Source organism: Eptatretus burgeri, chromosome 11 (genome assembly GCF_056783735.1).
Source record: "Eptatretus burgeri isolate ZD-2024b chromosome 11, Ebu_testis_v1, whole genome shotgun sequence".
In the NCBI taxonomy this organism is placed as follows: Eukaryota; Metazoa; Chordata; class Myxini; order Myxiniformes; family Myxinidae; genus Eptatretus; species Eptatretus burgeri.
The window spans coordinates 85,810,818-85,954,996 of NC_140971.1; the positions used below are offsets into that span (position 1 = coordinate 85,810,818).

Consider the following 144,179-nt stretch of genomic DNA (forward strand, 5'->3'; position numbering starts at 1 on the left):
GAGGATGGGTGTGTGACGAGGACGAATTGATTCGATTTTAGGGAAGATCCGGATCCTGATACGAGAATTTAACATTTTTTAAAAGTGATTCTTCACCATTGAGTGATTGGGCCAAAAACTATATATATATATATATATATATATATATATATATATATATATATATATATATATATATATATATATATATATATATATATATAATGTTATTTCAAACAGTTGTGGATGGATTATAACAAACCCATGTGGATGAGTCGGGTAGGTGACAAGAACAAACCGATTCGATTTTGGTTCAGATCCGACCTATCAATAGGATCCAAAAGGTAAACTGTTCAACCTGGCGGAGGTGTGCGCTCTGCCGAGTGCTGTTCAAGTTCAATCTTTCACCAACCTCCATCGGCTGTGCTTATAATCTGATTTGCTAACAGCTAACCCTAACAGCTTGGTTTGCTAACCCTAACAGCTTGGTTTGCTAACCCTAACCCTAAGTCTAACCCGAACTGCTAAATAGCTAACAGCTAACCCTAACAGCTTGGTTTGCTAACCCTAACCCTAACTCCTAAATAGCTAACAGCTAACCCTAACAGCTTGGTTTGCTAACCTTAACCCTAACTCTAACCCCAACCCTAACTGCGAAATAGATAACAGCTAACCCTAACCCTAACAGCTTGGTTTGCTAACCCTAACCCTAACTCCTAAATAGCTAACAGCTAACCCTAACAGCTTGGTTTGCTAACCTTAACCCTAACTCTAACCCCAACCCTAACTGCGAAATAGATAACAGCTAACCCTAACCCTAACAGCTTGGTTTGCTAACCCTAACTCTAACTGCTAAATAGATAACAGCTAACCCCAACCCTAACAGCTTGGGTTGCTAACCCTAACAGCTTGGTTTGCTAACCCTAACCCGAACTGCTAAATAGCTAACAGCTAACCCTAACCCTAACAGCTTGGTTTGCTAAACCTAAACCCTAACTCTAATCCTAACCCTAACAGCTTGGTTTGCTAACCCTAACCCTAACAGCTTGGTTTGCTAACCCTAACAGCTTGGTTTGCTAACCCTAACCCTAACAGCTTGGTTCGCGAACCCTAACCCTAACAGCCTCCATCAAAACAGCTTGTTTTTTGAGACTTGATGGTTACACCACGTCCGGAGCGGTTCTAAAGGAGAGGCATCAGTGGTCAAATATATGTACATATATATGTATATATATATATATATATATATATATATATATATATATATATATATATATACATTCTCCTATATATATATATATATATATATATATATATATATATATATATATATATATATATTCTCCATATTAGCATGCTTATATGATATTCAGATCAATCACGAATCACACACATCTACCTTCCATCCGACCCTGGATCTTAAGATTGAGGTTTAATAATAATCCGCATGGTAGTGAGTAAGTTCGTTCACCTGTTTAATGTGATTCGCAAAGAGCTTGGACATTAAAGGTGTTCAGGGTCGGCCACTTTTTCAATACTATTCAACAAGAGGATGATCGGGGATTAAACCCTATCTTCCAGTGAGAAGGTCAGTCTGGCTGTCCCTAATATTGCCCAATCATGCTGAGATAATAATCACCAGAAAGCATCTGAAAATGCAAAGCCCATCCGCGTTCGCTTTGTCTCCAGAACTTCGGCTTCTTCCATACGCTAAACATGACGAAAACGGCTCAAAATAAACACAAAAAGATCGACGATTTTAGGCGACCTTTACCTTTTGACCTCAAAAGCAATCGGCTTCAGTGACCCAACATGCAAACCCTGCAGGAATTTCAAGTCAATCAGGTGGAAATTGACAATTCTGTGACCTTGACCTTTTGACCCCAAAGCAATCAGCTTCTCGCATTTTATTGGTGAACCAATTTGGTGACCCGATTTGCAAAGCCTGTTCAAATGTCAAGTCAATTGGACGAAAATTGACAATTTTATGCGACCTTGACCTTTGGAGCTAAAAAATAAAATCGGCTTCCAGCTTTGATTGTTGAACCAATTCAGTGACCGAATAGGCAAATTATTAAAATTACAGGTCAGTTGTATGGAAATTGATGATTTTATGAAACCTTGACCTTTGACCTTTTGACCAAATTATGAATTTGTCTTCTACATATTATCATAATAAAGCTTTGTTGAAAATTTGATGACAAAAGCTCAAAATAGAAAAAAAGTTACAGCCCGGACAGACACACACACACACACACACACACACACACACACACACACACACACACACACACACACACACACACACACACACACACACACACACACACACACGAAATTGCAAAATTATGTCTCTCGCTGTCCAGGGGGGACGGGCGTGCTTGTAGCAGCACCATTTTGAGTTTCACGTTATAATATGTAGATATTCTTGAGCTCGGGTTGATCAGGGGTTTTCTGGTACAGGGTGTAACCAGAAGAGAGACGAGTGGGTCAGTCGGTCGATGTTGAAATAAAGGATTGACTCCTTGGATTCCGAATTCCTTGGATGTCTCTTCCTTCCACACTAAAGGCAAATAAAAACACACACCTAGTGTCATTTGCTAAACTGCCCCCCATGCAGCGGAAGATGAGATTTTGCAATTACGTGTGTGTGTGTGTGTGTGTGTGTGTGTGTGTGTGTGTGTGTGTGTGTGTGTCTGTGTGTCTGTCTGGGCTGTAACCTTTTTTTTACCATTTGAGCTTTTGTCATTAAATTTTCAAAAAAGCTTTATGATGAAAATTTGGAGAAAACAAGTTAATAATTTCGTGAAAAAGTTAAAAGGTCAAAGGTCATCAAAAAATCGTCAATTTTCATCCGATTGATCTGAAATTTTAAGAAATTGAATATTGGGTCACTGAATTGTTCAACAATCAAAAGCTAGAAGCCGGTTGTTTTTTTTTTAAAGGTCAAAAGTCAAGGTTTCAGAAAATCTTCAATTTTCATCCAATTGACCGGAAATTTTAAGAATTTCCATATTTGGTCACTGAAATAGTTCAACAATTAAAAGCTAGAAGGCAATTTTTTTTAGATCAAAAGGTCAAAGGTCAGGTCAGGTGTGGAAGCATGCTCCGGAGCAGCATGTCGCTGCTTCCACTTTCAGCCAGTACTCCAGGGGCATCCCCCAGGCAGATGCCTGGCCCATCCCCATCTCCTTGAGATGCAGATCAACCTGCGGCAACCATGAGACACCTGATTGGCCCATTGGCCTCCTCCAATCATGAGGCTCCCGCGCTGAGAGAATCTGGTAAGGAGGATCAGCGTCAGTAAAACGAGCCGCATGTCCATACAGCCGCAGCTGACACTCACGGACTATGCAGGTAACAAATCTCATTTGAGTCTCTCTCAGCAGCTGCTCATTCGACACAAACTCCGACCAGTGAAAGCCAAGGATCCTCCGAAGAGAACTGCTACCAAAGGAATTAAGTCTCCGTCTCAGATCCCTGGTCAGAGTCCAAGTCTCACATCAATAGAGCAAGACTGGAAGCACCAAGGACCTGAAGACTCGGACTTTCATCCTTCTGCACAGGTACCGGCAGTGCCACACCCCATGATCCAGTGAATCCATGACTCCCCAGGCCCAACCCAGACATCTGTTGTCGTCTGGCTCACAGCCAGCAGAGACATGAATATCACTGCCAAGGTAAGTGAACTTCTCCATGACCTCAACATCCTCACCACAAACAGCTACAGACAGGACAGCAGCATCAAAGATGTCATTGAAAGCGTGGATCTTAGTTTTGACCCAGGAAACCCATAATCCCAGTGGCTCCGACTCCTCGTTCAGCACCTCGAGGGCCCCCAAAAGGATATCAAAAGTCTCCGCAAAGATGACTGCATCATCTGTGAAATCAAGGTCAGAGATCTTGACATTCCCAAATGATGCACCGCAGCTTGAAATCTCCAACATCCTCCACAGAATCCAGTCCATACAAGTGTTGAAAAGTGTGGGGGCATACTCTCTTCTCCATGTCCTTCTCGTACTCTATTTTGGCTTGCAGAGTCATTTTATTAACTTGCCTCTGTTTACTCCGATAGTGATATAAATCTAACTCCAGTCCTGTTATTTTAAACCTAATAAATGCCTTCTGCTTATTGTAATGTCGTGGTAGAGGTGCGCTGAGGCAGACACGAGCCAGGGGATAGCACAACCCTACTTTATTGCCACGAGCGAGAGTGTGAGCGTACGATGCCCGTAACTCCGCTTTATTACGTACTCGATGCACTCTACAGGCACATGACCCACATGACACTGCTAATGACAGTAGATGCTGCTTCCGACGCCACTCGTGCTACAAACCCCCAGTGGGCGAGTCGTGACATATGAAGCCCCAACCACGTGACCACCACCAACCGCGACTAGGGCCACACCCATACAGTACACTCCTCCCCACGAAAAGCATGATTAAACAAATGACAATAATCAAAAATCATTGGCACTACAACACAGAAAGCAACCAGCACCAAAAATGGCATTTAGCAAACGCACTGGTACCACGATACAAAAAAAACAACTGGTGAGAAAAAAGAAAACAAAAAACCATCACATGAACAAGCAAAGAGGAATAAAATGACATCAACCATGTGGCCGTGAATCAAACCCAGATGAGACGACACAAAAGAAAACGTGCTTCATCTGCACAACCTGCCACCTCAATGCCGCTGTGTTAACCTGGCACACCATTCATCCTTTCGAGTTGAACCCCAAAATGCAGTGGACAGGTGCTCGAGTACTAAGTTGCACGACGACCCCAATGATGGCCGCAGACCACAAAACCCTGGCCGTGTTAAAGATCAAGAAGCAAGTTGGGAAGCACAGCATCACTACGCAGCAGAAGCGCCCCAAGGCGGCTTATGCTTACACGCCTCCCGGCGAGGTCGCGATGACCTCCCGCGCCCCCTGGTCAACAAGCTCCATCAAACGCCCCCGGTCGACAAGCTGGCACATCTCCCCCAGACAGGACCGAATCAGGTAAACACCCCGAGCCTGCAAGCCCCGCAGCGCCACTGTAGATGACCTTGGCGAGAACAGAGGTTTGCGCTCCATGGCCCCAGGCACGTCTGACCTTGGCAATATCAGGGGTGGGGGTGACGCTGAACAGCGAACCAGCCCCGGCTCTGAGTCGATCTCTGAGTCCCACACGCGAGTCGAACCGGCAATTAGCCGGCTGCAGTCCCAGCAATCCCATACCAAACCACGCATCACATCCAGTCATGCCATAAAGCAACAAGAACATCGTCTGCGCAGATGCAAACTCCCGTTTTCGTACAGCGCGTTCTCCCAGTATAACTTCCACACATGAGAGGGTCGCGGACCGTGGACTGCCCTCGCAGCTGGAGATCAGAAAGACCTCTATTCGCCACGATCACCCGCAAGCTCTTCACATCACATCGATCATATCGGTCATCCCATTGATTGAGCCCAACCAAACATATCATGCTCACACGCGCTGACCTCCGGATCATCTGCCGCGCACCAACCATCGGACTGTCGGGATTTGCTTTAACAATGCTAAATCGATTCACTCGTGCAGCAAGAATCAAACATACAACAATCAGCAATTTATGAATCACATCGTGTGTACGCCTCTTGGATGTCACGACGTTGCGACGACTTGCTCGCCGGTCTCCATCCAAACGTCGCGCTCCGCAAACTTCTTGAACGCGACCGGCTCGCTCCAATCCCCCGCTGAAATCGCCTGCACGACACAGGTGTGCACTGTATCATGAGCGCAGTGGGAGCGCGAGCATTCGTCGCAGCTGGCATGGCTCCCGTTGCTCCAGAACCGTACATCATCGTCGCAGGAAGCAGTGAACGGCAGCCCATGCTGCATCGTCGCGGCCCCCGTCGCCGGAACCTCGCCCTCGGGTCTCGAGGGAGACCCGGGCCCAAACGGAGGTACGTGCCCCGAAGGAGGCACAGGTGCACCTGTAGGTACGAACTCTGAAACAGGAAACTCCTCCCCCTCTCCCGTGCCTGGCCCCTCCCCTCGCACCACGAACCACGAGAGCGCAACCCGCTGACCTTGATGGGTGACCAAGACGTGTGCCCTGCCAACCGCCGGTAGCGCTTCACCGGTATACGTGTGCAATGCGAGGGTAGCCCTAAAAAGACGTAGACTGGGGAGTGCACGAGCGGACTCAACTCGAAACACTATTGGTGCCCCGATCATCTCGACCTCCACCGTCATTGGTCTTGTCACCTTCGGACCAATTGAAAACAGGTTCAACATCGGCAGCATCTCCTGCTCCGGGTCGCCGGGATCGCTATGCCCAGGCTGCAAGACTCGACCCGGGGCGTAAAAGTGTTCGCCATGCACAAAACACCGTACCGGCAGTAGGTCTCGACCCGGGACGTAGGGGTTGCTTTGCACACCGCCATTCATGATCGTCATGATGGGCAATGACCCTCGGCACACACACCGGAGACGTCCCCGAGTGTTCAGACCGCCATCCGACTGACTGCATTGCAACGCTCGGTCACGACCCGCACTGAAGACCGTGCGTGCGGCTGTGCACGCTTGATACATCGCGCTGACCTCCGGATCATCTGCCGCGCACCGACCAGAGACCCCGGACATCTCTCAGAGCTGGTGCGACAGCCGACGCCGTGTCTGAGCTGAACTTAATGTCCTCGTCCTTTAGCCGTGGCATCGCAGAAACCATTTCCGAGGCTTGCAAAGCAGAAACAAAATGAACTCCGAGCGCGGCCGTCGTTCACTCGACGTGACTCGCAGGCGCCGACGAGATGTCTGGCTGCAGGACTCGACCCGCACCGAAGACTGTGCGTGTGGCCGCGCGAAACTCGCGATGCGCTTCCCTGGGACCCTCGCCAGGTGTCGAACTCGAACCGCGCGAGTTGCGCTGAGCACACATCGATCCGAAACAGACTCGTCGCCAAACTGTAATGTCGTGGTAGAGGTGCGCTGAGGCAGACACGAGCCAGGGGATAGCACAACCCTGCTTTATTGCCACGAGTGAGTGTGAACGTACGATGCCCGTAACTCCGCTTTATTACGTATTTATTACTCGATGCACTCTACAGGCACACGACCTACATGACACTGCTAATGACAGTACATGCTGCTTCCGACGCCACTCGTGCTACAAACCCCCAGTGGGCGAGTCGTGACATATGAAGCCCCAACCACGTGACCACCACCAACCGCGACTAGGGCCACGCCCATACAGTACACTTCTCCTTAATAGCGTTCCTTATCTCACTGCTCAACCACCCCTGGTCTCTTTCTGCTTCGAGATTCACACCTCATTGGCTACTCTACATGCGACACATTTGGTAAATGAAGGCTTCCCATTTCTTTGATGCTGATTGTCCTGTTGTTAGAGTCTCCCAATCTACATCACCCAACTCTCTCATACTTTCAAGGTTTTCCTTCCTGAAATCTAATAGCCTTACCCTACTATCCTAAACTCCAACCCTAACAAAATCTTTGCACACACAATGTTATGGTCACTTGCTCCCAAATGCTCCCCGACCTCCATCTCCTCCACCATATTGGGATCATTACTTAAAAGGAGGTCGAACACTGCACTCCCCCTTGTGGGCTTATCTACAAACTGGGTTAAAAAGCAATCCTGGACTAAAAGTAGGAAATCCTCATCTGCTCTGCCCTTTCCCTGTTCCTGGACCCAATCTATCCCTGGCAAGTTAACATCCCCCATCATCAATTCTCTTGCCTTACCACATTCCCTTTTGAATTATTCATGAACTCCTCCTTCCTCCTCTTCCTTCACACCCAGAACCCAATAAAAGCATCCTTCCAGTATCTTACTGTTTTAACAATCTCTAATCTCTACCCATACAGAATCCTCCACATCAATTCCCTCATTAATGTCACCTCTTTCTCTTGATGCAATGCTGTCCTTTAACCAGATTGCTACCCCTCCTCCCATTCTCTCCTTACCACACCGATACACCTTGTAGTCTTCTAATCCTGTCCTCCAGTTACCCTCCTCCTTAAACCATGTCTCACTTACTGTAACTATATTGTACTCCTCACTATCTACTTTGGCTTCAAGCTCTTCCATCTTATTATATACATTCCTGGCATTGCTATAGAATATACTTAACTTTTCTCTTCCTGAAATTCTATTTTATTGCCTGCACTTGATAATCCCAAGTACATCATCAGTTCCAACCTTAATAGCTTCCCCACCCTCCATGACCTAAAAAAGCCTGAATTCCTTCCTCAATTCCCACTGTAAACCTTGCTGCCCCTTTCTATTTAACATTCGGCCATTAATCTGGAAACACTCCCTTTGTCCCTGAAATGATCCCCACTGCTTCTTAAATGTAAAACCTTCCTCCCTACACCATTCCTCCAGCCATTGCTTATATGCCTGGTGTTTGCTTAATGGTTAGGGTGGTGGGCTTGGGATCCAAGTGTCCCGAGTTCAAATCCTGCTCAGCGGTTGAATTAATACGAAGTGGGGTTAACTCGACTTGTCATCCTTCCGAGGTCGGCAAAATGAGTGCCAGCTTGCTGGTATCCTGTGTCGGAGTGGCAACCCGTCCAGGATTGTGCCCAATAGCCAAGGAGACTGCTTCGGCAGCACCAACGCTCTGCACAGAGTATGGTCCCAATGGATGGATTGGTTGACGTCTATTGCTCTGCTCATAATTTATATGTTGTTTCCTAATCTTGGGAGAATCCTTGAAAACATGACCTCTCAACCCTTTGCTTTCAGCTGCTAACCCAATATACTGCATATATTTTTCAAAACCTCTTATTAAACTTTCCCGATATCATTCGCACCTTTGTCTGTTTGTCTGTTTGTTTGTCCACACAGAACTTTTGTGTTTTATTCAGCAACCGCTTGTCAGATTGAGACGAAATTTTCACCATTGGTGCGACTACTCATGCTGAATGTTGTCATGATAATTATTATGTTATAGGTCACGCGGTGTGGCAGCCATATTGGAAAAACGGAAAAACTTTGGACCTCTGTATCTCTAAAACCGCACAAAGGAAAAAATTGCTCCAGGGAATGTGTGATTTTTTTCATGAAGTCATAGGTGCCTTAGTTACGACGTCATAATTGCATATTATGTAGAACACCACATCCAATCAGTATGAAAATTTTTGAGGGTCATCTTGGGATAAAATGGTCCACAGAAATTTTCTTTGTGAAAATTCTTTTCTGAAATGGCTGAACAGATCGAGACGAAACTTTACACAAGGAACAAAGTTTCACACATATGATGTTTTAGGTCACATGCTTTGACAGCCATATTGGATTTACCCCAAAAACTATAAAAATACACCACTCAAAAAAGTCCTGGCGAGGGTCGGCAATCTCTGATTGCTCTTTTTCTTGTTATTATAATGCAGTACTATGCAGTCATGCATGCGGTACGAGTAAAGTCGTACTATTCTCTGGCAGTAGTATTCGCCTCACCTGGTACCGAAGGGACAACAGAGGGCTATGAGTGTGTGTATGCGAGTCCGCACATGGATCAACTTCAATAAAGCATCCCCTAACGGACCATTCCAATGTAGTGCCCTGCATGGCATCCTTAAGCACATTTATAAAAGTTGTATAATTTAACAATGGCATTTTCATATCTCGTGAAACCATAGGCCTTGGTTGATTTTATACCTTGAATGTGGATTATGTCCAAGATAGCTGCACCCATTCCTAAGTGTGTTTATCCACAAAGTCAGTGGTTTGAAGTGTGCTGCAAGGCTTACTGTTATAGGCTTGATGAGTGTACCTGGCCAGCCTTAGGCACTGTTCCCAACTGGTTAGTGGAACCTGCTGTGTCACTGCAAGGCCAATAGCCTCGACTAGCACACTTGGATGGCCTTGCACACAGCTTCAACAAAGTTGTCCAATTTAACCACACCATTTGGATGTTTAATTAATTAATGATGGATGTTGACTTTGTACCTTCAATATGGATTTGCCCAAGTGAGCCGCACCAGTTACTGAGGGTGTTTTTGTCTGCACTTTGATCCATTGTAATCTATAACATTCATAGAAGACGTTAAAACAATTAATTCACAAGCACACAAGTTTGCACAGTAAAAACTAAAAGGGCACTCGGTAGAGCGCATACCTCCACCACACAATGCCTGATCCACGAGAACATTTCGGGCCCATTACATTTTTGAAATATCATGCTATACATTACTATATCGTTTTTGGCCCTATCTCTCAATGGTGAAGAATCACTTTAGAAATTAAATATTTCTCGTATCCAGATCTGGATTAGGATCTTCACCAAAAATCGAATCATTTCGTCCTTGCGACATACCCAACCTGTCCACCAAGTTTCGTCCAAATCCGTCCACAACTTTTTGAAATACCGTGCATTATATCGTTGTTGGCCCTATCTATCAAAGATGAGGAATCACTTTAAAAATTATAGTAGTCGGATCCGGATCCGGATCTTCACCAAAATCTAATCAGTTCGCCCCTTTGTTCATCCCAGTTTGCCCTCGCCACACACCGAAGCTGTCCACAAAATTTCATCTGGATCCACCCACAACTTTTTGAGATATCATGTACACAAACAGACAAACGGACAGACAAACAGCCAGAAAGGGGTGAAAACATAACCTCCTTCACCTCTGGTGGTGGAGGGAACAATACACACAAAGAACATTGGTGCAGGAAGAGGCTATTTGGCACATTATGCCTGTGCTGCACCAACCCCAGTATCCAAGACCCATCCACACACAAGCTACCTCCAAGTCCTGTCAATATCGACATACCCATCTATCTCCAATACATCCAGGTACCTGTCTAATTCCAATTTAAACCTATCCACCCCTCCACCCCTCCACTGCCACTACCTTTCTGGGATATAATTCCTTGCATTAACCACTCTCTTTCTGAAAGACCTCCTGGTTTGAGACGATCCGAACTCTTATCTTCTTTACCCTGAAGCTATACATGGCTTCTAGTCCAAACACTGTCCACTTTACTGAAAAGCTCCACTTCACCTATCTTGTCCACACCCTTCATTATCTCAAATATCTCGATCCGATACCTTCATAATCACCTCTTTTCTAATGTAAAAAGCCCTGTCCTTTTCAGCTGTTCCTTTTGGCTTAGTCTACCTCTCCCCAAAATCAATCTAGTAGCACTATGCTGTACCCTCTCTTTATCCTTCCCCAGATGTAGTGACCAAAACTGAACACAATATTTGCGATGAGGCCTCATTACATTCCTTAACAATGATAGCACTACCTCCTTTGATTTATAATTTATTCCTCTACGTCATACGAATACAACCTAAAACTCTGTTTGCAGAGTTTGCATTACCACCCCCAGATCATCCTCCTGTGTGACATGCTCCAAGACTACCTCTTGCATTATGCAATCCTCATTTGCATTATTCTTACCCATCCCCAGCACCTTATATGTGTTAAACTGCATCTGTCAAACTTTTGCCCAATCACTAAAAGTATCCAGATTTTCCTGAATCTGATAACCACCCTCTCTGCTATCTACCTTACCTCCAAGCTTTGTATGATATGGAAATTTGCAAAGCCAACTCTTAACCCCACTGTCCAAATACATCCATCCATCCATCCATTGGGCCAATGCTCTGTGCAGAGCATTGGTGCTGCCTAAGCAGCCTCCTTGGCTATTGGGCACAATCCTGGACGGGTCACCACTCCAGCGCAGGATGGTTCTTGATCAAACCTACATTTTGGATGCTATCGTTAATTAATCAGTCAGCCAACTTCTTGTGCATGAAGATGTTGATAAGCTTGTTGACATGTGTAGCCCTTTCACTGGTGTTGCCTCAATTTTTCAGCAAATTAGTTGTCAATGGAAGTTACATATACGGTATGCCTGGTGTTGGCTTAATGGCTAGAATGGTGAGCTTGGAATCTGAAGGTCCTGAGTTCAAATCCTGCTGGTGTGCTTGGGTTCCTCGGGTGCTGAGTTCAAATCCTGCTGGGTTGTCGAATTAATACCAGGTGGGGTTGACTCAGCTTGTCATCCTTCTGAGGTTGGCAAAATGAGTACCAGCTTGCTGGTATCCTGTGTCAGAGTGGTGACCCATCCAAGATTGTGCCCAATAGCCAAGGAGACTGCTTAGGCAGCACCAATGCTCTGCACGGAGTATGATCCCAATGGATGGATGGCTCCATATCAAATGGATAGAATCATACTCAACCCAACAATCTGCAACATACGTTGCCCATGTGAGTTGCTCATCATCTCCAACTAAGGTGGATTTCGCTCTCACAAACTTTCCAAGTCTCACTGTTGTCCAGGTCGAGTCATCGTTTCCTACCCTGGTATCAAAGCCAATGAGTAGGATTAATTTGTCCATGAAAGAAGCACTTGATACACTGTGATCAGTTCATAGAATTCCTCCTTAACCAGGTTTGCACTCATCATGATTGGTGCGTAAGTGTTACAGAGTGTGACAAAATGTTCATTGCAAGTGGGACTGTGAATGACTTGATACTGTCTGAAATTGCCAATAATAAAGAAGGCAGTTGTCTCACCAAAGAGCTAATTGGTGGCAAAATCAATTCACTTTCTCCCTTCTACCTTCCAATCCAAAAAATGGTGTAACTTTTTCTGCAAATCTCTGCTTGTAGGACAAAGCATTTTTTGGAAGGGCAGTGATGTAGAAACGAGATAAAGCTCGCTAACAAGTAGCTTAATCTTTCTGGACATTGACGCATTTGTATACAATGGCATTCTCACATGCCACGATGCGATTATAAATTCACGACATTGCATTCTGCCACTGGTGTGGAGGCCCACCGGCTGTCATGGCATGCCAATCAGGAGTTGAGCACATCAGGTTTTTTCTAACCTCTCAATTTCTAGGGGGCATCCATGGATTGGGCAGGAACTGCGTCCTGAAGGACAGCCGGTCACCTAGAAAGTTTCCTTTTACTTCTACCTTTCACCAAAGGCACTGCACCATCGTATGCCAGCCTACTTTAACAGCCTATGTAGAGGTCATCATGTGCCAGCTTGCACAGGGTTTTTTTTTTTTTAGCAGATTATGGCTCTCAGATTCTCAGGTCTTCAGTCTCACTTCACTCTATCATGACAGAACTCCGTTCTTCACCTGTGGTGGTTGATTTAAGTGGCACAGTCATTACACACCTGTGACTATACCTCCTGGACCAGAATAATTTGAATGTATTGGAGCATTTGGACACGACAACCGGAAGGCGAGATACAAGGATCCCATCGTATGATCGGCGCTCTAAATGTCACTGAGATCCTTTGTCTTTAGATCTTTCGCACATTTGAAGCCGTTCGTTGACAGATCGATCATCTGCATCGCAGCACATCTGGTTCACTGCTGGCTGTGCCTTCTGAATTTGGATCGGTCACCTTCTCTGAGGGTGACTATCTTCCCAGGTGAAGCATCTCAGTGTATCAGGCTCTAAAATCATTGTTGCTTGTTCTCATCAAGTTGCCCTTCACTTGCCTTATCTATCTTGAGCATTCCTGCTTTGAGGTGTCTGAAACATGCCTTTCACAGCTCTCCTTTCGGTTTTAAATGGCCTCACCATCGGGAGGAAAGTATAAGGAATTTTACTGGGCGAAGTTTTATTTTAAACCAACCCCATGGAGTATTCAATGCAGTTCGAGTCCTTGTGCTGCAAACGCTTTCTGGTCATACCAATTATTTTTGAGCACTCTCCTTGTAAATCATGTAAACATATGTGGGTGTGTCTTAATGCCTTTGTCTTACATGTAATAGCACACGAGTCGAGAAGACCCGTCACTTCGTTGATGGGAACACCAATCTTTGCTGCGGTGGCTAATCTATGGGGCAAAAAAAGGATTCCTGGGAGATCCTGTCCTCTCTGCGGGGGTAACCAACGTCGCAAGTTGGCGTTTGCAGTTTCGCCACTTGCGCCCATGTACACAGACACAAACAGTCCTTTATTTTATTTAGTTATTTTTGCATCACAAACCTTCTTGGGAGTTCCCTGAATCCACCGTCATTGATTTCATTGAAATCTGTTAATCCGTTCTCAAGTTATAGGACTACAGACAGACATGACTCCTTTTATAATATGGATATACACATGAAGCTCCCACATGAACCTTTGCTGATGTAGAAAAAAGTGGCCAATCCTACATTGGTCCAATACCTACTTTTAGTGTTACTACATTGCAAGGACAGCAAGCTTAACAAAATCCATCATGAAGAAAGACTGTGTAATAAGTCATAGAACAGCATAGTAATCAATGTATCTTCCGATATATGGTACAACGTGATGTCTAATGAAATCAAAGTGCATTTCGTCTAAAAAAATAAAATTTTCCGAACTGAAGAGTCTCCAAATTGTAATCTTTGCAATACCCTCGGACGAACATCTCAAAGATAAAATAGTAGATTTATTGTAAAAAAAAAAAAAAGTCACAATGAATCCTGTTTTAGATTAGATCCACAGCCAAGTCGGTTAAACATACACAAACAGAAAACGGACAGTTCAGACAATGACCAGACAGTGAACCAGCAATTCGAGATGTTGCTCAATGTTCGGTTACCATAGTGTAATCCCTATTTGAGGGAGTGGACCGTCTTTTCTGTTTTAACTTTGCCCTTCTTTGAAAGGATCCATTTACGCTTGTCACATGGCAATTCCAATGCAATGCACGTTGCTGGACAAACTGCATTGTTGTTATCAAACTGTGCAAGGGATAATTTATCTGTAATGTTTGGGAAATGTAACATATAAAACTAGAAGGGCACTCGGCACAGTGCGTACCTCTGCCACGTAATGCCTGATCCACAAGAACATATCTAGCCCAGTACATTTTTGAAATATCATTCTATATATCGTTTTTGGCCCTATCTCTCAATGGTGAAGAATCACTTAAATAAATTATCAGATCCGGATCTGGATCCTGATCTTCACCAAAATTGAACCAATTCTGCCTTGTCACACACCCAATCTGTCCACACCCAAGTTTCATCCAAATCCATCAATAACTTTTTGCGATATTGTGCTATATATTAGTTTTGGCCCTGTCTCTCAATGGTGAAGAATCACTTTTAAAATTCTAGTATTCAGATCAAGATCCGGATCTTCACCAAAATCTAATCAGTTCGTCCTTGTCAGATACCCATCCTGTTCACAAAATTTCATCCAGATACATCAACAACTTTTCAGATATCCTGTACACAAACAGACAGAAAGGGGTGAAAACACAAACTCCTTCACCTTCAGTGGCGTAGGTAACTAACATGAAAGGAATAAACTTAAAATAAAAAAACAAACTCTAATCTGATTTAAACAGAATAGGGAAATTTGCGTCAGAATTTATGTCGATCGTTTATTTTGCTGTTAGCGTAAATCCAGAGCGAGCTCACGCAAAAAGTATCTCGTTTTACTTTGAAACATCCTTCCAATAGGATATTAAGGCGGCTAGCCTGCTGGTAATTACTCCCATAAGTGCAAAGAACTTGCCAAAAAAGCATTTGTAAAGCACAGATCTCAAGCTGCCACTACAAAAGGCTGGTTTGTCTATCTTGAAAAATAGTTGTGCTCAAGCCAGCCGAAGTTTAGTATTTTAACCTCATACCTTGTGGGTCTGCCCAGTAGAGTGCTTGGACCCGAATTTGATGCAATAATGAAAACGGAGACAGAGATATGAAAAGGGCCTTTCAGGAGAAGCTCTACTCTGAGACAGATAGATATACGGTGTCAGCTATGTCATCTGTTGATAAACCCCTATCCTTGCATATCAGTCTATCAATCTGGGCCACATTGTCCTCTGTGGCAGCAGACACCGGTTGCTCACCGTGGGGAACCTTGGAAGCCACTAGAATTGGTCGCTATTAATCGTACACATTTGTGTGTCCTTTTCGAAACCATGAACACCATTCATACACATTTTTCCACGACGTACAGCTTGTATCATATACAGTCATTTATCAAAGATTGTCACATGGTTTGACCCCTCCTCCAAGCAAAACAACTGATGACTTGTAATGCTCCATCAGGTTGGACTCTCGAGTGTACATTATAGCATGGTTGATGGAGCCACGTGCAGGGTAGCCGCATATTAAGGGGGTGAACAAATGGTCTGTACTTACCCCAGCTATATCGCATGTACTAAAATGGCATTACAGACATGCAATAGTCTTCTTTTTCTTCTTATGGCATCCACTTAATGTGGTGACATGATGAGATTTTTCCAGTGTTCTCGACTGACTAAATCAATGCAACTCAGTCTGGATGCCGCATCGTCTTCTCGATGGTGCCGTAATGGGTAGTGAGAGGGTGCCCCCTTTTCCGGGATTCCTCGGGCCTCCAGAGTAGGACTTTCTTTGCTGGTTCTTCATGGCGCATCACAAGAGCAGAATGGCAAAGGTGACATTGCTTCTCAATAACAGAGATGTGGGGAAGAAAACCGTACAAATCTCTGTTGGTGATATGGTCTCGCCAAGCAATGTTCAGGACTTTGTGAAGCAATCAGGTGTAGGTACCATCCAATGATTTCTCCAGTACTTGGTTGAGGGTCCAGGATTTGTACCCATAGAGAAGGATCGACTCAATAGTAGTTTTGAAGATCCTTAGCTTCCTTTGTCTGCAGACTGGCGATCTCTAAACTTTGTTGAATACATGAACTGCGACCCAAGCCTGAGTTTTTCTACATTCTAAGTCATGCTGCGTGTTGGTGAAGGAGCCACGGTGATATAGTCATTCACTTTCTCGATCGGACTTCCATCAACAGTAAGTGGAGCACAATCAGAAGGAGGACTGATGTGCACATACAGTAATACCTTCCATAACGCTGCTTTCTATAATTCGGTTTCGTTATAGCGTTCTTCATCCTGGGTGTAATTACTCCACATGTACTTCGTGCTGTATTTACAAAAATAAAAAATGGCGTCCTGTGGAGGAGGAGGAAGACGAAATTGAGTGAGCTCATCCTATATAAATTGACATCAGAGGGTATCATTCAAAATTTGGTTGAGATCCTCGAGGTCCTCGACATTTGGTCTGAGAACAATCCTGATGGGGAACGTGGCAGCGCTGTCAAGAGAGGTGTTCTGGCAGATATTGCTTGCTTTCAGGAAATGCTTTTGGAGAGGAAACAGCAGGCAAGGCAGTCTATCCTCGTTGCCTTCTTCAAAAAAAACCCTGCGGTTCCCAAGGATTAGCCACAAGCTGACTCATCCTAGTGGGAGCACCCCCTCCCATTGTCTTACCACTGCCATGATGGGGGATTTTGTTTTTGTCATCTATATATTACTAAAACTCTCATCTTGTGCATATATATATATATATATATATGTTTGCATGTATATATTACTAAAACTCTCATCTTGTATATATGTATGAATGTATGTTCCTGAAATACAGCCAAAACGGTACATGATAGCGCAAACATTTTTGGTCCACCTTACTCACTATTCGCATGCAGTGTGCAGTATCAAGTTTCGTTCAAATCGGGCAAAGAAAAAAAGTTATAAAAAAATCAATTCAGGATTCATTCAAGTACTTTTCGGGAGAATTTGATCAATGCAAACAACCTCAGCGGTATAGTTCGCTGTAGCTATCTTTTTTTTTTTTGAAATGTTTTTTTAATCAACCACTGTCACAACGGGAAACCAACGGGTTCACGGGTCGTCTATTTAATGAATAAAATTGTGTTTAGAAGATTACGCACACTAATTTCTTCCACTTTCTTTTCTCCGTTTTTTTTTTAACATTGACATGCAATATCAAGTTTCGTTCAAATCAGGCAACGAAGAAAATTATTAAAAAAATCAATTTCTGATTCAGTCAAGTACTCTTCGGGATTATTTGTTACATGCAAACAACCTCAGCGGTATAGTTCGCTGGAGCTACCTTTTTTTTTTGAAATGAATATTTTTATAAACTGCTGTCACAACAGGACCCCAATGGGTTCACGGTCATCTAGTATATTACTATAACTCTCATATTGTATGTATGTATGTATGTTCCTGAAATACAGCCAAAACAGTACATGACAACGCAAAAAATTTTGGGGCCACCGTACTCACCATTCGCATGCAATGGGCAGTATCAAGTTTTGTTCAAATTTGGCAACCCAAAAAATTATTAAAAAATCAATTCCCGATTCAGTCAAGTACTCTTCGAGAGAATTTGGTTAAGGCATACACAACCTCAGCTGTATAGTTCACTGGAGCTATTTTTTTTTTTGAAATGATATATTGAAAAATCTCAAACATTTAGTATCGACAAAGAATGATTTATTATTAAGCATAAAATAAACATCGCCATTTTGATCCCATACTTCCGTGTTCATCTATATATTACAAACACTCTCATCTTGTATGTATGTATGTACAGTATGCATGTATGTATGTAGGTACGTATGTATGCATGTATGTATGCATGTATGTATGTTCCCGAAATACAGCCAAAACGGGACATAATAGTGCAAAAGTTTTAGGGCCACCTCACTCACCATTCGCCTGCAGTGTGCAGTAGTTTCGTTCAAATCGGGCAACGAAAAAAACATTAAAAAATCAAAATCCCGATTCAGTCAAGTACTCTTCGGGAGTATTTGATCAATGCAAACAACCTCAGCAGTATAGTTTGCTGTAGCTATCTTTTTTTTCTTGAAATGATTTATTTTAAAATCTGAAACATTAATATAGACAAAGAACGATTTATTTTTAAGTATAAAATAAACATCGCCATTTTGATCTAATACTTCCGTGTTCATTCATAAATAAAATTGTGTTTGGAAGATTACGCACAATAATTTCTTCCACTTTCTTTTCTCCGTTTTTTTTTCTTCACATTGACACGCAATATCAAGTTTCGTTCAAATCGGGCAACAAAAAAAATTATTAAAATATCAACTCCCCATTCTATCGAGTACTCTTCGGGAGTATTTGATCAATGCAAACAACCTCAGCGGTATCGTTCGCTGGAGCTATCTTTTTTTTTTTGAAATTATTTTTTTATCAACCGCTGTCACAACGGGAACCCAACAGGTTTAGGGGTTGCCTCATATATTACTAAAACTCTCATCTTGTATGTATGTATGTATGTATGTTCCCGAAATACAGCCAAAATGGTACATGACAGCGCAAAAAATTTAGGGCCACCTTATCATTCGCGTGCGGTGTGCAGTATCAAGTATCGTTCAAATCGGGCAACGAAAAAATTACTAAAAAATCAATTCCTGATTCAGTCAAGTACTCTTCGGCATTATTTGATCAATGCAAACAACCTCAGTGGTATAGTTTTCTGGAGCTATCTTTGTTTTTTTGAAATGATTTTTTTATCAACCGCTGTCACAACGGGAACCCAACCAGTTCACGGGCGTCTAGTAACCCTTAAAAGTGTAGGTCTTTCCTTCAGAGAAATTGCAAAGTAAGCCAAGGTGTCAGTGAGTACAGTTTCCGACACCATCAAAAGGCACTTGGAAACTGGAGGAAACTCTGACAGAAAGAGGTCTGGCAGATCCAAAGGCACAACACAATCAGAAGACAAGTTTCTGAGAGTCAACAGCACGCGGCTCACAGGACAGCAGCTTCAAGCACAGCTTAACACTGGTCGAAGTAAGGAAGTCTCAGTTTCAACTATGAAGAGAAGACTTTGAGCTACAGGTTTGACAGGTCGAATGTCAGTAAGAAAGCCATTGCTAAGATGGCAAAATAAGAAAAAGAGGCTTGCCTGGGCCATGAAGCACCGCCAGTGGACAACTGAAAACTGGAAGAAGGTCTTATGGACCGATGAATCAAAATTTGAAATCTTCGGTTCATCAGGCAGGGTTTTTGTACATCGTCGAGTAGGCGAAAGGATGGTTCCTCAGTGTGTGACACCAATTATCAGACATGGAGGAAGCGTGATGATCTGGGGCTCTTTTGCTGGATCCAGAGTCGGCGACTCGCACAGAGTGACTGGCACCCTGAACCAAAAGGGCTACCACAGCATTGTGCAGTGCCATGCAATACCCTCTGGTCTATGCCTAGTTGTTCAGTGGTTAATCCTACAGCAAGATAACAACCCAAAACATACCTCCAGGCTATGTCAGAACTACCTTAGAAGAAAGGAACAAGACGGTAAGCTTCAAATCATGGAATCGCCAGCACAGTCTCCAGACTTAAACCCCGAGCTGGTTAAACCCCGACTTAAACCCCGAGCTTAAACCCAGACAATCGAGCTGGTTTGGGATGAACTGGACAGAAGGGTGAAAGCAAAGCAACCAACAAGTGCAACACATTTGTGGGAACTTCTGCAACAGTGTTGGGAAGAACTTTCCAAACAATATTTGATTTTCATTGTAGAAAGAATGCCACGAGTGTGTTCAGCTGTTATAGCGAACGCAGTGAGCTTCATACTTAACGCATGCATGGGAGAGAATAGGGAACAACAACAAGAACAACAACACAATATGTTTGGCTATTTGGAATCCATGTCGTTAGCTATGACTTTTTGCTTCCGGTTGTTGTTAAACGCTGTGCGGTGTATAAACACGATTGGGTTTTATTTCTATCTTGTGAATATTACTTAACGCGTGCACATGAGAGATTAGGAAACAACAAAAACAACACAATACCATGGCAATTGTGAATCCGTGTTGTTGGCTATGATCATTTTGCTTCTCTTTTTTTTTTTGGCTTCTGTTTTTTTTTGTTTCTGGTTTTTGTCATGGGGAATGATGCATGCCAGGAGATAAAGGCATCGTCGGAGACATGAAAGACCCAAATAATATCAGACATGGTGTATATTTCCTCCACTGATTTTAATAAAGATATCTCCCGCATCATCAAAAAATAATTTTTAATCGTGATTTACGTTATTTGATCGCTAATTCCGAAGTAATCGGAAATTGCGTATACAGTTGTAGGTAAAGTCAGAAGCGAATGTAAGAAGAATACTACGTTCACTTCTAGAATTTATTTTTTTAGATGAGATCCTGTTCTCGGCGGGGTAGTTGTCGTTGTGAAGATAATGTTGAGGATTTTTTTGTTTTTCAGATGAGATCCTGTTCTAGGCGGTGTAGTTGTTGTTGTGAAGGTAATGTAGGGGTATAATGTTGAGGATTTTTTTGTTTTTCAGATGAGATCCTGTTCTAGGCGGTGTAGTTGTTGTTGTGAAGGTAATGTAGGGGTATAATGTTGAGGATTTTTTTTGTTTTTCAGATGAGATCCTGTTCTAGGCGGTGTAGTTGTTATTGTGAAGGTAATGTAGGGGTATAATGTTGAGGTAATATTAATTTTTTTAGATGAGATCCTGTTCTAGGTGGTGTAGTTGTTGTTGTGAAGGTAATGTAGGGGTATAATGTTGAGGTAATATTAATTTTTTTCGATGAGATCCTGTTCTCGGCGGGGTAGTTGGCGTTGTGAAGGTAATGTTGAGGATTTTTTTTTTAGATGAGATCCTGTTCTAGGCGGTGTAGTTGTTGTTGTGAAGGTAATGTTGAGGTAATATTTATTTTTGCAGATGAGATCCTGTTCTTGGCGGTGTAGTTGTTGTTGTGAAGGTAATGTTGAGGTAATATATTTTTTTTAGATGAGATCCTGTTCTTGGCGGGGTAGTTGCACGGACTTCTTATAATAACCTGAACCAGCAACGGCCTCTGTCGACTGAAGTCAGAGGTCGACTGAAGTCGCCATGTTGCGTTGCCAATCCGAATTCACAGATTGAATACCTGTATATTAATCTGTGCCGAATTTCTCGCTGGAAACAACATTTTTGTACAGCTTAATAAGAAGAACAGGATTTTCATTTCACTAACAACAGTCTCCGCCACCCATTATCACTACCAAGCTAATATAAGCTCTGCAGCACGAATCAATAAGGTGAGTGAGTACGAGGTGTCACAATTCTCATGAATGATTATCATATCATATGTCATATGATCTGATGATGATCAATGCAATGTGTATAGCTAACCCCCTATGGCCTATAATATGTGTATTATTATAGGCCATAAGGCGGTAGCTTTCAGCTACCCCCTATAATAATAGGCCTTATATCCTATAATTAATAATATATTGACCAATCATCAAAACATTGAACAGACATTGGACAACCTTAATAAATATGATCTATAATCTACAGACTAACCTATGGCCTCCTGTTAATATGTGTATATTATAGAGAGTAGCATTCTGTAGTCGGTCGAAGCATATTGAACCAGTACCAGTCTCATTAATGTTTTCATGATTGATCAATATATTGTTACGAATTTCGGCCCGCCCGGCGTGCGATCGGCCACGTAACTCGAATCGCGACCGCGTCACCCACCAGAACGGACAGTTCAGTCGTGACCCTCCTTGGAACTATCGCCAGGAGCTAGTCACGGGTGGGTCTTTCAACCCCACCACAATCGTGCCAATCGGCCACCCGCGCAGGATAGGGTTGTTCGCCAAACTCGACATACCTAAGTACCTGCGTGGGTAGTTAACCGGGCGATCGTACCTCGCCGCTGGCCGGCCTAGGACACGAACCGCTTAAGCGGTCCGTTCCGTGCTTCAGTGATAACCGAGCGGCGTTATCGCCGGCCCCGACGGACGTGATTATTTACCGGGTGCTTACACCCTTCTACCAATTCCTTCCGTGATGCAAGATGGAACTTTCAAACAAAGGAAAGGACGCAACGAAACGGGGAACAGTTCGACAAGTACATTTATTTCACACTCAGACAAGGCAAGCATGTATTCACAGCCATACAGTAGGAATGCAATTTACAAGCAAAGCAATGAAAGTAAGAATTACAACCGAATAAAGCAATGTCTATTTACATGTACTTAAACAGTTTCTACTTTACAAGACACGGCGCCACAACACGCATTCACACAAAAGCAAAGGAAAGACCCCCTCAAAGGCAAGGAAGTCAGACTGGGCCCGTGGGCCTAATGCGTGTGGAACCTGGAGGAGCGGCCAGGTCCACGAGACCGAAGGGTCCTACCTGCACCCTCGTGGCACGATGGCGGGCAAGCCGCGATGTCAGCGTAGCTGTGCCTGGCTTCGTGCCCCTGGCGTGGTCGGTGAGCTCTCTCCGGTGCTCCCCGTCTGCCTTTCCCGTCGGCTTTGAGCTCCGTCTCCCAACTAGACTGCCCCGCCGACACTGCAGACTTGACTTCTTCTGCCGATACTCCGCCGCTGCCACTCCACTGCTCCCACTTGGTTCTCTGCCGACGTACTGCACCTTTTTTTCTTCCGCGAGCTCGTGCTTATATAGCCCGGGGGAGGGGCGTCTATGTAAATTTCTGGATCACAGCGGGTTCGGAGGTGGGGCTATGCCACCCGATGCTCAGCCATTGGATGGATGAAAAGGGGGCGTGAAGCATTCCTGATCCGATTCTTGAGGCGAAAGGAACGCATTCACAACCCATGGCCCGGCGTGTGGTAGAAAGGCGGAGGTCGTGGGAGTTTGGTTGTTGGTGGGCGTCGTTTGAGAATGGCGGTGAAGCGATGTTTGCGGGGTGGAGTTGTGGAGGTAAAGAGGCGAAGGTGGGGGTGTTTGAGTAGTGGTTGCTTGGGAGTGATGTTGGTGGTGGCGATTTGGTTGTTGGGGGATGATTGGTCCAAAATAATGATAGAGAAAAGAAAAAGGGCTAACTCAAAGGATCTCAGCCATGTGAACACGGAAATTCCCTCTAAACAACGGTGGGGAAATCTAACTACACACATACTTATCGTCATAACTGATCTAAGGACCCTTTATGGTGTATTGTGAATTTCCACAGCCGTAACAATATTATAGGCCATAGTGGGTAGCTTAAAGCTACCCCCTATGTGAGTAGCTTAGAGCTACCCTGTATGGCCTATAATATATTGATCAATCATGAAAACATTGAACAGACATTGGACAACCGTAATAAACATGATCTATAATCTACACACTAATGAGACTGGTTTAAGATGCATTGACCTATAGAAGATGACGATTAACTATTATAATCGCAGTGGGTTGAAACATAAGATATGTCGAAACCAAGGAGAAACACTTCAATGCAAATGGTGAGTAAACTATTGATGTGCAAATAGGATCAGTTTGCTGAATTTTTTCCTGATGGGTTTATCTTTCGATCCAGTGTTCATGGTTCGAACAACATGGTGGAGACGAATCTTTGTGTAGCACTCACAGATGTGCTGTATGAGAGAAAAAATTGAATCCTAGATGCCTGGAAAACTCATTTCCGGCGTATTCCTGGATAATATCGGTTTTTTTCCATTTTCTTTAAAATTATCGACTGTACTTTGCCATCATTTAGATTGTTATACTGGCGTTTAGCGTTTAAATTGTAACTTCTTGAAATAATACTCTAAAAATAGATTGACGATTGAAAGAGAAAAAAAAGCGTCAATAATCGTATTCTTACCGATGAAAGGTGCACGTGGAGCTCTTCCCAGACTTATTATTGCATCCGAACGCCACTCATTGTGGAATTTTTACGTTTACCAGTTCAAAATACTGGCAAAATAGTTAAAACTCTTAATGCATCTTCAGGTTTTTTGAATTGCGCGCGATGAGCGAGTGGCAACGCAACATGGCCGCTGAGCCACTTCCGGTGACTTCAGTTCTCACTGCTGCGAGATGGCATTGCTGGTCCAGGTTATTATAAGAAGTCCGTGGTTCTAGGCGGTGTAGTTGTTGTTGTTGTGAAGGTAATGTTGAGGTATAATGTTGAGGTAATATTTATTTTTCAGATGAGATCCTGTTCTAGGCGGTGTAGTTGTTGTTGTGAAGGTAATGTATGTGGTGTACTGGATAGAAGATGCTTTGCAGGCAGACACGAGCGGGGGAACAGTCGAGCCGGGCTGTGTTGCACAAGCACAAGCGCGGGCGCGAGCGCGGGCGCGGGCGTACTTTGCCCGCGGCTCCCCTTTATTACGTATTCAGCACACGCACAAGCAGGGCAACTACAGCATCACTACAACGCCTCAGGCGGCGCGCACACCTTATATCCCTTGCAGACCCGATGACCACGACGACCCCTCCTCCCATCATCATGCCCCGCCCTGCATGCCCGCAGGCCACACCACAATGTAGAGGTATCGTGTTGAGGTAATATTAATTTTTTTTAGATGAGATCCTGTTCTAGGCGGTGTAGTTGTCGTTGCGAAGGTAATGTTGAGGTAATATTTATTTTTGCAGATGAGATCCTGTTCTAGGCGTAGTTGTTGTGAAGGTAATGTTGAGGTAATATTAATTTTTTTAAATGAGATCCTGTTCTAGGTGGTGTAGTTGTCGTTGTGAAGGTAATGTTGAGGATTTTCTTTTCAGATGAGATCCTGCTCTAGGCGGTGTAGTTGTTGTTCTGAAGGTAATGTAGAGGATTTTTTTTTTTCAGATGAGATCCTGTTCTAGGCGGTGTAGTTGTTGTTGTGAAGGTAATGTAGAGGTATCATGTTGAGGTAATATTAATTTTTTTAGATGAGATCCTGTTCTAGGCGGTGTAGTTGTTGTGAAGGTAATGTAGAGGTATCGTGTTGAGGTAATATTAATTTTTTTTAGAAGAGATCCTGTTCTAGGCAGTGTAGTTGTCGTTGCGAAGGTAATGTTGAGGTAATATTTATTTTTTTCAGATGAGATCCTGTTCTAGGCGGTGTAGTTGTTGTGAAGGTAATGTTGAGGTAATATTAATTTTTTTATATGAGATCCTGTTCTAGGCGGTGTAGTTGTCGTTGTGAAGGTAATGTTGAGGTAATATTAATTTTTGCAGATGAGATCCTGTTCTAGGCGGTGTAGTTGTTGTTGTGAAGGTAATGTAGAGGTATCGTGTTGAGGTAATATTAATTTTTTTTAGATGAGATCCTGTTCTAGGCGGTGTAGTTGTCGTTGCGAAGGTAATGTTGAGGTAATATTTATTTTTGCAGATGAGATCCTGTTCTAGGCGTAGTTGTTGTGAAGGTAATGTTGAGGTAATATTAATTTTTTTAAATGAGATCCTGTTCTAGGTGGTGTAGTTGTCGTTGTGAAGGTAATGTTGAGGATTTTCTTTTCAGATGAGATCCTGCTCTAGGCGGTGTAGTTGTTGTTGTGAAGGTAATGTAGAGGATTTTTTTTTTTCAGATGAGATCCTGTTCTAGGCGGTGTAGTTGTTGTTGTGAAGGTAATGTAGAGGTATCATGTTGAGGTAATATTAATTTTTTTAGATGAGATCCTGTTCTAGGCGGTGTAGTTGTTGTTGTGAAGGTAATGTAGAGGTATCGTGTTGAGGTAATATTAATTTTTTTAGAAGAGATCCTGTTCTAGGCAGTGTAGTTGTCGTTGCGAAGGTAATGTTGAGGTAATATTTATTTTTTTCAGATGAGATCCTGTTCTAGGCGGTGTAGTTGTTGTGAAGGTAATGTTGAGGTAATATTAATTTTTTTATATGAGATCCTGTTCTAGGCGGTGTAGTTGTCGTTGTGAAGGTAATGTTGAGGTAATATTAATTTTTGCAGATGAGATCCTGTTCTAGGCGGTGTAGTTGTTGTTGTGAAGGTAATGTAGAGGTATCGTGTTGAGGTAATATTAATTTTTTTTAGATGAGATCCTGTTCTAGGCGGTGTAGTTGTCGTTGCGAAGGTAATGTTGAGGTAATATTTATTTTTGCAGATGAGATCCTGTTCTAGGCGTAGTTGTTGTGAAGGTAATGTTGAGGTAATATTAATTTTTTTAAATGAGATCCTGTTCTAGGTGGTGTAGTTGTCGTTGTGAAGGTAATGTTGAGGATTTTTTTTTCAGATGAGATCCTGCTCTAGGCGGTGTAGTTGTTGTTGTGAAGGTAATGTAGAGGATTTTTTTTTTTCAGATGAGATCCTGTTCTAGGCGGTGTAGTTGTTGTTGTGAAGGTAATGTAGAGGTATCATGTTGAGGTAATATTAATTTTTTTAGATGAGATCCTGTTCTAGGCGGTGTAGTTGTTGTTGTGAAGGTAATGTAGAGGTATCGTGTTGAGGTAATATTAATTTTTTTTAGAAGAGATCCTGTTCTAGGCGGTGTAGTTGTCGTTGCGAAGGTAATGTTGAGGTAATATTTATTTTTTTCAGATGAGATCCTGTTCTAGGCGGTGTAGTTGTTGTGAAGGTAATGTTGAGGTAATATTAATTTTTTTATATGAGATCCTGTTCTAGGCGGTGTAGTTGTCGTTGTGAAGGTAATGTTGAGGTAATATTAATTTTTGCAGATGAGATCCTGTTCTAGGCGGTGTAGTTGTTGTTGTGAAGGTTAATGTGGAGGTATAATGTTGAGGTTATATATTTTTTTTCAGATGAGATCCTGTTCCATGGGGTGTAGTTGTTGTGAAGGTAATGTTGAGGTAATATTTATTTTTGCAGATGAGATCCTGTTCTCGGCGGTGTTGTTGTTGTTGTGAAGGTAATGTTGAGGTAATATTTATTTTTTTATATGAGATCCTGTTCTTGGCGGTGTACTTGTCGTTGTGAAGGTAATGTTGAGGTAATATTTATTTTTGCAGATGAGATCCTGTTCTAGGCGTAGTTGTTGTGAAGGTAATGTTGAGGTAATATTAATTTTTTTATATGAGATCCTGTTCTAGGTGGTGTAGTTGTCGTTGTGAAGGTAATGTTGAGGATTTTTTTTTTCAGATGAGATCCTGTTCTAGGCGGTGTAGTTGTTGTTGTGAAGGTAATGTAGAGGTATCATGTTGAGGTAATATTAATTTTTTTAGATGAGATCCTGTTCTAGGCGGTGTAGTTGTTGTTGTGAAGGTAATGTAGAGGTATCGTGTTGAGGTAATATTAATTTTTTTTAGATGAGATCCTGTTCTAGGCGGTGTAGTTGTCGTTGCGAAGGTAATGTTGAGGTAATATTTATTTTTTTCAGATGAGATCCTGTTCTAGGCGGTGTAGTTGTTGTGAAGGTAATGTTGAGGTAATATTAATTTTTTTATATGAGATCCTGTTCTAGGCGGTGTAGTTGTCGTTGTGAAGGTAATGTTGAGGTAATATTAATTTTTGCAGATGAGATCCTGTTCTAGGCAGTGTAGTTGTTGTTGTGAAGGTTAATGTGGAGGTATAATGTTGAGGTTATATATTTTTTTCAGATGAGATCCTGTTCCATGGGGTGTAGTTATTGTGAAGGTAATGTTGAGGTAATATTTATTTTTGCAGATGAGATCCTGTTCTCGGCGGTGTTGTTGTTGTTGTGAAGGTAATGTTGAGGTAATATTTATTTTTTTATATGAGATCCTGTTCTTGGCGGTATACTTGTCGTTGTGAAGGTAATGTTGAGGTAATATTTATTTTTGCAGATGAGATCCTGTTCTAGGCGGTGTAGTTGTTGTTGTGAAGGTTAATGTGGAGGTATAATGTTGAGGTAATATATTTTTTTTCAGATGAGATCCTGTTCCATGGGGTGTAGTTGTTGTGAAGGTAATGTTGAGGTAATATTTATTTTTTCATTGTAAAAAGACGGTTTAATTTGATATATTTAAGAAACAAATGTCAGAAGAATTCTACGTTCGCTTCTAGGCTTTGCCTATTCCATATTATCTGCAAAGGTGGCTACTTTTATGAGTCAAAAATTTACATTAAATTTTGTTCAACAAAACGATTCCATGATTTATTTTTTTTATCTGCAATTGTTTATTTGTTCTTTGCTTTAATTTCAGAGTAAATTGAAACATTAAACTGCTTAAATTTCAGTGAAAACTGTAAAAATTGGGGTGTTCTACAACCTTTGATCGGTGGTGTACATCCATAATACATGCACACAAACCATAACAGTGAATCTTGCAGTGTAGCTGGCACTTTGGCAGCGTCCTCATCGGTGGTGTGTGTTTCTCATTCATACCAGAGACAGATCTATATCTTAAGGCTTTGGACGTCTTTAATTGTAACGATGAAATGGAGGAACGTAATAATTTAACAATTCGTTGTAGTTACACCTTGGATGTGTTCCATTACCAATCAACTTGAAGAGCGATCGCCATAGTAATGAAGGCCTCGCTTGGTTTTAAGCACTCGAACGAAACGGTTGATAAGGAACGGCTCGCTTGACAAGCGATAGCAAGCTGACTGGTAATGGAATTATGGAACACATGTGGTCTCAGAAATGCCGAATTATTTTACACTTTCTCACGCCGACACGCGCTGGTTTGCTTATGTGCGGTGTATAAACGGCGGCGTTGTGCGATATTTCCAATTTTTTTTTCATCGACTTCGTATCTGGTGTCGATTGGCAATCAACTTTTGCAAGACTTTAATACGTAAAGCTTGGGGGGGGGGCAATAAATAAATAACAGTATCTCAAGGAAACGGAATTAAAATGCATTTGACGAATCCTAATCCACCACAGCGGCGATCGGGAGCCGCGCGCGCGACCGTGAGGTGCAATGGCGGCCGTGTGGAATGTCGCGAGACTTTGCAGAACGCGCCTTCCGCTGCAAACGCTCCAACGTTCTTACGCGAAGGCCTTCGGTATGTTTCCATTGTATCAGAGGGTACTTGGAGGTATCCATTACGGTAATTGTGAAAACGTGTCAAAAAAAAATGTGTGTCCTCGTGCGTCGGGCACACTGTAAGGTACTGTACAAGGTCGGAGTACACGGTATTTACATGTAATTAATATGGAATAGGCAAAGCCGAGAAGCGAACGTAGAATTCTTCTTGCATTCGCTTCTGACTTTACCTATAACTTGTTCACAGCTGTATACGCAGTTTCCGGTTACTTCAGCCTGGATTCGAGATCAGCGATCAAATAACGTAAATCACGATTAAAAATTATTTTTTGATGATGCGGGAGATATCTTTATTAAAATCAGTGGAGGAAAGGTACACCATGTCTGATATTATTTGGGTCTTTCATGTCTCCGCCGATGCCTTTATGTCCCGGCATGCATCATTCCCCATGACAAAAACCGGAAACGAAAAAAAAAACAACCAGAAACAAAACAAAAGCGGAAGCAAAAAGTCATAGCCAACGACACGGATTCACAATTGCCAGGGTATTGTGTTGTTTTTGTTTTTCCTATTCTCTCATGTGCACTCGTTAAGTAATATTCATAAGATAGAAATAAAACCCAATCGTGTTTATACACCGCACAGCGTTTAACAACAAGCGGAAACAAAAAGTCATAGCTAACGACATGGATTCCAAATAGCCAGCGCTATTGTGTTGTTGTTGTTGTTGTTGTTGTTTCCTATTCTCTCACGTGCACGCGTTAAGTATTAAGCTCACTTCGTTCGCAATAAATTAATAAACTTTAAATCGAAATTAAAATCGCTAAAATAACTTGTGCTCGGGTGCTTAACATCTAATTGTACAGGTTTCTCGAAAATGAAGGGAAAGCTTTTGGTGAAGGAAGAAATGAAGGAATTAGAGGTCTGCACCGACCCTGTGCTGCTCACTACTCACTGCATGGGGGTCAACGTATATAAGGAGGGTGGCGAGCAACCCCTTCGACCGGACAGCGAGTACCCGGATTGGTAAAGCATTTGTGGTTTGAGTCATTGGAGCATTTTATTTTTCTTTTCGTCTATGATCCAAATATTTTGTGAAGATTTTATTTAATTATTATTATTATTATGATTATTATCCAATTTATGTTGACCTTAATCTTCCAGGTTGTTTAAGATGGACCTCGGACCTCCAAGAAAGCTCTCTGAAATGGATCCAGACACGATGGATTACTGGGCTCTACTTTCCAAGCAACGGAAAAGGCACAATAACAAACTACGACGTGGTAAAAAGCAACTGTGATTGGCATCACCAGAAATTGCGTCCAAGCAGGAGCGCTACCAAATGTCTCGACTCCAGAACCCATGGATCGTGTTTGCGCAGACTGTCGGTTGCACCATCCCTCTTTGGGCCTAGGTGGCATGCCGGAGTGTTTGTGTAATCCGTTGTGATTGCATTTCCTCCTGTCTGCACCATTTTAAATGAATGCGAATTTTTCTCTCATGTCCTTTAACAATCCGTTTAACTTTGTCTTGGAACATCCTGTACTTCAAGCTGAGATTATTTTGTCAATGAAATAGGGGCTCATGGAAGTGTTGGACCAGTGTTTCTCAACCTTTTTTTGTCCCACGCCCCACTTTGATTTCCAAAAAAAAATCGTTCGCCCCACCATGATTGGAGACACAACAGTATATACTACATATGTATTCAAAAGTCTTTATTAAAACTTTATTGCAAATTCTATTCAATTGCTCCTCACTTTAATGGGAGCCCTGCCCTTGAGCTGGCTGCAGATTTGTTTGATTCGACGAACCAATTTTGTCAGTTTCAGCCTTAAATCACCACGTTTCGTGATTTCCAGTCGATTTCTCTTAGCTTGCAGCAAATCGGTAACAACACTAAATCCACATTCCACTAAATATGATGATGGAAAATTTATCAATACTTCCCTTGCCAAAGTAGTCGAGTTTGGGTATTTCTTTTCACTCTCCTCAAACAGCCACATCATGGTTCCTTTGATCTTGAAAAGAGTTTTGAATCCTCATGCCCCACCGAAATATTGCCACGCCCCACCTTGAGAAACACTGTGCTAGACCATGGTAGAATGCGGAGAGATACACCAACGCAGGTGTGGAGGGATACTTTGAGGAAGAATGAGAGGGTAAATATCGAAATTGCTGTTCAGGGTTGGTTGGGATGTAAATGTGTATCGCAGAATGGTTGCTCCCAGTGGGAGAATGTATTGCAAGTCATACAAAAATACCCCAATTCTGGGGGGTTATCCCATCCGTAATGACTGGTTCAACATTCTTTGCAGGTCTGCGAGTAAACCTCTCGTGTGACATTTGCAGTTCCTCCAATGAACCGAAAAGCATGTTTCGCTTGTATTTGTCAATAAATGTTTCTTGTCCACAACAAGGACATATGGTGTTTAAAATGCATTCTGTGTGGTGAACATTAACCGCCTGCACACCTTCCACCGTTGATCTACATTTCAATTCTCAATTACATTACTGGTGAGTAGTTTTACTGCTTACCAATGTACAGAGTGGCCACAAAGTCCCTATGGACGCAGTTAGAATTTATCTGTATGCTTCCCTCCGTTCTCCACACCAATTTGACTATTTCTCCATGTTCTTCTGGACATCATCTTCCATGTTGAGGGTGCGAGGTCATAAAAGCAGCCCCTGACAGCTGTATTGATATCAGGTGTAACATCGGACCATCTGTTTTCCAGGGAAAGTGCAAGTTCTGTGGTGTATTTTGCTTTCCTTAATTTGATTCTCAGGAAAATGTTCCAGAGTGGTTCGATTCGGTTCAAGTCATTGTTCTGAGTTGGTTGAGGACCATGATATTATGCCTTACTAGGAACAGTACCTTGCCCCAGTCCAGTGACTGAAACAGCAAGCAAAAGTACCCGTCCCCGGTAACTGGTAACGTTTAAGTTAATCAATCAATTTCAATGATTTCATGGATTTAAAAAAGGTTAATTGTGTTGCACTCATAGTTTTATGCAGAACCAAAGCTCTGAACTACTTGCACCTCCCACCGTAAAATGGTGGCACACCATTGGATGGTGGAGGTTCAGTTCATCTCAAAAGAGTGTTGAATATTCTGGTTGCGAAATAAAATTTGACATCAGCACTACTCATGCCTGTTCTTTGTCATTTCAAAATTGAATGTTGAGCTTTTCAAATGCAGCACAGGAAGTGGCTATTAAATTTGAACTCTATTAAATTTGATTCTTATTGCAACTCAGCGAGCATTCAGGAGGGAATTTCCATGCAGAAATTCCCCGTGTCGTAACACCACGACTAAATGTCCCATGTCGTTAACATTATTCTCTCCTTTGTCAGAAAATTTTATGAAGATGGTGGTGTTCGTCTATGTAAGCACGTGGAAGATCGTACAGTGAAGACACGAGACATGCAATCACCGAAGCCATCATTGCTCTTGATAACGAGTATAAAAGCCGGTCAAAAATGATGGGTTGGAATTATTTTATTCCAAATATTCAGAGACTGGAAGATATGATGTTTTTTCCGCAAGAAGCGTTATTTTAAAACACAGCATGTACAAATGTTTCCCTATTTTCTTTATCTTCTCGGACATTTCATTTCATTTCGACGGTCGAACCTCGTGAGCGTGCCAAAGTCTGAAGCCTCGGCCTAGCGTCAGGTGTGCTTCTATCTTCTTTATTTATTAGACATCCGACGGACGTAAATGAACAGTCGTTTTACTCTGCGCACGATACACATCACGTGCAGTGAATTTCACGTCCCCGTGCCTGGTATTTATTGTTATTTTTAAAACGCTTTTGTACACCGTCGTTGATGCCCAGTTTAAAGTCACCGTCTACAATTCCAATAGAAGATATGTAATTACTCGTTTATGAGAAATGTTTTTTGAGTTTTTTTAAAAAATTGTGAATTATAGAGCGGAGTGAACACACACTTGTGTTAAAAGATCGGCCTTTAAAACCATACTTCAATCATCCTCATGAAGGGGGACAGACAAATATACAAACACAAATACACTGAACACCCTGTATTTTATCCTGGTTGACAACACTTTGAAAGCAGCAATGAACGACGTACTGGTTCGATGCAGGGAGTGCATATACTTTGGTATCCTAAAAACATGATCACCTTTGTTCAGTCTTGTTTTATTACAAAAATCGATGTGTCAGATATTAATGCCACAACCTGTATGTCATCAGGATGGCCTAGTCTAGTGTGACGTACACTCACCTCCAACTCGAAGCTGTCTATCCTGGGTTCGAATCCCGACACAGCTATAAACCGTCATCCCAGTGTTTCACAAGCTCAGAGTGATTCATCAATGTGAGTGCCATCCCTCGGATGGACGTTAAACTCGGGGGTCTCGTCGATTGGAATTAGTTGGTCAACGCCATGAAGACCCCACGGTGTCCGTCGTGAAGACCAGGCGAGCTGTATCACCGGTTTCCTGAACAAATCAAAAATTCCTGCCCTCACCTTGATAGAACGCCGGGCCTGGCCAGCCGGTTCGTGAAAGCCTTGGGCCAAAAAACTTGTCACGGCCAACGCCACAATGAACGTGGGAATAATCGTGGCCATTAAAGAAAGAAGTGCTCGTATAATTACTGAGTATCATTGGATCATTGGGGATCTCGCACTCGATCGGGGTGATCGAAGGGATGAAGGTTTTAAAGGCTCATCTATTTCTCGCCTTCTTTACCTTAAAAGCGAACGCTCTTTGTATTGTTTCCACTGTGTAAATTATTCGATCTGAAATCATGGTGTTGTGACTGGGAAACTGCGTGTCGGCTGCGACGTTCTCTCCGAGAGGTGTATAAGCTTCAACACGCTGCTTCAATGCTCCGCCGCTAAGTTATTAATGAAGGAGGAACGAATCAAAATCGCAATGGTGCTTGCTCTTATAATCTTTGTGCGGTATTCTGGAGAGCTTATAAAAAAAAAACAACACAATTAATTTGATATATAATGTTAATGTTTAGTAACGTGCCGCGTGATTGGTTGAGCTCATCGCGCGGGAAGCCGGTTTTTCTCGAGTGAGGAGAAATATCCCTTCAGAGAAGGCATCGTGGAATTGTTGTATTTTTTTTTATTTTTTTACCAGCATGGTTCGATTTTCGCGATAGTCGTGAAATCGGGAGTAAATTGTTTTGTCGCCTGTTTGATTACTCGATCTGCGATGGCTGCGGCCGCTCGTGAAGACAAACTCTGCTGGTTGTTGCTCCAGCTGGGATTCGATCCTGCGCAAGTGGTTGCCCAGCAACCGCGATTCGTCTTTGACCGGTTTGTTTTAGATTGTACACCACTTGGAGTATCACCGTTACAGGCTCTTTCTCCACCACCGGCACCACTACCCGTCTACCGTAGTCCGTAGGTGTTTCCTTCACGAGCGCAACTACCAGTACCACGCACACCATGCTCTGTGCCACCAGAACAACCACATCCGCTACCACAACCTCCACCGGTCATTGCCATCACAACCCCCTGCTTTTGTTGTCCTCAATTTTGTCCGTTTCACTCAGCATTCTATGTTTGTCATGGCTCACGGGTCATGGCTCATGGTTATGGGTCATGACTCACGGGTCATGGCTTATGGGTCATGGCTCACGGGTCATGGGTCATGACTCACGGGTCATGGGTCATGACTCAGGGGTCATGGGCCACGGGTCATGGCTTATGGGTCATGGCTCACAGGTCATGGCTCATGGTTATGGGTCATGACTCACGGGTCATGGCTTATGGGTCATGACTCACGGGTCATGGGTCATGACTCACGGGTCATGGGCCACGGGTCATGGCTTATGGGTCATGGCTCACAGGTCATGGCTCATGGTTATGGGTCATGACTCACGGGTCACGGGTCATGGGTCATGGGTCATGGCTCACGGGTCATGGCTCACGGGTCATGGCAGCCTCACTTCCAGTGATACAGTGAGACCTACTAAAGATAAATCACATGATGCATGTGCAATGAAGACCTGGGTGCAAGAAGTACTTAAGTCACATTTTTGAAAAAAAAAATGAGCTGGCACCAGTACTATCTATCTGTCTATAATTCCAGGTGTGTGTGTGTGTGTGTGTGTGTGTGTGTGTGTGTGTGTGTGTGTGTGTGTGTGTGTGTGTGTGTGTGACCCCCCTGTTTCTCGACAACCACTGGTTTGATCTAATTGAAACTTGCCAGGTATATTGCTGGGGACCTGAGCATGTGCCTTTTCAAGGTTTGATATTAATCGGACAAGTGGTTCCCAAGTTATGGCCATTTATTTACCAAACCAATGACAGGACACATTGCTGTGTAGGAGTGGCCGATGGGGAAAGGGCGCCTTGGTTACCGTGGCGTAGGAGTGGCAATGGTCAATGGCAGCGAATGTCATGGCAAGCAAAGACAGGGAGGTAAACTTGATTTTAATTAACTCTGTGTGTGTAAGTATCACAGCAGTTGTTACTTCAATGCAAGCGATAATTCGCGGAATGCATGTGAACATTCCGTACGGGTACGCACTATTTCTGGATAGTGATGACTTACTGTATTCTAAGAATTTCTTGTGCGCATTTATGGATAAACACAATGCCCCAATCCAGTCGTTTACGAAAGCGAAGGAACGGACTGTGTGGTTGTTTGAAAGTTTTTTTTTTTTTTTTTTTTTTTTTTTTTTTTTTCACGTACGGCCACGCACGTACTAGTAATCTATAATGGCCAGAGCATCATTTGATACCAAAAAAATCCGAAAATAAGTATTCAAGTCCTGTATATTGGTATATAGTCATTGTTGAATTCACTAAAATGTAGTGCAAGAAATACCCAAGTCCATAATGTTTGAGCAAGAAGTTCCTAAGTCCATGACTGTCTTTGAAAATGGCGACCATGGAGGCTGGACAGCATGGTGTGAATGAGGATAACCCTGATAACAGGCATGACTGGGGCAAAAAAACGTAAAATAAACCCTGGAGACTGGGCTAGAAAGAGAATGAAGGATGCCAAAGCATCAGATATGTAGTTTCTATGCATTATACTTTGCTGGCACCAAAGTTAGGTTTTCTTTTATTTAGGACATTAATTTCCGATTTAACCGAGTAATTTTGGACTTAAATGGGTAATATTGTAGTTAACTGAGTATTTCTGCTTAAAATTAAACGACGAAAGGCAAGGAGACGTAGCAAAAATAACTGTTTGGCAATCAAAAATGAGCAATAAAGGGCTTTGTGTGTTAAAAGTCCCCAAGTCCAGGTATTTAGCCACAAAAGTACTAAAGTCCAAAACTAATTTTCTCGTTTTTTTTTGTAATAAAGGATTATTTTTTCCACAAAAAAGGGTTTGTCTGTATAGCCCCTGGAACCAGCAACAGGCTCCATAGTATGCCACCTTAAAAAAAAAGTATCTGCAGCATGTTTTAAAAACTTTGATCCTCAATATCTAAAAAGTGTTATTTTGTGATTAAAGTACTTCTTGCACTCAGGTCTTCAATTAGCAACTAAAGAATTATAACCTGAATTCCGTAACAAGCAAAGAATGACTGAACATCTGCACCCAGTCACTTGTTACCCTGCCACACACACAAAGCGAAAACCAGAGTGAGATAATAGGAGTGAGATAATATTTTTACTGTCTGTTGGGGAGTCGATCCAGTCGAAAAAAATTTTTTTTTTTCAAAAAAAAAAACTTTGTTCTACCCTTATTATCACTTTTACCGTCGATATGTCTGTCTGTCTGTCTGTCTGTCTGTCTGTCTGTCTGTCTGTCTGTCTGTCTGTCTGTCTGTCTGTCTGTCTGTCTGTCTGTCTGTCTGTCTGTCTGTCTGTCTGTCTGTCTGTCTGTCTGTCTGTCTGTCTGTCTGTCTGTCTGTCTGTCTGTCCCTCTGTTCAGTCCAGTGCTCCGTTAATACAATGGCGATTTCGATGAAACTTGGTTGGTAGGTTCATTCCATGACCTAGTTGTGTGCAAATGAGAACCGTTGCTATGGACACCACCATTGCCTAGCAACGGGACTTTGAAATTTTTGAAAAATCATAAAAAAAATTGTTTTTTGTCGACAATCAAAAATCGGGCCCCGAGCGACTGTGGGCAGTACATTCAGCCATATTGTCAAAAATTTGCAGCCGGATCATATGAAAACTGTCAGAGAAGATAGACTTTGAATGAACCCTGGTCGAAAACAATAAAAAAACGAAGTTCGTTATATCTCAGAGATTGAGTCAGATATACATGAAACTGGTATGGTAGGTTCATGTTATGTCCTAGTTATGTGTGAGAAAGAACCGTTGCTATGGATCCCTCCGTTGCCTAGCAACGGCCGAAAAACCTCTAAATGTGGGGGTATTTTAACGAAAAAACAATCTGCAGCATTAACCCTTGAAGCTGGAATGATGAATTTTCTTGTGCTTAATCCTCAGGTCATTCCCAATTGAACGGGCCCATCGCGTCAGGTTCTATTGGGAAGGCGACTACCCATGTCCGCCTACTGGCTTGTCTGTCTGCAGGCCTTGTATTTTCAAAATCGGACGGGGCTGATAAATAGGCCTCGTCATGTGGGGTGAGGGGGCTGATTTTTGCCCACGGGGCTGATTTTAAAATTGCTTCAAAATCTTGTGAATTGGATTTTGTAAATTGTTTTAACATGTGGTCCAGATTGACCAATGTCCGTACAAACTGAACTGCCAAAGAATCTGAATAAACTGAGCCTAATCCTAACTATGTAATTTCAAAATGTATCTTAAACGGCCCTTCTTGGGGCCAAACACAAAGTTCTGAGAAACAGAACTTTCTACTCAAGCACAGGACTTTCCCACAATCCTTTTCATTAAAAAGTATTAGAACTAAGTTGTCTTTGTTGTTGTGGATTATTACCTGTAATGACAAATGTTCTGACAATTTGCATGAATGATGTGCCGGTACAATACATTACATGTATGCCATTAAGCTGGGACCATTCAAGTATTACGTACACAAGTCCAACCCATTTCTCCCCCTGGACCAGCCCACTGTGTTCAACATATACATGGGGATAAATCTTGACTTTTCACTGCCATTACCTTGTCATGTAGGTTGTACTTGAATGTCCACACCTGGATCCACCAGCAACATAGTAATAATGTCAAAATATTTATTCTCGTAACACATTTAAAACTTTATTCGCTGCAAAGCTGAATGGCCAAAAAAAAAATCTGAACAGTCACAAATTTAATGAGTTTATTGATGCATTTCTGTCTCAACAAAACTAATTTATCTGCAAGTATCTCTCTCTCCAGTCCAATAACATAACAGATACATGTGTTCAGTACATTCTGCCAAATACTAATGAACTTTAGTAGGTTTAGTATTGATGTAAATCTTCAGGCAGAAACCCTGAAAAGTCATTATCATCAGATAATTGTGAAAGAGATTCATCCCCTGAGCTACCTGAAGATAAGTCCAACACGACAGTATTCTCATCATCTGTGGAGATGGCTTCAACCATGTCATTGTCCGTTTCTCGCATCCAAAAGGAGAACAATGGTGTTGAACAAAGGTGTTTTGTTTTGCCATACAGGTAATGTTGGCTTTTTTTTTTGGTAAAAAAAGTTTTTTTTTTCACAGCTTAATTTTACGGGGCCGATTTAAAAAAAAAAAAAAAAAAAATAAATAAATAAATAAAAAAAACCCTGAAAATCGACCACCGGGTCGATCACGGGGGCGAGGCCGATCGGCCCCGTCAAAATGCAAGCCGTGTGTGTCTGTCCCTCTGATTGGTCCAGTGCTCCGTTAATACAATGGCGATTTCGATGAAACTTGGTTGGTAGGTTCATACCATGACCTAGTTGTGTGCAAATGAGAACCGTTGCTATGGACACCACCGTTGCCTAGCAACGGGACTTTTAAATTTTTGAAAAATTATAAAAAATTAATTTCTTAAAAAATCGGGCCACGAGCGACTGTGGGCAGTACATTCAGCCATATTGTCAAAAATTTCCAGCCAGATCCTATGAAAACTGTCGTAGAAGATAGACTGAATGAACCCTGGTCGAAAACAATAAAAAAACGAAGTTCGTTATTATATGTCTCAGAGACTATGAGTCAGATATACATGAAACTGGTATGTTAGGTTCATGGTATGTCCTAGTTGTGTGTGAGAGAACCGTTGCTATGGACCTCTCCGTTGCCTAGCAACGGCCGAAAAACCTCTATGTGGGGGTATTTTAACGAAAAAACAATTTGCAGCATTAACCCTTGAAGCTAGAATCATGAATTTTCTTGTGCTTAATCCTCAGGTCATTCCCCGTCGAACGGGCCCATCGCGTCAGGTTCTATTGGGTAGGCGACCACCCATGTCCGTCTACCGGCTTGTCTCTGTCTGTCTGGCAGGGAAACAAGATTAAAAATCATTCCAAACAGGTAACTTACCGTATGTCAGGACATCATAAAGGACACAAACAATAGGCACGAAGAACCAACGTAACACTTCCAGATTTTGTTTTGTTTCTTCGACATTTCCAATCTTTATTTCATTTCAATTTAATTATACACTTGAACACCGCAGAACACAATTCGCCTTCTTCCACTTTCAAACCCCTTCTGTTTAGCAGTAGTTGGACATGTTAAATAAGGTGGTGTATAAGACACTGCACCGACTTGCGGTTTGTGAGGAGAGGGTGAGGGGGGGGGGAGTGGAGTTAGTTGAGGACTTGAAGTCATATTTTATGTTCTGTGGGTTCCTGCTCGTCTATATAATAATATTCTTGTTCGTCCATCTGTCTGTGTAACTTTCCGTTCCACCCACTGGTTGGACAGTTCGCCTGACGCCACCTTCAATTTCAACCTGAGAAAAATCATACGTCCACCATGTTGGTGCTTCCTGTTATGCACAGCCAAAGACCTCTTCGAAGCTGTTATATTCAATCACCATGCCCTCCCGATAAATTTTCTCTTCAGTGTAAAACGACCAAAGCGACAGTTAAAAGGATTTTGAGCCGATATCAATCATGGGCCTTGTGAATATCGGCCTCAGCAATCGATCCAATGATCTTTTGACCATACACCACCCAAATAATTGTGGCATTCTTTCAAGCAGGGCTTTTACTGCAGAGGTTATGCAGGTCCTTGCTATAATTTCCGACTTTACTTTTAAACGACTCGACCAGGGACCATGAAACCCATGTCAATGCAAAGGTTGGGCTTGGGATCTGAGGATCCCGAGTTCAAATCCCACTCATCTGTTGACTTATTACGAGGTGGGGTTGATTCAGTCTGTCATCCTTCCGAGGTCGGAAAAATGAGTACCAGCTTGCTGGGATGATTGAGTCATTCGAATATCCTGTATAGGAGTGGAGACCTGTCTAGCATTGTGCCCGGTAGCCAAGGAGACTGCTTCCGCAGTACCAATGCTCTGTACAGAGTATGGTCCAAATGGATGGATGAATGGATCCTGATATGTTTTTTTTTTTTTTTTCTTTTTCTGACTGGTACCTGCCATGCTAATTGCTAAAGTGTATGACAACCAATAACCCATACACTCCAGACAAAGCCAAAAGCATTTTGAAGAAATTATGTGATTGTAGATTTGGTGGGTACATTTTGCTTTTGTTGTAAGTTTAGGGTGCTTTGGTGCTGAATGTTTTTGGCCACAGTGTCAAAGGTGCTGTTTATACACAGGGAACTGTTCCATAAACCCAACAGCAAGGCGTTTGAGCACATCACTCATTTCCTTCTCTCTCAGCTGGACCCTGAGGCGGCTTATAAACACTTCAGGTGGGTTATCAGCATTCTTATCCCCTCTCTCTTATCGACCTATTTCATGACTTGGTAAAAATACATTTTCGCCGAGTATGTTGGTCTGTAGCATTTGTCTGTCTGTTTGTCACACGATTTTTGGTCACAGTTTTTAAAGAATCGTTCTGAAATTGTTTGTGTATGTAAGCGACTGGCCAAGGACAGCATCGCTTAATTTTGGTGAAGGTTCGAATCTGGATCCGGATCTGAGAATTTTTAAAGTGATTCTTGACCATTGAGAGATCGGGCCAAAAACAATATATAGCATAATATCTCAAAAGGTTAGCCATGGATTCCGACGAAACTTGGTGGACAGGTTGGGTGTCTGACAAGGAAGAATTGATTAAATTTTGGTGAAGATCCGAATCCGGATATGAGAATTATTTAATTTCATTGTCATTCTTCACCAGTGAGAGGTGGGGCTAAAAACGATATCGCATGATATCTCAAAAAATTGTGGACGGATTCGAATGAAACTTGGTGGACAGGTTGGGTGTCTGACAAGGAAGAATTGATTCAATTTTGGTGAAGATCCGAATCCAGATATGGATACGAATTTTTTTTTTTAAGTGATTCTTCACTGATGAGAGATTGGGCCAAAAACGATGTTTCGCGTTGTGGATCTCAAAAAGTTGTGGATGAGTTGTGACAAAACTAGATGGATGAGGTGGTTAGGTGACTAGAACAAGCCAATTTGATTTGTTCTGGATTCAAATTCGACCCATCAGTGGGATACAAAATTTAAACTGCTCAGCCTGGCGGAGGTATGCGCTCGACCGAGTGCCGTTCTGCTTCGCCAAGTGTCACTCTCTCAGTAATTTTTCATGTAAATGTTTTTACTTTTAAAATTCGTTGCAAATCATGTATAACGGTTCAAGTAATTAAATACAGGAATTTTGAAGGACCATCCTAGCCTGGGTTGGTTTTATTTTGTTGTCACTTCACTCTTTTGGTGTACATGTTTTCTGAACAGGTGTTGCTGGCCCATTGTGAACAAGAAAGATGAACAGGAGTTTCGAAAAATCTGCTGCACATGGCTGCGCAAACTTTCAGTAGGCCTTGATTGATGACCATTCAATACTTCTTTCTGTACCTTGTGTAGTGTGATAATTTGAGTCTATATTGCTTTTCTACTGATTGATATCATTGTCTGTTTTTGCCAGTACCTATCTTTGGTATTGGAGCTTGATGTTGGAAAATTTTAATGGGAAAGGTGTGGTCCAGAAAGCAAAGTCTTTGGGTTCATGTTTGCCAGGAAGAAAGCAGTGACCCAGGATTTCCCAAAGTCCAAGGTTCGCTCCTCCTGGCACCTGGTGGGCCCAGGTTTATCTCGCTCATGTACCACTTTGCGAAGCACGTGTTGTGGCGACGCATGCGGAAACTTGGTGAGCAAGGCAGACAAATGCTGAGTCTGCACGTTTGAGTGGAGGGAGTATTTTATTAATCCTGCCATTATTTGCCGATTTGGTGCATGTGCACAAATGCTGGTGGAAATACAGTGACGTCGTACCATTATAAAATCTGTTAGCATCGTCAACTCGTATGACTGGTTCGAACAAGAGCTTGCCTGCTGGGCAGCTGAGCTAATTGGTTGCGCCTCCAGTTTTGATTATGGATCTTCCTGGCTACATCCAGCTTTTTGTAATACCATTTTAATTTATTGCTTAAGCATGTTATTATATCAGCCGTGGATTGCTGGAGAGGTGGGGGAGACTGCATCATGTGTGCTTCAATTGTGATACATTTGAGTCAAGGTGAGGGTTTTTATTTTTTTTATTTTTATTTTTTGATGATCATTTCTGTTGCAGATCCCTCTTTATCTCCGAATGAGGCATTCCCACGGCCTGTCTGTTCCTTGTACTTGGATGCTGCTGCCAGATCATTAATGGTGCGCGTGGCCCTGTCTCACCGGCGGCGTGCACACATTGTCTCGAGCCTTCGGCAGCAGCTACAGCAATTCTGGAGTTACATGCGGTGAGATGGGAAGTGTCAGCCTTCCTGTATTGTGTTTAATTACCACGCACCTGTGCCCTGGTTTGAAGGATTTACGAACAGATTTGGATGTTTTTTTTGTCTTCATCGTAAAGCTTTGGATTTATAATACAATGCAGTCTCAAAATTTGTTTGAAGAAGCACCTTAGAGGTTGATGAATGGGGAAAAAATTAACGCTTGTCTGCTATTGTTTAATTATTCATATTCTTCGGAATCATTGTGCTATCATTATTGACATGTGATGTCATCAGCGCCAGTGGTCTTCCAGCAAGGTGCGTACTAATATCAAATTTCAGGGATTTGGTTGCAAATGGTACTGTATTTTGTGTGGCTTGTGGGTATAATAACAGAGGGGAAATTGTGTTCGGGGATTGGTTTACATTGTTTCCTGAAGGATCCTATGATTATAACACTCGTGCTTTCATACTAAAGTATGCAATTTGGTGTCTCTGTCTGTCTGACCACGATATGTTTGGTTGTTACATATCCAATCTCAAGACAATTGCTAGGGGGACTAGGACGTTGTATGATGTTGACGGATGTTCCATCCATCGGGACCATACTCTGTGCAGCGTTGGTGCTGCCTAAGCAGTCTCCTTGGCTATTGAGCTGGCTATTGGGTACAATACTGGACGGGTCGCCACTCCGACACAGTATACCAGCATGGTGGCACTCATTTTGCTGACCTCGGAAGGATGACAGGCAGAGTCACCCCACCTGGTGTTAATTCAACAGCCGAGCAGGATTTGAACTCAGGATCCTAGGATCTCAAGCCCACCACACAAACCATTAAGCCAACACCAGGCATGACGGATGTTGAAGTGACTTAATTTTCACCCCCCTTTTCCCCATGGGGGTTTTCCACCTTGGACAAACTCTGTGTTAGGGTGTTTGAATAGCTCACTGTGACGTTTCGTGGGACATACCTCCAGGAAGTAATAATTATTATAACTACAAACTATTCAGCCAAGTCTGTCCAACTTATTATTACCTTTTTAAACAGTCGCTACTGTTTAACAATAAACTGAAAGCGATTTGGAGGAAACCTGACGTCCTTGAGGCATTCTATGCTTTTCGCGTCCACCACGGACAAACAGATCCGAGCCGTTTGGTCTTGTTTGAAAATAGTGGGGGAGATATTGTAATTGGCTCTGTCTGCCTTGTCTGTCCATCATGCTATCTCCTCTTAAACCTTTGAGAAGAAGTTCACCAAACTTGGCAGTTATGATAACCACACGACATGAAGGTGCAAGAGCAGTATCATTTTTGGCTCCACTCCCTCAGATGGGGTTAAAAGGTCAAGTACCAAAATTCAATTATGGGCACATTTTAAAACATTTTTAAATGAAACTTTGCATATGCAATCAACATTGGGAGACCCATGGAATATGGAACGAGTTATTTATTTATTTATTTGACTCTGGGTTCTTGCCCCAGAGGGTAGGGACTTAGGGTGATAAAGGTCAAAACAGGAAAATAATTTTTAACTAAATTTGATATTGTGCCATTCCTTGTGGAACTTTTTGCCATGTTTCAACTTTGCTTTAGGTGGGAAGCACAGGGATTGCGATGGTGCGCCATCGACTTCGCTCTCGTTCAGGTGTGGGGACATGGTATGAAACGGGATAACTTTCACTCCAATGAAGCGCAGTAGTGCATGTTCTGCCCATTTTATACTCAAGAGAACATACCACCTCAATTGAGATGCCATCCCAACAATTTTAATCAAAGGTGGTGAATTCAACCCCAAACATTTTTTTGAATACATCATGTGGAAAATGCAAACTTCCTGACGACGTCTGCCGTAACAGGTTTCCTCCTGACCACCATTCCTTGAAGTGCATATTGAAAGTGATGATGCTGCCGGGTGGGGATATTTGCTATGTTTTTATTTAATTTTGATTACATGATGTGTGTAGTATTTTTCATGAATGATCAAATGCGGTTCGGTTGTTTTGCATAACATGTTGGATATATTGACAGGTATTTAAGTGTCAAATATTGTACTGTTAATAGCAAATGTGCAAGTCAGCGTTATAGTTTATAAGTCACTGTTCAATGTTACTGTTATTGGTGTGATCTGCATTTTCTCATAGAAAAGTCTGATTGCAAAATGGATGTAAACCTCATGATACTAATTGCAAAGGTCAACCCACTATGACATTATTGTGAGAGGATTGAAGCAATACTGCCTTTAGTGCATGGTACACCCCTGGCTTGGGACATTGCTGATTTTGTCTTAGCTTCTTCTTCTTCTTATTCTTCTTCGTTTTCCTCTTCCTCGTCCTCGCAGTAAATGTATTTTTTTTGTGCCCCCTAACCTAATGTCCTGCGCATTTCAGATCGGAAAGCAAGGCTTGCAGAGATATCACAGATGACACGCAGAGGCTGGCTGGTGAAATTTCTGCAGTATTGCCTGAAAAATTAGAGTAGGTCATGTCTTGGTTTTTATTGGATTCACTATATATGCTAGATATCCGTGTGTGTGTGTGTGTGTGTGTGTGTGTGTGTGTGTGTGTGTGTGTGTGTGTGTGTGTCTGCAACACGAGGCTCCACAGCACGAACCAGCAAACCGATTTCGATGAAACTTTGCCAACATTTGCAATATGTGCTGGGAATGTGCGCGTTTGAATTTCATTGCCTGGCAACCACCCGTTGCTGCGCAGCGGCCGAAAAACCGTGTACAGTATTTTCAATACTTGTCCTTCAGTTTTGAATGTAGAGAAACGAGACTTCGGAATTAAACACTTCGAGATATTTAGAAAATTTAACTTGAGCCGATTTTTGATTGAGGTTTTATTTTTCTAATGGTCGTCCTTCAAAAATCGGGTGTCTATTTTCCGTCATTTTTTATGAGGGGCTAAGGAAAGTGGGCGGAGCTTAGGGAAAGTGGACGTGGTTGATTAAAAGTGGGAGTGGTGGAGGAAAGTGGGCATCGCTTATGGAAAGTCGGCGTGGCTTATGAAAAATATTCTGTGGCTCAGGAGATGTGGTCTAACGAGCATTGAGAGAAGTTTATCGGGTTGTGTGTGTGTGTGTGTGTGTGTGTGTGTGTGTGTGTGTGTGTGTCTGCACCGCGAGGCTCCACAGCACAAACCAGCAAACCGATTATTTTTCAAATGGTAGTCCTTCAAAAGTAGGGTGTCTATTTACCGTCATTTTTTATGAGGAGTGCCAGTTGGCAAAATACGCAATAGGAAAAATCTTGCTAGGCAGAGGAACAATTGTATGTGAACCAATACGTCTTGGCAATGAATCTTCGTCGGTGGATCGGTCAGAATGAAAAGTATCGTATCCAGCACTTCGATCCCAGCGAATCCCTCGTCGCCTACCGGCTTGTTTATTTATTTTTTATTTTTCTCTTTCGGACAAGAGGCATGAGCTGCTTTGTTAGATGCTAAGCTATTAACAACTTTTTCACTCTTTTGTGCTCTCGTTTCCAATTTTTTTTTTTTTTTTTTTTTTTTGCAATTGTCATGATTTAAAATCCTGAATCATCTTTGCAAACTTTGTGGCATTACGCTGTGCACATGTGAACGGGTGTCTCTTTGTCTGTCTATGTCTTATTTCTGTTGGTTCCCTCCCATTTTGGTCTTTCACTTGTCCTGTATTGTGCTGAATCGCCTGTTTGTTTGATTTTGCCCATGTGTGTGTAGGAATATTGGTGCTGAAGAGTACTTGACTTCATCGTTTGAAGAAAATAGGAGGATTGTGGATGAGGTAAAGGTTTTGAGTCTTACTTTGAGGGAAAACTGATTACCTGTCTTGTAATAGGTACTTCGTCTGCCCGCTGGTTAAATATTTTGCGTTATATTTCAAGATGTTCAGAATTTTTGATTTTATTTATAATGCTTATTCATTAATATTTAGTTTAAGTTCACAAAAGCTGTCTCATCAGTGTGAACGATCAAGTATGTTGTTGGCGAATGCGTATTAGACAAGGATTCAACTCTGGTGTTGGCCCACAAGTAGCATCATTGGTGAGGTCTGGCTGTGCTGCTGATACAGTGCTCCTGTGCATTTAAGCAAGGATTTGTAGTAAAATGAAGAAGTTTATTTTTCAGTTTTATATTATTCATAAACCAGGCTCTTTCAATGATTTGTGAACGTCAGATTGAAAAGTATGACGATTAAACACTGTGATACCCGACACTGCACGGCCCTGCTTTGTGTGGTTTCACTTAAGCGTGAACTAAATGTTCAGTTTTTAATCACCTAAAAAATGAAAGTATAATTAAATCCATCAAGCGAGTCAAAAATTGCAAGTTTAAACGGACCGCCTCGACCTAAAATGCGACCGCTAGTGTTGACATCACTGGTAGCCAATCTGAGCATGTCTCCTCAAGCAATCAGCACGCACGTTGTCGTCTTCCTGCTCTGTACGTTGCCGTATTGGTAATTGTGGCGAGTCTTGGTATGCCAAAAGTGTTAAGAAAATGGATCATTCTGGAGCTGAAATCGAAAGTGTTGAGGCGGATGGGGTCGGTTGTTTATGCCACTGTTGTTGCATGTGAGTTTGGTTTATGGGTGTCATCTGTGAGGACAATTGCAAAGAAAAAAGAAAAAAAAGTTAAAGCATTTAGTCAGTACACGACTCCCGTCGTTGCTACAAAATTAATGAGATATCGGCGTAGTTTAATTGAGAGACTTTTATTCTCCTGGATTGAGGATATGAATCGGTGTGCTATGCCTTTAAGGCAGGCAGCAATTATGGCTGAGGCGCTGAGTTTATATGATGAACTATAATAGCAGGAAGGTGAGGGATAAGGTGTTGATGACTCTATATGATGAAATAAAAGAGCAGGAGGGCGAGGGATAAGGTGCTGAATTTATATGATGAAATATAAGAGCAGGAAGGTGAGGGATCTACCAAGGAGAGACGTCTACGGCCAGTCGAGGGTGGTTCGTTCAATTTAAGTGCTGCAGCAATTTGGGTAATATTTGCATCCCTGGTGAAGCTGCAAGTGTGGACAGCAGACAGCAGCCGAATTTCCATATAAGTTTAAAGCCATTGTAGAAGTTACCCTCCCCCCAGCTAGTTTTTAATGTGGATGAAACCAAGCTTTTTCGGAAGAGGATGCTGTCCCATACGTTCATTTCCAAGGAAGAGCAGCTTGCCTCTGGTTTCAAGATAGCAAAAGACCATTTCACACTCATCCTTGGTAGGAATGCTTGACATGAGACTTGAAGTTAAAGTTCCTTTGAGTGTACCAACACGTCTACGGAGTGGGGGTAGTTGGTCGGCAAAACACTAGCTCCAAGACACCTCATTGGTAAATAATCTGTATAAAAGTACAAAATTTACACGCATCTTTTTATTTCTAATGTTTATTTGTTTGTGTCCATTAATTATTATTTCACTTTATTACATTCAATATATATCATTCTTGCATTCCCAGAGGTAGTGCGTCTATTCCGGAAATAGCACATCCGGTCCGTGTTTCTTCCTTAACACAGTGCTTTATGAGCCCCATTCTGTGTGAAATTGCTGTTGCACGAATCTTTCAGGAACCTATCCTTCACGCAAACCGGGGGTATAACTGCACTACTACTTTGACATCTCCAATTATTCCCACCTTCTTGGAACGTTGTTGGTCCATCTTTAACAAACGGGCTGAACAGACCTGAAGATGAAAATAATTTGTAGTTTGCTCATGGACATCTCTACAATGAAGGACACCGTGGTATCTTTAACGTCCACCACTAATGGCATCAGACAGGACACCCAGTTTAACGTCTATCCAAGGGACGACATTCACATGATTCGTCAACCCTACCTGTGAAACACCGGGATGACCGTTTATAGCTTGGTCGGGATTCAAACCAAGGCGAGACAGCTGAGAAGCGAGTTTGCATACCTTTTGGCCATCCTGCCAGCCATAATATAATTCCTGAGGTTTATTAATTTCAGTAAATTTCTGATGACTAATTTTATCCCATACAGATCTGTATTTTCAGTGTAAGATGTTTTATTCTTTTTGAAATGAGAATGTGTTGACGTACAGAATTCTTTTGAGGAAAGGCAGTCTATTGTGGTAATCCATATGATATGTATAAATGTGTTCATAAATAATGCAAAATGGCTCTCAGATAGTTGCGTCTTTTGGTTCCCCTTTAATTTAATAGAAATTTGTAAGAGGTGGAATTTTTTTTGTTGCAAATCTTGAGGTTTTCCTTTTTCATTATTACCAGTTTGAATAGGAACATGCATTTTTAATCTTGATCTAAAAAAAGTAACTTACCAATTACTCAATTGAAGCATTTGGACATCTCTGCTGATTGCTTTGTTAAGACGTAACAGAGTGAGAGCCTTTCAGATACACTTATCCTTTCATTGACTCAAAGTGTCTTTTGGCTGGGACATAGTCTCCATTCCACCCTCTTTTCCTTGGTCATGCACTGATTCGACTTTTCTTGTGCTTTTTTGAATCTTATCTATTGCCATTGAGTGCACCTGCTCCATTTCACACACGGCAGGTACGTCAACTCAGGGTGGCTGTGGATGAGGCTCAGATTCACCTTGCTGACACACAGAGCATACTTCAGAAGTTAAGGAGTGACGGATCCTGCGTGTTGGACGGAACGAAGCGGGGGCTTACCGTGCCGCGAATGTTGCTGCAGCATTGTCGCAAGGAGATGCTGCAGGTGGAATTGACTATATTAATTATGTCGGCTCTCTTGAGTATAAATGTAAACCGTCGACGCTTGTTTCATAGCTTTCTGATTGCCAAAGAATTGCACTTAATTTTTTTTATTGTTTTGAATGGAGAATGTCATGTTTTCTTAGTGTGGTGTCAATTCTGTGGTGGTTTCGGGTGAGCTGAACCTTGTCGCTTACCTGAAGCTGATCAGGGTAGCACTCGGCTTCGAGCGTCAAGCCATCTCCCAGGTTCCACCTGTACAGTTGGAGCCGCTAGGACGGTCCCTTGAGGCCCATTCTACTTTACTGAAGCACAGACTGGTTGCCCTGCAAGCTCACCAGTAAGTTGGGTTTGATAGCATTACATCTGGGGATTATTCATTTTCTTTTTTTATTTTATTTAACGTGTGTATCTTTGTTTTTAGGTTCACCCATAATATTTGATTCATCATGGATTCTGTTAAAGTATTTGGTATCTAATGTTGTACGACATGACTTATTGGCATTTATGACTGAACCTGACATCATTATGAATTTTTGAATGCAAAAATGAAAGCACTTCCTGCTCGAGCAAGCGTAGAACCATTTGCAGACTTTACTTTGGATGTTGTTCCCAATACAACAAATCTCTAGTGTGTTATACATGAACAAGTGATGAAATCAACTGAACATTAATTGTGGTATGCTAACCGCCACGGGGAGAAAGAAGCTGACATTTTTGCTCTAACGAAGGGGTATCATCCAAAACGTCAGCTTCTTGCTTCCGATGGTGGTCAGCATAATCTCAAAAGAGGTTCTGTTGATTTCATTCGTTGTTTTATCTCTCTGCCAATGCAGATCACTACTCACTTTCATGAGAAAGAATAGTTCTTAATTCTATTATAAATGAATACTGAATGTAAAGGCTATTGCTTTGCATGAATTTTTATTTATTTATTTACAGCCACTGAGGCTCATGGAGGAGCTGCGACACAAATCGCACACACACTTAGACAGATACATGAGATAACACCAGACTTGTCTTTCACACAAGCCCAGCTGCTGAGATTGGGAGAAGTGATGTCACTTCCCAGAGCATTCTGGGTCCCAGCAGCTTCACCTTTTTAACAATGACCTCACTTCTCTCCATGCTAAGCAGGGCAATCAAGGAGGAATTTCCTCCGACCTATGGGAGTTTTTTTTTGGCCATACTCTATCCTTTTCAATGCTGAATATCAAGAAAGGAAAGTGGCATGTACCATTTTTGAAGTCTTTGGTTTGACTCGGTCGGTGTTTGAACTGCCGACTTCCCGAGCGAACGTTCGAACCATGATGCCGCTGAGATTGGTTGCGTTAATGTAAATGCAATGTTATGTTTTCCATTTACTAAATTAATGGTATAACTTAAAAAAAAATTTCCCCACCAGCTCCCATCTGTTGGACAAAGATATCCCTCACTTGCAAGATTCTGTGAGGTGCCTCTTGGCCAATCGAAAAGCACCGACGATGCCTCCTGGTTTGGCAAACCTTTCTTCACGCCTGGTATGGCAAGTTTAATGTTCATTTGGTAATCTTTTTTTTAGCCAAAATATTAATTTACCCGCTAAATTTCTCTGCTTTGGTATGTGCACTCTCCTTTTACTGTTGGTCAGGAAGATAAACCACATTTTTAGGGGTTAACCAACCCTAGATGTCTGTTGGCTCAAACTTGTTTGGTCTGGTTGTATTTGTACGTTTCCTGGTCACTGTGAAAAATTGGTGGGAAATTTGCACGCATTGTTGACTACAGCATTAGTGACTGGTCTAGTGACATAGCTCACTTGGCTGTGCCTTGATGTGTTTGAGGGTAGAGGAGTAGCAGCTGAAATGTGAATCCTATCCCAGTTCTTCCTGATGACTTCATCTTTTCTTTTTACTTGTTTGGGTTCCTTCTGATTTCTCCAATGTAGGACTGTACGTACCTATTTGGTCTTCCATTTGATCTAAATTGAATTTATTTTAATCCCATTCTGAATTCAATTGAATAGTAATAAAAAAGTCATGGGTATGGGTCAGGTGTCCAATCAAAGTGGGAGGTCTTGGTACTCGGTCATCACTGCCAGCAGTTATAACGTGACAGTTCTAATTGTCTCGTTAATTATATCACACACCAGTACACAAACGCCACACAGAATACAACACACAAATCGACACAAACACCACACACAAATCCTGGTGAGGGTCTGCAATCTCTGATTGCTCTTTTTCTTGTTCCTCTTTCTTTTCTTTTTTTTTTATCCTACCTATGGAACCACCTTCCACACTCTTCAATCTCATTCTTCCCTCCAAGTCTTCAAGACAGCTGTTGACCACCATCTCAAGTCATCTCTCATCCAAAACCATGATCTGTTCTACATCCGTTAAACCACCCCCACCTCTCCGAAAGTTTTGTTGTCTCCATCTTGTCCACCCCTTGCATTCTTCCCCTACCCCTCATCTTCACCTGCATCCCTTGTTTGTCCATCTCCATCTACCTTCTCCTTCTGCCCTGCTGTTGGCATTTCCTCTTTCTCTTGCTGTTCCCTTTGTTATGTTGTGTCCTGCTCTGCTATGTGTCCTAGCTCTTCCACGAGCCTTGACCATGTATGAAAATAGAAGTTGGTTCATCCTTAAATAATTAACCTTTGATGTCCTTTCTTTCCTTGGTGTAAATGCAAAGTACTGCTACTTAACTTTGCTACTTAACAAAGCACCAAGCATTTGCTGTTATTTTGAAGTCTTGCTCGATACTGTATCATGTTATTTCTAGGATGCGGTATTATTTTCGATACCTCCTGGCCCTGCTAAACTACCTCAAGAAGAAGGCACACAGAAGTTGCGAGAATGTGGTATGCTTGATATTTTATGGTATGGTTGATTCAACAAGGAATTGTATGTTTGAAAGGAAATAAAATTAAAACCTCATGCAATATTTTGTGTTTATAATTAGGAAAATGTCAAATGCTTTGTAATGGATGGTAAACATTTTTTTTTTGATCATCTCAATGTGCTGTTGATTTAGTTGTTCTTTGGAATTCATTACTGTTTAAAAAAAAAAAATAACTCTGTCAAAAGTTATTACAGGTGGGATACAAGGGAGCCAAATTACATATGATTGATGACAATTGTGCCATATGCAGGCTTTTTCATCAAGTCACTGTACATTCATGAAATAGCTCGGCACTCGGTGCCGTTAATAACTCGTATCTTTTGGGAAGAAAAATCGTGAGAAATTGTGATTGCGAGCAGCAATAGTACTTGTAGTTTGATGATGAGATTCATATAGATTAGCCACAGATCACATATCTGCTTTGAAAAGAAAAAAAATCATTACTCTCACCACGACCATAGGCTGGGTACATGAGTATTGCGATAATCGTATGTGTGTGTGTATGCAATATGAAGCTCTCTGCCAAATTTGCCTATTCTAGCTGTTCATTTTGTCGAGTTATTCTGCCGACAGACAGACAAACACACTGATTGATGGCAATATTCATGCGCAAAAGTAGGAACAAAGCTCAGACTCCAGTTTAGAGGGAGAGGCGACTTTCACAGGTCAGATGATGTCTATTCAGATTAACAGCAGCTGTGACCTCTGAGTAGAAAGAGCTGACACTAAACAGAGACAGAAAGCAGAAGTCATTGTAAATGTGATGACTGTAAAGCAAAAAGTGATATTTTTTTCAAAAGGTACCAACAAAGCTACACCAATATTAATATACACCCTAACTTTGGTGTCATCTCCCATCCTAGAGAGAGAGAGACGGCTGAGGGGGTGGAATGGAGACAAATTCATTTTAGCGCCCATGGGTATCCCGAGTACGTATCCAAAATTTGAGGGAACTTAGCCCAGCAGTTTTCAATTTTGAAGTCAGGCCAGTCATAGTAAAATCGAGCACTAATGCCCAACTAGAAATGAAAACTGCAACTTGTAATAAGGCAATGAACAGAATGAATTTTTTTGATCTCTAAATATGGTGATCATGCATGTGGGGGAGTTAGATCCCCCTGAAATTGTTTTTGTTGTAGTGCATAAAATCACAACATAACCATGACCTCTTTGAAAAGAAACAACGGAATGAGTCAGCAGTTTCTTTGAGTGCTTTCCAGTTCATTTTGTTCTTATAGATTTTTATGTGAAGTTGAGGAAGAGGTTGTCATCTTTTGAGCAGCGTTTGTTCTGTTACAGCTGAGGTAAAGAACATGTTGCTGTCAAAAGCTGCTGATCTGTTGATGCTTGATTCTACTTTGGAACGTACAGGGTCTATGCCAGACCACAGGTGAGCAGACAGCATCTCAGGTACTATTGATTTTTTTTTATTTTGATGTTTTTTTTGAGGAAAAGTATGTTGATGGTTGCCATTCTATTGAATGCCTGAAAGCTTAAAAAAAATTCCAAGACCACATTACCATTCACCTTTTTGGAATCTGCTTTGGTTTGTTTAAAACGGGAATGCATTGTATTTAATCGTTCAATATAAACTTGTGCTTTACCTCCCTTTGCCTTTAGCTCTGGTTTTATTTCTTATGGAGGTCCTGAAAGAGCTTGTGCAAAACTGGACGACGAAAGTTTATCTTTCAATTGGCTAGTGAAGTCAGAGCGACAGGTCGAGGATCTGAAAGGTCTTGTTGGGAGAGAAGATCTATGTCAAGCATGGGGGAATCAAGTTTCACAGGTTTTAGATGAACCATCTATAAATGTAAGTCATTTGACCATTGAGCGAATCAATTGCTGAAGTAAGTAAATTGTTCTTAATAAATAGATCCTTTTAAACGTTAAAGCTCTAATGTGTGTCGTGTTCCTGCATGCTGTTCACAGGCAACCAACGTACTCAATGACATTGTAACTGCATGTGCTTTTGAGGAAGAAGCTTCTGAGAATGCTACTTCATCTGACATCGCTTCTCCCTCCGATGAATCTAACAGCTTGTCCAATCAGGTGAAACTTTTGTGAACCTTTAGACATTTACTGTTTTTTTTTTTTTTTTTAATTGTTATTATTTTTAAAAGAGGTTGTTATTTTTTTGCAGCTCGGTTGGGATGGAGGGAGTGGGTGGTTTTGTGAGGGTAGAAATGATCATGCGTATGCATGGGGGATGACATTAATGAGGAGGTGAAAGCCATCTTGAAGCCAATGAGGGAAGACTGAGATTGAGCAGACAGATTGAGAAAGTTGATTCCACAGGTGGGAGAAATGAGGAACAAATGAGTCGCGATGAACAGTGAGTTTGGATTTTGGAAGTTTCTCAAGAGGTTATTGTTAGACGATGTGCATGAAGAGAATGTTTTTCACCCATTTTGTGCAATGCAATGATGTTATAATAATGAGTTCCCTTACATGGAACGTTGATGCAGGAAGGCGTAAGGCCCATCATAGCCTGTTCTATTGTTACCAACCAGCAAATACCACCCGTCGCTTCGCTGATGGGAATACTAAAGAGGGGGGGGGAGAGGAAAGGGGAGAGAGAGAGTGAAGAGGTGGAGGGGAAAGAAAAGATGAGGGAGGGGGAGCGAAGAGGGGTGGGGGAAGGGAAGGCAGACGTGCGGTGCGTTGATTACGATTCATATTGTCTCGTCAAAATGATTCTGCACAGAATAACGATGAAGATGGAAACAAAATAATGTCTGAAATCCATTTTCTCCCAGTCGTACTATAAACACGGTCTGGAGATAAACTCCTGTCTGGCTACAAACTCTCGTCTGGACAAAAACACCACCCGGACGCATCTGGAGCCAAGCTGTACAGCCAAACTCCCATCCGAACATGCCTGGAGATAACTCCCGTCTGGACGTAAACGCCGCTGGGACACGCGTCCGGAGACAAACACCGTCCAGACATAACCACCATAATGGATATGTACAGAGAGAGGGAGAGTAAGAGAGAGACCGGGGTGGGAGTTAGAGAGGTGTGGGAGGAGGGTGCTGCACTGTATTGGGATGGGGTAGAGCAAGGATGGGACGAAAAGAGAGGGGTGGGGGTAGGTGAGTTACCAGACATATGTTATGCTTTATGAAACACACACACACACACACACACACACACACACACACACACACACACACACACACACACACACACACACACACACACACACACACACACACACACACACACACACACACACACTAATGTTTGGACGATATCGGCAGGTTGGAGTCGATGTGATTACAGACTACAGTACGTCCTGTCAACAACCAAAAACATTGAGTAGCTTCCACCAAAAATAAACATTATTGAGACACTTCCAAAATCCAAGCTCACTGTTCATCACCACTCATTTGTTCCTCATTTCTCCCACCTATGGAATCGACTTCCTCAGTCTGTCTGCTCAAAAAAAAAGTACATATTTGTAGGTATTTCAAGGATATGTTCACAAACATTAATCTTTATAAACAGCTGTGTTACGGGTGGAAAGAAATTGCGCTCGGTAATACGGTAAACAGCTCAGAAATCGGGTGTTTCACAACTTCTCGCTCAGGATGACGGAGCATGAACCACCCGCTCGGGATGACGGAACACGAACCACCTGCTTGGGATAATGTGGCATGGCAAAATCGTCCGCAGTAAGTGAACAATTTGCTCAGAATGGCGTAGCGTGGTGCACCTATCGACTATGGGGTGCTAGGCAAGTGGCCTAAGCACTCAAGCAAGCACTCCAATTAAATGATTAATGAACGGCTAGCCAGGCTGTGGCTGCATTCCATATAGATCCCTTTGACTTTAAAGCTGGTCTTCACCGTGCGCAGCAGTTAAAGAAATAAAATGAATTCGTTCAAACAGTTATTTTATCCATAAAATAGTTGCTGTTTAATGAAGAACAACCTTGGAGACATCGCAGTTTAATTGCCCATGAAATAGACATTGCAGATAATCCGCTATGTTGCCTGCTCATCTATGCATGCGTCCTGTAGTACATCGTTCGGGGTCCATACAAACGTTATGACTTTATTTTAAAACGTCCATTTTCACCAGATTTACTTTGATTCCCTGTAGACCACCTCACAAAATTTTCAACACTTATTTAGTCCTGACGATATCCGATCCTCAAACACGAAATAATATTTCGATGATATTTTAATTAGTATAATCATATATATTTTAATCATATATATCATGCATGAAATCACTCCAAGCTCCGAATTTGAAAACTATGGCACTTACAAAAGTGACGTATGCAGCGATTTGTTGCTATGATGAACAGTTATTCAATAATATGAGTGAGCAGGCCAAAAACATGGCGACTTCAGACCCCAGAGAGATGACCCAGGATATGCCCTAAGACCCCATCAAGGGCGAGGTGGCTGAGGATGCGCCTGATAAAGGATATAATTCAATAAGGCCATTAATTATCCTCAAAAGGGGTGCTTTAATTTACCCAAACACCCAATTTTCAGTCATGCACTTCCTTGAAGTTTTCTTAGTTTGCATGCAAAGTTTCATGGTTTTGGAGTTATGGAGGGCACACACTCGTACACACACACACACACACACACACACACACACACACACACACACACACACACACACACACACACACACACACACACACACACACACACACACACACACACACACACACACACACACACACACACACACACACACACATACACACATACACACATACACGCATACACACATACACACATGCACACATACACACATACATACACATACACATACACATACACATACACATACACATACACATACACATACACATACACATACACATACACATACACATACACATACACATACACATACACATACACATACACATACACATACACATATACACACACATATACACACATACACACACACACCTATCTATTAGTATTGATGTATGGTTGTTTGTCTGTACGCTATCCTTTTAAAATGCTGATCGTCAAGCATGCAAGGAAGCAACACGTATCATTTTTAAAGTATCTGGTATGACTCTGCCGGAATGCGAATCACCGACCTTCCAGACTGAGTGCAGATGCTCGAACCATTATGCCACCAATGTTGACTGAATTTGAATGAAGAATCAAATTGTAGACTGAGCAGAGCAGCACAAGTTTTTCAGAACTCTATGCTGATGCTGTCTAAGCCCATCTTGTAGTCAATATTGTATCATTTGTATAATTGTGGCGAGCTAGGTTATGAACCTCTCTAAAATGCAATTGTTGTTCACAGATTGCTGATTTTGTGACTGGTTCATCTATCGCTGTGGATAATCCCAAGGTGTTGCTATATCCCTGGGATTCATCTGTTCACAGTCTTGTCAAACAAACACACAAATTTGCTCTTACACCTTCACTGCAAGGTATGTTGAAAATCCCTCTTTACAAGCATTTTTATTGAATAAATGGTCAAGATCCCTAGGCAACAGCTTAATGACTGTTGGTTTTCTTTTTCTTTAAAAAAAAAAACACTCGTTAACTCTGCCCCTGAATGTGTGGTCAGGAATAATTGGTTCGATCTTTTGTGAATATCCGGATCCGGATACTAGAATTTTTAAAGGAATTCTTCACCATTGAGAGATGGGCCCCAAAAACGATATAACCATGATATTTCAAAAAGTTATGTATGGATTCGGACGAAACTTGGTGGATGAGTTGGGTATGTAACAAGGAAGAATTGATTCGATTTTGGCTAAGGTCGAGACGTATATCCGGCCTATCAGTTGGCTACAAAACAAAGTGTTCAGTCTGGTGAGGTACTGTATGTGCTCTACTGAGTGCTGTTTTCGTAGGATTATGATGTCGTCGTCATCATCATCCTCACCGAAGGAGAGGGTATTGCGTTTGGGTTCATCCATTTGTTTATTTGATTGTCCGCACAGAACTTTCGTGTTTTTCTCGGCAACTGCTTCTCTGATTGAGATGAAATTTTCACCATAGGTGCGACTACTCATGTAGAATGTTTTAATCATAATTATAACGTCTTAGGTCACATGGTGTGGCAGCCACGTTGGAAAAACGTAAAACTTTGGACCTCTGTATCTCTGAAACTGCACCCTGGGAAAAAATTGAAACTTGGCACACAGCAAGTACTACTCATGGGGAATAACTGTGATTTTGTTTTTGAATGACGTCATAGGTGCCTTCGTTATGACGTCATAATTGCATATGTAGAATGCTACATCTGATCAGTATGAAAATTGAGGGTCATCTGGTCCACAGAAAAAAAAAAGGGATAAAATGGTTCACGGAAAAAAAATTGATGACGTCATCGGTCACGTGATTCGGCAGCCATATTGTTTTATTAAAAAAAAAACCTTCAAAAATCTTCTCTGAAATGGCTGAACAGATCGAGGCGAAACATAACACATATGACTGCCCATCCATGAGGGACAAAAGGTTCACACATATGACATCATAGGCCACATGGTTTGGCAGCCATATTGGATTGAAGAAAAATATTTAATAATGTATTCTATGGAACTGCTTAATCAGTTGAAATGAAATGATATGGAATAGGCAAAGCCTCGAACCGAACGTAGAATTCTTCTTGCATTCGCTTCTGACTTTACATAAAACTTGTTCACAACTGTATACTTGCCAACTATACCATGGTACATGTAAGCGCCGCACAGCTGATGATCTTGACGCAATTTCTGGTTACTTCGGCCTAGATTCGAGATCAGCAAACAAATAATGTAAATCACGATTAAAAAATATTTTTTGATTATGCGGGAGATATCTTTATTAAAATTAACTTTGGGAAAAAAATAATTGAATAAATAAACGATCACTTCAAGTCAAGAATAAAATAAATTAAAAGTTCCGGAAAGAGTTTCAAAATCACTCACGGTAATGTTAAATACAAAATAAACACTTCCTGTCATGAAAAAAATCACTTTCGGAAGTATAAAATTAACTTTGGGGAAACAATAATTGAATAAATAAATAATTGACTTCCGGTCATGATCTCCCGGCATGCATCATTCCCCATGACAAAAAACGGAAGCAAAATGGTCATAGCCAACGACACGGATTCACAATTGCCAGGGTATTGTGTTGTTTTTGTTGTTTCCTATTCTCTCATGTGCACGTGTTTAGTAATATTCACAAGATAGAAATAAAACCCAATCGTGTTTATACACCGCACAGCGTTTAACAACAACCGGAAGCAAAAGGTCATATCCAATGACATGGATTCCAAATAGCCAGGGGTATTGTGTTGTTGTTGTTGTTGTTGTTGTTGTTGTTGTTGTTGTTGTTTCCTATTCTCTCACGTGCATGCGTTAAGTATGAAGCTCACTGCGTTCGCAATCACAATTATGATCTTGTGATGGGGAATACATGTTCTATATTTCAACTTGATTGGACACATGGTCTGGCAGCCAGAATTATTTAATTTTTTTGATCTGGGTTCTTTTTGATATGTGTGTGTGTATATATATATATATATATATATATATATATATATATATATATATATATATATATATATATATATATATATATATATATATATATATATGTATATATATATATATGTATATATGTATATATATATATATATATATATATATATATATATATATATATATATATATATATATATATATATATATATATATATATATATATATGAGCCTGGTGTTAGCGCAGTGGTTAAGGCAGCGGCTTGGGATCCAAAAGGTCCTGAGTTCAAGCCCCGTTGAGCCACAGAATTAATACACCAGGGGGTTGACTCAGCCTGTCATCCTTCCGAGGTCGGCGAAATGAGTACCAGTGTACTGGGCCGGTGTATATACCCCGGTTAAAATAGGTGTACCATATCCCTGTGTCGTAAGAGGCGACCAGGGTTGCGTCAGGAAGGGCATCCGGTGTAAAACATGTGCCAAATCACTATGCGGATCATACGGATGATCCGCTGTGGCGACCCCGAAAGGGAGCAGCTGAAAGAAGAAGATATATATATATATATATATATATATATATATATATATATATATATATATATATATATATATATATATATATATATATATATATATATATATATTGAATAAGGCTCACTTGGCTGTGCCTGGATGGGTTGAGGGTAGAGGAGTAGCAGCTGAAATGTGAATCCTATCCAGGTTCCTCCTGATGACTTCATCTTTGCTTTTTGCTTGTTTGGGTTCCTTCTGATGATTCCAATGGATGACTGTACCTATTTGGTCTTCCATTTGATTTGAATTGAATTTATTTTAATCCCATTCTAAATTGAATAGAATAATAAATAAAAATAATTATGGGTCGGGGTCAGGTGTCCAATCAAAGCGGGTTGTCTTGGTAATTGGTTCTCACCGCCAGCAGTTATAAAGTGACAGTTCTAATTATGTCTATTATTAATTACAAAACATACCAGTGCACAAATGCCAAACAAAATACACCACACAAAACTACACAACCCACACATAACAAGTTCTGGCGAGGGTCTGCAATCTCTGATTGCTCTTCGTAGTTACTTTTGTTATTGGAAGTAGCCTTAGAAAAATGTTATGATAATGTGGAATGATGATATTGGAAGTGGCCTATCTATTTGGAATTTGTACACCTTAACATGTTTTCCACAGTGGAAAAGGGCAATAAAACATGGGAATTCTTCAGAATTTTTTTTGCAGTTGTCTAAAGCAGTGCTTCTCAACCTTTTTCAACTCGAGGCCCACTCTGGCTCTGAGGAAATTTTCGAGGCCCATCATACAGAATCGTAATGAGAAAAATGGCAATAAAACTTAATGCCAAAACAAATCATTATGCTTTCCTTTAATGAGACACTTGAGCTTGCTTCTTGGAAATAAGATGGTCAAGTCGTGGTTTGATGGGGTCAGGCTCACACGCAAAGTGGCATTCAGAGTGTCTGTTTTTAGACTATTTCGTGCTTTTGATTTTGTCACAGTTACAGTCGAGTAGCCCGATTCACAGAGATAGCTTGTGGTGAATGGCCAAAGAAATCTGATGGCACGCTTTGACAAAGAAGTGTATTCACTGCTTGCCAATATCCACAATGAAGGAAGGTCTACTTGTGCATGCTGAAGCTTCAGACTACTGTCTGCAGAAAGTTCCATCAGTTAATTTTCAAGTACAATGGACAAGGCCACATCTTCTGAAGCAGGATCCACTGAGAAAGGTTCAAAATCCAAAGGTTTCCTTGCCTTGGGTCCTCTGGAAAGTAGTCTGCAAACTTTTGTGATAACTCGGTCAAATGCTGGATTATGAGCCCAGATATGTCTGTATGAGGAGTGGATTCCAGTTTCACTCAGAAGTGAAAACATCTCAAGTCGTCCATCCTTCACTTTTCTGTTCCAAAGAACAAGCTTTTTCTTGAAGCCTTCAATTTTGTCAGCAACCAAGAACACTGAACTGTTCCTACCTTGCATTGATATGTTGAGCTGATTTAACTGGTCAAACACATCTGACAGGTAAGCCAATTTGGCACAAAAGTTATCATTTCTGTAATGATCAGCAAGTGGTGAGTGTTTCTCTTCAAGGAACATGTGGACTTCATGTCTCAGTTCAAAGAGGCGATTAAGCATACGTCCTCTTGAAAGCCACCTCACCTCACTGTGGTACAGAAGCTGCAAGTGATCAGAATCAAGTCTTTCACACAGTGCAGCAAAACACCTTGAGTTGAGTGCACTCTTCTTGATGAAGTTCACAGTTTTAACAGCTGCATTAATGATTTCATTCAGTTCTGGTAACATCTGCTTTGTTGCCAGATTTTCTCTATGTAAGAAGCAGTGGGTCTTCTTGGCATCTGGCGCCCTCTGTTGGATCTGTTTTACAACACCACAATGGACTCCTGTCATTGATGCAGCACCATCTGTGCACACACCTACGCAGTTCTTCCAATCAATACTCTTGTCAGTGAAGTATTTGTCAAGGCAGAGCATAACATCATCTGCAGCTGTTTTGTGGGAAGGTCTTTGCAAAACAGTAGATCCTCATGAATATCACTGTCCCTGCAGTACCTCACGAAATCTAGCAATAAAGCATTATTGCTAATGTCAGTGGATTCATCCAACTGAATGGAAAAATACGGAGTGGCCTTAATTTTTTCCACCAGTTGGCATTCAATGTCATCACTCATTTCAACAATTCTTCTCATCACAGTATCATTAGAGAGTGATACGGACTGAAGTTTGGTTACAGCTGCCTCTCCAAGAATGTCTCGACATATCAACAGCACTGGGTAAAGTAAGCTCCTCCGCGATTGTGAAAGCTTTCTTGCTACGAGCAACACGAGCAGCAACCATGTAGCTGGCTTTCAATGCTGATTTTGACTGAGTTGTAAATGTTGTAATCACTTTCTGCTGTGCCTGAAGTCCAGCCCTTTTCATCTCAAAATATTCCTTTGGCTTACCTGCACTATTCGGGTGTCTTGTGTTTCCGTGTCTCTGAAGCTGACGGTTTAAGCGCCTCGTTTGACAGGATTTCAGCACATTCAATACGCTGTGCTTTTGGCTCAACATCACTGCCTGCCATCGTGAATCCATATTTAATGTAATCGGGGTCATATTTCCTCACCACACCCTTTCGAGATTTTTCCGTAGCAGATTTGTCTTCTCAATCACACTTTCGTTTCAAAAATCGATCCATTTTCGGTTCAAGAAATTATCCGTGAAAGATGAAAAGTTTACAAAAATTTCAAGTTCGTGAACGCATGAACTAAGTACAAGGCACGCACATGCATATGCATGCGCACGTGCACAATACACACATACACACGGATATAGTACGTTCACATCACAGTTACATGTTGATCGAACGCGTGTAAACCACCACTGCATAAACATGACGTACGTAAGCACAAAATGACTATCTATCTCTCTCGCACGCGCGCTCGTTAGACGGTTTCGGAAAGACGGAAGTACAAACTGACCTAGCTGAATTCCAGCTGTGTGGTGTAAATCTTACACTGCAAGATCAGACCCTTTTTTATATACTTCTTCTTTTCTTTTCTTTTTTGCCGACCTCGCGGCCCACCGGTTGAGAAGCACGGGTCTAAAGCAATGCAAGTCCTCTTGCAGTTCCTCTTATTATTCAATTTGATTCAATTACAATTCCTTTAATCATTATACGATGAAGGACTCTGAAGCCTCACTCACAATACCCTCTCCCAGCACCACCAGGAGCGGCATTGCATGGAGAATTTGTGGCCCTATAAAGAAAACATTTACAAAGAAAATTTGTCAGCCCCACCTTTAGAACCTCCAGGTGATTGAGGGGTGGAGATGAACCAATTTGCTACAACCTTTGTCTTATAACCCTTAGTTCTCCTGGCAAGTTTGGTTGAGATTGGATAAGTAACGACCAAATACATCAGCCACAGACATGCAGACTCAATCGAAGAAAAAAAGATGTTAAAAATTACTACAAATAAATAAGGCAATTCAATTTGTTTTAATGCTTGTCATTTTTTTTCTAATGATGATCCAGTTCACCTTCCACACAGTAATCCGAAGCAAACTGATTTATCTGTGAACAGTTTTGACCGTTTTCTTTCTCTGCAAGATCGAGGCTCATAGAAGAGTGAGGCGACAAAGTGTAAAAATATGTTGAAGTGACATTGAGGTAGTGGTGTCATCTTTGGAATCGACCAGCAGTGGAAAAACTGAACAGGAAAGAGGAAACAGAGTAAGAGAAGGTACACAGTAACCTGCAAGTAAGAGCCAGTTTAGGTAGAGTTGATGGTGATAGAAAAGTTTGTGGGAACAGTAACATGCAAGTAAGAAAGTGGGGTTAGGAAAGGTTAATCACGGTAGAAAACAGTCGGTAGGGGATGACCCCAAGATGGTCATGCACCACTTGCTTGAAGTTGAGTAGGGAAGAGTGGGATTGAACATTCTCAAGAATGCAGTTACACAAACCCCATATCTGATGTAGGCCGTGTTACGTTCAGCGAGAAACGCTTAGAAATCAAATTTCGTGACAGAAATTTACTTATGGATGAAAGTCGGCTGTATAGTGTATTACCTGTTCTTCACAATGGTATAACTCTTCAAGTTGATAACCCGGCACGAAGGGGTGAAAAGTCAGCGATTTCGTCACGATTCGCGTCGGGCGGTGGCCAAACTCATTGGGCGTGAGAACCAATCAGAGAACGCCACACGGGTCACGTGACAGCTCTCCAGTCGGAGGAACTGGGGGAATTGTGGACAAAATGGTGATGGCCACAACCCGGAAGTACGTGTTTTTGCAGGGTTCGTGAGAAAAATCACTGTTCCGCTACATAATCGTTGATCGTATGCTGCAATTTTGACTACTCGTGATTTTTCCACCAATGTCATTGACTGTGTAGTGGACATTACAGTAGGAGAACTGCTTGTGCAAGCGGGCATTGGAGTTTCTTTCCTGCTGCCGACTTTCCCGATCTCCTCAGCCCATCCATTTTACCGTGGCCGACCATGGAAGAATGAAGACCCCCGCACAGGGCGGTCGGACATAAGGAAGTTGGGGAGGTCCCGTGTAAACAAACCACAACAGCTAGACAAAGTTCACAGAGAATATATTACATGTCATGATCAATGTATGCAAGTCAGGCACAGGTACTCTTACAGTCTTACACAAGCAAGCAAGTCGCGTTACACAAGCAAGTCGGGCACAGACACCGACACAAGCAAGTCAGGCACAGACACCCAGATGGACACTATTCACCATCACTTGAAACATCACTGATCTTCAACATTTTCACAACCTGTACATGAGCACAAATCTGTGCAACGAACATTTGCACGATGACATTTACACTGGTTTGCCAAACATCTGCTTTTCTCACAGCCACAAGATTCATGGGATAACAGGCCACGTGGAACTACATCACCTGTATACCACCTCACGGATACGCATCCATCAATTACTTGCCTCCATCCTCAGTTTCAACCACCATCATCCGACTGCGTTGCGACTTGCCATGAGACTTGAAAAATCGTTCAGGTTTGTGGCAGATTAAACATCTATCTTTCGGCAAAACATGAGATATCACTCCTGTTCTCTTTGTTTGGTCTCTTGTCGGCTGGCTGACAGGAATAGGCACTTCTCTGGCAGAGGCATCATCAACACTCCGACTACCATGATGGGCAATCTTCCTCTGGATATTTGTTGTGTTGCAAAACGCATTATAGCACAACTGGTGATACCCACCATCAGTGGGGAACTCTTCACATTCCCAATCTTCCAAACGTTGCCGTGCCAATTCGCTTTCTGGGCAATCCACGTACACGTTACACCAGAGTTTCCCACTTTCCTTGATTTTTGACCAGCTTTTGTGCCCCATTTTTATCAGTTTCGCTGTGCGTGGGGCTGCCCGCACATGTACGATGCACTTCATATTCCTTAGACGTCTTGTAAACGGCGAAAAATGTCGAAAAAATGAAAATATTTTAGGCCGATTACCACATGTTATTCATGGGCGCGGCCATCTGTGATGTGATTTGGGGCCGCAAATTGGCACCAAAATTTGGCATTTGGCATTGAACTGCCTCCACACGCAAGTTTCTCCGAATGGAGAGCTGCCACGTGACCGTGTGGCGTCCTCTGATTGGTTCTCATGCCCAATGGGTTTGGCCACCGCCCTACACAGCTCGCGACGAAATCGCTGACTTTTCACCCCTTTTTTCACCCCTTCTTGCCGGGTTATGGACTTGAAGAGTTATACCATTGTGAACAACTGGTAATAATGCACTATACAGCCGACTTTCATCCATAAGTGAATTTCTGTCACGAAATTTCACTTCCCATTGGAACGTAACACTGCCTAATGTTGCTCATTGTCACTTTGTCCTGCTTTGATAGATAAAAAAATCGTTACAATCCTGGATGAGAAAGAGGAAAAGTGAGGAATATAAGAGATGAGGTTGTGCAGTAAGCTTGGATTTGGGGAGGTTAACCAGGAGGGCACTACTGGAAGAACGTATGCTTCCTGCAGAAGCTGGTGAGGTTTCGGGGGGTGGGGGGGGATTGAGGGAGTAAAGGAAGCGAGACTGGAGGAGAAGCAATTTCAAAAAATCTGAGGCCATCAACCTGTCTGTTATGAGATCAACAGACCTTGTGCTTTGACCTTGTAGCATAAGATTCCAATAATGTTGAGAGCTTTGAATTTGATAGATTCAAGAAGGGACAAATGTGTTGCTGGGATGCCAGCCCAGAGTAAAGAGCATTACTATATTGAGTTATGGAAAAAGGCTTTGTAGGCTGTTCGTAGTTCTTATTTATCAATAAACTAGCAGGGTACCCGTCTAAGACGGGTAATGCCACTGAAATGGATGCTCATTTTCACCCCTGAATTTCATGAGAGATAAGCATATGTTTACCACAAAAATTATATTAAGCCCCCTTCCAGATAGAAAAGTAAATACCTGCCAATTGTCCGGAGGCTACGATATGATTTGGGGCCGCAAATTGGCACCAAAATTTGGCATTTCTGTCATATTGTATAGATTACTTCAAACTATGGAGGATGCCCAGTCTGAGGCTGTCTTTGGAGGCCAGCTTTGCATATGGTGAGCTCAGTACAGGTCCTAGTTGATTATGAGGCCTTGAAGTTCAGCAAACAGAACCTCCTCTTTGGCTGACCATGGAAATAGATCGGTGTATATCTCCAAACCTGGAAGGCAATGGAAAACCACCCATTATTAGCCAAGATACTGCTTCGGCAGCACCAATGTTTTATAAAGAATATGGTACATAAGAATCAAAAAAAAAAAATCTCAAAGCAAAAACAAAGTTCTATTATGGCTATTATACCCCTTTCTCACTACACGCTGCTTACCCCGGGGTACACTTTCCCTGGGGAGAAATTTCTGAACCCGTGGTTCTTTACCCCTCCGTCCCTTTCACATTGGTTTCGCTAACCTCCTGGTTTGCTTAACCCGATAAAGCTTTCCCAGGGTATGTTTGTGATTACCCTCCCATGAATAGAGTTGGACCCACAATATTGTCAGGTCAGGCCAGATTAGATCTGTGACTTGCTACAGGTATCATGTAAACCTGTACTAACCTGTTCCATGGTCGGGTTGTCGGCGACTAAACTGTCTCCCCCACCAGGTTTTTTGGCGAGGAGGGTGTTTGGATATGGACACCCAGCAGGATTAAAAACAAAACCTATCAAAGGGCGGAGGAGCTCCTTGTGAGCCAACGGCCATCCATATCTAGTGCCCAACGGTGTCTGCGGACGTCCTCTTGCAGTTGGGTTACTTCTTTTTAGGAGGTCGGTGGCAGGATTTGCACTCTGGCCACCGTAAAACCCTTCATTCCACAAAACACAAAAACGCAAAGAAATCTGAAAACCCACTCCGTGGGAGTACCTCCTGTGCAGCTTCCCTTCGCAGGGCAGCTCACCAGATGATGGGATTGGGGCAAAGCCTTCGGGACACCCAATCTTTGATGATAGGAGGAAAACCATGGGGTAACATTCCCGGGTCAGATTGCAGGAGAGTGTGTCGGAGTGGTGCTGAGGTGTCGTCTACCAGACGGCGGTCTCCTTGGGTTAACCTGAGGCGGTCCCTTTGGGTGGGTGCCTGGAATGTCCTGTCCCTAAGAGAGGATGATCACCTATCTCTTCTCATCTGAGCTGAAGCGTTTGGACATCGGTATCGCAGCACTCTCTGAGGTTCGGAGACCGGATTGCGGCGAGATAATGGTGCGTGGTCACACCTACTATTGGTCTGGTCGCTCTGATGGTTACCATACCCAAGGAGTTGCTGTAGCTGTGTCCAATAAGCTGACCCCAATGATAATTGAGGTAACACCGGTCAACGAGCGTATTATGAGATTAAGGATTCGTCACTCCTTAGGTGTCATTTCCCTGGTCTCTGTTTATGCTCCTACTGAGGCGAGTGATCTCACCGTGAAGGATGCATTCTACGCCACACTCGAGTCTGTGGTTGATCAGTGCCCCAGACGAGATACACTTCTAGTCTTGGGGGATTTCAATGCATCGACTGGAACTGATAGGCATGGTTATGAGACATGTGTTTGTCCCCATGGGTCAGGAACTATGAACCAGAATAGCAATAGGTTCTTTGACTTTGCAAGAAGTCATGGACTTAGGGTGGCTGGTTCATGGTTTTAGCGCCCACAGGCTCATCGCTGGACTTGGTGTTCCAACACTGGCGGTGTGGCAGGGGGGATTGACCATGTCCTCGTTGATGGTCGCTGGAGGATGATCCAGAGCTGCAGGGTCTGCTGGAGTGCTAACTTCCTCAATACTGACCACCGGCTTGTTGTCGCAACTCTGAAGTTGCACCTTAAATCCAGGAGAATGGTACCATCCCAGCCTATGCTGGATGTTGGCAAGCTCAAGGATGAGAGGGTAGCTGAGGAGTTTGCAAACAGGCTGAGTGGAGATTTGAGGAGTCTGGGTGCTTTGGGAGGTCCTGAAGAGTTGTGGAGTGCCTTCAAGACCATCGTCCTTGATGTTGCCGGTGGATGTCTTGGAACTCACCGTAGGGCAAAGAAGAATTTTGTCTTTCAAGGGACTCTGGATACCATTGACCAGAGTCGCAGGGCTTGGCTGAATGTCAGAGCTGAGTTGTTAAGGGAGCTAAGGCTCCCTTAACTTCCGGTTGACTTCCGGTTCCGGTTTTGAGCAGCGAGAGGTCTCCTTTGGGGCTCCCTGCTGACGTTCTCAAAGCTAAGTTTCCGGTTGTTATTTGTCCCGTTTTAACTGTTTAATTTTCTCACCTACATGTTACTGTGTGTTGCTAGTTCGGTTTTGTTTCAAAAATCGTGCTATTTTGTGAGTATTTTTGTCGACGTTCTCACCTGTGCTTGAGGCCTAGGCGTAGGCTTGAGGCCTACCGGTTCCACTCGGTGTTCGATCGTTTTTTTTTTTTTGTTGTTTTTTTTTTCTCCCCATTACCTTCATTTTCTATCCTCCCCATTACCTTCAATTTTGATCCTCCCCACTTTCCAAACATCCCCCATTCTCCCAACTAATCTATCTCAAAAAAAAAAATAAAAAACCTACAACAACAACACGCTCACCTTCTCCCGATTCTGCTTCTTCTTCTTCCTCTTAACTTCCTCCTCGTCTTCATCCTCGTTTTTTTTTTTTTTTTTTAATACACTTCAATGACCTAATCTGTTGAACTCTCTCATATATTAATATTAACAACAAAAAAAATATTTATATATATATATATATATATATATATATATATATATATATACACCCAACAACAACACGCTCACCTTCTCCCCTTCTCCCGATTCTGCTTCTTCTTCCTCTTAACTTCCTCCTCGTCTTCTTCCTCGATTTTTTTTTTTTTTTTTTTTTTTTTTTTTTACACTTCCATGACCTAATCTGTTGAACTCTCTCATACATTATTTTTAACAACAAAAACGATCTTATAATGCTTCATCTTCCTCTCTCACACATGTGGTACTCTTTACTGTTTCACAATGCACTACTCTTCTGCTATTTTAACAGACTGCTCTCATTTCGAGCTCTCCTTCATTCCTTGCCTAAAAATCCAACTATTACAGCGCTTCTTCTCTCCATGCTCTGAATTCGCCTTCATTGCACCCATCAAGAATTGTGTTAAATCGCATCTCTGACCTAAAACTTTTAAAAACCACAGTTTGCCATGGATGCTCGCTTTCCATCAACCATTCTTTTTTCCAAATTCAGTGCCAACTCACCCCCTCACCCCTCACTCTCACTCTCAAAGCAACCATCCCACTCTTCTCCCTCCAAGCCTCCCTCTCACCTCTCTCAAAAATCCCCCTCACCTTTCTCCCACCTTTCATCCCCCTCACTCTTCCTTCTCAAAGTTGCCCCCCTCTCATCCACCAACCTGCCTCCCTCCACTGCCCTCTCACCTCCATCTCTTCACTCCACCTCCTCAAATCCTCAACTGCCTTCTTCCTTGTCTCTTGTCCCCCCTCTCCCCCAGCACCACAGAGCCCTTTCTCCTCATTCGGCCCCCCCCCCTCCCTGTTCTCCCATACCCCACACTCCTTCCCCAACCCTCCTTACCTGCCCCCTCGTCCCTTGTCCTACCCTCCCCCTCCCCCTCCACCTCCTGCACCCAAAGCCTCCTCCCCTTCCTCTTCATTAAAAGTGTGGACCTCAAATATCCGGGGCCTTCGCTCAAACCTTTCAGATCTTTCCATACAGGTTTCCACTGACAAACCAGACATTATCTGCCTAACAGAAACTTTCCTCTCCCAAGACGTGTCTGACTCCCAAGTATCTCTCCCTGGCTACTCCCTCTTACGGTATGACAGACCTGAGCCTCGTCCTGGTGGAGGTGTTGCTCTCTTCATCAAAGACTCTATTCCTCACTCTCCATGCACTGCTCTCACTCCCCCACACCCCCAGGAATACCTCTGGCTTCGGCTTCCCCTCCACTCCCACCTCATGTTTATATGTGTACTGTACCGTCCACCGAACAGTGATGACTCCATCTACATCTCACTATCCGAAAACATGGACCATCTTCTATCTTCTCATCCAAACTCTCTCTTCCTCTTATGTGGTGACTTCAATTGTCATCACGCCAGTTGGCTAGGTGTGGGTACCTCTCTCACCTGCCATGGCACCTCAGCAAAAGCTTTCTGCGACTCATTGGGACTGACTCAATCGGTCAACTTCCCGACCCGAATCTCAACCAATGGTACTCCATCTCTTCTGGATCTGGTTTTGACAAATTTCCCTGACAATATCTGCTGCTCTTCCTTCGCTCCAATTGGTTCTTCTGACCACGTCCTTGTTAAAGTGGACATCTCTCTGGCTGTTATCAGAGAACCAACTCACCGCCGTCGAGTCTGGCATTTCACTCAAGCCGACTGGCAGGGTCTCCGAGCAGCCATCAAACTTGCAGACTGGTCTCCTATCACTACTTTCTCAAACATCAACTCATCCTGGGAATTCTTTCAAAAAACTTGCTCTCCCTCATGCACAGATTTATCCCCTCTCCTGTTCAGTTGTCTTACCCTTCCTCCCGCCCTTGGTTCACTGAAGCTTGTGGTGAGGCAGTTGTCCTGAAACAACTTGCCTTTGCCTCATGGAAAGCAAACCCAACTGAGGGCAATCTCAGTTCTTTCCACAAAGCTTGGAACAAGTGTGTATCTACCCTCAGGAGAGCCAGAAAACAACATCTTTCTCATCTCAAGTCTGAACTCTCAAACCTTTCTCCCTCCTCAAAATCCTGGTGGCGTTTAATCAAATCTGTTTCTGGTGTATGTTCCCCCTCCATCCCCTCCCTTACCTCAAATGGCCGCACTGCTGATTCCACACGTGATAAAGCTGAATGTCTAAACTCGGTGTTTGCAGCTAAATCTTGTGTCCTAAACCCATCACTATCTCTACCCACTTTACCCAGTCGCACCCAACTGTCCCTGGACTCTGTATCCTTTTCTCCTGACAAGGTGGAGAGCTTGCTTTCAAACCTCGAGTCAGATTCTGCAACCGCTCCAGACGGCATCAGCCCACGTGTCCTCAAAGCCTGCTCTTCTGCTCTTGCTCACCCTCTCTCTGTTCTATTCACCCTCTCATTTGCCCAAGGTCATCTGCCATCTGCTTGGAAATCTGCTAACATCACTGCCCTGCATAAAAAAGGTGCAAAAACAGATCCCTGTAACTACAGACCAATCAGCCTTCTCCCAATCATCAGCAAGGTGATGGAATCAATCATCGCCTCAGATATGAAATCCTTCCTCTTCTCCAATGGCTTGATTTCCAATCATCAATTTGGTTTCAGACCAGGTCACTCTACCCTGGATATGCTGCTTCTGCTCTCCCATCAATGGATGGAGGTCCTCAATGCCAGACAGGAAATCCGAGCCGTATCCCTGGACATATCACGTGCTTTTGACACAGTCTGGCACCCTGCCCTACTCACCAAACTCTCTTCCCATGGTATTCAAGGCCATCTCCACTCATGGCTCTCAGACTTCCTCTCCTGTCGCAGTCAACGTGTGGCCCTAAATGGAGTTCTTTCATCCCCTCTTCCTGTGCAGGCTGGAGTTCCTCAAGGTAGCGTTCTGGGCCCTGTTCTTTTTCTGGTTTTCATCAATGATCTCTCGGACTCTCTGGAAAATCCTCCATTTCTCTTTGCCGACGACTCCACCCTCTGCCGTACCATCTGTCATCCCTCAGACCGGCAAGCAGCAGCTTCTTCACTCACTGCAGATCTGGATAAAATCACAAACTGGTCCAACACGTGGAACATGTCTTTCAATCCAGACAAATCTCACACTCTCACGATGTCTCTTCGAAAGGACCGTTTACAAAACCCCCCCATCCACTTTCTCAACAATCCTCTGGAAGAAGTCTTTTCTTTCAAGCTTCTAGGTCTCACTATCTGCCATGACCTTTCCTGGGAAAGTCACATTTCCAACCTCGCCTCAAAAGCCAGTCGCCGACTGGGAATCCTCCGTCGTGCTAAGTCCTTCCTCGGCCCTCTTGAGCTCCTGACCACTTACAAAGCTTTTGTCCATAGCCTGATGGAGTACTGCTCTCCCCTCTGGGCTGGTGCTCCTGCCTCCCACCTTTCTCGGCTTCACGCTGTCGAAACCAGGGCATTTAAGATCATCGGCATCTCCCGCAATGAAGCTGAGTCTTTGGGCCTCTCACTCAATCACCGCAGGTTGGTCGGTGGTCTTTCTGTCTTCTACCGACTCCTCTCCAGCCTTGCCCCCCTGCTCTCTCTGCGATTTGTCCCCACCACATTTCCACAGGGCGCTCAAGGTCCGCCAACAACCCCCTTCTGGTAAAACTACCAAAATCACGAATCACTGCTCATCTTCACTCTTTCATTCCTCTTTTTTCCCGCCTTTGGAATAAACTTCCTCACTCTATTCTTTCCCATTCTTCCCTCCAGGCTTTCAAAACAGCTGTTCACCACCACCTCTTATCTTCCCCCATCCAAATCCTCAATCTTTTCTACCCCCGATAATCCACCCAAGCCCACTTCCTTCATTTCTCCTACTTTCCTTCCTGAAAGTCCCTGAAATGTCCATCTTCTCTTCGCCATGTTCCCCGTCCCATCCCCATCCCTCTCCCTTCCACAGTTCACCTAATGTGTCTGTTCCCCACTGTTTTGTCCCTTCCACTCCCGCCCCTCTTGTCTCATGCCTCCTTGCTGTGAGTTGTGTGTTCGCTCTCATACGAGCCTCGACCAAGGTATACAAAAAAAAAAAAAAGCCGTAAAACTGTACGTGCGCTAGGGGTGGTCAAGGAGGCCTATGTGCGAGGAATCTGTGAGGGGGTAGAGCATCACCTGTGGTCAAGGGATTCTCGTCCTGCTTCCAGAGGAATTCGTGCATTGTGTTCATCCAAGCCCATCCCTCGGAGCACTGCAGTTAGAGCAGAGGGTGGTAGGCTCTTGACAGAGGAATCTGAAGTGAAGGCCCGCTGGGCCGGTTACTTTGAGCGGTTGTACCAGGCTGATCCACCAGCTGTCGAGTTGGAAGTCAGAGGTGTTACAATCCCTCTTGCTGACTCTCCAATCAACTGTGGTCCACCTTTGCTTGTGGAAACACAGGCTGCGGTGAACCAGTTGAAATGGGGTAAAGCTCCAGCGATTTGTGGCATCCATGCTGAGCTTCTCAAGGCTGGTGAAATGCTGCACTCGTGTCGTTGCATGCAGTTCTGTGCTCTGCTTGGAACACAGGCATCATCCCAACTGACTGGAAGAGGGGCCTTGTTGTTCCTCTCTGGAAAGGGAATGGTGATCGCCAAGACTGCAACAATTACCGAGGGTGACGCTTCTCTTCGTGCCGGGCACAGTCTTTGCTCGGATAATTATTGATCGGGTTCGCCACCATCTGCTTGACCACCAGCGTCCAGAGCAGTCACGCTTTACACCAAAGAGGTCAACAATTGACTGTATCCTTGCTTTTCGGGTCCTCACCGAACACAGACGAGAGTTTCGGCAGGGGCTGCTTGCAGCCTACCTTGATCTCTGTAAATCGTCTGATTTGGTGAATCAGGATGCCCTCTGGAGGATTCTTGGTCTTCGTGGGGTGCCACCAAAACTGATCGATCTGATGTCTGAATTCTACTCTGGTACTGAGAGTGCTGTGAGATGTGGTGGTACCATCTCTGACTTATTTCCAGTTGTTACTGGAGTTCATCTGTGGTGTGTACTGGCCCCCACACTTTTCAGCACTTGTATGGACTGGATTATTGGGAGGATGTTGGAGAGATTAAGCTGCGGTGCATTGTTTGGGAATCTCAAGATCTCTGACCTTGATTTCGCAGATGATGCAGTCATCTTTGCGGAGACTTTAGATATCCTTTTGGGGGCCCTCGAGGTGCTGAATGAGGAGTCGGAGCTGCTGGGATTACGGGTTTCCTGGGTCAAAACTAAGATCCAAGCTGTCATTGACATCTTGGATGCCGCTGTCCTGTCTGTGCCTGTTTGTGGTGAGGATGTTGAGGTCGTGGAGAGATTTACTTACCTTGGCAGTGATATTCATGTTTCTGCTGGCTGTGAGTCAGAGGTCAATAGACGTCTGGGTCGGGCCTGGGGAGTAATGGATTCACTGGATAATGGGGTGTGGTGCTGCCGATACCTGTGCGGGAGGACGAAAGTCCGAGTCTTCAGGTCCTTGGTACTTCGTCTTGCTCTATGGATGCGAGACTTGGACTCTGACCAAGCATTTGAGACGGAGACTTAATTCCTTTGGTACCAGGTCTCCGGAGAATCCTTGGCTATCACTGGCCAGACTTTGTGTCCAACGAGCGGTTGCTGAGAGAGACTCAAATGAGATTTGTTACCTGCATAATCCGTGAGCGTCAGCTGCGCTGTATGGACATGCAGCTCGTTTTCCTGATGCTGATACTGCTCACCAAATTCTCTCAGCGAGGGAGTCTCGTGAGTGGAGGAGGCCAATGGGCCGACCACGTGCCTCGTGGTTGCAGCAGGTTGATCGGCATCTCAAGGAGATGGGGATGGCCAGACGGAGGCCCCTGGAGTACCGGCAGAAAGTGGACGCAGCGACGTGCTGCTCTGGCACATGCTCCCATACCTGACCACAATGCTTTACCTTGCAGTGGCCGCATTCACAGTGAAGTACTGTCACAACATATAAAATGGCACCTGTTCCCGAAAATATGCTTGCCTTTTTTCTCTTGATTTTTAACATTCTTGCTCTACAAGGTCTTTGTAAGGTCGAGTCAGAGTTGGTGATGCTGTCGACGGCTTCAAAGATTAAAAAGATTTGCAGTGCGGTTTGAGGCTCGTCGAAGCCAGCAGCGGCTTGTTTTTGCATTCGTGTTGTCCGTGGCTTTGACGGACAATACACTACAAGCGGACCGAGCGCCAGTAAACAATCTTTTTTTTTGACCTATGACCATTCACTATTATGTTAACCTATACTCTGCAATTGTAGACCTTTCTTACGACATCCAATACCCTGTGGTACGGCGTTGCCTTTTATATAACGCTGGTCCTCAGCATTATTAAAATACCTTGGGTTATCACCCCTAAAAATTCCTTCCCCCTCCATTTGAAACTGTTTGTTCGATTATATGTCACTTTTTGATGCTGAGGGACAGAATAAGAATTTGTATTGGTGTCAAAGCCAGCGGCCAATTGCAAATTAATAGCAGTAGTATTACTATTTTATTTTATGAATGGTGGCTTTGCATTCATTTACTAAGTTGTTCATTTCTACAAAATCTGTTTACACACCAAGGGGAATTTTGTGATCCTTGAACACATATTCAGTTTTGCATACTTTGCTTCCTCGCGTGACTGAATTATAATATTTTTCTCCATCATTAGCTTTTTATTTTGTTTTTATGATGGGGTTTAATGCTCCTTGAAGAGCTGTCACACAAATCACGCAGATAGAAACATTAAACACGAGACGTAACCCCTTTTTATTTAATTTCAATGTCAGACAAACAGCGGTGCGAGCTTGAGGGGGGAATGACCAACTTTTGTCGTAACTTTTCTCTTTGGTCAACAGGGGAATTCACAGATGCTAACCCTCCCGATTTCATCGGGAGGCTTCCGAAAATTCACCCAAACTCCCGCCCTTACGATCACTATCCTTATCCTCCCGAAATTTTGATATTTTTGCACTGTTCACTAATCAGAATGTACTGGTATGAGAATTGAATGAAAAGCATCGTCTGCTACGTATAGCCTGTGGTAACTCCATAACGTTCGCTGCTACCAAATTGTACGTAAAAAATTGCAAATTCAAATGAGGAGTAGCGAAACATTGGGTCTGGATCTCGCTTATGCGATCATGCACTGAGATTTAGTGCATGCGGTATGTGTGCAATGCAGTGCATGCGGTATGTATGCACAGTGTATATGCATGCGATACGCTCACTGCATGCAGCTGGGCCCCATACCAGCCCGGCGGTCGTGACCACCGTGCGGTGTTTAACAGCCGCTAGAGTTCTACGAGTCGCGCTGCAGCTGTGGAACATCGACTTCGAAGTTACCGATGCTTCAAGCCCTCGATGTTGATTACGAAATGGCAGAAAAGAAGCTTACGAAGACCAAGAAATGGTCTCAGAAGTACAAGACCGAATACAGTCTCCAATACCCGTGTATTCGAAAGTCTGAAAGAGGAATTCATCATGCGTATTGTACAGTATGCAGCGTTGATATTTCAGTTGAGCACGGAGGTCGCGATGATATTCGGAAGCACGTTGGAAGCAAACGGCACACAGACATTGCAAAGGAGAGATCTTCGAGCACGAGTACCGGTACACTTCTGAATTATTTCACCAAACAAGGGACAAGCGAGGAAGAGGATGTTACCCGAGCGGAACTTCTCTTTAGTGGATTTATTGTGGAACATAACTTGCCCGTATCAGTCTCAGATCATGCTGGACCTCTATTTCAAAAGATGTTTCCAGATTCAAAAGTTGCTTCAAAGTATGGATGTGCAAGAACAAAAACTTCAGCAATAATTGGTGAGTTGTCAAATGTTACTGCTTCATCTATTGCCGATATTGCTAGACTAGCTCCATTTAGCCTAGCTACAGACGGTAGCAATGACAGTGGTGAGGCCCAGCTATATCCTGTCCTGATTTCGTACTATGACAACAGTGCTGGGATTGTGAGGCAAGGTTTGCTAAGTTTGCCTGTGTGCAAACAAGATTCCACTGGAGAAAACATTTTCAAACTGCTTGATCATGAGTTCAGTGACAGGAAAATTCCGTGGGGAAATTGTGTTTCCTTTTGTGCTGATAATGCCTCTGTCATGGTGGGCAAGCACAAAGGAGTCGCTGCTTATATCCACAAACAAAATCCAGAGTGCTACATCATGGGATGCCCTTGCCATATGATGCACAATATGGCCAAGAAGGCGGCTCAGGCCTTACCCATTGAATTAGATGACTTTCTCATCGATATTTACTACTACTTGGACAAAAGTAGTAAACGCGTCAAAGGAGTGAAAGCACTGCAAGAACTCTGTGATGCCCCGACACACAAGATTCTGAAGCATGTCGCAACAAGGTGGCTGTCCCTTGGTCAGTGCCTAGACAGGCTGATTGAACAGTGGGAGCCACTTCGCCTCTTCTTCAAAGAAGAAGTACGAAGAAAAATGCAACCAACTGTAGCCAAGACTCTAACAATGAGCAAGAAGGACGGCACTGTATCTACTGCCAGTACTGGCACTGCAGGATCAAGCACTAGTGGAGCAGCATTCACCACTACCACTGCAGTATCTGCTGCGAAGAAGACAGCAGGGACAGCACCAAAACCAATGCTGAGAGCAGGTAGCATCACCGGCCCTTCATCACGTTCATCTACAAAGCAGATCCCTTCAGAGTCGAGAAAGACTGTGATAGTCCCATCTACAGGCAAAGAAGGACCCAAGTTAAGTTCTGCTTTTGCCAAATCACTTGATAGAAGCTCAGCAAAACCTTCAAATCAGAGGTCTTCTTCCTTGGCTGCACCTACCTCAAGCTCTCTCCTCAAACGTAAAATTGGATCTGGTACTACGAGTCTGACCTCTTCTGCTGGCAGTAAACGCAAGTGTGATCGCCCTGCGGCTAAGTGTACTACGAGTTCTACAACTAAAAGCGCATCTTCCTCAAACACTGTGCAGCAATCTAGAGAAAAACGTGTCAACAGGATGTTCTTGTCTCCACAAACAAAACTCTATTGTTTCTTCCTTCGATATGCTAACAAGCTTTTTGAGAAGGGGAATCTTCTGCTCCAAAGAGACGAACCCTGTATTCATCTCCTGCACGGAGAATTGAATGGTCTTCTGAAAGATATCTTCGTACGGTTTTTGAAACCATCGGTGTCATCGGTTGCTCTGGTAAATGTACCCTTCTCTGACAGAAATCATCAGAAGAATGATGAGGACCTCATGATTGGGAACGATGCCAAACTGTATATAAGGGAACAAAGGAGTCTCAAGAAATCCACCTTCACTCTGAGTGAGTCAGACATCCAAGGTTTCTTCAGTGCAGTTCGCTCATATTATGTGAAAGCCTGCAATTACATCTTCAAAACCTGGCCGCTAGATGATGAATTAGCCAAGCATGCTCAGGTGCTGGATGTTAAGCTACACCAAGAAGTGGGGTTTGACTGTGTGGAGTTTTTCATCAAGAAATTCCCCTGTCTGTTCAGTGGCGGTGATAGTGACATAGACAGTCTTGAGAGTGAATTCGCTCACTACCAGGCAGACGCCTCCATAGCTACAATTGCTACTGAGACAGTGAGAGTGGATGAGCAGTGGCATCGGATTTCACAGCTCACAGATCCCTGCACTGGTGCCAAGAAGTATCCTAATTTGAGCAAAGTGATGAAGGGAATCTTGGTCATTCCTCATTCGAACGCATCATGTGAGCGGGCACTCAGTCTTGTACGGAAGAATCATACTGAATTTCGTCCCAATTTGAGTGTCAAAACCCTGGAAGCTCTCTTAATTGAAAAACTAGCTCATAGCACCCCTTGCTACCAGAGAGAATACAGCAAAGACATAATCAGAAGGGCTAAAAGAGCCACACAGCTGTCACTCAGCAAAGCTGCCATGGAAAAAGCAAGCAGCAGTAGTACCAGCCAGTAAGGTAAGAAAAATATTGCTTCTTTTGTGCTTTTTGTTAATCTTTGATTGTCCCCTAACTTACTAATATTAACATACATGTAACATTAAAAAGTGCACAATTTTCCCCTTTTTTTGTTCAAAAAGTGGGAATTCTTAACATGTTAAATGCTCCAAAATAGGGCTCAGAGGGCACTAGAGAGCGTCTAGAACCCCAGAGCTTCCAGGGCCCTAAGGCGGGCCCTGGACCCCGCCGCAAGGGTCGAGCGCTCCGCGCTCGAGATGTGCGCTTTGCGCACATTATCTGGTGTCGGTTGCAAATCCTCCCTAATTCTGATTTCCAAAAGTTGGCATCTCTGGGGAATTGAGGATAAACCTCCCATCACCCCCCACACTCACACACACATCAATGGGATGCCAACTAACGGGGTTTAGCCCCGCTCTATCTGTGAGGAAACAGCACGTAACATTTTAGTCTGATATAACTCAACCAGGGTCTGAATTCAATCACGAACCACTTAGTCGGAGCAGTTGCTCTTTCGACAATGGGTTTCTCGTTTGCCTTTGGACAACCTTTGGCCCGTATTACAGTTGTTTTTTTTTCACAATTTTCATGACTAATGCAAACCACTTACCTGTCAGGTACGACATGCATGGTTAATTTATGGCTGATAAGTTCATGCACCTTTGGAATACGGCTGATGGTCTCATGCACACTGAACACATGGGTATTAGTGCAATGCTTTTGTTACTTCAAAAAAAAAAAAGAGCAATATTGTTGGAACAACCCATTATTGGTTTCTTTAAATGTACATTCACATGAACGGTAAGAAACAGGGCCAGCCGTTTGCCAAAACAAATTCCAAAAACTAAAACACTGCTTTATCATCGTCCGTCAATGCAGATCTCTGGAGTCGACACCACACTTGCATACTTGCACCCTCTAATGTAATGGACATTATGCATTTTGATAATGTTTCATGACTTCACTTTATGTTGCAGCAATTTTCTCTGCCTTGTCCCTTTAGTGTTTGAAGAGCAACAATCGAGGTGTAAGGAAGTTGAAAGCCGGAAGAACAAAGACGATATTGAGACCTCAAAGACAACAATGGGAAAAGCAACAGACATTGAGGAATTGCTTTTTAAAGGGGATCTGTTGTCTCCTTTTGGTGGTCCACCCGTAGCTTTTTCCGCTGAACAGCCAGCTGCTCGTGATCTGCTTTCACTTCAAGACAATGATGTTTTGACCACGCCACGTCATGTCCATACCCTGTCTGAAAACCTCATTTCTTTCTCCAATTCGAGAAAATCGTCAATTATGCGCGTTGAGGACTTTGAGAGGCTTGGCGGTCTCGATCGGTTGTCTTTTGGATTTGATGACCGTATCATTTGTAGGACCAGTAGTATTGCTGGAGATGACACAGTGAGGGGTAAGACCTCGTGTGACTTTGAGTCAGATCAGATATTACCGCTTCACTGGCATCAATCACCGCAGTGTCGTTCGGAGTACGACGGACACCCAGCAACGTGGCAGGGGATTCTATCGGAGACTTTGCCATCTCTCCCTGATGACTTCACCTCTTCGTTATCATGCACTGATGATGACTATGATAACGATGGTCACAAGGTCACAACTGAAACTTCTTGGACCACATAATTGCTGCCAATAGCACTTTAATGATCAGTATATAGTTGTGTATTTTGATGATAAATAAAGATTTGTTTCCATGAAAGTTGACTCAGTTGTCAAATATAACTATGATTTGAAACTTCATATAGATTATATTATCGGAGTTAAAGGTTTGTCTGTATTTGATGTGCAGCTTTTGTCAGGAAGCAGGGGTTCCCAACCTTTTCCTTCTGTGATCGCCTTAAAACGGCTGCAAGTTATTGCAACCCAACATCTGCCCATGAAAAAAAAAATGACCTTACAACGAGTTATTAAATTTACTTTTTAATTTACTTCTGTGTTTACCAACACAGACCTGTGTCACACCTGAGCTTGAATGTTACGACATAACCATTCCAAGTTTAGTTTTGTGGGAGAGGTGCACACAGCCTATCAGAAGTTAACATTGCGGTAGATGGGGCACAGTTCTGGATGAGCTGTTTTGTGCTGGTATCACATTGGTGCCGATTTTGATCGCAGGAAATACAAGAGTAGAATATGTAGTTGGTGCAATGCTATCCAATTAATTTTTATTCGCTCACTTCAAAAACAAACGAATGGGGATATTGTAATCAGCTCCATCCGGTCGTCATGCTGTCTACTCTGAAACAGTTATGCAAAAATTCACCAAACTTCGTAGTTATGATTACCACATGCCAAGAAGTTACGAGACCAGTATCGTTTTTGGCTCCGCTCCTTGGGAGGCCGAGGGTGCGGTCAAAAGGATGAATACCAAAAAGTGCAATTATATGAACATTTCAAAACTTTTTTTTTAATGAAACTTTGTATATGAATTAACATTTAGAATGCATGTAATATTTAACGATTTGGGGGATTTGACCTCCCGATTCATGTCTGAGAGAGTGGGGATTCAGTCACAGGGGTCAAAACAAGATTTTTTAAATTCAAAATTTGATCTTGCCTCATTCATGGTGGAACTGTTTTGCCATCTTTCAACTTTGATCATTTTAATCCACACATCCATCCATTGGGTCCACACTCTACGCAGAGCGTTGGTGTTGACGAAGCAGTCTCCTGGGCTATTGGGCACAATCCTGGACAGTTCGCCACTCCGACACAGGATACCAGCAAGCTGGCACTCATTTTCGACAGGCTGAGTCAACCCCACCTGGTTTTAATTCAACAGCCAAGCAGGATTTGAACTCAGGATCCTAGGATCACCTAACCATTAAGCCAACACCAAGCATATTTTAATCGGTGGTGCTTTAATGGAATGGAGATTTGTTGCTTACAAAGCAACTCTATGACAAGGATTGTACAGGATGGTCTACCTTTATTTAGTAGCAGACGATTGTGGAATTTAACCAAGTAGCTGGCGATAATGTGCCTGCTTTTTGTAAGACAGTGGGATCTTTGTGTCAGTTCGCGAAACCAAGCAGACAGGACAACCGTTTTAACTAATGGCCATCTTAAGGGTCAGGGTACTCGGTGGTTCGGTGCCAAAATGGGCTGGTAGGGTGGCTGAGAGGTGCACACACCGGCTTCTAAGCCATCTAACCTGGGTTTGAATCCTGACCCAGCTCTAAACTGTGATCCTGGTGTTTTGTCGGCTGGTTGATTCATAGATGTGTGTGCAGTTCCTCAGATGGATGTTAAACTGGGTGTCCCATGTGCCGGCATTAGTTGGTGGATATGAAAGATACCACTGTCTCTTTTGCGAAGAGTCGGTGAGCTATCACCAGCACCCTGAACAAATTCTTTCCCTACCCTGTACAGAACACCACCAGAGGCACAGATCAAACCCAGATGACACCGTTTCATCATTTTGTCGCACACCCTTTGAATAGAGCATTGCAACCACCGTAAAATAGATCTATTCAAAACGCTCAACCCGTCAAAGTGCCACACATCGCATGCAAACAACCTCGGGATTTCACATACAGTACAGCATGATGAGGGTAAATGTCACATCCATTCAGCAGAGCCGTCACCTTGGTGTCGAGCAACATGATATGTGAATGATGCAAACAAAATCCTGGGATTCATAAGGAGAAGCCAAACCAAATGAGATACAAACGTTGAGATAGCTGTGTGCAAGGCATTGGTATCACACCAGTTTGGGATCCGCACCAAGACCACCTTGTAATTTTGAAGTGAACTGGAAATGGGACAAAGACATGCAGAACGGATTGCCCCCAGAACCTCCAGCGTTAGTTCGATGTTGAACTCTCTCGAATGGCCTTCACTCGAACATCGACCTCGGCCGAGTAGGCTCACGTTGTTCTACAAGACAGTACACCATGAAGTTGCTCTTGAAATACCACCATACGCCAACCAAGCAGTTATTCTGGGAGAGGAAGCACCACCAAGCGGTTTGTGCCCCTCCGATGTTGCACTCGTCAACTTCTGGGAACATCCTTTTCTGATACTTCGGATATATATGAACACTGTGGTATCAGTCAAAAATTGTCGCGGGGGGGCGGTGCAAGACGTCCAACTTGGCCCCCGGCCTATAGACAAGGAACACCAGAAGCAAAATGGGACGCAGACTGGGACTCGGGCAGCACGGAAGCCTGAAACCGCTTCTGGAGATGGAGGAGAGTGGACAATGACGCTGTGTTTGAATTCCATTCTCAAAAAAATAATTGAGCCCCCTGTTTTTAACCGTGTCTCACAAAGTGAACGCTGGCTCCAAGTTCTTCTTGTTCTTCTTGTTCTTCTTGTTCTTCTTGTTCTTCTTGTTCTTCTTGTTCTTCTTGTTCTTCTTGTTCTTCTTGTTCTTCTTCTACCTTTAGGAAGCAGCTCTTTTATATACAAGATCCGGATCTCCTTAAATATTAAACACCTGAACACATCCTCGCATTGACGGTGCCTTTTGAGAGCGTCTATCATGAACTTTTAAATATATTCGGACATTTGCTTCAAAGTTTCGAAAAGTTCACGTTACTATTTAAAGATTATTCCATTTAATGTGTTGTAATTTGGTAAATACACTATTTTCTCGTCATGAAAGAGGAGCCTCCATGACGGGTCTCGCTATTGGCTCCATTAAGGCACGTGACCAATTATCTGAAGTTGTTGTTATTGTTATTGTGATTAAAACTTTTAAGTATATTCGGACATTTGCTTTAAAGTTTCGAAAAGTTCACGTTACTATTTAAAGATTATTGCATTTTTTTTAGCCGCGTCTCGCGTTGCGAACGTTGGCTCGAAGTGAGCTCCGCGTTGTTCTTCTCCTTGTTCTTATTTTCTTCTCCTTCTCCTTCTCCTTCTTCTTCTTATTCTTCTTCTTCTTCTTCTTCTTCTTCTTCGTCTTCTTCTTCAAGACAAAACCTGAAGGACGCGGCTCTTGGACACATTTGGCCTTGTTTTATTTGTCAGCCCGACCCGAACCTTGGGACCCTCAAGTGAACCATGAAAATTGAATCAGGCAACGTTCCTCGATTCAGATGACGCGGAATAACCAGCAGATGGCGCTTGTTGACACGACGAGAGGACGAAAGTTGCAATTTATTATATTTGAGCATTAACTCTGTGGAAGAATTTCAAATACGCTTTTCAAACAAAATTTATACAGGAGCAGAAAACAAACAAAAAAATACCCCAAAAAGCAATTCCCGCCCAACGTGGGGCTCGAACCCACGACCCTGGGATTAAGAGTCCCATGCTCTACCGACTGAGCTAGCCGGGCAGATATTATTTAATTCCGTTATGGCAGCTTTTCAAAGTATTTACATTGAATTTTCTTCGGAAAACGTAAATTTTACACGTCGAAATGTTTATTTAATTTTGTCATGTTCACACGTTTTCATTTTGATTCCAATTCAAAAACATTAATTCCCTGATGAGATGTGAGAACATAAAATAATGGAGGATGCGGGCATCGATCCCGCTACCTCTCGCATGCTAAGCGAGCGCTCTACCATTTGAGCTAATCCCCCTAATGTGCCTGTTTGGCTTTTCACACGATCTATGAAGGCAACATTTATTATTATGGTCATGATTGTACAACTGAATGAAAATATTTTAATTCAACTGTGTGTCGAATGATTGTTTGGCGGTGCACAATCTTAACCCGTGTGTTTGTGTAAAATTAACCTCATTTCACATTCTTTACATCACTTGAGCACAGACAATAGGCTCTTCTGCACTCGTGTCGACTGTGAGGAAAGATTCCTTTTTTTGTCTCAAAATTTTACCAGAATCACAGTAAAATACCCTCGCTAAGCAATGAAGACTCTGACAAGACCATCCGCTTCAGGATCTCCGGCCAATGTTTCTCAGGCGGCGAGTCCGGAGCGACCTTCGATTTCAACCACAACGAGCGGTTCTGCCTCGACCACTTCGACACTGACTTCGGCTGCAGGAGGTGCGGTCGGGACAAGGGGGGCCCTGAGGGAAGCTGTGGAGGTGGTGGTGCGAAGCTTCGGCAAACACACCCAGGGCTACGGACGTGGTGAGTCACACCGACCTGAGGGCATGCCCTTTCAACAAAGTGACCAAGGGTCATGGAGGCCATCGTGATCACAATCGTCGTGTTAATAATCCTCTTGATCGTGACGGGGTGTGATGATCGTTCTCGTGATGGTTTGTGTCATGCTTTGTGATGGCCAAGGTGATTGTACTCATTGTCTCGTGTTGAAGATGTTGGTTGTCATTGATCTCGTGATATTTGTGATATCTTGATAATGATGGTGTCTTTCGTTGATGTCAGAGAATTCATTGTTGCGTTAAGACCCCTGACATCCCCAAAATGATTGGGAGAAGAGAGAGTCCTCCCTTCCTCTGCTTTGCGGTGGGTCCCTTGGGACACCTTTGTCGACCCCCAGAGTCTCAACATGTACCCAGACCCTCCCTGGGTTTTTTGCTCACCTGGACTTTACTCAGGTGAGCTTATCAGTCATTCCATGTCATTTCAGCCTGGGGTTGCGGTGACCCCCTCAGATTTTTCTGAAAAAATTATCAAAGCTTCCTTCACATCTATGAGGAAGGTTTGCTAAGTTATAGCTCAAAATTCCAAGTCGTGTCTGAGATATCGCCCTTCAATAACCCTCGGGGTTTTTCAATTCTGGCAGGCGCGAGGTGCAGATTTGTATCTGAAGCATTTTTGGAGGGCTCTAAATTCCAGTTTTACAAACAGAGTTCTAAAACTACACACAAATGGTGTCTATTAGTGAGGCTTTCAGAATCTGACATCAACAATGTTCTCCTTAAAATACTTTTAAAGATAAGTACTCTCAAAAGTCGTGATTTGTAACATGCAGTCAAAAAAATTGGAGTTTTCAATTTGCTGCCAACAGTCAGTTTATTCATCATGAAGAATTTTGTTGCCTGATTTACATAATCTGGTGACTCAATCATTTACACAAGAAAACTGAAACCTTTTGGAGCAAAATCTTGGGTGCTATAGGTGTCTGAACTTTGCTCCAGACTCAACGACACTGAAATTTACCCCAGATTTACCCCAAGTGTTCACCATGTTGACAGTTATACAGCTCTTTAAAATTTTTGTGACTTAAAGACACATACATAGTCAAACTGTGGTAGAAAATTCAAGGGTTGTTCTCAATCCCTTCTATTTTTAAACGATTTTTATAAAGGCCCACTATTTAAAAAAAACATGTTCGATGAAAGATGTAGAATAAAAGCAATAGGTGTGCTTTTGAAGTGGAAGCCATGTCAAGAATTCCTAAGTTGGCACCACAATGATCAAATTGTTGTGTTTTTTGGTCAGAACAAGTATGTGGTTACTTTAATTTGGCTCACATTTTTAAAAAAGGATATTTTAGTTTAAGACCACCGCCAATCTCAACTACAAACGAGAGGGGGAGCACTCGGTTGAGTGCAAAATCTCCGCGCCAATACTGCTGGGTCACTTAAGTGAACCTGATATCCTATTCATTGTAGGTCAAAACGGATCAGACTCTACTGAACCACGATTGAATCAACTAAACTAGATCGACGCGTATGTCGAAATGCCCCAAAAAAAAAAAAATAGAAATTTTTTTGAAAAAAAAGTTGCAAATTTTATTTTTTTTCTCGAATAATTTTTTTTTTTGGGGGGGGGTTGGAAATCAGTTAAAACATGTAGAAATGCAAAAAAAAAAATTCAAATATTTTTCAAATAAAATCGAAATTTTTTGGAAAAAAAGTTGCGAAATTTTCTGGTTTTTTTTTTGGACCAAGTCCAAAATCTAATGGCATGTTCCTTGGATCATACCTAATCCCCCCACCAAGTTTCGTCGAAATCCGTCCAGGAGTTTTTCCGTAATACTGTTTAGAAACAAACAAACAAACAGTCAGGGGTGAAAACAGTAACCTCCATCCATCTTCGATGGCGGAGGTTAATTAAGACACATAATCTGATCATAATAATCACCGTTATAAATATTCATATCTATTTGTTTATATACTAAGTGTACATTGTACTAAAGTCTACATCCATTTGTAAATGTAGGTACAATATCTGATTCAACTTTTTTTTTTCATAATTTCATATAAAATTGTTTGGACAAATGTACTTGGATCCATTGTACAAAGAGAACAGTGATTAATTTTATAATGGCCAGGATATACTAAAATGTAACAATGAGCATTGGCAGTTACTACAGGGCTGTGTATTAGGTTAAAGCCTAAATAAGATAGAGTTGTGCTTCATGCCTATCTTTGGAAATGATTGTGGTACACTTCTTTAAGCTTTACTAAACTGATTTATATATTGTTAGATTCCACTAAGTCATACTTCCTCACAATATCTTTATTTTTTCTATATGTTTGTTAGTAAAAAATTCATTTTAAAAAAAAGTAGCTTTTGGGACTGCAGAATCATTAGAAATTGATGCTTTTTTTGTAAATTACTTCAAAACTTCAAACCCCACATTTATGATATTTTGCATGACTATAAAGGTTTACACAAGTATTTTGAAATCTTCGCTACCAGATCGTGTAATACCTCAAATTGAACACCTCGATGAGTGCTTTCTAGATATGTCAAGCGTGAGACATTATGACGTCATTTGGTGACGTTATGACGCAAATGCATATTTTTCATGGTTACTCTGTAGAACGATTCTCATCGGAATCACTCGTAGGCAGATATTCCTCAAGGAGTCGCTCCTGGTGGATAGCAGCTCTGTTCACCTCAGTGTGACCTTAAAGAAGTCACACGTGGTCACCTTTTGGCAAGATACAGCTCACCCTGCGGGTGACATTGGTTTTTTATTGTTATGATTATTCACGCAAAACTGCATGAAAATATTTTAAGTCAACTGTTTGTCGAATGATTGTTTGGAGGTGCACAATCTTAACCAGTGTGTTTGTGTAAAATTATCCTCATTTCACATTCTTTACATCACTCGAGCACAGACAAGAGGCTCTTCTGCATTCGTGTCGATCGTGAGGAAAGATTATTTGCTCAGTCTCAAAATTTAACCAGAATCACCGTAAAATACCCTCGCTGAGCTATGAAGACTATGACGAGCATGCGCTTCAGGATCTGTGCCCGATGTTGCTCAGGCGGCGAGTCTGGAGCGACCTTCGATTTCAACCACAACGAGAGGTTCTGCCTCGACCACTTCGGCACTGACTTCGGCTGCAGGAGGTGCGGTTGGGACAAGATGGGCCCTGAGGGAAGCTGCGGTGGTGGTGGTGTGAAGCTTCAGCAAACACACCCAGGGCAACGGACGTAGTGAGACGCACCAGCCTGCGGGCATGCCCTTTCAACAAAGTGACCAAGGGTCATGGAAGCCATCATTATCACAATCGTAGTGTTAATAATCCTCTTGATCATGACGGTGGTGTGATGATCGTTGTTGTGATGAAGTTAGGGAATTTTAGGAAATTTTATCGACCATCTGTGAAAAAATTGCTTGCCAAAAATTTATTCACTAACGTATTCATCTCGGTGTCTACTAACACCTGTCAATTCGTGCAAACCTAAATCCTTGTGGAAAATTCTGGGGAGCCAATCAAAGTTCGGGTGGTCAGAGGGCCTACGCGAAAAAAATCGAAAAATTAACTTTTGCCAATATTGACTTGTGGGATGTCTAACTCGGGATTTTTGGGGGTGCCAAATTGATTCCAAACATTATTTTTGAGAGAAAAACACTCCTTGATAATATAAAATGTATTTTATTGTCATTTTTAACAGAACTGTGCTCAATGGAAATGTTGCTTCGTCAGGTTTTACAACCTGATTTATCAAACTCCCCAGTATCTTCCTCACTCCTCTTGTCATCCAGCTGGTTTATGTTCAGGCAAGAGTTACCATGACAGATGCCGCAAGCAAAAATACACTTGACTCCTTGCTTTTTACAGCAGCACCTAAGTGAGCTGCATTCCCCCGCACAGTTGCAGCTGGCAAACGTCAGGAGGTAGTCTGGTGCAATGGGGTCTGCAGAAGGGACCGGTGCATATCCTTGCTCAGTGAGTTGCCATCCATAGTCCCAGGCATCCAACGATGAACTTTGCAGCATCAGCCAGTCTCTAGTCTGGAGGTAAGCTCAGAGAGAGTGCTGTGCTGCAGCTCCTGTTGTCGGGGGGAGTTTCTCATGTTTTATGCTCCCAGTCGCAGCTCGCTTGCTGAAGATGTCGAATCTCAAGTCTTCCAAGTCTTTGGAGGATTTCCCATGGAACATGAGCATGAAAGGATCACAGCCTGCTTTAATGATATCACCTTTCTCAGCTCGGATGTCCATAAACACGTCCATTGCCCTCTCTGCTTCACCAGTCTTGCAGAGCTTGCTTAGCAAAGTTGGTTTGCCAAACCCAAAAATTGCAGACACTGTATCGCAGCCAGAGAAGCTTTGCAAGAAGATGAAATACCTCCGGGATATCTCTTGGAGGGCCTCCCGGATCTTTCCGACATCGTAAGATGTTTCTTTGGCTGTCATGAGGAAGATCGGAAGGTCTGCAACATGATGAATCAGCATAACTAGGACGTCTGCGTCCTCAGCCCTCACCTCGCCATGGGACTCTCTTGCCTCATCTGGAGCTGCACGGACGATGGAGGTGTCGGCATCATTGTAGCATTGCTGTACACTGATTCCATTCCTTCTAAATGTCTCAGCAAGGAGCAGAACGAGCTGGGCTTTGTTGTTATTGTTATCGAGGAACTTTTCTCTTGCAATGATGATTTTGAGATGCAGACAAATCTGAATGTCACAGCATGCATTCTTTGTTCGTCTCAAGTGGTCATGGTCCTTGGTGGAGCTGCCATATCCGTCAAAGACCACCGTTATCCGGAGGCGATGGCTCCCCATGGACTTCACAAACCGGAGGTAGCTCTCGGCAGCATCCTTCCAAGTAAGGTTAGCCTCCCACTTGACATTGTGCAGGAGCCACCCACCATCAACCACAAGGCTTGTGCAGGGGGGTTGTTTGACATGTGACATACCTTCAGGGAACTTGCTGGGGCAGCCTTGTCTGGCTTTTGCTACTTTTGATTTTTGTCAAGCAGAGACATCGGTTTTGGTGTCCACTCAAAGCCCAGAGCTTCTTTGGTCTTGACTTCACGCTCACTGATGACAATGAGGCGGTTGAATAGCTTCAGTGAGTCAATGACCAGCTTCTCGCCATTGACTTCGGGTCCAGATCTGAGGCTTGTAAGTGATTTGACCTTGTGTTTGGTTACCTTTGCATCCACAACAGTTTTCCCATCCATCTTAGCCTGTATGGCTCTGCCAACTTTTTCTGCTTGATCAGCATTGACTTGGTCTTCAGGAGTGCTGCTGAACCCAGTTGAGAAGGACACAAGAGTCTTCTTGTCCCGTGTGGCATCGAAAGGGTTGACTTCCTCCAAGCACCCAACTATGGTGTTGACAGCATCGTTATCTCTCTTCATTTGGGCTCTTTTAACGTCAGTGTGGACAGCCACCCCGCATTTGACCATGCTTCTTTCTTGCTCTTGGTGAATGAACAAGAAGTGGTTCAGAGTCTAAACCCAAGACTTATGAGAAGACTCATTCCGAAAGCGGCCTCTGTTTTGACCACCGGAGGATTTTGCCTCACGCATGAGTGTGGTTTCTATCGTGATGTCGGTCCATGTGCTGGACCATTCATGGTCTGAGAACCTGACTACATGGTTGCCGTACAAAGTGAACTTGTATAGAGTTTCCTGGAACATGGGACTCTCCTGTCGCTGATGCATCAGCTGTACATACAGCCTTGCTCCCTTTGCGTACTGATGGTGGCCCACTGCTGCGAAGGTATTGAGCATTCCAATGATGCAGCTGAGATGACCTGTGTGGTCTGGGACACGCTCACTCCTGATGACACGCTCACAAGCTCAGAATGTGATAAGATCCGTGGGTGGCCTTTATTGGAGACTTTTGAGAGCGTATGCTTTTCAATCCTGGAACCACCACAGATGAAACACCTCAAGCCAGATTCAGTCACATTCTTGTCCATACTCTCTTCAAAAAATAAGACTTTTTTGTAAACAACAGACAGGACATGAAATTTTGACACAAAACAGACAGAACACACATACAGTGATGTGTTTTAACATTAATAGGTCCACTCCACGTTGAATATATTCAACTTCTATGGAGTCCGGAACACAATAATTTATAGCTAAAAGCTCTGAGCTAACATCAGTGAACACAGAGAATTCTACTGAAAATGAGCACAAGTATAACCAACAATACAGCAATAGTTTCAAAAATGTTGTATGCTGGTTTCAGCACAATTTGAACAATCTGAATCAATTGAGCCAAATTACCGCAAAACACAGTCTGAGATGTCTAAAAATGGATCATATCAATATTTTATGGCCAGGGATTCATTTTTCCTCAAATCTAATGGTTGGAATCAATTCAGCTCCCCCAAGAAACCCCTATTTCGACATCCCACAAGTCAATATTTGCAAAAGTTAATTTTTCCGATTTTTTTGCCCAAGCCCTCTGAGCACACGAACTTTGATTGGTTCCCCAGAATTTTCCACAAGGATTTGGGTTTGCACTAATTGATATGTGTTAGTAGACACCCAGATGAATACGTTAGTGAAGAAATTTTTTGGTAAGCAGTTTTTTCACAGATGGTCAATACAATTTGGTAAAATTCCCAAACTAATGGTTTGTGTCATGCTTTGTGATGGCCAAGGTGATTGTACTCAAGGTCTCGTGTTGAAGATCTTGGTTGTCATTGATCTCATGATATTTGTGATATCTTGATAATGATGGTATCATTCGTTGGTGTCAGAGAATTCATTGTTGTGAGAGAGTGAGATTCGGACCTGCAGTGAAAACAAAGCGGTTTTTTTTTTGAAGCAAATTATTCTAAAAAAAATTTGCTGAGTATATTTTAATCTGCATGGAGAACGAACTGCTCTTGTGGAGAAAGAATGGGAATTATTACTGTTTTAACGTGACAGAGCAGTACCCACAGGATGAGAGAACCGATGGAGCAGAACAACACTTGTGGCGTGACAGAGCCGATGGGGCAGAGCAGGAATGGCAGGAAAACACCAAGAAGGAAAAGAAAGAGAGGCAGAGAGGGAAAGAAGAGAGGCAGGGATGAAGATCAAAATGGAGACTGTAACGGCAGAGTGGAAAGCCAAAGAGGATAAATAGAAGGCTGAAAAGCAGAAAAGGGTGGCGGAAGGAACAAGATGAGGGTGGAGCAGATGATATCGGAAACACAGCAACAGGTAGCATCCAGCAAAAGTCGGGAATGATCCCGCGATTGTCATGGTCAATGTGGTCCCTCGGCTCAATGGTGCGAAGGAGGAGCTCACCCAAATAACAGACAGGTGGGTCAGGATTCTTCCTGTTGGAGGTTACATGTTTGGATGTGTGCGTTGTGAAATGGATTCTGCAACCTGACCACCTGAACCCGAAATGGAATACTCTTCAGAATAGGCATGGTGCAAAGAGAATAATGAGTGTCACATATTGGGTCCTGACGGGTTACTGCAACCACAGTGGGACTCAGAGAGGGTTCAGGAGGATTCGCAATAGGAATGTTGTGGCACAAAAGCCTTCTTCAAGAACTCCGAGGACTCGCACCATGGAGATGGCATTGGTTGGGAATCCTGATGAGGGGGGCACACTGCTGATCCACGAGATTTTGCAGGGGCACAGGTTGAGGAAAATTAGACTGCCAGGCCCTAAATCAAAGAGAGCACTTGCATGTGGAGCAGCAGGTAAATCGGTTGAAAGAATCACCTTGAAAGGGTTTATGTGTAAGCAGGGGGACAACTTTGTTTTTGGAATATTCAGTTGGAGTCCGAGCGCTTCTGCTTCGCACCATTGACATGGGCAACCGCCTTTAAACAGCAGATAATTGGTGTGTGCGTTGAGACTGCTTACAACCCCAAAATGATCGGGAGAAGAGAGAGTCCTCCCTTCCTCTGCTTTGCGGTGAGTCCCTTGGGAAACCTTTGTCAACCCCCAGAGTCTCAACATGTACCCAGACCCTCCCTGGGTTTTTAGCTCACCTGGACGTTATTCAGGTGAGCTTATGCGATTGAGCACTTTCTGTCGGTGAGTGAGTGAACCAGTCAGTCGGTCAGTCAGTCTGTCTGTATCAGTTCAGACATCATCGCTAGAACCAAACACACGATTTTAATGAAAGTTGGCCTCAACCATCATGACCCATAATGCACCCAAATATATCGACCCCATCAAAATCTACGCTCATGAAAGGGTTCGATGGGGACGGGAGATGTTGTACCACCCCAAAATAGGTACTTGCTCTCTTCTCCAAAACGACAGACACTATTTTGATGAAACTTGACAGCCTTCATTACCCATGATGTACCAAAGTTTGTTCACAGCAGAAATAAAAAAATCAGGGCCTTACGGGCTCTGCGGGGGGTTTGAGCCCCAAAATTTCTCGAGCATCAGAGAAATATAAAAAACCAAAAATTAATTTATTCCAAACGTGGAGGTCAAACCCACGATCTGAGGATCAAGAGTCCCATGCTCTTCCAAATGAGGAAACCAGGAAGATATTGTTGCACTCTATTATGACAGCTTTTCAAAACATGTACATTGAATTTCATTTGGAAAACGAAAAGTTCACACGTTGAAGTATTCAGTTCATTTTTTCATGTTCATACGTTTTCATCATGATTCCATTTCAGAACGATCAATTCCCTGGTGAGATGTGAGAACATAAAATAATGGAGGATGCGGGTATCGATCCCGCTACCTCTCGCATGCGAAGCAAGCGCTCTACCATTTGAGCTAATCCCCCTGCTGTGTCTGTTTGGCTTTTCACACGATCTATGAAGGCAATCTTTATTGTTATGATTATTAATGCAAAGTTGTGCACGAAAATATTTTACGTCAACTGTGTGTCAAATGATTGTTTGGCGGTGCACAATCTTAACCAGTGTGTTTGTGTAAAATTATCTATTTCACATTCTTTACATCACTCGAGCACAGACAATAGACTCTTCTGCACTTCTGTCCACTGTGAGGAAAGATTCCTTGCTCAGTCTGAAAATTTAAGCAGAATCGCAGGAAAATACCCTCGCTGAGCAATGAAGACTGACAAGAGCATCCGCTTCAGGATCTCGGGCCGATGTTTCTCAGGCGGCGAGTCCGGATCGAGCTTCGATTTCAGCCACAACGAGTCATTCTGCCTCGACCAGTTCGACACTGACTTCGGCTGCCAGAGGTGCGGTCGGGACAAGGGGGGCCCTGAGGGAAGCTGTGGAGGTGGTGGTGCGAAACTTCGGAAAACACACCCAGGGCGACGGACATGGTGAGACACATCGACGTGCTGGCATGCCCTTTCAACAAACTGACCAAGGGTCATGGAGGCCGTCGTGATCACAATCGTAGTGTTAATAATCCTCTTGATCGTGACGGGGTGTGATGATCGTTCTCGTGATGGCTGGTGTCATGCTTTGTGATGGCCAAGGTGATTGTTCTCATGGTCTCGTGTTGAAGATGTTGGTTGTGATTGATCTCATGATATTTGTGATATCTTGATAATGATGGCATCATTCGTTGGAGTCAGAGAATTCATTGTTGTCAGAGAGTGAGATTCGGACCTGCAGCAAAAACAAAGCGGTTTTGTTTTTTGACGCAAATTGTTCGAAAAAAATTTCAGTGAGAATATTTTAATCTGCCATGGAGAACGAACTGCTCTTGTGGAGAAAGAATGGGAATTATTACTGTTTTAATGTGACAGAGCAGTACCCACAGGTTGAGAGAACCGATGGAGCAGAACAACACTCGTGGCGTGACAGAGCCGAAGGGGCAGAGCAGGAATGGCAGGAAAACACCAAGAAGGAAAAGAAAGAGAGGCTGAGAGTGAAAGAAGAGAGGCAGGGATGAAGATCGCAATGGAGACTGGAACGGCAGAGTGGAAAATCGTAGAGGATAAAAAGAAGGCTGAGATGCAGAAAAGGGTGGCGGAAGGAACAAGATGAGGGTGGAGCAGATGATATTGGAAACACACAGCAACAGGTAGCATCCAGCAAAAGTCTGGAACGAGCCGGCGATTGTCACGGTCGATGTGTTCCCTCTGCTCAATGGTGCGAAGGAGGAGCTCACCCAAATAACAGAGGGCTGGGTCAGGATTCTTCCTGTTGGAGGTTACATGTTTGGATGTGTGCGTTGTGAAATGGATTCCGCAATCCGACCATGGAAACCCGAAATGCAATACTCTCCAGAACAGACCGTGTGCAAAGAGAATGATGAGTGTCACATATTGGGTACTGACGGGTTAATGCATCCACAGTTGGAGTTAGAGAGGGTTCAGGAGGATTCGCAAGAGGAATGACGTGGCACAAAGGACTCCCACAAGAACTCTGAAGACTCGCACCATGGAGTTAGCATTGTTTGGGAATCCTGATGAGGGGGCCACACTGCCCGTGGACGAGATTTTGCAGCAGTACAGGTTTTGGAAAATTGGAGTGCCAGGCCCAAAATCAAAGAGAGCACTTGCATGTGGAGCAGCAGGTAAATCGGTTGAAAGAATCACCTTGAGGGGGTTTATGTGTAAGCAGGGGGACAACTTTGTTTTTGGAATATTCAGTTGGAATCCGAGAACTTCTGCTTCGCACTGTTGACGTGGGCAACTGCCTTTAAACAGCAGATAATTGGTATGTGTGATGAGACCCCTTACAATCCCAAAATGATTGGGAGAAGAGAGAGAGAGAGAGAGTCCTCCCTTCCTCTGCTTTGCGGTGAGTCCCTTGGGACACCTTTGTCAAGCCCCAGAGTCTCAACATGTACCCAGACCCTCCCTGGGTTTTTTGCTCACCTGGACTTTATTCAGGTGAACTTATGCGATTCAGCACTGTCCGTCGGTGAGTGAGTGAACCAGTAAGTCGGTCAGTCAGTCTGTCTGGATCACTTCAGACATCATTGTTTGAACCAAACACACGATTTTATTTGGAGTTGGCCACAACCATCATGACCCATAATGTACCAAAATGATTCGACCGCATCAAAATCTGCGCTCATTAAATGGGTCGATGGGGACGGGAGATGTTGTACCACCCCAAAAGAGGTATTTGCTCTCTTCTCCAAAACGACACCCACAATTTTAATGAAACTTGACTGCAGCCTTCATGACCCATGATGTCACAAAGTTTGTTCACAGCAGAAAAAAAATCAGGGCCTTAGGGGCTCTGCGGGAGGTTGAAGCCCCAAAATTTATCGAGCATTGGAGAAAAAAAAACAACCAAAAATTAATTCACACCAAACGTGGGGGTCAAACCAATCACCCGAGGAATCAGAGTCCCATGCTCTTCCACATGACGTCACCAGGACGATATTATTTTACTCTTTTATGACAGGTTTTCACGAGGTGAAAAATGAATTTCATTCGGAAAAGGAAAAGTTTACACGTTGAAGTCTTTCATTCATTTTGTCATGTTCACACGTTTTCATCTTGATTCCATTTCAGAACGATTAATTCCCTGGTGAGATGTGAGAACATAAAATAATGGAGGATGCGGGCATCCATCCCGCCACCTCTCTCATGCTAAGCGAGCGCTCTCCCATTTGAGCTAATCCCCCTGATGTGTCTGTTTGTTTTTTCACACCATCTATGAAGGCAATCTTCGTTATTATGATTTTTAATGCAAAGTTGTGGAACGAAAATATTTTAAGTCAACTGTTTGTCGAATGTTTGTTTGGAGGTGCACAATCTTAACCAGTGTGTTTGTGTAAAATTATCCTCATTTCGCATTCTTTACATCACTCGAGCACAAACAGGCTCTTCTGCATTCGTGTCAATCGTGAGGAAAGATTCCTTGCTCAGTCTCAAAATATAACCAGAATTACAGGAAAATACCCTCGCTGAGCTGTGAAGACTATGACGAGCATGCGCTTCAGGATCTGTGCCCGATGTTGCTCAGGTGGCGAGTCTGGAGCAACCTTCGATTTCAACCACAATGAGAGGTTCTGCCTCAACCACTTCGACACTGACTTCGGCTGCAGGAGGTACGGTTGGGACAAGGGCGGCCCTGAGGGAAGCTGCGGTGGTGGTGGTGTGAAGCTTCAGCAAACACACCCAGGGCGACGGACGTAGTGAGACGCACCAGCCTGCGGGCATGCCCTTTCATCAAAGTGACCAAGGGTCATGGAAGCCGTCATTATCACAATCGTAGTGTTAATAATCCTCTTTATCATGACGGTGGTCTGATGATCATTCTCGTGACAGTTTCTGTCATGCTTTGTGATGGTCACGGTCATGTACTCATTGACTCGTGTTGAAGATGTTGGTGGTCATTGATCTCATGATACTTGTGATCTCTTGATATTGTTGAGGATTCAGCGGTGGCGGGATTCGCACCCGACTCTTGACCCCATTGTTAAGGATTCAGATGTCACTTCACAGCACCGCCATCTCCGGGTTATAACGCCGGCTGATTCGGCACAATTCTCGGGTTACGCGCTTCAGATCACGATACCAATATACACCTGTGCCTTGCCTGCTGGGGGAATAGCCCCCGATTACAGACTGGTTTTGTCAGAGACCGAGCGAATTCTGCCTGTCTGTAACCATTTTGGTTTTCTCTACCAATCGAGCGAATTGTTTCTCAGCACTGCACGAACAAACCCAAAGCAGAAACTTCATACAAAGCAGCCAGATTTATTGGGGACACATCGGGGAACACAACACAAGCAAAGCATTCACGACAGTGATAATTAATCGATTGCACTTTCTTAACTAGGGAGCTGCGGATTATGGGTTTCGAAAGGGACCCTAGCGAGATAAACCTTAGACAACATGCAGACAAGACACAGAGTACTTGATGATGCTTCATGGACGAGAGGAAAAGTGTCAAAGGCCCGAATACGGCTCGTGACAAGCCAATGTCGACGGATTCAAGCACCCAAGCTCAAACACACCGCGTGGCAAAATAGCGGCATCGTCCATTTGTCGTACCCCTCACGCACGCACCCTCGGCGCGTCCAGCCCCCTTAAGGTCGACGGCCCAAGACGAAAGATCTGTGGTATGCTCCAGCTGGCTTTTCACAAGGTGCAGCATTCAAGTCCAGGTCTGGCCTGTTCACCAGAAAAGGCCAAATTGAGGTGTTGGGCTCCGCAGGCTGGGTCCGTGGGCGAGGAGAAACAGCCGGCCAACACCCCCCTCCACAAAGTCGCTGGCCCGACTCGATGCGCAGACAGCCTCTCCCACTGCCAAAATGGCAGACTCGCTCGCCTCTCAGTTTCACCACCACCTTCCCGGCGCTCTCTCGCCTCTCAGTTTCACTTCCTCTCTCTTTTGGAGCTCGCCCCTGCATGAAGCCGACAGACTCCTGCCCCTCCCAGAGCACTGGGCGGAGAATCCTTTGGAGAGGGGAACGAAGAATTAGAGCCCCTCGGTCCACCACCACTGCACGAACAATGAACATGCATCCGACACCTCCCGACACACATGCAACGTCCACCCACCGAACAACCCGGCCAAACATGCATTCAATGGGGGAGCTGGGCCAATCCTATATGCAATAACACACTAAGGGCCATTTCCACAACAATATGATGGTATCATTAGTTGGTGTCAGAAAATTCATTGTTGTCAGAGAGTGAGATTCGGACCTGCAGCGAAAACAAAGCGGTTATTTTTTGACACAAATAGTTCAAAAATTTTTTTCGGTGAGGATATTTTAATCTCCCATGGACAACGAACTGCTCTTGTGGAGAAAGAATGGGAATTATTACTGGTTTAATATGTCAGAGCAGTACCCACAGGATGAGAGAACCGATGGGGCAGAACAACACTCGTGGCGTCACAGAGCCGATGGGGCAGAGAAGGAATGGCAGGAAAACACCAAGAAGGAAAAGACAGAGAGGCTGAGAAGGAAATAAGAGAGGCAGGGATGAAGATCGAAATGGAGACTGGAACGGCAGAGTGAAAAGCCGAAAAGGATAAAAAGAAGGCGGAGAAGCAGTAAAGGGTGGCGGGAAGGAATAAGATGAGGGTGGAGCAGATGATATTGGAAACACACGGCAACAGGTAGCATCCAGCAAAAGTTGGGAATAATCCGGCGATTGTCACGGTCGATGTGTTCCCTCGGCTCAATGGTGCGAAGGAGGAGCTCACCCAAATAACAGAGGGCTGGGTCAGGATTCTTCCTGTTGGAGGTTACATGTTTGGATGTGTGCGTTGTGAAATGGATTCCACTATCCGACCACCTGAACCCGAAATGGAATACTCTTCAGAACAGACAAGGTGCAAAGAGAATGATGAGTGTCATATATTGGGTACTGACGGGTTACTGCAACCACAGTGGGAGTCAGAGAGGGTTCAGGAGGATTCGCAAAAGGAATGTCGTGGCACAAAAGCCTCCTTCAAGAACTCCGAGGACTCGCACCATGGAGTTGGCATTGGTTGGGAATCCTGCTGAGGAGGCCACACTGCCCTCCACGAGATTTGCAGGAGCACAGGTTGAGGAAAATTGGAGTGCCAGTAGCAAAATCAAAGAGAACACTTGCATGTGGAGCAGCAGATAAATCGGTTGAAAGAATCACCTTGAATGGGTTTATGTGTAAGCAGGGGGACAACATTGTTTTTGGAATATTCAGTTGGAGTCCGAGCGCTTCTGCTTCGCACCATTGACGTGGGCAACCGCCGTTAAACAGCAGATAATTGGTGTTTGCGTTGAGACCCTTTCCATCCCCAAAATGATCGGGAGAAGAGAGATTCCTCCCTCATGCTGCTTTGTGGTGAGTCCCTTGGGACACCTTTGTCAACCGCCAGAGTGTGAAAATGTACCTCGACAATTCCTGGGTTTTCAGCTCACCTGGACTATATTCAGGTGAGCTTATGCGATTGATCACTGTGCGTCGCTGAGTGAGTAAATCAGTCAGTCGGTCAGTCAGTCTGTCTGGAACACTTCAGACATCATCTCTGGAACCAAACACGCGATTTTTAATGAAAGTTGGCCACAACCATCATGACCCATAATGTACCAAAATGAATCGACCACATCAAAATCTCCGCTCATTAAAAGGGTCGAAGGGGACGGGGGATTGTTGCACCACCCCAAAAGAGGTATTTGCTCTCTTTTCCAAAACGACACACACAATTTTGATGAAACTTGACAACAGCCTTCTTTACCCATGATGTACCAAAGTTTGTTCACAGCAGAAAAAAAAAATCAGGGCCTTCGGGGCTCTGCGGGGGCTTTCAGCCTCAACATTTCTCAAGCATCAGAGAAAAAAAAAACAACCAAAAATTAATTCATGCTCAACATGGGGATCAAACCCATGACCGTAAGATTAAGAGTCCCTGCTCTTCCAAATGAGGTCGCCAGCAAGATATTATTTCACTCTATGATGACAGCTTTTCAAAAGATGTACGTTGAATTTCATTCGGAAAACGAAAAGTTTACACGTTGAAGTATCTCTATTATAATACTAAGCTTGAACACTAAAAACTCGGCTCGCCGTCACATGATCCCTCTGAAATTGCTGTGGCACTTCGCGGACATGCCGACAATGTTTGGGAAGTCTTGGCGTTCCATCGGACCACTTGCATTTTGCACAATGCGTATTTATGTCATTCCCCGTGTATGGTCTGTCGTCTGACACCAGCGATGTTGTACTGCTTTCCCGTGCATGTGCACGGGTATCGCGAGTTTAATTCATTTTGTGATGTTCACACGTTTTTGTCTTGATTCCATTTCAGAGCTATGAATTCCCTGATGAGATGTGAGAACATAAAATAATGGAGGATGCGGGCATCGATCCCACGACCTCTCGCATGCAAAGCGAGCGCTCTACCATTTGAGCTAATCCCCCTGATCTGTCTCTTTGGCTTTTCACACGATCTATGAAGGCAATCTTTATTGTTATGATTATTAATGCAAAGTTGTGCACGAAAATATTTTAAGTCAACTGTGTGTCGAATGATTGTTTGGCGGTGCACAATCTTAACCAGTGTGTTTGTGTAAAATTATCCATTTCACATTCTTTACATCACTCGAGCACAGACAATAGACTCTTCTACACTTCTGTCTCCTGTGAGGAAAGATTCCTTGCTCAGTCTGAAAATTGAACCAGAATCGCAGGAAAATACCCTCGCTGAGCAATGAAGACTCGAACAAAATTATCCGCGTCAAGATCTCCGGCCGATGTTTCTCAGGCGGCGAGTCCGGAGTGACCTTCGATTTGAACCACAACGAGTGGTTCTGCCTCGACCGCTTCGACACTGACTTCTGCTGCAGGAGGTGCGGTCGGGACAAGGGGGGCCCTGAGGGAAGCTGTGGAGGAGGTGGTACGAAGCTTCGGCAAACACACCCAGGGATACGGACGTGGTGAGACACACCGACCTGAGGGCATGCCCTTTCAACAAACTGACCAAGGGTCATGGAGGCCGTCATGATCACAATCGTAGTGTTAATAATCCTCTTGATCGTGTCGGGGTGTGATGATCGTTCTCGTGATGGTTTGTGTCATGCTTTGAGATGGCCAAGGTGATTGTACTCATTGTCTCGTGTAGAAGATGTTGGTTGTCATTGATCTCATGATATTTGTGATATCTTGATAATGATGGTATCATTCGTTGGTGTCAGAGAATTCATTGTTGTCAGAGAGTGAGATTCAGACCTGCAGCGAAAACGAAGCGGTTTTTTTTTGGACGCAAATTATGAAAAAAAACATTTTTGGTGAGGATATTTTAATCTGCCATGGAGAACGAACTGCTCTTGTGGAGAAAGAATGGGAATTATTACTGTTTTAATGTGACAGAGCAGTACCCACAGGTTGAGAGAACCGATGGAGCAGAACAACACTTGTGGTGTGACAGAGCATGAAGGGGCAGAGCAGGAATGGCAGGAAAACACCAAGAAGGAAAAGAAAGAGAGGCTGAGAGTGAAAGAAGAGAGGCAGGGATGAAGATCGAAATGGAGACTGGAACGGCAGAGTGGAAAGTCGTAGAGGATAAAAAGAAGGCTGAGAATCAGAAATGGGTGGCGGAAGGAATAAGATGAGGGTGGAGCAGATGATATCGGAAACACACAGGAACAGGTAGCATCCAGCAAAAGTCGAGAACGAGCCGGCGATTGTCACGGTCGATGAGTTCCCTCGGCTCAATGGTGCGAAGGAGGAGCTCACCCAAATAACAGAGGGCTGGGTCAGGATTCTTCCTGTTGGAGGTTACATGTTTGGAAGTGTGCGTTGTGAAATGGATTCCGCAATCCGACCACCTAAACGTGAATTGGAATATTCTTCAGAATAGACACGGTGCAAAGAGAATGATGACTGTCACATATTGGGTACTCACGGGTTACTGCAACCACAGTGGGAGCCAGACAGGGTTCAGGAGTATTCACAATGGTAATGTCGTGGCACAAAAGCCTCTTTCACGAACTCCGAGGACTCGCACCATGGACTTGGCATTGGTTCCGAATCCTGAGGAGGGGGCCACACTGCCCATCCACGAGATTTTGCAGGAGCACAGGTTGAGGAAAATTGGAGTGCTAGACCCAAAATAAAAGAGAGCACCTGCATGTGGAGCAGCAGGTAAATCGGTTGAAAGAATCACCTTAAATGGGTTTATGTGTCAGCAGGGGGACAACTTTGTTTTTGGAATATTCAGTTCGGGTCCGAGCGCTTCTGCTTCGCACAATTGACGTGGGCAACCACCATTAAACAGCAGATAATTGGTGTGTGCATTGAGACCCCTTACATCCACAAAATGATTTTGAGAAGAGAGAGTCCTCCCTTCCTCTGCTTTGCGGTGAGTCCCTTGGGACACCTTTGTCAAACCCCAGAGTCTCAACATGTACTCAGACCCTCCCTGGTTTTTCATCTCACCTGGACTTTATTCAGGTGTGCTTATTCGATTGAGCACTGTCCCTCTATGAGTGAGTGAATCAGTCAGTCTGTCTGTATCACTTCAGACATGAATCACTTGAACCAAACACACGATTTTAAAGAAAGTTGGCCACAACCATCATGACCCATAATGTACCAAAATGAATCAACCGCATCAAAATCTACGCTTATTAAAGGAGTCGATGATGACGGGAGATGTTCTACCACCCTAAAATAGGTATTTGCTCTCTTTTCCAAAACGACACACAATTTTGATGAAACTTGACGACAGCCTTCATTATCCATGATGTACCAAACTTTGTTCACAGCAGAAAAAAATGAGGGCCTTTGGGGCTCTGTGGGGGGTTTGAGCTCCAAAATATCTCGAGCATCAGAGAAAAAAAACAAACACAAATTAGTTCACACCAAACACGGTGGTCGAACCCACAACCCCAGGATTCAGAGTCCCATGCTCTTCCAAATGAGGTCACCAGGAAGATGTTGTTTCACTCTATTATGACAGCTTTTCAAAAGATGGATGTTGAATTTCATTTGGAAAACGAAAAGTTGACACGTTTCAGTATTTAATTCATTTTGTCATGTTCACACGTTTTCATCTTGATTCCATTTCAGAACGATTAAATCCCTGGTGAGATGTCAGAACATAAAATATTGGAGGATGCGGGCATCGATCCCGCTCCCTCTCGCATGCAAAGCGAGCGCTCTACCATTTGATCTAATCCCCCTGATGTGTTGGTGTGGCTTTTCACACGATCTATGAAGGCAATCTTTATTATAAGGATTATTAATGCAAAGTTATGCACGAAAATATTTTAAGTCAACTGTGTGTCGAATGATGGTTTGGTGGTGCATAATCTTAACCCGTGTGTTTGTGTAAAATTATCCTCATTTTACATTCGTTACATCACTCGAGCACAGACAATAGGCTCTTCTACACTCGTGTCGACTGTGAGGAAAGATTCCTTGCTCAGTCTCAAAATTTCACCAGAATCAGAGTAAAATACCCTCGCTGAGCAATGAAGACTCTGACAAGAGCATCTGCTTCATGATCTCCGGCCAATGTTTCTCAGGCGGCGAGTCCGGAGCGACCTTCGATTTCAACCACAACGAGCGGTTCTGCCTCAACCACTTCGACACTGACTTCGGCTGCAGGAGGTGCGGTCGGGACAAGGGGGGCCCTGAGGGTAGCTGTGGAGGTGGTGATGCGAAGCTTCAGCAAACACACCCAGGGCTACGGACGTGGGGATACACACCGACCTGTGGGCATGCCCTTTCAACAAAGGGACCAAGGCTCATGGAAGCCGTCATGATCACAATCTTAGTGATAATAATCCTCTTGATCGTGATGGGGTGTGATGATCGTTGTTGTGATGAAGTTAGGGAATTTTAGGAAATTGTAACGACCATCTGTGAAAAAATTTCTTTCCAAAAAATTTATTCACAAACGTATTCATCTCGGTGTCTACTAACACCTGTCAATTCGTGCAAACCTAAATCCTTGTGGAAAATTCTGGGGAGCCAATCAAAGTTCGGGTGCTCAGAGGGCCTATGCGAAAAAAATCGAAAAATTAACTTTTGCCAATATTGACTTGTGGGATTCTAACTTGGGGTTTTCTAGGGTGTTGTATTGATTGCAACCATTATTTTTGAGAAAAAAAACACTCCTTGATCATATAAAATGTATTTTATTGTCATTTTTAACAGAACTGTGCTCAATGGAAATGTTGCTTCGTCAGCTTTTACAACCTTATTTATCAAACTCCCCAGTATCTTCCTCACTCCTCTTGTCATCCAGCTGGTTTATGTTCAGGCAAGAGTTACCATGACAGATGCCGCAAGCAGAAATACACTGGACTCCTTGCTTTTTACAGCAGCACCTAAGTGAGCTGCATTCCCCCGCACAGTTGCAGCTGGCAAACGTCAGGAGGTAGTCTGGTGCAATGGGGTCTGTAGAAGGGACCGGTGCATATCCTTGCTCAGTGAGTTGCCATCCATAGTCCCGGGCATCCAACGATGGACTTTGCAGCATCAGCCAGTCTCTATTCTGGAGGTAAGCTCGGAGAGAGTGCTGTGCTGCAGCTCCTGTTGTCGGGGGGAGTTTCTCATGTTTTATGCTCCCAGTAGCAGCTCGCTTGCTGAAGATGTCGAATCTCAAGTCTTCCAAGTCTTTGGAGGATTTCCCATGGAACATGAACATGAAAAGATCACAGCCTGCTTTAATGATATCACCTTTCTCAGCTCGTATGTCCATAAACACGTTCATTGCCCTCCCTGCTTCATCTGTCTTGCAGAGCTTGCTTAGCAAAGTTGGTTTTTTCAACCCAAAAATTGCAGACACTGTATTACAGCCAGAGAAGCTGTGCAAGAAGATGAAATACCTCCGGGATATCTCTTGGAGGGCCTCCCGGATCTTTCCGACATAGTAAGATGTTTCTTTGGCTGTCATGAGGAAGATCGGACGGTCTGCAACATGATGAATCAGCATAACCACGACGTCTGCGTCCTCAGCCCTCACCTCGACAGGGGACTCTCGTACCTCATCTATAGCTGCGCGGACGATGGAGGTGTCGGCATCATTGTAGCATTGCTGTACACTGATTCCATTCCTACTAAATGTCTCAGCAAGGAGCAGAACGAGCTGGGTTTGTTGTTCTTGCTATCGAGGAACTTTTTTCTTGCAATGATGATTTTGAGATCCAGACAAATCTGAATGTCACAGCATGCATTCTTTGTTCGTCTCAAGTGGTCATGGTCCTTGGTGGAGCTGCCATATCCGTCAAAGACCACCGTTATCCGGAGGCGATGGCTCCCCATGGACTTCACAAACTGGAGGTAGCTCTCGGAAACATCCTTCCAAGTAAGGTTAGCCTCCCACTTGACATTGTGCAGGAGCCACCCACCATCAACCACAAGGCTTGTGCAGGGGGGTTGTTTGACATGTGACATACCTTCAGGGACCTTGCTGGGGCAGCCTTGTCTGGCTTTCACAACTTTTGATTTTTTGTCAAATAGAGACATCGGTTTTGGCGTCAACTCAAAGCGCAGACCTTCTTTGGTCTTGACTTCACGCTCACTGAAGACAATGAGGCAGTTGAATAGCTTCAGTGAGTCAATGACGAGCTTCTCGCCATTGACTTTGGGTCCAGATCTGAGGCTTGTAAGTGATTTGACCTTGTGTTTGGCTACCATTGCATCCACAACAGTTTTCCAATCCATCTTAGCCTGTATGGCTCTGCCAACTTCTTCTGCTTGATCAGCATTGACTTGGTCTTCAGGAGTGCTGCTGAACCCAGTTGAGAAGGACACCAGAGTCTTCTTGTCCCGTGTGGCATCGAAAGGGTTGACTTCCTCCAAGCACCCAACTATGGTGTTGACAGCATCATTATCTCTCTTCATTTGGGCTCTTTTAACGTCAGTGTGGACAGCCACCCCACATTTGACCATGCTTCTTTCTAGCTCTTGGTGAATGAACGAGAAGTGGTTCAGAGTCTGAACCCAAGACTTATGAGAAGACTCATTCCGAAAGCGGCCTCTGATTAGACCTCCGGAGGATTTTGCCTCACCCATGAGTGTGGTTTCTATCGTGATGTCGGTCCATGTGCTGGACCATTCATGGTCTGAGAACCTGACTACATGGTTGCCGTACAAAGTGAACTTGGGTCGAGTTTCCTGGAACATTGGACTCTCCTGTCGCTGATGCATCAGCTGTACATACAGCCTTGCTCCCTTTGCGTACTGATGGCCCACTGCTGCGAAGGTATTGAGCATTCCAATGATGCAGCTGAGATGACCTGTGTGGTCTGGGACACGCTCACTCCTGATGACACGCTCACAAGCTCAGAATGTGATACGAGTGGGTGGCCTTTATTGGAGACTTTTGAGAGCGTATGCTTTTCAATCCTGGAACCACCACAGATGAAACACCTCAAGCCAGGTTCAGTCACATTCTTGTCCATACTGTCTTAAAAAAATAAGACTTTTTTTTTGTAAACAACAGACAGGACATGAAATTTTGACACAAAATAGACAGAACACACATACAGTGATGTGTTTTAACATTAATAGGTCCACTCCACGTTGAATATATTCAACTTCTATGGAGTCTGGTACACAATAATTTATAGCTAAAAGCTCTTAGCTAACGTCAGCTAACACAGAGAATTCTACTGAAAATGAGCACAAATATAACCAACAATATAGCAATAGTTTCAAAAATGTTGTATGCTGGTTTCAGCACAATTTGAACAATCTGAATCAATTGAGCAAAATTACCGCAAAACACAGTCTGAGATGTCTAAAAATGGATCATATCACCATTTTATGGCCAGGGATTCATTTTTCCTCAAATCTAATGGTTGGAATCAATTCAGCACCCCCAAGAAACCCCTATTTAGACATCCCACAAGTCAATATTGGCAAAAGTTAATTTTTCTGATTTTTTCGCCCAAGTCCTTTGAGCACACAAACTTTGATTGGTTCCCCAGAATTTTCCACAAGGATTTGGGTTTACACTAATTGATATGTGTTAGTCGACACCCAGATGAATACGTTATTGAAGAAATTTTTTGGTAAGCAGTTTTTTCACAGATGGTCAATACAATTTGCTAAAATTCCCAAACTAATGGTTTGTGTCATGCTTTGTGATGGCCAAGGTGATTGTACTCAAGGTTGCGTGTTGAAGATCTTGGTTGTCATTGATCTCATGATATTTGTGATATCTTGATAATGATGGTATCATTCGTTGGTGTCAGAGAATTCATTGTTGTGAGAGAGTGAGATTCGGACCTGCAGTGAAAACAAAGCGTTTTTTTTTGAATCAAATTATTCTAAAAAAAATTTGCTGAGTATATTTTAATCTGCATGGAGAACGAACTGCTCTTGTGGAGAAAGAATGGGAATTATTACTGTTTTAATGTGACAGAGCAGTACCCACAGGATGAGAGAACCGATGGAGCAGAACAACACTTGTGGCGTGACAGAGCCCATGGGGCAGAGCAGGAATGGCAGGAAAACACCAAGAAGGAAAAGAAGAGAGGATGAGAGGGAAAGAAGAGAGGCAGGGATGAAGATCGAAATGGAGACTGGAACGGCAGAGTGGAAAGCCGAAGAGGATAAATAGAAGGCTGAGAAGCAGAAAAGGGTGGCGGAAGGAACAAGATGAGGGTGGAGCAGATGATATTGGAAACACACAGCAACAGGTAGCATCCAGCAAAAGTCGGGAATGATCCCGCGATTGTCATGGTCAATGTGGTCCCTCGGCTCAATGGTGCGAAGGAGGAGCTCACCCAAATAACAGACAGGTGGGTCAGGATTCTTCCTATTGGAGGTTACATGTTTGGATGTGTGCGTTGTGAAATGGATTCCGCAATCCGACTACCTGAACCCGAAATGGAATACTCTTCAGAATAGACATGGTGCAAAGAGAATAATGAGTGTCACATATTGGGTCCTGACGGGTTACTGCAACCACAGTGGGAGTCAGAGAGGGTTCAGGAGGATTCACAATAGGAATGTTGTGGCACAAAAGCCTCCTTCAAGAACTCTGGGATTTTGCACCATGGAGATGGCATTGGTTGGGAATCCTGATGAGGGTGCCACACTGCTGATCCACGAGATTTTGCAGGAGCAGAAGTTTTGGAAAATTGGAGTGCCAGGCTCAAAATCAAAGAGCGCACTTGCATGTGGAGCAGCAGGTAAATCGGTTGAAAGAATCACCTTTAAAGGGTTTTTGTGTCAGCAGGGGGACAACTTTGTTTTTGGAATATTCAGTTGGAATCCGAGTGCTTCTGCTTCGCACCATTGACGTGGGCAACCGCCTTTAAACAGCAGATAATTCGTGTATGCATTAAGACCCCTTACAACCCAAAATGATTGGGAGAAGAGAGAGTCCTCCCTTCCTCTGCTTTGCAGTGAAACCGTTGGGGCACCTTTGTCAACCCCCAGAGTCGCAATATGTAGCCAGACCCTCCCTGGGTTTTTAGCTCACCTGGACTTTATTCACGTGAACTTATGCGATTCAGCACTGTCCGTCGGTGATTGAGTGAACCAGTCATTCGGTCAGTCAGTCTGTCAGTATCACTTCAGACATCATCGCTTGAACCGAACACGATTTTAATTAGAGTTGGCCAAAACCATCATGACCCATAATGTACCAGAATGAATCGACCGCATCAAAATCGATGCTCATTAAAGGGGTGGATGGGGACGGCAGATGTTGTACCACCCCAAAATAGGTATTTGCTCTCTTCTCCAAAACGACACGCACTATTTTGATGAAACTTGACTGCAGATTTCATTACCCATGATGCACCACAGTTTGTTCTCAGCAGAAAAAAAAATCAGGGACTTCGGGGCTCTGCGTGGGTTTGAGCCCCAAACTATCTCGAGCATCAGGTAAAAAAAAACAACCAAAAATTTATTCACAACAAATTTGGGGGTCAAACCCACAACCTGAGGATGAAGAGTCCCATGCTTTTCCAAATGAGGTCACCTGGAAGATGTTGTTTCATTCTATTCTGAGAGCTTTTCAAAAGATGTATATTGAATTTCATTGGGAAAACGAAAAGTTGACATGTTGAAGTATTTTATTCATTTTGTCATGTTCACACGTTTTCATCTTGATTCCATTTCAGAACTATTCATTCAGAAGAAGAGAACATAAAATAATGGAGGATGCGGGCATCGATCCCGCTACCTCTCGCATGCTAAGCGAGCGCTCTACCATTTGAGCTAATCCCCCTGCTGTGTATGTTTGTCTTTTCACACGATCTATGAAGGCAATCTTTATTGTTATGATTATTAATGCAAAGTTGTGCACGAAAATATTTGAAGTCAACTGTGTGGCAATTGATTGTTTGGCGGTGCACAATCTTCACCCGTGTGTTTGTGTGAAATTATCCTTATTTTATATTCTTTACATCACTCGAGCACAGACAATAGGCTTTTCTGCACTCGTGTCGACTGTGAGGAAAGATTCCTTGCTCAGTCTTAAGATTTAACCAAAATCACAGTAAAATACCCTCGCGAAAGGCCCAGTCACACCTTGACGTTTTTGTCAGCTTATGCCGATTTTTGCAAAAATTTGTGTAAAACGCTGGTACACGTTGAATACGTTATGGGTACGTTTTGTTTATGTTGAGACCCCGCTGAAAAACACTGCCATAAGTGGTAGTACTCTGGCTTTAAACGTTGAACTTTTGGGTTTTCCTCAAATTTTTTCATGCTTGAAATTTTACGACGTATGCCGGCGGATGACTCACGTTCTGCTGCGCTGGCCATAAGTTGTAGGCACGTTATGCAATCGTTAACACACGTTGAAACACGTTACTTGTAAGTTACTCATCAGTCGAAACATGTGGAGGAAATGGTTAGCGTACCCGAAACTTATTTCTAACCTCTGAGTAACGTTTTATGAACACGCAACACGAACGTTGTTCACACTTTGCAACACGTTACTTGAAAGTACTACGACTACTACCGCTACTACCACTACTACTACTACTACTACCAACATCGACATCACTAGATTCTCTCGAACTACTCCTACTACTACTATTAATAACATCGACATCATTAAATTCTCTCGAACTACTTCTACTACTACTACTACCAACATCGACATGACTAAATTCTATCGAACTACTACTACTACTACTACCATCGACATCACTAAATTGTCTCGAACTACTACTACTACCAACATCGACATCACTAAATTCTCTCGAACTACTACTACTACCAACATCGACATCACTAAATTCTCTCGAACTACTACTACTACCAACATGGACATCACTTAATTCTCTCGAACTACTACTACTGGTACTCGTACTACTACTACTACTACTACTGCTAACATCAACATCACTAAATTCCCTCGAACTACTACTACTACTACTACTAATAACATCGACATCACTAAATTCTCTCGAACTACTACTACTACTACTACTACTACTACTGCTACTGCCACTGCCAGTGACATTGACATCTACTCAACGTGGAGTCAGGAACACTGACGGGTTCCTCTTGTGAAGCCCATTTGTATATACCAATTCCCCTAAACGCTGCCAATACGCCAATATACGGTAGCTGTAAGTTAGAAACACATTCAGTAAGTTCTGTGGTCATCCGGAAGACATCAATCAAATTCGTCTGCATACTCCAATGTGCGTTTGAGATACGTTACACATAGGTTCAAAGCACGCTACTCAAAGGTTTCAAAGCACACTACTAATATGTTCAAAGCACGTTACTCGTAGGTTAAAAATTAAGTTTCGGATATGCTAAACATTACCTCGACGTGTTTCGACATATGAGTAAGGCCAAAAAAAAAAAAATGTTGCATTGGCGGAACGGGTCACTGAAAAATAGGGTAGGTCGGTCGGGATCTTTTTTTTTTTTTTTTTCCTAATAAATCCCAAAATTTTTGGATAATAAATCCAAAAATTTAATAAATCCTAATAAATCCCTCCCAAAATCTCCCCCGGCTCGAGTACCACCCTTTTTGTCGGCGGGTTCTGTCCGAAACACTTCCGGGTTTTTGCGATCGCGATCGCAATCAACAAGATACTTGAAATCGATAGCAAAAAAACAAAAAAAAAAACGTAGGGTCGGCGGAATTTTTAGGGTCGGGCGGGTTACGCCAATGCAACATTTTTTTTTTGGCCTAACTTACGAGTAACGTGTGGCCGACGTGTGTAAACGATTGCAGAGCGTGCCGAGAACTTACGCCAGCGTATGCGGAACTTGTGAGTCATACGTCGAGTACGTCGTAAGATTTTCAGCATGCTTGAAATTTCATGACGTACTAGACGCACCACGTAATATGACAGCGGACTTCATTGTTTTTCTTTGTGCTGCTAACGTATACTCAACTTACCCATACCGTATTCGACGTGTCCCAGCGTTTTAGACACATTTTTCATAGGTCGGCATACGCTGGCTAAATCGTCAAGGTGTGACTGCGATGTCGACACTTCCAATTTTCAGGCGGTTATGATTTAAATCGGCGAGTGGCAGATTTTTAACAGAGAACGCCAGGACTTCGTCGGCGATACGTGCAGCACACTATGACAAAGTTAAACTAATCGTTGGGCATAGTTTGTGAACACCGACAACAGGCGAAGCATTCGTTGGTGTAAGTTATCTTTAACACAACGAAACGTTCTGTGCCCGTTACTAATACGTTATGGATCCGACCAACACGTTATGAAGACGACCAAAACTTAAAAAAAAACCTCAAAACTTCAGCGTACGCCAACGTTTTACGTGCGTTTTTATACGTTGCCATTGCTGGCTAAAACGTCAAGGTGTGACTGGGCCTTAAGTAATGAAGACTCTGACAAGAGCATCCGCTTCAGGATCGCCGCCCGATGTTTCTCAGGCGGCGAGTCCGGAGCGACCTTCGATTTCAACCACAACGAGTGTGGTTCTGCCTCTAGCACTTCGACACTGACTTCGGCTGCAGGAGGTGCGGTCGGGACAAGGGGGGCCCTGAGGGAAGCTGTGGAGGTGGTGTTGCGAAGCTTCAGCAAACACACCCAGGGCTACGGAGGTGGTGAGCCACACCAACCTGTGGGCATGCCCTTTCAACAAACTGACCAAGGGTCATGGAGGCCGTTATGAATGCAGTAGTGGTGTCAATAATCCTCTTGATCGTGTCGGGGTGTGATGATCGTTCTCGTGATGGTTTCTGTCATGCTTTGAGAAGGCCAAGGTGATTGTACTCATGGTCTCGTCTTCAAGATGTTGGTTGTCATTGATCTCATGATATTTGTGATATCTCGATGATGATGGTATCATTCGTTGATGTCAGAGAATTCATTGTTGTCAGAGAGTGAGATTCGGACCTGCAGCGAAAACAAAGCGGTTTTTTTTTTGACGCAAATTGTTCGAAAAAAATTTCAGTGAGAATATTTTAATCTGCCATGGAGAACGAACTGCTCTTGTGGAGAAAGAATGGGAATTATTATTGTTTTAATATGTCAGAGCAGGACCCACAGGATGAGAGAACCGATGGAGCAGAACAACACTCGTGGCGTGACAGAGCCGAAGGGGCAGAGCAGGAATGGCAGGAAAACACCAAGAAGGAAAAGAAAGAGAGGATGAGAGGGAAAGAAGAGAGGCAGGGATGAAGATCGAAATAGAGACTGGAACGGCAGAGTGGAAAGCCGAAGAGGATAAAAAAGAAGGTTGAGAAGCAGAAAAGGGTGATGGAAGGAACAAGATGAGGGTGGAGCAGATAATATTGGAAACACACAGCAACAGGTAGTATCCAGCAAAAGTCGGGAACGAGCCGGCGATTGTCACGGATGATGTGTTCCCTCTGGTCAATGGTGCGAAGGAGGAGCTCACCCAAATAACAGAGGGCTGAGTCAGGATTCTTCCTGTTGGAGATTACACATTTGGATGTGTGCGTTGTGAAATGGATTCCGCGATCTGACCAACTGAACCCGAAATTGAATTCTCTTCAGAATAGACAAGGTGCAAAGAGAATGATGAATGTCACATATTGGGTACTGATGGGGAACTGCAACCACATTGGGAGCCAGAGAGGGTTCAGGAGGATTTGCAATTGGAATGTCATGGAATAAAACTCTCTTTCGAGAACTCAGAGGACTCGCACCATGGAGTTGGCATTGGTTGGGAATCCTGATGAGGGGGCCACACTGCCCATCCACGAGATTTTGCAGGAGCACAGGTTGACGAAAATTGGAGTGCCAGGCACAAAATCAAAGAGAGCAATTGCATGTGGAGCAGCAGGTGAATCTGTTGAAAGAATCACCTTGAATGGGTTTATGTGTAAGCAGGGGGACAACTTGTTTTTGGAATATTCAGTTGGAGTCCGAGTGTTTATGCTTCGCACCATTGACGTGGGTAACTGCCTTTAAACAGCAGATAATTGGTGTGTGCGTTGAAACCCCTTACATCCCCAAAATGATCGGGAGAAGAGAGAGAGTCGTCCCTCGTGCTGCTTTGCGGTGAGTCCCTTGGGACACCTTTGTCGACTGCCAGAGTGTGAAAATGTACCCTGACCCTCCCTGGGTTTTTAGCTCACCTGGACTTTATTCAGGTGAGCTTATGCGATTGATCACTGTCCGTCGCTGAGTGAGTAAATCAGTCAGTCGTCAGTCTATCTGTATCACTTCAGACATCATCGCTTGAACCAAACACACGATTTTTATGAAAGTTGGCCACAAACATCATGACCCATAATGTACCAGAATGAATCCATCGCATCAAAATCTGCGATTAGTAAAGGGTTCGATGGGGACGGGAGATCTTGTACCCCCCAAAAGAGGTATTTGCTCTCTTCTCCAAAACGACACACACAATTTTGATGAAACTTGACGACAGCCTTCATTACCCATGATGTACCAAAGTTTGTTCACAGCAGAAAAAAAATCAGGGTCTTAGGGGCTCTGCAGCACGTTTGAGCCACAACATTTCTTGAGCATCAGAGAAAAAAACAACCAAAGATTAGTTCATGCCAAACATGGGGGATTGAACCCACTACCCTCGGTTGAAGAGTCCCGTGTTTTTCGAAATGATGAAGCCAAGGAGATTTTATCTCTTTCTCTTATGACAGGTTTTAACAAGATGTATATTGAATTTCATTTGGAAAACGTTAAGTTTCCACATTGAAGAATTTAATTCATTTTGTTATCTTCACGTTTTCATCTTGATTCCAATTCAAAAACATTAATTACCTGGTGAGATGTGAGAACATAAAATAATGGAGGATGCGGGCATCGATCCCACTACCTCTCGCATGCTAAGCGAGCGCTCTACCATTTGAGCTAATCCCCCTGATGTGTCTGTTTGTTTTTCACACGATCTATGAAGGCAATCTTTATTATTGTGATTATTAATGTAAAGTTGTGCACGAAAATATTTTAAGTCAACTGTGTGTTGAATGATTGTTTGGCGGTGCACCATCTCAACCCGTGTGTTTGTGTAAAATTATCCTCATTTCACATTCTTTACATCACTCGAGCGCAGATAATAGACTCTTCTGCACTCGTGTCGACTGTGAGGAAAGATTTCTTGCTCATTCTCAAAATTTAACCAGAATCAGAGTAAAATGCCCTCGCTGAGCAATGAAGACTCTGTCAAGAGCATCCGCTTCCGGATCTCCGGCCAATGTTTCTCAGGCGGCTAGTCCGGAGCGACCTTCGATTTCAACCACAACGAGCGGTTCTGCCTTGTCCACTTCGACACTGACTTCGGCTGCAGGAGGTGCGGTCGGGACAACGGGGGCCCTGAGGGAAGCTGTGGAGGTGGTGATGCGAAGCTTCAGCAAACACACCCAGGGCGACGGACGTGGTGAGACACACCGACCTGTGGGCATGCCCTTTCAACAAAGTGACCAGGGCTCATGGCATACCTGCCAACATTTTTTGAAGGAAAAGCGGTAGGCTGGCGTCGCACGCGTCCCTCGGGGGGTCCGGGGGCATGCACCCCCGGAAATTTTTCAAAAACATGAAGCAAAATGGTGCAATATCCTGCATTTTGAGACCATAGTTAGCTGAAATATTTCCACATATTTTTTGAGTGAAAAATAGAAAACTTATCATGGTTAAGTTGTTTGTTACATGGAACTCATTGTTACATGTATGTTACATGGAACTCACTTACATGGAACTGTTACATGATCTTTATTTTTCTAAGACATCATGATCATCAGTCACGTTTCCATAAATTACTGACTCTCCAAGCTCCACATGTACAGTATGTGCCCATATGTGGACACAAGAGTTAACATAAACTCACTGATACATCTTTATGAATGAAATGACTGGCCACTCTGATTTCATAACATATTTACAGTTTACCTTACGCGAAGACTTGATATACTTGAACTCTGTTGTCCAACTTGGCTTAATCTCGTTGACCCAGCGTGGGAGTGGTTTTTTCTTTTCTGGTGTTTGCATTGTTGTCGTGCACTGAAGCGATGAGTACTCTCTGTTAACTGCAGTCTTTGATCATGAATGGAAAATGGCGCGTTGTCTTGAAATGAATGCCCGCTGTTTCCTGTCGTCCCATTTGATTGGTCATGCTTAGTTTGGAAGCAATAACCAATCGCTGAAGAGATAAGAAATCAAGGTCAGGCACGAGTTTTGTCGAATGTCGAAGCAGCCGCGTGTAATACGATCTTGGCAGTGAGAAACGAACACAAAACTGAAAAAAAACAACTATTTATTTTTTTCCAATAATAATTTCCAAATGCGGTATGTCTTTTTTTTTTTTTTTGTATACCTTGGTCGAGGCTCGTATGAGAGCAAACACATAACTCACAGCAAGGAGGCATGAGACAAGAGGGGCGGGAGTGGAAGGGACAAAACAGTGGGGAACAGACACATTAGGTGAACTGTGGAAGGGAGAGGGATGGGGATGGGATGGGGATGGGACGGGGAACATGGTGAAGAGAAGATGGACATTACAGGGACTTTCAGGAAGGAAAGCAGGAGAAATGAAGGAAGTGGGCTTGGGTGGATTATCGGGGGTAGAAAAGATCGAGGATTTGGATGGGGGAAGATAAGAGGTGGTGGTGAACAGCTGTTTTGAAAGCCTGGAGGGAAGAATGGGAAAGAATAGAGTGAGGAAGTTTATTCCAAAGGCGGGGAAAAAGAGGAATGAAAGAGTGAAGATGAGCAGTGATTCGTGATTTTGGTAGTTTTACCAGAAGGGGGTTGTTGGCGGACCTTGAGCGCCCTGTGGAAATGTGGTGGGGACAAATCGCAGAGAGAGCAGGGGGGGCAAGGCTCTAGAGGAGTCGGTAGAAGACAGAAAGACCACCGACCAACCTGCGGTGATTGAGTGAGAGGCCCAAAGACTCAGCTTCATTGCGGGAGATGCCGATGATCTTAAATGCCCTGGTTTCGACAGCGTTAAGCCAAGAAAGGTGGGAGGCAGGAGCATCAGCCCAGAGGGGAGAGCAGTACTCCATCAGGCTACGGACAAAAGCTCTGTAAGTGGTCAGGAGCTCAAGAGGGCTGAGGAAGGACTTGGCACGACGGAGGATTCCCAGTCGGCGACTGGCTTTTGAGGCGAGGTTGGAAATGTGACTTTCCCAGGAAAGGTCATGGCAGATAGTGAGACCGAGAAGCTTGAAAGAAAAGACTTCTTCCAGAGGATTGTTGAGAAAGTGGATGGGGGGGTTTTGTAAACGGTCCTTTCGAAGAGACACAGTGAGAGCGTGAGATTTGTCTGGATTGAAAGACATGTTCCACATGTTGGACCAGTTTGTGATTTTATCCAGATCTGCAGTGAGCGAAGAAGCTGCTGCTTGCCGGTCTGAGGGATGACAGATGGTACGGCAGAGGGTGGAGTCGTCGGCAAAGAGAAATAGAGGATTTTCCAGATAGTCTGAGAGATCATTGATAAAAACCAGAAAAAGAACAGGGCCCAGAACGCTACCTTGAGGAACTCCAGCCTGCACAGGAAGAGGGGATGAAAGAACTCCATTTAGGGCCACACATTGACTGCGACAGGAGAGGAAGTCTGCGAGCCATGAGTGGAGATGGCCTTGAATACCATGGGAAGAGAGTTTGGTGAGTAGGGCAGGGTGCCAGACTGTGTCAAAAGCATGTGATATGTCCAGGGATACGGCTCGGATTTCCTGTCTGGCATTGAGGACCTCCATCCATTGATGGGAGAGCAGAAGCAGCATATCCAGGGTAGAGTGACCTGGTCTGAAACCAAATTGATGATTGGAAATCAAGCCATTGGAGAAGAGGAAGGATTTCATATCTGAGGCGATGATTGATTCCATCACCTTGCTGATGATTGGGAGAAGGCTGATTGGTCTGTAGTTATAGGGATCTGTTTTTGCACCTTTTTTATGCAGGGCAGTGATGTTAGCAAATTTCCAAGCAGATGGCAGATGACCTTGGGCAAATGAGAGGGTGAATAGAACAGAGAGAGGGTGAGCAAGAGCAGAAGAGCAGGCTTTGAGGACACGTGGGCTGATGCCGTCTGGACCGGTTGCAGAATCTGACTCGAGGTTTGAAAGCAAGCTCTCCACCTTGTCAGGAGAAAAGGATACAGAGTCCAGGGACAGTTGGGTGCGACTGGGTAAAGTGGGTAGAGATAGTGATGGGTTTAGGACACAAGATTTAGCTGCAAACACCGAGTTTAGACATTCAGCTTTATCACGTGTGGAATCAGCAGTGCGGCCATTTGAGGTAATGGAGGGGATGGAGGGGGAACATACACCAGAAACAGATTTGATTAAACGCCACCAGGATTTTGAGGAGGGAGAGAGGTTTGAGAGTTCAGACTTGAGATGAGAAAGATGTTGTTTTCTGGCTCTCCTGAGGGTAGATACACACTTGTTCCGAGCTTTGTGGAAAGAACTGAGATTGCCCTCAGTTGGGTTTGCTTTCCATGAGGCAAAGGCAAGTTATTTCAGGACAACTGCCTCGCCACAAGCTTCAGTAAACCAAGGGCGGGAGGAAGGGTAAGACAACTGAACACGAGAGGGGATAAATCTGTGCATGAGGGAGAGCAAGTTTCTTTGAAAGAATTCCCAGGATGAGTTGATGTTTGAGAAAGTAGTGATAGGAGACCAGTCTGTAAGTTTGATGGCTGCTCGGAGACCCTGCCAGTCGGCTTGAGTGAAATGCCAGACTCGACGGCGGTGAGGTGGTTCTCTGATAACAGCCAGAGAGATGTCCACTTTGACAAGGACGTGGTCAGAAGAACCAATTGGAGCGAAGGAAGAGCAGCAGATATTGTCAGGGAAATTTGTCAAAACCAGATCCAGAAGAGATGGAGTACCATTGGTTGAGATTCGGGTCGGGAAGTTGACCGATTGAGTCAGTCCCAATGAGTCGCAGAAAGCTTTTGCTGAGGTGCCATGGCAGGTGAGAGAGGTACCCACACCCAGCCAACTGGCGTGATGACAATTGAAGTCACCACATAAGAGGAAGAGAGAGTTTGGATGAGAAGATAGAAGATGGTCCATGTTTTCGGATAGTGAGGTGTAGATGGAGTCATCACTGTTCGGTGGACGGTGCAGTACACATATAAACATGAGGTGGGAGTGGAGGGAAGCCGAAGCCAGAGGTATTCCTGGGGGTGTGGGGGAGTGAGAGCAGTGCATGGAGAGTGAGGAATAGAGTCTTTGATGAAGAGAGCAACATCTCCACCAGGACGAGGCTCAGGTCTGTCAAACCGTAAGAGGGAGTAGCCAGGGAGAGATACTTTGGAGTCAGACACGTCATGGGAGAGGAAAGTTTCTGTTAGGCAGATAATGTCTGGTTTGTCAGTGGCAACCTGTATGGAAAGATCTGAAAGGTTTGAGCGAAGGCCCCGGATATTTGAGGTCCACACTTTTAATGAAGAGGAAGGGGAGGAGGCTTTGGGTGCAGGAGGTGGAGGGGAGGGGAGGGTAGGACAAGGGACGAGGGGGCAGGTAAGGAGGGATGCTGAAGGAGTGTGGTGTATTGCAGAACAGTGAGGGGAGGGGGCCGAATGAGGAGGAGAAAAGGCTCTGGGGTGCTGAGAAAGTGGGGGGACAAGAGAAAAGGAAGAAGGCAGTTGAGGATTTGAGGAGGTGGAGTGAAGAGATGGAGGTGAGAGGGCAGTGGAGGGAGGCAGGTTGGTGGATGAGAGGGGGGGCAACTTTGAGAAGGAAGAGTGAGCGGGATGAAAAGTGGGAGAAAGCTGAGGGGGGAGTTTTTGAGAGAGGTGAGAGGGAGGCTTGGAGGGGGAAGAGTGGGATGGTTGCTTTGAGAGTGAGAGTGAGGGGTGAGCGGGGTGAGTTGGCACTGAAGTTGGAAAAAAAGAATGTTTGATGGAAAGCGAGCATCCATGGCAAACTGTGGTTTTTAAAAGTTTTAGGTCAGAGATACGATTTAACACAATTCTTGATGGATGCAATGAAGGCGAATTCAGAGCATGGAGAGAAGAAGCGCTGTAATAGTTGGATTTTTTAGGCAAGGAATGAAGGAAAGGTCGAAATGAGAGCAGTCTGTTAAAATAGCAGAAGAGTAGTGCATTGTGAAACAGTAAAGAGTACCACATGTGTGAGAGAGGAAGATGAAGCATTATAAGATCGTTTTTGTTGTTAAAAATAATGTATGAGAGAGTTCAACAGATTAGGTCATGGAAGTGTAAAAAAAAAAAAAATCGAGGAAGAAGACGAGGAGGAGGTTAAGAGGAAGAAGAAGAAGCAGAATCGGGAGAAGGTGAGCGTGTTGTTGTTGTTGGGTATATATATATATATATATTTTTTTGTTGTTAATATTGATATATGAGAGAGTTCAACAGATTAGGTCATGGAAGTGTAAAAAAAAAAATCGAGGAAGAAGACGAGGAGGAAGTTAAGAGGAAGAAGAAGAAGCAGAATAGGGAGAAGGTGAGCGTGTTGTTGTTGTCGTAGGGTATTTTTTTTTTTTTTTTTTTTTTTTTTTTTTTTTTTTTGTTAGAAAAGAAAGAGATTAGTTGGGAGAATGGGGGATGTTTGGAAAGTGGGGAGGATCAAAATTGAAGGTAATGGGGAGGATAGAAATTGAAGGTAATGGGGAGAAAAAACAAACAAAAAAAAAAACGATCGAACACCGAGTGGAACCGGTAGGCCTCAAGCCTAGGCCTCAAGCACAGGTAAGAACGTCGACAAAAATACTCACAAAATAGCACGATTTTTTAAACAAAACCGAACTAGCAACACACAGTAACATGTAGGTGAGAAAATTAAACAGTTAAAATGGGACAAATAACAACCGGGAACTTAGCTTTGAGAACGTCAGCAGGGAGCCCCGAAGGAGACCTCTCGCTGCTCTAAAACCGGAACCGGAACCGGAAGGGGTCTGACTAATAAAATCGGAATGCGTTGGGAGCAAAAGAAAATCGGTATTGGTTGGGAGCTATAGAAAATCGGTCGGGTACCGCGCAAATCGGTAGGGTTGGCAGGTATGTCATGGAGGCCATCATGATCACAATCGTAGTGTTAATAATCCTCTTGATCGTGACGGGGTGTGATGATCGTTCTCGTGATGGTTTGTGTCATGCTTTGTGATGGCCAAGGTGATTGTACTCATCGTCTCGTGTTGAAGATGTTGGTTGTCATTGATCTCATTATATTTGTGATATCTTGATAATGATGGCATCATTCGTTGGTATCAGAGAATTCATTGTTGTCAGAGAGTGAGATTCGGACCTGCAGCGAAAACGAAGCGGTTTTTTTTTGGACGCAAATTATGAAAAAAACATTTTCGGTGAGAATATTTTAATCTGCCATGGAGAACGAACTGTGCTTGTGGAGAAATAATGGGAATGATGACTGTTGTAATGTGACAGAGCAGTACCCACAGGATGAGAGAACCGATGGAGCAGAACAACACTCGTGGCGTGAGAGAGCCCATGGGGCAGAGCACGAATGGCAGGACAACACCAAGAAGGAAAAGAAAGAGAGTCTGAGAGGGAAAGAAGAGAGGCAGGGATGAAGATCGAAATGGAGACTGGAGCGGCAGAGTGGAAAGCCGAAGAGGATGAAAAGAAGGCTGAGAAGCAGAAAAGGGTGGCGGAAGCAACAAGATGAGGGTGGAGCAAATGATATTGGAAACACACAGCAACAGGAAGCATCCAGCAAAAGTCAGGAACGAGCCGGCGATTGTCACGGTCGATGTGTGCCCTCGGCTCAATGGTGCGAAGGAGGAGCTCACCCAAATAACAGAGGGCTGGGTCAGGATTCTTCCTGTTGGAGGTTACACATTTGGATGTGTGCTTTCTGAAATGGATACTGCAATCTGACCATCTGAATCCCAAATGGAATACTCTTCAGAATAGACACGGTGCAAACAGAATGAGTGTCACATATTGGGTATTGACGGGTCACAGCAACCACAGTGGGAATCAGAGAGGGTTCAGGAGGATTCGCAAAAGGAATGTCGTGGCACAAAAGCCTCCTTCAAGAACTCCGAGGACTCGCACCATGGAGTAGGCATTGGTTGGGAATCCTGCTGAGGAGGCCACACTTCCCATCCACGAGATTTTGCAGGAGCACAGGTTTTGGAAAATTGGAGTGCCATCCCAAAATCAAAGGGAGCACTTGCATGTGGAGCAGCAGGTAAATCGGTTGAAAAATCACCTTGAATGGTTTTATGTTTAAGCAGGGGGACAACTTTGTTTTGGGAATATTCAGCTGGAGTCCGAGCGATTCTGCTTCGCACCATTGAGGTGGGCAACTGCCTTTAAACAGCAGATAATTGGTGTGTGCGTTGAAACCACTCACATCCACAAAATGATTGGGAGAAGAGAGAGAGTCCTCCCTTCCTCTGCTTTGCGGTGAGTCCCTTGGGACAGCTTAGCAAATCCCCAGAGTCTCAACATGTACCAAGACCCTCCCTGGGTTTTTAGCCCACCTGGACTTTATTCAGGTGACCTAATGCTATGGAGCACTTTTTGCCGGTGAGTGAGTGAATCAGTCAGTCAGTCAGTCAGTCTGTCTGAATCACTTCAGACATCATCGCTTGAACCAAACACACGATTTTAATGAAAGTTGGTCACAACCATCATGACCCATAATGTACCAGAATGAATCGACCACATCAAAATCTATGCTCATTCAAGGGTTCGATGGGGACGGCAGATGTTGTACCCCCCAAAATAGGTATTTGCTCTCTTCTCCAAAACGACACACACAATTTTGATGAAACTTGACGACAGCCTTCATTACCCATGATGTACCAAAGTTTGTTCACAGCAGAAAAAAAAATCAGGGTCTTCGGGGCTCTGTGGGGGGTTTGAGCCCCAAAATTTCTCGAGCATCAGAGAAAAATAAACAACCAAAAATTAATTTACTCCAAATGTGGGAGTCAAACTCACAATCTGAAGATTAAGAGTCCCATGCTCTTCAAATGAGGTAGCCAGGAACATATTTTTTGTTCTGTTATGACAGCTTTTCAAAAGATGTATATTGAATTTCATTCGGAAAAAGATAAGTTTACACATTGAAGTATTTAATTCATTTTGTCATGTTCACACGTTTTGATCCAAATTCCATTTCAGAACGATGAATTCGCTGGTGAGATGTGAGAAAATAAAATAATGGAGGATGTGGGCATCGATCCGGCTCCCTCTCGCATGCAAAGCAATCGCTCTACCATTTGAGCTCGTCCCCCTGCTTTATATGTTGGGCTTTTCACACCTTATATGAAGGCAATCTTTATTATTCTGGTTATTAATGCAACGTTTGCACGAAAATATTTTTGGTCAACTATGTGTCGAATGATTGTTTTGCGGTGCACAATCTTAACCCGTGTTTTTGTATAAAACTATCCTCATTTCACATTCTTTACATCACTCAAGCACAGACAATAGGCTCTTCTGCACTCGTGTTGACTATGAGGAAAGATTTCTTGCTCAGTCTCAAAATTTAACCAGAATCACAGGAAAATACCCTCACTGAGCCATGAAGACTGAGAAGACCATCCGCTTCACGATCTCCGGACAATATTTCTCAGGCAGCGAGTCCGGAGCGACCTTCGATTTAAACCACAACGAGTGGTTCTGCCTCGACCACTTCGACACTGACTTCGGCTGCAGGAGGTGCGGTCAGGACAAGGGGGGCCCTGAGGGAAGCTGTGGAGGTGGTGGTGCGAAGCTTCGGCAAACACTCCGAGGGCTACGGACGTGGTAAGACACACCGACCTGAGGGCATGCCCTTTCAACAAACTGACCAAGGGTCATGGAGGCCATTATGATGACAGTAGTAGTGGCAATAATCCTTTTGATCGTGACGGGGTGTGATGATCGTTCTCGAGGTGGTTTGTGTCATGCTTTGTGATGGCCAAGGTGATGTACTCATTGTCTCATGTGGAAGATGTTGGTTGTCATTGATCTCATGATATTTGTGATATCTTGATAATGATGGCATAATTCGTTGATGTCAGAGAATTCATTGTTGTCAGAGAGTGAGATTCGGACCTGCAGCGAAAACAAAGCGGTTTTTTTTTGGACGCAATTTGTTCGAAAAAAATTTCAGTGAGAATATTTTAATCTGCCATGGAGAACGAACTGCTCTTGTGGAGAAAGAATGGGAATTATTCCTGTTTTAATGTGACAGAGAGTACCCACAGGATGAGAGAACCGATGGAGCAGAACAACACTCGTGGCGCAACAGAGCCGATGGGGCAGAGCAGAAATGGCACGAAAACACCAAGAAGGTAAAGAAAGAGAGGATGAGAGGGAAGAAGAGAGACAGAGATGAAGATCGAAATGGAGACTGGAACGGCAGAGTGGAAAGCCGAAGAGGGCAAAAAGAAGGCTGAGAAGCAGAAAAGGGTGGCGGAAGGTACAAGATGAGGGTGGAGCAGATGATGTTGGAAACACACAGCAACAGGTAGCATCCAGCAAAAGTCGCGAACGAGCCGGCAATTGTCACGGATGATGTGTTCCCTCGGCTCAATGGTGCGAAGGAGGAGCTCACCCAAATAACAGAGGGTGAGTCAGGATTCGTCCTGTTGGAGATTACACGTTTGGATGTGTGCGTTGTGAAATGGATTCCGTGATCCGACCAACTGAACCCGAAATTGAATTCTCTTCAGAATAGACAAGGTGCAAAGAGAATGATGAGTGTCACATATTGGGTACTGATGGGGAACTGCAACCACATTGGGAGCCAGAGAGGGTTCAGGAGGATTTGCAATTGGAATGTCATGGAACAAAACTCTCTTTCGAGAACTCAGAGGACTCGAACCATGGAGTTGGCATTGGTTGGGAATCCTGATGAGGGGGCCACACTGCCCATCCACGAGATTTTGCAGGAGCACAGGTTGAGGAAAATTGGAGTGCCAGGCACAAAATCAAAGAGAGCAATTGCATGTGGAGCAGCAGGTAAATCGGTTGAAAGAATCACCTTGAATGGGTTTATGTGTAAGCAGGGGGACAACTTGTTTTTGGAATATTCAGTTGGAGTCCGAGCGTTTATGCGTCGCACCATTGACGTGGGTAACTGCCTTTAAACAACAGATAATTGGTGTGTGCGTTGAAACCCCTTACATCCCCAAAATGATCGGGAGAAGAGAGAGTCGTCCCTCGTGCTGCTTTGCGGTGAGTCCCTTGGGACACCTTTGTCGACTGCCAGAGTGTGAAAATGTACCCAGACCCTCCCTGGGTTTTTAGCTCACCTGGACTTTATTCAGGTGAGCTTATGCGATTGATCACTGTCCGTCGCTGAGTGAGTAAATCAGTCAGTCGTCAGTCTATCTGTATCACTTCAGACATCATCGCTTGAACCAAACACACGATTTTTATGAAAGTTGGCCACAAACATCATGACCCATAATGTCCCAAAATGAATCCATCGCATCAAAATCTGCGATTAGTAAAGGGTTCGATGGGGACGGGAGATCTTGTACCCCCCAAAAGAGGTATTTGCTCTCTTCTCCAAAACGACACACAGAATTTTGATGAAACTTGATGACAGCCTTCATTACCCATGATGTACCAAAGTTTGTTCACAGCAGAAAAAAATCAGGGCCTTCGAGGCTCTGCGGCAGGTTTGAGCCACAACATTTCTTGAGCATCAGAGAAAAAAACAACCAAAGATTAATTCATGCCAAAGATGGGGGATTGAACCCACTACCCTCGGTTGGAGAGTCCCGTGTTTTTCGAAATGATGAAGCCAAGGAGATTTTATCTCTTTCTCTTATGCAGGTTTTAACAAGATGTCTATTGAATTTCATTTGGAAAACGTTAAGTTTCCACGTTGAAGAATTTAATTCATTTTGTCATGTTCATGTTTTCATCTTGATTCCAATTCAAAAACATTAATTACCTGGTGAGATGTGAGAACATAAAATAATGGAGGATGCGGGCATCGATCCCGCTACCTCTCGCATGCTAAGCGAGCGCTCTACCATTTGAGCTAATCCCCCTGATGTGTCTGTTTGTTTTTCACACAATCTATGAAGGCAATCTTTATTATTGTGATTATTAATGCAAAGTTGTGCACGAAAATATTTTAAGTCAACTGTGTGTTGAATGATTGTTTGGCGGTGCACAATCTCAACCCGTGTGTTTGTGTAAAATTATCCTCATTTCACATTCTTTACATCACTCGAGCACAGATAATAGACTCTTCTGCACTCGTGTCGACTGTGAGGAAAGATTTCTTGCTCATTCTCAAAATTTAACCAGAATCAGAGTAAAATACCCTCGCTGAGCAATGAAGACTCTGACAAAAGCATCCGCTTCAGGATCTCCGGCCAATGTTTCTCAGGCGGCTAGTCCGGAGCGACCTTCCATTTGAACCACAACGAGCGGTTCTGCCTCGATCACTTCGACACTGACTTCGGCTGCAGGAGGTGCGGTCGGGACAAGGGGGGCCCTGAGGGAAGCTGTGGAGGTGGTGGTGCGAAGCTTCAGCAAACACACCCAGGGCGACGGACGTGGTGAGACACACCGACCTGTGGGCATGCCCTTTCAACAAAGTGACCAGGGCTCATGGCATACCTGCCAACCTTTTTTGAAGGAAAAGCGGAAGGCTGGCGTCATACGCGTCCCTCGAGGGGTCCGGGGGCATGCAACCCCGGAAATTTTTCAAAAACATGAAGCAAAATGGTGCAATATCCTGCATTTTGAGACCATAGTTAGCTGAAATATTTCAACATATTTTTTGAGTGAAAAATAGAAAACTTAACATGGTTAAGTTGTTACATGGAACTCATTGTTACATGTATGTTACATGGAACTCACTGATCTTTATTTTTCTAAGACATCATGATCATCAGTCACGTTTCCATAAATTACTGACTCTCCAAGCTCCACATGTACAGTATGTGCCCATATGTGGACACAAGAGTTTACATAAACTCACTGATACGTCTTTATGAATGAAATGACTGGCCACTCTGATTTCATAACATATTTGCAGTTTACCTTACGCGAAGACTTGATATACTTGAACTCTGTTGTCCAACTTGGCTTAATCTCGTTGACCCAGCGTGGGAGTGGTTTTTTCTTTTCTGGTGTTTGCATTGTTGTCGTGCACTGAAGCGATGAGTACTCTCTGTTGACTGCAGTCTTTTATCATGAATGGAAAATGGCGCGTTGTCTTGAAATGAATGCCCGCTGTTTCATGTCGTCCCATTTGATTGGTTATGCTTAGTTTGGAAGCAATAACCAATCGCTAACGAGATAAGAAATCAAGGTCAGGCACGAGTTTTGTCGAATGTCGAAGCAGCCGCGTGTAATACGATCTTGGCAGTGAGAAACGAACACAAAAGTGAAAAAAAACAACTATTTATTTTTTTCCAATAATAATTTCCAAATGCGGTATGTCTGACTTATAAAATCGGTCTGCGTTGGGAGCTATAGAAAATCGGTAGGCCACCGCGCAAATCGGTAGGGTTGGCAGGTATGTCATGGAGGCCATCATGATCACAATCGGAGTGTTAATAATCCTCTTGATCGTGACAGGGTGTGATGATCGTTCTCGTGATGGCTTGTGTCATGCTTTGTGATGGCCAAGGTGATTGTACTCATCGTCTCGTGTTGAAGATGTTGGTTGTCATTGATCTCATGATATTTGTGATATCTTGATAATGATGGCATCATTCGTTGGTATCAGAGAATTCATTGTTGTCAGAGAGTGAGATTCGGACCTGCAGCGAAAACAAATCGTTTTTTGTGTTGACACAAATTGTTCAAAAAATATTTTGGTTAGAATATTTTAATCTGCCATGAAGAACGAACTGTGCTTGTGGAGAAATAATGGGAATGATGACTGTTGTAATGTGACAGAGCAGTACCCACAGGATGAGAGAACCGATGGAGCAGAAAAACACTCGTGGCGTGACAGAGCCGATGGGGCAGAGAAGGAATGGCAGGACAACACCAAGAAGGAAAAGAAAGAGAGTCTGAGAGGGAAAGAAGAGAGGCAGGGATGAAGATCAAAATGGAGACTGGAGCGGCAGAGTGGAAACTTGAAGAGGATAAAAAGAAGGCTGAGAAGCAGAAAAGGGTGATGGAAGGGACAAGATGAGGGTGGATCAGATTATATTGGAAACACACAGCAACAGGTCGCATCCAGCAAAAGTGGGGAACGAGCCCGCGATTGTCACGGTCGATGTGTTCCCTTGTCTCAATGTTGCAAAGGAGGAGCTCACTCAAATAACAGAGGGCTGGGTCAGGATTCTTCCTGTTTGAGGTTACATGTTTGGATGTGTGCGTTGTGAAATGGATTCTGCAATCCCACCACCTGAAACCAAAATGGAATACTCTTCAGAATAGACATGGTGCAAAGGGAATGATGAGTGTCACATATTGGGTAATGACGCTTTACTGCAACCACAGTGGGAGTCAGAGAGGCTTCAGGAGGATTTGCAAAAGGAATGTCGTGGCACAAAAGCCTCCTTCAAGAACTCCGAGCACTCGCACCATGGAGTTGGCATTGGTTGGGAATCCTGAGGAGGGGGCCACACTGGCCATCCACGAGATGTTGCAGGAGCACAGGTTGAGGAAAATTGGAGTGCCATGCCCAAAATCAAAGAGAGCACTTGCATGTGGAACAGCAGGTAAATCGGTTGAAAGAGTCACCTTGAAAGGGTTTATGTGTAAGCAGGGGGACAACTTTGTTTTTGGAATATTCAGTTGGAGTCCGAGCGCTTCTACTTCGCACCATTGACGTGAGCAACTGCCTTTAAACAGCAGATAATTGGTGTGTGCATTAAGACCCCTTACAACCCCAAAATGATTGGGAGAGGGAGAGAGACTCCTCCTTTCCTCTGCTTTGTGGTGAGTTTCTTGGGACACCTTTGTCAACCTCCAGAGTCTCAACATGTACGCAGACCCTCCCTGAGTTTTTAGCTCATCTGTACTTTATTCAAGTGAACTTATGCGATTCAGCACTGTCCGTCGGTGAGTGAGTGAACCAGTCAGTCGGTCAGTCAGTCTGTCTGAATCACTTCAGACATCATCGCTTGAACCAAACACACGATTTTTATGAAAGTTGGCCACAACCATCATGACCCATAATGTACCAGAATGAATCGACCGCATCAAAATCTATGCTCATGAAAGGGTTCGATGGGGACGGGAGATGTTGTACCACCTCAAAATAGGTTTTTGCTCTCTTCTCCAAAACGACACCCACAATTTTGATGAAACTTGACGACAGCCTTCATTATCCATGATGTACCAAAGTTTGTTCACAGTAGAAAAAAAAATCAGGGACTTAGGGGCTCTGCGGGGGTTTGAGCACCAAAATTTCTCGAGCATCAGAGACAAATAAACAACCAAAAATTAATTCACACCAAATTTGGGGGTCAAACCCACAACCTGACGATTTCGAGTCCCATGCTTTTCAAATTGAAGTTGCCAGGAAGATATTGTTTCACTCTATTATGACAGCTTTTCAAAATATGTATATTGAATTTCATTCGGAAAACGAAAAGTTTTCACGTTGAAGTATTTAATTCATTTTGTCATGTTCACACGTTTTCATCTTGATTCCATTTCAGAACTATTCATTCCCTGATGAGATATGAGAACATAAAATAATGGAGGATGCGGGCATCGATCCAGCTACCTCTCGCATGCCAAGTCAGCGCTCTACCATTTGAGCTAATCCCCCTGATGTGTCTGTTTGGCTTTTCACACGATCTATGAAGGCAACCTTGATTATTATGATGATTAATGCAAAGTTGTGCACGAAAATATTTGAAGTCAACTGTGTGTCAATTGATTGTTTGGCGGTGCACAATCTTCACCCGTGTGTTTGTGTGAAATTATCCTTATTTTATATTCTTTACATCACTCGAGCACAGACAATCGGCTTTTCTGCACTCGTGTCGACTGTGAGGAAAGATTCCTTGCTCAGTCTTAAGATTTAACCAAAATCACAGTAAAATACCCTCGCGAAAGGCCCAGTCACACCTTGACGTTTTAGCCAGCTGATGCCGATTTTTGCAAAAATTTGTGTAAAACGCTGGTACACGTCGAATACGTTATGGGTACGTTTTGTATATGTTGAGACCCCGCTGAAAAACACTGCCATAAGTGGTAGTACGCTGGCTTTAAACGTTGAACTTTTGGGTTTTCCTCAAATTTTTTCATGCTTGAAATTTTACGACGTATGCCGGCGGATGACTCACGTTCTGCTGCGCTGGCCATAAGTTGTAGGCACGTTATGCAATCGTTAACACACGTTGAAACACGTTACTTGTAAGTTACTCATCAGTCGAAACATGTGGAGGTAATGGTTAGCGTACCCGAAACTTATTTCTAACCTATGAGTAACGTTTTGTGAGCACGCAACACGAACGTTGTTCACACTTTGCAACACGTTACTTGAAAGTACTACTACTACTACCACTACTACCACTACTACTACTACCAACATCGACATCACTAGATTCTCTCGAACTACTACTAATACTACTACTACTACTACTACTACTATTGCTACTGCCACTGCCAGTGACATTGACATCTACTCAACGTGGAGTCAGGAACACTGACGGGTTCCTCTTGTGAAGCCCATTTGTATATACCAATTCCCCTAAACGCTGCCAATACGCCAATATACGGTAGCTGGAAGTTAGAAACACATTCAGTAAGTTCTGTGGTCATCCGGAAGACATCAATCAAATTAGTCTGCATATGCCAATGTGCGTTTGAGATACGTTACACATAGGTTCAAAGCATGCTACTCAAAGGTTCAAAGCACACTACTAATATGTTCAAAGCACGTTACTCGTAGGTTAAAAATTAAGTTTCGGGTATGCTAAACATTACCTCGACGTGTTTCGACTTCTGAGTAACTTACAAGTAACGTGTGGCCGACGTGTGTAAACGATTGCAGAGCGTGCCGAGAACTTATGCCAGCATATGAGGAACTTGTGAGCCATACATCGAGTACGTCGTAAGATTTTCAGCATGCTTGAAATTTCATGACGTACTCGACGCACCACGTAATATGACAGCGTACTTCATTTGGGTATGGATATGGACACCCAGCAGGATTAAAAACAAAACCTGTCAAAGGGCGGAGGAGCTCCTTGTGAGCCAAAGGCCATCCATATCTAGTGCCCAACTGTGTCTGCGGACGTCCTCCTGCAGTTGGGTCACTTCTTATTAGGAGGTTGGTGGCAGGATTTGCACTCCGGCCACCGTAAAACCCTTCATTCAGCAAAACGCAAAAACGCAAAAAAATCTGAAAACCCACTCCGTGGGAGTACCTCCTGTGCAGCTTCCCTTCGCAGGGCAGCTCACCGGATGACGGGATTGGGGCAAAGCCTTCGGGACCCCCAATCTTTGATAGGAGGGAAACCACGGGGTAACATCCCTGGGTCAGATTGCGGGAGAGTGTGTCGGAGTGGTGCTGAGGTGTCGTCCACCAGACGGCGGTCTCCTTGGGTTAACCTGAGGCGGTCCCTTCGGGTGGGTGCCTGGAATGTCCTATCCCTAAGAGAGGATGATCACCTGTCTCTATTATCATCTGAGCTCAAGCGTTTGGACATCGGGATTGCAGCTCTCTTTGAGGTTCGGAGACCGGATTGCGGCGAGATAATGGTGGGTGGTTACACCTACTATTGGTCTGGTCGCTCTGATGGTTACCATACCCAAGGAGTTGCTGTAGCTGTGTCCAATAAGCTGACCCCAATGATAATTGAGGTAACACCGGTCAACGAGCGTATTATGAGATTAAGGATTCGTCACTCCTTAGGTGTCATTTCCCTGGTCTCTGTTTATGCTCCGACTGAGGCGAGTGATCTCACCGTGAAGGATGCATTCTACGCCACGCTCGATTCTGTGGTTGATCAGTGCCCCAGACGAGATACACTTCTAGTCTTGGGGGATTTCAATGCATTGACTGGAACTGATAGGGACGGTTATGAGGTGTGTGTTGGTCCCCATGGGTCAGGAACTATGAACCAGAATGGTACTAAGTTCCTTGACTTTGCAAGAAGTCATGGACTTAGGGTGGCTGGTTCATGGTTTCAGTGCCCACAAGCTCATCGCTGGACTTGGTATTCCAACGCTGGTGGTGTGGCAAAGGAGATTGACCATGTCCTCATTGACGGTCGTTGGAGGATGATCCAGAACTGCAGGGTCTACCGGAGTGCTCAATTCCTCAATACTGACCACAGGCTTGTTGTAGCAACTCTAAAGCTGCACCTTAAATCCTGGAGAATGGTACCATCCCAGCCGAGGCTGGATGTTGCCAAGCTCAGGGATGAGAGAGTAGCTGAGGAGTTTGCGAACAGGCTGAGTGGACACTTGGGGGGTCTGGGTACTTTGGGGTGTCCTGAAGAGTTGTGGAGCGCCTTCAAGACCACCGTCCTTGATGTTGCCGGTGGATGCCTTGGAGCTCACCGCAGGGCAAAGAAGAATTTTGTCTCTCAAGGGACACTGGATACCATTGACCAGAGTCGCAGGGCCAGGCTGAATGGCAGAGCTGAGCTGTTCAGGGAGCTGAGGCGTAAAACTGTACGTGCACTGAGGGTGGACAAGGAGGCCTATGTGCGAGGAATCTGTGAGGGGGTAGAGCATCACCTGTGGACAGGTGATTCTCGTCCCGCTTACAGGGCAATTCGCGCATTACGTTCATCCAAGCCCATCCCTCGGAGCACTACAGTTCGAGCAGAGAGTGGTAGACTCTTGACAGAGGAGTCTGAAGTGAAGGCCCGCTGGGCCGGTTATTTTGAGCGGTTGTACCAGGCTGATCCCCCAACTGTCGAGTTGGACGTCAAGGGTGTTACAATCCCTGCTGCTGACCCTCGAATCAACTGTGGTCCACCTACGCTTGTGGAAACACGGGCTGCGGTGAACCAGTTGAAACGGGGCAAAGCTCCAGGGATCTGTGGAATCCATGCCGAACTTCTCAAGGCTGGGGGAAATGCTGCACTCGTGTCGTTGCATGCAGTTTTGTGCTCTGCCTGGAACACAGGCATCATCCCAACTGACTGGAAGAGGGGCCTTGTTGTCCCTCTCTGGAAAGGGAAGGGTGATCGCCAAGACTGCAACAACTACCGAGGGGTGACGCTGCTCTCAGTGCCGGGCAAGGTCTTTGCTCGGATAATTCTCGATAGGGTTCGCCACCATCTGCTTGAGCACCAGCGTCCAGAGCAGTCAGGCTTTACACCAAAGAGGTCAACGATTGACCGTATCCTTGCACTTCGTGTCCTCACCGAACGCAGGTGAGAGTTTCGGCAGGGGCTGCTTGCAGCCTATGTTGATCTCTGTAAAGCGTTCGATTCAGTGAATCGGGATGTCCTCTGGAGGATTCTTGGTCTTCGTGGGGTGCCACCAAAACTGATCGATCTGATGTCTGAACTCTACTCTGGTACTGAGAGTGCTGTGAAGTGTGGTGGTACCATCTCTGACTTATTTCCAGTTGTTACTGGAGTTCGTCAGGGATGTGTACTTGCCCCCACACTTTTCAGCACTTGTATGGACTGGATTCTAGGGAGGATGTCGGAGAGATCAAGTTGCGGTGCGTCATTTGGGAATGTCAAGATCTCGGACCTTGACTTTGCAGATGATGCAGTAATCTTTGCGGAGACTTTAGACATCCTCTTGGGGGCCCTCGAGGTGCTGAATGAGGAGTCGGAGCCGTTGGGATTACGGGTTTCTTGGGTCAAAACTAAGATCCAGGCTTTCGGTGACATCTTGGATGCTGCTGTCCTGTCTGTGTCTGTTTGTGGTGAGGATGTTGAGGTCGTGGAGAGATTCACTTCCCTTGGCAGTGATATTCATGTCTCTGCTGGCTGCGAGTCAGAGGTCAATAGACGTCTGGGTCGGGCCTGGGGAGTCATGGATTCACTGGATCATGGGGTGTGGCGCTGCCGGTACCTGTGTGGGAGGACGAAAGTCCGAGTCTTCAGGTCTTTGGTACTTCCAGTCTTGCTCTATGGGTGCGAGACTTGGACTCTGACCAAGGATCTGAGACGAAGACTTAATTCCTTTGGTATCAGGTCTCTTCGGAGAATCCTTGGCTATCGCTGGTCGGATTTTGTGTCCAACGAGCGGTTGCTGAGAGAGACTCGGATGAGATTTGTGATCTGCATAGTCCGTGAGCGTCAGTTGCGGCTGTATGGACATGTGGCTCGTTTTCCTGACTCTGATCCTGCTCACCAGATTCTCTCAGCGAGGGAGTCTCATGAGTGGAGGAGGCCAGTGGGCATGACCACGTGCCTCATGGTTGCAACAGGTTGACCATCATCTCAAGGAGATGGGGATGGGCCTGGCATCTGCCTGGGGGATGGCCAGACTGAGGCCCCTGGAGTACCGGCGGAAAGTGGACGCAGCGACGTGCTGTTCTGGCACATGCTCCCATACCTGACCTGACCTGACTTCATTGTTTTTCTTCGTGCTGCTAACGTATACTCAACTTACCCATACCGTATTCGACGTGTCCCAGCGTTTTAGACACATTTTTCATCGGTCGGCATACACTGGCTAAATCGTCAAGGTGTGACTGCGATGTCGACACTTCCAATTTTCAGGCGGTTATGATTTAAATCGGCGAGTGGCAGGTTTTTAACAGAGAACGCCACGACTTCGTCGGCGATACGTGCGGCACACTATGACGAAGTTAAACTTATCGTTGGGCATAGTTTGTGAACACCGACAACAGGCGAAGCATTCGTTGGTGTAAGTTATCTTAAACACAACGAAACATTCTGTGCCCGTAACTAATGCGTTATGCATACGACCAACACGTTATGACGACGACCAAAACTTAAAAAAAAACCTCAGAACTTCAGCGTACGCCAACGTTTTACGTGCATTTTTATACGTTGCCATTGCTGGCTAAAACGTCAAGGTGTGACTGGGCCTTAAGTAATGAAGACTCTGACAAGAGCATCCGCTTCAGGATAGCCGCCCGATGTTTCTCAGGCGGCGAGTCCGGAGCGACCTTCGATTTCAACCACAACGAGTGTGGTTCTGCCTCGAGCACTTCGACACTGACTTCGGCTGCAGGAGGTGCGGTCGGGACAAGGGGGGCCCTGAGGGAAGCTGTGGAGGTGGTGTTGCGAAGCTTCAGCAAACACACCCAGGGCTACGGACGTGTTGAGCCACACCGACCTGTGGGCATGCCCTTTCAACAAACTGACCAAGGGTCATGGAGGCCGTTATGAATGCAGTAGTGGTGTCAATAATCCTCTTGATCGTGTCGGGGTGTGATGATCGTTCTCGTGATGGTTTCTGTCATGCTTTGAGAAGGCCAAGGTGATTGTACTCATGGTCTCGTCTTCAAGATGTTGGTTGTCATTGATCTCATGATATTTGTGATATCTTGATAATGATGGTATCATTCGTTGGTGTCAGAGAATTCATTGTTGTCAGACAGTGAGATTCGGACCTGCAGCGAAAACAAAGCGGTTTTTTTTTAACGCAAATTGTTCGAAAAAAATTTCAGTGAGAATATTTTAATCTGCCATGGAGAACGAACTGCTCTTGTGGAGAAAGAATGGGAATTATTACTGTTTTAGTGTGACAGAGCAGGACCCACAGGATGAGGGAACCGATGGAGCAGAACAACACTCGTTGCGTGACAGAGCCGATGGGGCAGAGCAGGAATGGCAGGAAAACACCAAGAAGGAAAAGAAAGAGAGTCTGAGAGCGAAAGAAGAGAGGCAGGGATGAAGATCGCAATGGAGACTGGAACGGCAGAGTGGAAAGCCGAAGAGGATAAAAAGAAGGCTGAGAAGCAGAAAAGGGTGATGGAAGGAACAAGATGAGGGTGGAGCAGATGATATTGGAAACACACAGCAACAGGTAGCATCCAGCAAATGTTGGGAACGAGCCGGCGATTGTCATGGTTGATGTGTTCCCTCTGCTCAATGGTGCAAAGGAGGAGCTCACCCAAATAACAGAGGGCTGGGTCAGGATTCTTCCTGTTGGAGGTTACATGTTTGGATGTGTGCGTTTTGAAATGGATTCCGCAATCCGACCACCTGAAACCGAAATGGAATACTCTTCAGAATAGACACGGTGCAAAGAGAATGATGAGTGTGACATATTGGGTAATGACGGGTTACTGCAACCACAGTGGGAGTCAGAGAGGGTTCAGGAGGATTTGCAATAGGAATGACGTGGCACAAAAGACTCCCACAAGAACTCCGAAGACTCGCACCATGGAGTTGGCATTGGTTGGGAATCCTGAGGAGGGGGCCACACTGGCCATCCACGAGATGTTGCAGGAGCACAGGTTGAGTAAAATTGGAGTGCCAGGCCCAAAATCAAAGAGAGCACTTGCATGTGGAGCAGCAGGTAAATCGGTTGAAAGAATCACCTTGAGTGGGTTTATGTGTAAGCAGGGGGACAACTTTGTTTTTGGAATATTCAGTTGGAATCCGAGTGCTTCTGCTTCGCACCATTGACGTGGGCAACTGACTTTAAACAGCAGATATTTCTTGTATGCATTAAGACCCCTTACAACCCAAAATGATTGGAAGAAGAGAGAGAGAGTCCTCCCTTCCTCTGCTTTGCGGTGAGACCGTTGGGACACCTTTGTCAACCCCCAGAGTCGCAACATGTACCCACACCCTCCCTGGGTTTTTAGCTCACCTGGACTTTATTCAGGTGAACTTATGTGATTCAGCAGTGTCCGTCGGTGATTGAGTGAACCAGTCATTCGGTCAGTCAGTCTGTCAGTATCACTTCAGACATCATTGCTTGAACCAAACACACGATTTTAATGAAAGTTGGCCACAACCATCATGACCCATAATGCACCAGAATGAATCGACTGCCTCAAAATCTGTGCTCATTTAAGGGGTCGATGGGGACGGCAGATGTTTTACCACCCCAAAATAGGTATTTGCTCTCTTCTCCAAAACGACACGCACTATTTTGATGAAACTTGACTGCAGATTTCATTACCCATGATGTCACAAAGTTTGTTCACAGCAGAAAAAAAAAATCAGGGACTTCGCAGCTCTGCGGGGGTTTGAGCCCCAAACTCTCTCGAGCTTCAGCGAAAAAAAAAAAACAACCAAAAATTGGTTCACAACAAATTTGGGGGTCAAACCCACAACCTGAGGATGAAGAGTCCCATGCTTTTCCAAATGAGGTCACCTGGAAGATGTTGTTTCATTCTGTTCTGAGAGCTTTTCAAAAGATGTATATTGAATTTCATTGGGAAAACGAAAAGTTGACATGTTGAAGTATTTAATTCATTTTGTCATGTTCACACGTTTTCATCTTGATTCCATTTCAGAACTATGAATTCACTGGTGAAATGTGAGAACATAAAATAATGGAGGATGCGGGCATCGATCCCACTACCTCTCGCATGCTAAGCAAGCGCTCTACCATTTGAGCTAATCCCCCTACTGTGTCTGTTTGGCTTTTCACACGATCTATGAAGGCAATCTTTATTGTTATGATTATTAATGCAAAGTTGTGCACGAAAATATTTTCATTCAACTGTGTGTCGAATGATTGTTTGGAGGTGCACAGTCTTAACCCGTGTGTTTGTGTAAAATTATCCTTATTTTATATTCTTTACATCACTCGAGCACAGACAATAGACTCTTCTGCACATGTGTCGACTCTGAGGAAGGATTCCTTTCTCAGTCTCAAAATTTAACCAGAACCACAGTAAAATACCCTCGCTGAACAATGAAGACTGACACGATCATCCGCTTCACGATCTCCGGACAATATTTCTCAGGTGGCGAGTCCGGAGCGACCTTCGATTTAAACAGCAACGAGTGGTTGTGCCTCGACCACTTCGACACTGACTTCTGCTGCAGGAGGTGTGATCGGGACAAGGGGGGTCCTGAGGGAAGCTGTGGAGGTGGTGGTGCGAATCTTCGGTAAAAACACACCCTGGGCTACAGACGTTGTGAGACACACCAACCTGAGTGCTTGCCCTTCAAACAAAGTGACCAAGGGTCATGGAGGCCGTCATGATGACCATCTTAGTGTTCATATTCATCTTGATCGTGCCAGGGTGTAATGATTGTTCTCGTGATGGTTTGTGTCGTGCTTTGTGATGGCCAAGGTGATTGTACTCATTGTCTTGTGTTGAAGATGTTGGTTGTCATTGATCTCATGATATTTGTGATATCTTGATAATGATGGCCTCATTCGTTGGTGTCAGAGAATTCATTGTTGTCAGAGAGTGAGATTCGGACCTGCAGCGTAAACAAAGCAGTTTTTTTTTTGACGCAAATTGTTCAAAAAAATTTCAGTGAGAATATTTTAATCTGCCATGGAGAACAAACTGCTCTTGTGGGGAAAGAATGGGAATTATTACTGTTTTAATGTGACAGAGCAGTACCCACAGGATGAGAGACCCGATGGAGCAGAAAAACACTCGTGGCGTGACAGAGCCGATGGGGCAGAGAAGGAATGGCAGGAATGCACCAAGAAGGAAAAGAAAGAGAGGATGAGATTGAAAGAAGAGAGGCAGGGATGAAGATCGAAATGGAGACGAACAGCAGAGTGGAAACTCGAAGAGGATAAAAAGAAGGCTGAGAAGCAGAAAAGGGTGGCGAAAGGGACAAGATGAGGGTGGATCAGATTATATTGGAAACACACAGCAACAGGAAGCTTCCAGCAAAAGTGGGGAACGAGACCGCGATTGTCACGGTCGATGTGGTCCCTCGGCTCAATGTTGCGAAGGAGGAGCTCACCCAAGTTACAGAGGGCTGGGTCAGGATTCTTCCTGTTTGAGGTTACATGTTTGGATGTGTGCGTTGTGAAATGGATTCTGCAATCCCACCACCTGAAACCAAAATGGAATACTCTTCAGAATAGACATGGTGCAAAGAGAATGATGAGTGTCACATATTGGGTAATGACGGGTTGCTGCAACCACAGTGGGAGTCAGAGAGGGTTCAGGAGGATTTGCAATAGGAATGTCGTGGCACAAAAGCCTCCTTCAAGAACTCTGAGCACTCGCACCATAGAGTTAGCATTGGTTGGGAATCCTGAGGAGGGGGCCACACTGGCCATCCACGAGATGTTGCAGGAGCTCAGGTGAAGGAAAATTGGAGTGCCAGGCCCAAAATCAAAGAGAGCACTTGCATGTGGAACAGCAGGTAAATCGGTTGAAAGAATCGGTTGAAACCTTGGATGGGTTTATGTGTAAGCAGGGGGCCAACTTTGTTTTTGGAATATTCAGTTGGAGTCCGAGCGCTTCTACTTCGCACCATTGACGTGAGCAACTGCCTTTAAACAGCAGATAATTGGTGTGTGCATTAAGACCCCTTACAACCCCAAAATGATTGGGAGAGGGAGAGAGACTCCTCCCTTCCTTTGCTTTGCGGTGAGTTTCTTGGGACACCTTTGTCAACCTCCAGAGTCTCAACATGTACCCACACCCTCCCTGGGTTTTTAGCTCATCTGGACTTTATTCAAGTGAACTTATGCGATTCAGCACTGTCCGTCGGTGAGTGAGTGAACCAGTCAGTCGGTCAGTCAGTCTGTCTGAATCACTTCAGACATCATCGCTTGAACCAAACACGATTTTTATGAAAGTTGGCCACAACCATCATTACCCATAATGTACCAGAATGAATCGACCGCATCAAAATCTATGCTCATGAAAGGGGTCGATGGGGACGGGAGATGTTGTACCACCCCAAAATAGGTTTTTGCTCTCTTCTCCAAAACGACACACACAATTTTGATGAAACTTGACGACAGCCTTCATTATCCATGATGTACCAAAGTTTGTTCACAGTAGAAAAAAAAAAATCAGGGACTTAGGGGCTCTGCGGGGGTTTGAGCCCCAAAATTTCTCGAGCATCAGAGACAAATAAACAACCAAAAATTAATTCACACCAAATTTGGGGGTCAAACCCACAAACTGAGGATTTCAAGTCCCATGCTTTTCCAATTGAGGTTGCCAGGAAGATATTGTTTCATTCTATTATGCCAGCTTTTCAAAATATGTATATTGAATTTCATTCGGAAAACGAAAAGTTTTCACGTTGAAGTGTTTAATTCATTTTGGCATGTTCACACGTTTTCATCTTGATTCCATTTCAGAACTATTCATTCCCTGATGAGATGTGAGAACATAAAATAATGGAGGATGCGGGCATCGATCCCGCTACCTCTCGCATGCTAAGCGAGCGCTCTACCATTTGAGCTAATCCCCCTGATGTGTCTGTTTGGCTTTTCACGCGATCTATGAAGGCAATCTTTATTATTATGATGATTAATGCAAAGTTGTGCACGAAAATATTTGAAGTCAACTGTGTGTCAATTGATTGTTTGGCGGTGCACAATCTTCACCCGTGTGTTTGTGTGAAATTATCCTTATTTTATATTCTTTACATCACTCGAGCACAGACAATAGGCTCTTCTGCACTCGTGTCGACTGTGAGGAAAGATTCCTTGCTCAGTCTTAAGATTTAACCAAAATCACAGTAAAATACCCTCGCAAAAGGCCCAGTCACACCTTGACGTTTTTGTCAGCTTATGCCGATTTTTGCAAAAATTTGTGTAAAACGCTGGTACACGTCGAATACGTTATGGGTACGTTTTGTATGTGTTGAGACCCCGCTGAAAAACACTGCCATAAGTGGTAGTACGCTGGCTTTAAACGTTGAACTTTTGGGTTTTCCTCAAATTTTTTCATGCTTGAAATTTTACGACGTATGCCGGCGTATGACTCACGTTCTGCTGCGCTGGCCATAAATTGTAGGCACATTATGCAATCGTTGACACACATTGAAACACGTTGCTTGTAAGTTACTCATCAGTCGAAACATGTGGAGGTAATGGTTCGCGTACCCGAAACTTATTTCTAACCTATGAGTAACGTTTTGTGAGCACGCAACACGAACGTTGTTCACACTTTGCAACACGTTACTTGAAAGTACTACTACTACTACTACTACTACTACTACCACTACTACCACTACTACTACTACTACTACCAACATCGACATCACTAGATTCTCTCGAACTACTACTACTACTACTACTACTACTACTAACATCGACATCATTAAATTCTCTCGAACTACTTCTACTACTACTACTACTACCAACATCGACATGACTAAATTCTCTCGAACTACTACTACTACTACTACTATCGACATCACTAAATTCTCTCGAACTACTACTACTACCAACATCGACATCACTAAATTCTCTCGAACTACTACTACTACCAACATCGACATCACTATATTCTCTCAAACTACTCCCACTGCAACTCGTACTTCTACTACTACTGCTAACATCGACATCACTAAATTCTCTCGAACTACTACTACTACCAACATCGACATCACTAAATTCTCTCGAACTACTACTACTCCCAACATGGACATTACTTAATTCTCTTGAACTACTACTACTGCTACTCGTACTACTACTACTACTACTACTGCTAACATCAACATCACTAAATTCCCTCGAACTACTACTACTACTACTACTAATAACATCTACATCACTAAATTCTCTCGAACTACTACTACTACTACTACTACTGCTACTACTACTACTGCTACTGCCACTGCCAGTGACATTGACATCTACTCAACGTGGAGTCAGGAACACTGACGGGTTCCTCTTGTGAAGCCCATTTGTATATACCAATTCCCCTAAACGCTGCCAATACGCCAATATACGGTAGCTGTAAGTTAGAAACACATTCAGTAAGTTCTGTGGTCATCCGGAAGACATCAATCAAATTTGTCTGCATACGCCAATGTGCGTTTGAGATGCGTTACACATAGGTTCAAAGCACATTACTCAAAGGTTCAAAGCACACTACTAATATGTTCAAAGCACGTTACTCGTAGGTTAAAAATTAAGTTTCGGGTATGCTAAACATTACCTCGACGTGTTTCGACTTATGAGTAACTTACAGGTAACATGTGGCCGACGTGTGTAAACGATTGCAGAGCGTGCCGAGAACTTACGGCAGTGTGTGCGGAACTTGTGAGCCATACGTCGAGTACGTCGTAAGATTTTCAGCATGCTTGAAATTTCATGACGTACTAGACGCATCACGTAATATGACAGTGTACTTCATTGTTTTTCTTCGTGCTGCTAACGTATACTCAACTTACCCATACCGTATTCGACGTGTCCCAGCATTTTAGACACATTTTTCATAGGTCGGCATACGCTGGCTAAATTGTCAAGGTGTGACTGCGATGTCTACACTTCCAATTTTCAGGCGGTTATGATTTCAATCGGCGAGTGGCAGGTTTTTAACAGAGAACGCCACGACTTCGTTGGCGATACGTGCAGCACACTATGACGAAGTTAAACTAAAGGCCCGGTCACACCTTGACGTTTTAGCCAACGTATGCCGATTTTTGAATTTTTTTTCTAAAACGCTGGCACACGTTGAATACGTTATGGGTAAGTTTTGATAACATTGAGAGCACGCTGAAAAACACTGCCATACGTTGTACGTTGGCTTTAAACGTTGTACTTTTTGGTTGTCCTCAAATTTTTTCATGCTTGAAATTTCACGACGTATGCCGGCGTATGACTCACGTTCTGCTACGCTGGCCACAAGTTGTATGCACGGTCTGCGATCGTTGACAGACGTCAACACATGCTACTTGTAAGTTAATCATAAGTTGAGACACGCCGAGGTAATGTTTAGCGTACCTGAAACTTATTTCTAACCTATGATTAACGTGTTGTTGGCACATTACGCGATCGTTGCCACACATCGACAGACGTTACTTTTAAGTTACTCATAGGCTGAAAGACGTCGGTATAATGGATCGTCCTTGCGTCAGCGTCCACGGCCACGGCCAGGACACTTATTTGCAGCATTCTTCAAACTTTTCTTCAGCATGACGAGGATGTTCACACTTCGATGTCGAGCTTGGCTATGATTCCAATTGTCCATCGGCAGCGTCTATTTAAAATAGTCGAGTTTGAGCGTTTTAACACGTTCAGAAGAAACGCTTCAAATTTCAAAACCTCAGCGTCAAAAAACAAGGGCGAGTCACAGCAATTTAAATCGTTCATTGTAAACAATGAAACTAGCTGAGTGGTACCGTTTAAAAGTCGTTGAGTGTAAAAAAAATCCAATTGTTGAGCGCAAGCGTCTACTTTCAATAGTGGAGATGCAGCCATTTAAATCGTTGAGTGGCAGCCTATGAACCTACCCGTGGACACGCGGACGCAAGGAGGATCCATCATAACCCACACCCTCCCCCTCACACTCACCTACTACTGCCAACATGAACAAACTACTACTAATACTAATACTAATACTAATACTGATACTGATACTGATGCTGATACTGATACTGCTGACATGGACATCGACTCAAAAAGGAACTCGAAAACACTGTTGGGTTCCCTTTTATGAGCAGCATTTTTATATACCAATTCCCAAAACTGCTGGGAACACGTGTTTATATGGCAGTTGTAACCTAGAAACACGTTCATTTATTTTTTTTTTGTCGACCGGAAGACGTCATTGGAATACGTCTACATACGTCGATGTGTGTTGGGACTACGTAAAGAATTGGTTCAAAGCACGTCAAACACAAGTTAGAAATAAGTTTCGCGTAAAAAAGACATTACCGCGACGTGTTTCGACTTATGAGTGGCTTATAAGTAGCCTTTGTGGACGTGTGTAAGCGTCCACATATCGTGTGTAAAACTTATCCCCATCGCATGC

At 43.8% G+C, this 144,179-nt stretch overlaps 2 protein-coding genes and 8 non-coding genes across 11 annotated transcripts; 2 read left to right on the top strand and 8 right to left on the bottom strand.

Annotated features, from left to right (window-relative positions):
* Positions 1–29,116: 29,116 nt before the first annotated feature.
* Positions 29,117–32,503, top strand: MRPL54 (mitochondrial ribosomal protein L54). The gene is made up of 3 exons (XM_085847244.1): positions 29,117–29,376; positions 30,225–30,384; positions 30,523–32,503. The coding sequence occupies exons 1-3, from the start codon at positions 29,292–29,294 to the stop codon at positions 30,656–30,658; spliced, it is 381 nt and encodes a 126-aa protein (XP_085703370.1). The 5' UTR covers positions 29,117–29,291; the 3' UTR covers positions 30,659–32,503.
* A 1,867-nt stretch (positions 32,504–34,370) lies between these two features.
* HAUS6 (HAUS augmin like complex subunit 6) lies at positions 34,371–81,452 on the top strand. Of its 2 annotated transcripts, none has more exons than XM_085847245.1 (16): positions 34,371–34,743; positions 41,000–41,095; positions 42,090–42,168; positions 42,372–42,501; positions 42,925–43,090; positions 45,452–45,538; positions 46,766–46,829; positions 49,587–49,754; positions 49,897–50,090; positions 51,156–51,270; positions 52,517–52,595; positions 53,936–54,026; positions 54,257–54,446; positions 54,566–54,685; positions 57,929–58,058; positions 80,733–81,452. In XM_085847245.1, the coding sequence occupies exons 1-16, from the start codon at positions 34,553–34,555 to the stop codon at positions 81,359–81,361; spliced, it is 2,529 nt and encodes an 842-aa protein (XP_085703371.1). In that variant the 5' UTR covers positions 34,371–34,552; the 3' UTR covers positions 81,362–81,452. The 2 variants fall into 2 exon arrangements, with proteins under 2 accessions (XP_085703371.1, XP_085703372.1); XM_085847246.1 differs by having other exon boundaries at positions 34,371–34,656.
* A 3,500-nt stretch (positions 81,453–84,952) lies between these two features.
* On the bottom strand, positions 84,953–85,025 carry TRNAK-CUU (transfer RNA lysine (anticodon CUU)). The gene has a single exon. It is a non-coding gene; the product is annotated as a tRNA-Lys (tRNA).
* Positions 85,026–85,202: 177 nt separating this feature from the next.
* TRNAA-AGC (transfer RNA alanine (anticodon AGC)) lies at positions 85,203–85,275 on the bottom strand. The gene has a single exon. It is a non-coding gene; the product is annotated as a tRNA-Ala (tRNA).
* A 9,183-nt stretch (positions 85,276–94,458) lies between these two features.
* Positions 94,459–94,531, bottom strand: TRNAA-CGC (transfer RNA alanine (anticodon CGC)). The gene has a single exon. It is a non-coding gene; the product is annotated as a tRNA-Ala (tRNA).
* A 6,947-nt stretch (positions 94,532–101,478) lies between these two features.
* Positions 101,479–101,551, bottom strand: TRNAA-UGC (transfer RNA alanine (anticodon UGC)). The gene has a single exon. It is a non-coding gene; the product is annotated as a tRNA-Ala (tRNA).
* An 8,703-nt stretch (positions 101,552–110,254) lies between these two features.
* Positions 110,255–110,327, bottom strand: TRNAA-AGC (transfer RNA alanine (anticodon AGC)). Its single transcript has one exon. It is a non-coding gene; the product is annotated as a tRNA-Ala (tRNA).
* Positions 110,328–115,326: 4,999 nt separating this feature from the next.
* Positions 115,327–115,399, bottom strand: TRNAA-AGC (transfer RNA alanine (anticodon AGC)). Its single transcript has one exon. It is a non-coding gene; the product is annotated as a tRNA-Ala (tRNA).
* Positions 115,400–126,401: 11,002 nt separating this feature from the next.
* TRNAA-AGC (transfer RNA alanine (anticodon AGC)) lies at positions 126,402–126,474 on the bottom strand. Its single transcript has one exon. It is a non-coding gene; the product is annotated as a tRNA-Ala (tRNA).
* Positions 126,475–140,591: 14,117 nt separating this feature from the next.
* On the bottom strand, positions 140,592–140,664 carry TRNAA-AGC (transfer RNA alanine (anticodon AGC)). The gene has a single exon. It is a non-coding gene; the product is annotated as a tRNA-Ala (tRNA).
* Between the last annotated feature and the right edge of the window lie 3,515 nt (positions 140,665–144,179).

Coding starts and splice junctions, on each gene's coding strand:
- MRPL54 (XM_085847244.1), top strand. CDS start 29,292: ATGGCGGCCGTGTGGAATGTCGCGAGACTTTGCAGAACGCGCCTTCCG. Junction 29,377..30,224: donor TTCTTACGCGAAGGCCTTCG/GTATGTTTCCAT, acceptor CTAATTGTACAG/GTTTCTCGAAAATGAAGGGA. Junction 30,385..30,522: donor GACAGCGAGTACCCGGATTG/GTAAAGCATTTG, acceptor TTAATCTTCCAG/GTTGTTTAAGATGGACCTCG.
- HAUS6 (XM_085847245.1), top strand. CDS start 34,553: ATGGCTGCGGCCGCTCGTGAAGACAAACTCTGCTGGTTGTTGCTCCAG. Junction 34,744..40,999: donor CTACCCGTCTACCGTAGTCC/GTAGGTGTTTCC, acceptor GTTTATACACAG/GGAACTGTTCCATAAACCCA. Junction 42,502..42,924: donor GCGACGCATGCGGAAACTTG/GTGAGCAAGGCA, acceptor TTTCTGTTGCAG/ATCCCTCTTTATCTCCGAAT.